This window comes from Eulemur rufifrons, chromosome 16 (assembly GCF_041146395.1).
Source record: "Eulemur rufifrons isolate Redbay chromosome 16, OSU_ERuf_1, whole genome shotgun sequence".
Lineage (NCBI taxonomy): Eukaryota > Metazoa > Chordata > Mammalia > Primates > Lemuridae > Eulemur > Eulemur rufifrons.
In genome coordinates, this window is record NC_090998.1 from 77,566,746 (window position 1) to 77,710,924 (window position 144,179).

A 144,179-nucleotide genomic window follows, 5' to 3' on the forward strand; every position below is an offset into this window, starting at 1 on the left:
TTCAAAAGAATGAGTAACTGTTCAAGGTCACACTAGGTAGCGGAGTTGGAATTCAAACACAGGCATATCCAGTTTTGAAGTCTCTGCTTTCCCACACTTTCGATTTAGATGTTCACAAGTGCCTCACCCTAAACATAACAAAATTAAATTCACTGTCAACTCCTCATCCCTCTAATACCAACCTGCCGTTCCTCTTGGACATCAATCTAATTGTCTCTTAATTCTTCCACCAGTTTCTCCCCATTCCAGACTTCTTTCCACACTGATGCCAGTTAAGTCCTTTTAAAACCAGATCATGATCTCCTGCTCCCTATTGTCTCAAGATAAAGTCAGACTCTGTGGGGCCACCTTTCTAGATTCATGTCTACTCTTCAGCACACACTCCCTACAAATTAGGGATCCTGACTGTCATAGAAAAGGATATGTATACATACATATATAATTTTTTCATATATACACACAACTAATATAGTTTGGATATTTGTCCCCTCCAAATCTAGTGTTGAAATTTGATCCCCAACTAGGGCCTAGTGAGAGGTATTTGGGTCACAGAGGTGTGTCCTTCATGATTGATTTGGTGCCCTCCCCAGGATAATGAGTGAGTTCTCACCCTATTATTAGTAGTTCACACAAGAGCTGGGTTTTTTATTTTGTTTTTGAGACAGAGTCTCGCTCTGTGGCCCCAGGTAGAGTGCAATGGCATCATCATAGCTCACTGCAACCTCAAACTCCTGGAATCAAGTAATCTTCCTGCCTCAGCTTCCCCAGTAGCTGGGACAGGGTCTTTCTCTTACTCAGTCTAGTCTGGAACTCCTGAGCTCAAGCAATCCCCTCGCCTTGGCCTCCCAGAATGCTAGGATTACAAGTGTGAGCCACCACACTCGGCCAAGACCTGGTGGTTTAAAAGAGCTTGGCATCTTCCTCCTCTCTCTTTCTTGACCTTTCTCTAGCCAGGGCTCCCCTTCAATTTCCACATGAATGAAAGCTTCCTGAGGCCCTCACTAGAAGCAGATGCCCCTGCCATGCTTCTTGTACAGCCTACAGAACTGTGAGCCAAATACACTTCTTTTCTCTATAAATTAGCCAGTCTCAGGTATTCCTCTATAGCAACACTAAAGAACTCGGAACACACATACCCTGGGGAGATGGATATATGTATAAAATGCCTTTTATCCACCCTAGTCCCTTTGTACATTCTAGTCCCTCTTTTAGAAATGCTGTTACAAATTCCTCTCTAACTCCCATTCAGAACTTAAAGACCAAACTTAAATATTGCTTCCCGGCTGAAGCCTTTCAGATGCCATAAGAGATTAGTTGTATAGAGTTCTCTATTCATATCACTATGCATTTACTACATTGTTAATTTTATGTTCATGTTCTACTAGATTTATTTTTCTAAGAGTGGTACTATGACATATCCACTTTTATCGGTAGCATTAAACCTGGCATAGATGAAATGTTGAATTATTTTACCCTGAGTAGGTTGTATCATTGGTCATAGGGTTGTTACATGACAGAGCTGGGGCTGCAACCCCAACTTTTTGGTTTTTATGTTCAAAAATCTTTTTAGCACACAAGCAGTTAGCATAATAAAAGCATTTCCAAATCACTTATAGAGTATACAGGAAAAATTTCCAGAAAAAAGGTCTCAAGAATGGCTTTCAGTGTTGAACATTCTTTATGTATATAAACTATATGACAGGAGAAAAGTTTTGTCTCAAAATTTCTTTGAGTTAGAAAATCTTTCACTTACCTGGATAGTACCTGTCAAAGAAAAAATTATTCAATGGTACTTGTTAAAAGAAGACTTTATTCAGGACCATGCTGATAGGTATAGGGACCGCTGCTATGGGATTTTGCAGTGAGGGAGAAATGTTAGGCTCAACTCTGACTACAACATGGGCAAGTGGGAATTTGTAGCCAAGAAGCAGGGCTAAACTGACCTAACAAGATTCTTGCTGAAGACAGGCCAGGGAGATGGTGTTGGATGAGGAACTTGATCAGGTATTGAGGGTTCTTGCTAAACTGACTTAGCAGGGTTCATTTCTAAAACAGGATTTTAAAAAGAAGTACACAGATGGGCCTAGCAGAAAGCTCAGGAGCATGACTGAAGTTTGATCAAGCAAAGAATCTTTATCATACCTGAGATTGTGAATAATCTAAGAAGTTTAAACAGAGTCTCAAGCATTATGAATCAGACTTAATTGTCACGGAAATTTACTGAATATTCTACCAGGAAGTAAGCTTTTCAGTGGTTGGAGCTAGATTTTTATTTATATAGGAGAAAAAATGCTTTACGCAAAAGTCCCCTCAAATGTTTAGACTAAAACTGAAAGATAACACCTGTGGGATTTTAATTGTTTTCAAGCCTAATAACTGTATTTTATGGAGCTGTCACTAGGTGGCATGGCACTACTCGGTTAGGAATTTCTCTAAAAATTAATCCTTCATAATCTTCAAAAACCATTAGGTAGAAGTCAATTATTCTTTGAAAACAAGTTTACTTGAGTAGTTGTGTGTGTATGTGTGTATAGATATATAGATCTATAGACAGATAAAAATGAGCTACATTACGGAATGTTGTAGGAAATGTCATTCAAATTAAATAATAATTATTTTTTTTTTGAGACAGGGTCTCACTCTGTTGCCCAGGCTAGAGTGCAGTGGCGTCATCATTGCTCACTGCAACCTCAAACTCCTGGGCTCAAGTGATCCTCCTACCTAAACCTCCCTAGTAGCTGGTACTATAGGTGTGAGCTATTGCACCCAGCCTAAATAATAAACCATTTAAAACATGGTTAACAACTCTGATGTCTAGTAATTTTATAATACTATTTCTAAATTGTGTTTTACTTAATCTAGGGTTCTCACTGCTAATATTTTGCCTTTGAGCACAAATAGGTCAAGTAGTAAATCTAGGTCTCTGCATCCAGAGCCCATATTCTTGTTACCATAATACACTCTCCCTCATTAACCCACTATTCGCAGATAGGCTGTTATCCATCAAAGAGTTGGAAGGTGCCTTTGATATTACCTGGTCCAATCTTATAAATACAAATCTATGTGTGTATATTTCTACTTTAGAGATTTAAAAAACAAAACAGAGACTCAGAGGGAAGATATTTGCCTAAGGTTATAATTTGCAGAGCAGCAGATCCAAGGACATGGTAATATCTTTAAAGCATTTGTCAAAGTCACTGCCATTTGCAGCAATGACTAGCAATTCCCCACCTGATTCACATTGAACCTTAAAATGGCAACTTGCCTAATAAGGAGACTTCCCTGTCTTCTACTGAAGAGGGTGTGGCTACATATTTCCAGTATTTTCCTGGTATCTCTTCAGCCACCTTCTCAGGTCTTCCACTGCAGGTATATTAATTTCCTCCCCAACTCTAAAAATAACCATACACAGATTAGGGCAGTTACATCTTCTAGTGTCAAAGAACCATTTTGCCTTGTTTTTTGTTTCTTTTTTAAAATGAGAAAGAATTTATAAGTCATCTAATTTAATGCTCTTATTTTAATATAACATCTGAATATTTAGGCTATCCACAAATATACAAATATGCATCGATAAAGACTTTTAGTATATTCTCTGAAGACAGAGAATCAACACTGTGTTGATTCTCTAACCCAGTGGTTCTTAATGTGTTTGGGTCACAGTCAGTCCCCTTTGAAAATCTGGTGACAGTTATGGATTCTCTTCCTAGAAAAATACCATACGCACAGGTACACAAAAAATAGCCCACAATTTCAGAAAGTATATTATACTTCAGTCCCTTGAAACCTTTTCATAGACTCTTACTTGAGAACTTTGTTTTCCTACTATGTTGCCCAGGCTGGTCTTAGACTCCTGGGCTCAAGTGATCCTTCCACCTTAGCCTCCTGAGTAGCTGGGACGATAGGTGTGCACCATTGCTCCCAGCTTCTTAGTTGAGAACTTTGAATCTAAGCTTTCAAATTTAAGACAACTGATATAGTTTGTTTGTTTTTGTTTTTGTTTTTTGTTTGTTTTTTTTTTTGAGACACAGTGTTGCTTTGTTGCCCTGGCTAGAGTGAGTGCCATGGCGTCAGCCTAGCTCACAGCAACCTCAAACTCCTGGGCTTAAGCAATTCTACTGCCTCAGCCTCCCGAGTAGCTGGGACTACAGGCAGGCGCCACCGTGCCCGGCTAATTTTTTCTATATAGATTTTTAGTTCTCCATATAATTTCTTTCTATTTCTAGTAGAGACGGGATCTCGCTCTTGCTCAGGCTGGTCTCGAACTCCTGACCTCGAGCGATCCACCAGCCTCGGCCTCCCGGAGTGCTAGGATTACAGGCATGAGCCACTGCGCCAGGCCCATGACAACTGATATAGTTTTTGTACAAAAAGATAAAACTTATGACATCTGTTCAATGTATTTTATTTTGTTTAAGTACTAATGATTTATGCTTCTTTCCCTGTAATCAATGACATAAATTAAGACCACAAAAGAATTTTTTTCTGTGTAACTTTCAACAGGTATTGAATATGTAACCTCTGTCGTATTAAGGGAATCATGCTAGAGTGAACTAACCAATTTAAAAAGAGAGAGAGAGAGAGAGCATGACCAAGTGGGTAAGCAAGGAAAAAATGACAGAGGGAAAGAGAGAGCTAGAAAGAGAAAGAAAGGGAAGAAGGAAAGAAGGAAATAGAAGGAAAGAAGACAACCATAAAATACTTTGTGGACTGAAGAAGAGTTGGAGAGAGATGGCAAAATCAGGTTTTAGATATTTATGAATTTTAAATTTGTGGCCTTTAAAATCTTCTACTTCATGCATCTTTCCCTATTTCAATGATTCCCCGTCATTTAAGTTACAGCAGCCTAAGGGAGCAGCTTGAAAATAATAATATACTAAGGGAAGTGCATGCTTTCTTCAGAGAGCTCATGTATGATAAGTCCCCTTATTGTGGGGAAAAAGTTCAAAGGAAATTAATTATATTAGATCCCTAATAATATTATAGCAGCACATTTAGTAAATGATTTTAGCACCATAATAATTAAGTGAATCAGCAAACATGAAAATTAACTTGTATTCCTTTTTTAAAGTTCAAAACTTCCTTAACATTTTAAACATGATTAAAATAAAATAAACACAAATAAAAATAAAATAAAACACCTAAAATGCTTTGAGGCTATCCTTTCTCTGACGTATAAGTATGGCAGTTTGAGAAAAGCGCCAGAGAATTGTTTATATTTACAAATTGTTTGTAGTTTCTTGTACCAGAAATGTTAACGCAAAGCTTCCGGATGGTGTTTTTGAAATTCTTTATGTAATTTCTTCTTCTGTTTCAAAGAGATGCTGGGGTCACTATTAATCTCAAGAGCCAGCTGGTGAAGATATTGAATTGTCCTTCCCTTTTGGTTTTCAAACTCCTTGTATGTCAAGGGTTGGCAAAATGTGAAGCCTTAAAAAACAAACAAACAAAAACAACACAATTAAAAAAGTAAATTAAAAAAAAAAAACCAACCAAAATGTACTTATCCAAACTGGCCTTATGCTAGACTTATTTTTTTTTAAAACATAGTAGATAATGTTATCTATGCTCATATTAATATTTTCTTTGTTCCAGAGTAATAATGTTTCTTTAAAAAATTTTCTGTACTTTAGCAAAACATACATGATCTTATTTTACATACATTATTTGATCTCCAAAATAAATCTATCAAATAGAAGAAGAAACTGCTATCCCAGTTTCAAGAGAGATGCACAAAGAATTTAAGTGACTTGGCAAATAAATTAAAGGCATGTTCAAAACATGAACAAAGAATTTCTGAATTCTATAGCACTGCTTTTTCACTCTCCGTGAGCTGTCTTGCCATGTGCGGTCAACGGAACTCCTCCCTAAACTGATCTACAGATGATGACCCCTAAGCCTTCACACACTACCAAAACAATTCTCAGTGAGAGTTAACGTTTGAAATTCTGAAGACCCTGAATATCAGGTCTGCCTATCTTCACTATAATGGCCTGCACCTAAACACACTTTTTAATACCCTGGATTCACACGGCCTCTGAAATTTAAACTCCTATAACCAACTCTGTATTTAGAGTCTATATCCTTCAAATACTAATAGGTTACAGTGAGTGCTTACCATGTGTCAAGCTTTTGGTGCTTTTTCTCATTAAATCCTTAGTATCCTAAGGTGTAGGTATAGAGGTATTATTATCAGCCATACCTTACAATAAAGAAATACAAGCTTGGACCACATGGCTGGCAAGTGGCTGAGACAGGATCTGAACCCACGGTTCTCCACTCCCAGGGTTTGGGGTCTTTACTACTTTGCTATTCTGCTCTTAGCTCTGTCTACTTTCTTTCTTTTTTTTTTTTTTTTTTTTTTCTTTTCTTTTCTTTTCTTTTTTTTTATTCATGATAAATTATTAAGTGAACAGTGCAAGTTAAAAACAATAGTTTCATATTTTTTCCCCACCCCCCCTTTCCCGAGTCAGCACCTTCAAGTGTTACCACTCCCCAAACGGTGCGCAATGCACTCATTGTGTAGGCATACCCCCATCCCCTCCCCCACCCCCCACCTCAGTCTGATGTCCAATTGGTGTCGTTCCCAGATTTGTATTTAGGTGATGATCAGGGAAACCAATTTTCTGGTGAGTACATGTGATGCATGTTTTTCCATTCTTGGGATACTTCACTTAATATAATGGGTTCCAACTCTCTCCAGGAGAACCATAGAGATGTCGTATCTTCATCATTCCTTATAGCTGAGTAATATTCCATGGTATACATATACCACAGTTTACTAATCCAATCATGTATTGTGTCTACTTTCTTTAATCTCAGAACATAAAACCTTGATGTGTCATTTTTCTTTGTTCATCAGCCTCCCTTTTAGTATTTCTTCTTTCCCATCCTGAGTTAAGCACACATTTGAACCACTGCCTCAACACTGTGTATGCTCCATTCTCTTGTACTCCTATCCTTCTGCAACACAAGACAAAGCAAAATTCCAGCTTTTAATGCTCAAATCTGCCCTTTCCACTCCAACATTCAAGGAAATACAGTAGTCTACCCTTATCTGCTGGGGATATATTCCAAGACCCGCAGTGGATGCCTGAAGCCTCAGATAGTAACGAACCCTATTACATATTATGTTTTTTTCTATACATACATACCTATGATAAAGTTTAATTTGCAAATTAGGCATAGTAAGAGATTAACAATAATAATTAATAATAAAATAGAACAATCATAACAATATACTGCAATAGAAGTTATGTGAATGTGGTGTCTCTCAAAATTATCTTATTGTACTGTACTCACCTATTGTCACAAAGGGGTTATATGACTTCCCAGACAATTTGGCCCGAGCACCCAAAATTAATATGTATCATGCTTTTTGTATACCACATGATAATCTTATAGTTAAAAAAATTCTAAATTAAGGAATCAGATAAATTCCCACGAGACACCGAGTAAAAAGAATCGTGGAGTCTATCCAACTAGGGGATCAGGCTCTTTATAAAATTTGATCCTTCCCCTAGAAAAGAAGGGGGCAAGGGAGAGAGAATGAAAAACCAGAAAAAGAATCTGATAGAGTCAGGAAAAGAGACAACAGAGAGCATGGGAGCAGAGAAGTGGGCAATAATTGAAAGAGAGGTGAGAACCAGGAGCAGTAGAGAGAGACAAAGTTTCCACCGTTAGTAGAAAGGTAATCAAACAAAGGGCTTCCAGAAAGAACCAGAGAAGAACTTGCCCTGGAGATACTGAAAAACAACCTCACTATAACCACCTTTTATAACATTATACGTATATTCATCACATACTCATCTTTAGTGCTTTCCAACTCACTTGGCCACAGCAGTCACCTAATGATAAAAAAGGAACAGGTTGGAATCAATACCTGATACAGCATCTGGATCTTCTCCATGTAGAAGCTTCTTGAGTTTCTTACTAACCAGGTCCAGTAAAGTAACCGGTGTCTGCATAAAAACAGGTATTTTCAGATAGTTAATAGGAATTTTTTTCTAGGCAGGAATTCAATATAGAAAAAAAAAAAAGCCTCAATATTTTTGACCCATGAGTAGGGGAAGAGGATTGCAGTTGCAGAGAAAAAGTGGGTGGTAGGAGGCCTCTGAATTATAAAGGGGATGATTTTTAACATTTTTTTTTACCACTCTTAAAATCTTATTTTCTGCTTTCACGTATGTACTATATTTGAAATTAGGTTAACCCATCATTAGTTAAATGTTCTCCCATAACAATAAAAATTATTTTTACTTCCATAATAGCATGTCTAAATAAGCTTATATTGTAATTACATGGTCCATATGTAAATAGTAGCTCTAAAATATATTAAAACATTATTTTCTCAAAATAGAGAAATATTCCTTTTCCAATTTGGTTATGCCAAAGTACATCTATCTGGAGAAATAATCCCTCAACTAATGTTGTTACAGAGGGCACTTCCTAGCTCTACCAACCCTGAAGCTCATGTCCTGACGGCTCCTTCGTCCTGGTTCCCAGGCTACCTTTTCATTAGCTTCCACTTGCCCTGCCACTTTCCAGCCACGAAGCTGTCCTTATTAATTCCTTCTCTCTCTCAATAAAAGTTTAGTGATTGCTATATGCAACCACGGTACTGTTGTAGGTGATGAACAAGCAGATCAAGTTCCTGAACTCATGGAAGTTATATTCTTATAGGAGAGAAAGACAATTTAACAAAAAATCAACAATTATAATACATATAATTAATTTCAGGTAGTGATAGGTGCCATTAAGAAAACACAAAGCAGGTTAAGAAGCTAGAGTGAAGGCGGTGGCCAACGGTAGACAGCGGAGGTAAAGCCCTGTAACAGGAACAAGCTCGGCATGTTCGACAGCCCCTATGACAAATCCTCTAATCTCTGGAAACAGTCGTCAGAGCCCTTCTCCCTGCTTCCTGATTTCCACTCCCCCACTTCCTCCAGCCTATGTCAAGTTCCTTTTCTCTCTTTGTAACATGCTATAAAATTTGAACCAATATGCTTCTTTTTAACACTGTTAGTTATTTGACATGAGGGGGATAAGAAAAATGAAAAAAGCTTTTCTAACTTCTGTATCATATGTAGGAAAGAGGCAAACTCATTTACCCAGAGGAGGAGGCAAGGTGAGAAAGAAGAAAGTGAAGAGAGGCTGAGTGATAAAGAAGAGGAAGAGAGAGGGAATGTTCTAAATTCCTAGTTGGAATCTGGGTCCCATTTTAGCAGGTAAACTATACGTGAGAATTTGGTTTTAGTGATTATAGAATCAAACATTATATAACCTGGGCCCTAACCTCCAATTATTCTTTTTTTTTTTTTTTTCTTAATGAAAAACGAGGTACAGAGTACCTAACAACTGACTTACAAATGAGCTCTTAAAATATGTTTCATTCAAAATACACAAACGGGGGACTGCCTCTATTGTATTTGGTACTTCCTTTTTCTCTTAAATAATGGAAAAGAAACTTCAGTTAAGGTTGACAGAATTGCTATCATGTTTTTTTTTTTTAAATAGAGACAGGGTCTTGTGAACCAGTATGTTTATGACATGAGACAACATATTTAAGCAAAGGAACAAAAGAAAGGAACAATTCTTTATGGAGGCTTTGGAGAAATACCACCACTAAAAGTATTCATACTACTTTCTGGAACCAAAATATAGTAGTGAGGCTAAAAATAATCTTCTTCTAAAACATTTCAAAATACATTAAAAATGTGACCGTGTTTTACTAATGCTACTGCTACCCATTTTAGGTCACCGTATCTCTTGCTCAGATTATCACAACAGCCTCCTAAAAGGAGTTCCTGCTGTCTACCCTTGCCCCTCTATAATCTATTTCCAATGCAAAAGTCGAATGATCTTTACAAATGTCAGTCAAATAATACAACTGTTCTGCTCAAACCCTCCAATGATTCCCTCTTTTATTCCAAGGAGAAGCAACCTCCAATGGCCTCCAAGGGTCTTACTGTGACCTGGGTGCCCACCCCTGCCTCTCTGATCTCATCTCATACTACTCTCCCCTCTGTTCACCACGTCTTTGCTCTTCTTCAACACTCAGGCATGCACCCCCTCGCCCCCAGGGCCTCTGCTCTGGGAACCATTCTCTCCACCCAAAACCACTACCCCCAACCCCACAGCCACTTGATTAACTCTTTCTCCCCTTCCAGTTTTGCCCAGATCTTGCTTTCTCAGTGAGCCCAACCCTGGCCACCCTATTTAATATTGTAAGCTCATGCCCACCCTGCCCTAGCATCCATAAATCCCCTTAACCTGCTCTTTTTTTTCTATTACATTTATCACCTATCAAACTATATGATTTGATGATTTATTGAGTGTGTCTTTTAATTGTTTGTCTTCCTCCACCTGGACATAAGCTCCTCAAGGGCCTGGACCTTTGTCTTTTGTTCACTGACATACTTCAAGCATCTAGAACAGTGCCTGGTACATAGTAATGCAGAGTTGAATAAATTAATCAATATATTTGTAAATACATATTTACCAAAACTGTTTTAAGTCTACAGCCTTCTCTTTAGTGGGTGTGGAGAGAGAGCATTTCTTTAAACTTTGCACATTCTAGGTTCTCAGGAAGTTATTAAGTGAATGATTTTCCTTTTCGCTGGACCCGAATAGGTTAGTAATAAATGTGCCCAGGCAAACTGCCAGAGATACCTTGAAGAGCTCAGAGTGATACTCCAGTAGAAACCAGACCAGTTGTTCTGCCCGCACTTTTAATAATGATTTCGTTTGCAGAACTGCTTTGGCAAAAGTTTTCAGGACCACTGTTTTGTTATCATACTGTAAACAGAAAGATTAACATTAGCTTAATTGGTTTTCAAAGGAAAAAATTGCAAAAAATTGTAAAACTGTTATTGCAAAATTTTTCACCTGTTTTTGTAACTTGTAGGCATTGGGCTCTGATGCAATAGCCATAAAAGTAAGTAGCCGTCGTAATTCTTCTCTAACATTGGGCAACAATAATCTTAGATATAGCTGTATAGCTTCAAGTGCTTCCATTCTTTTCTCATTTTCTGTTACATGGGTTACAAACAAGACAAAGCAGGGGATAGAAAATGGAGAGTATAGTATGTATTTATTAGCAGTCAATTAAAATGCTATAATGTATTGGTTTGCAGGTTCATTTTTACACTTAAAGTTTTTTGTTGTTGTTGTTGTTGTTGTTTTTTTTTTTGAGACAGAGTCTCACTCTGTTGCCCAGGCTAGAGTGAGTGCCGTGGCGTCAGCCTAGCTCACAGCAACCTCAAACTCCTGGTCTTAAGCGATCCTACTGCCTCAGCCTCCCAAGTAGCTGGGACTACAGGCATGCGCCACCATGCCCGGCTAATTTTTTGTATATATATATTTTAGTTGTCCATATAATTTCTTTCTATTTTTAGTAGAGACGGGGTCTCACTCTTGCTCAGGCTGGTCTCGAACTCCTGACCTCGAGCGATCCACCCGCCTCGGCCTCCCAGAGTGCTAGGATTACAGGCGTGAGCCACCGCGCCCGGCCCACTTAAAGTTTTTTATTATGAAATATTGCAAACACACAGGAAATTATCTATATGCTGTGTAATTATATCCAGCACCATCAAACAGTATTTTGTTGGTTTCTTTTTTTTTTTTTAGGAGATAGTATCTTGCTTTGTTCCCCAGGCTGGAGTGCAGTGGCACAATCATAGCTCACTGCAGCCTCCAACTCCTGGGCTCAAGTGATACTCCCGCCTCAGCCTGCAGAGTAGCTGGTACTCAGGCATGCACCACTATGCCTGGCTAATTAAAAAAAAAATTTTTTTTTTTTTTAGAGATGCGGGTATTGCCATGTTGCCTAGGCTGGTCTTGAACTCCTGAGCTCTAGTGATCTTCTTGCCTCAGCCTCTGGAGTGGCTGGGATTACAGGCATGAGCCACCACACCCAGCTAGTATTTTGTTTTTAACATGAAATAATATGGCTACTTACACAGCTAAAAAAAAAGTGACCTATTATGTCATTCAATTTTTATGTCACCAAATTAATACCTCAGAAATTAGTATTTCTAGGTACCTCAGTTCTCTAATGTTTGCACTATATCAATATGTTTCTTAGAATGTCCCTGTGATGTACTGTACCTTAGATTTATGTCCTATACTACATTAGTTACATTTGATAGTACAATTTTCATGACAAGCAATAGTAGTGAAGTGAAAAAAGAATCTTTGAAGTACTTTGACACCATTTAAGAAAAATATTAGAATATATACTTTAATTTTAACATGTCTGTATAGCCTAGGCAACATAACAAGACCCTGTCTTTAAAATAATGAAAAAAATTAGCTGGGTACAGTGGCACATGCCTGTAGTCCCAGCTACTCTGCAGGCTGAAGCAGGATTGCTTGAACCCAGGAGTTCAAGGCTACAATGAGCTACAGTTGTGCCACTGTGCTCTAGCCTAGGTGACAGAGCAAGACCTCATCTCTAAAAAAAAAAAAAAAAAAAAAAGTAATACTCATGATACATAAAATTTTCTACTTCAACTTGTATATTCAAAAATGTTTCATTACACAAAAAATTAAAGTGTAAACATCCTCTTACCTAAAAGTTCAATAATTGCTGAATGAATATCAAAATACTCATCAGTTAATAGGCAATTTCTCTCTTGATTATAATATTTTACTATGACATCAAAGAGAATCTTCTTCTGAATATTCAATCTTGCCTCTTCATTTCTGTTTTGCACTAACTGCTGACTAACTGTAACTATTAACTGGTCAGGGAAATATTCTAAGCACTCAATTGCTGCATTAAGCCAGTTATCAATCCTGGAGGGAAAATGCAAAACAAAATAAAACAATGGTTAACATTTATATTTAACCTATACTCTATTTGATAAAATGTAATAAAATCTAGTTCATTTTTTTATTTATGTACCTTTATTTTCAAGGGGTTAAAGTATTTTTTAGCCACCTTTTTATTATACATTCCTAATTTTGTTAGATTTCATTCAGAGGAGTTCATCTGTACTGTTCCATTTCATTAGTGGTTCCCCTCCCTTTAATTGCTCCAATAATGAGATATCTATGGTTCTGTTAGTATTTGAATATATCAAATATTTCCCCAACACAGACACATTGTTTACCCCACCACATATTGTTTTCTCTTTTTTATCAGCCCACACCAATAAGAAATTTGGGGTCCTATCATTCCAGTGACTTCTTTGGAAGGCCTTTAAATACCTTAACTTTTATTTTATACATTCTCCCATAGTCTTACCATATCTACTTAGAGCTAGTGTGTGTGTGCAGTGTGTACATGCATGCATACAAAGTGGGAGAGAAGGGAAAACATTGGTGAGAGATCAAAGACTAAAGTGCATTACCTACCAATGTTTCTTCTCTTCATCTTTCCCCATCTTGAGGTTTGGTTACTTCTTTGTAATCTGATTAAAGTCTTTCCTCAAATATTTTCTTTGGATGGGGTTCCTGAGTGATATATTATATGAATTCTTGGTAATCCTCAAATGTCTTGCCTGCCTGTCTTCTTTCCTTCCTTCTTTTTCCCCTGACAGATGAATGGTATATCTTGCCTAACATGTGCAATTCATTATCTTCTAGATTGTAGTACTGCAGATGAAAACACTAATGACAGTTTGATTGTTTTCTCTTACAGATAACCTGCCCTTTCTACCTGGAAGCTTATAAAGGCAGACTGGCTGCCATCAGTTTCCTGCAGAAGTATTAATATTTGAGGAAACTCTGTTTCTTTTTTGGTGTCCCTATACTATCTCTGAATCAAGGACAGGGAAGACTCAGCCCTCTGGGCTTTTTGTAGCCTACTGTAAATAAGGGAAACCTACCATGTGCAAACAGGACCACAGCTGACTAAGTGGGTCCACAGGTTTCTGATCACTAACCTCTCTCCAGGATCTGAAGCTTTCTGTTCCTTACTCTTGGAGTCTGATGTTCTTTTCTTGTTTGGCCCACCCAGGAGAAAGCATCACATCAGTTCTCTCTGCTGGGATCTCAACAGTACCCAAGGTCTGACACCTACACTTACTAGCATCTGGTTCATTTAGGAGTGACAAATATCTTGGAGTTGAGAGTAAAAGGGAAAGGAGCCTTATTCAGGTTTAGGGTTCCCCAAATCTCTCATCCATAAATGAAACTGATTTTATGATAAGGCTCATCTCATTAGACTGTAATTTTTTTCTTTCATGTATGTTTCCCCTTCTAACTGTGGATTCTTATAGAGCAAGGATAAATAAAGTGGTAGGAATTGTGATGGTTATATTATTTTAGGGTCACAAAATGAAAATGATAGAACTTTGGATGGTTGCAGGGAGAAGATGATTGACATATATATGAATTCAAGTGAATGAAACCACTCTGATTTTCAATGATCTTCTCATAGGTCATAACCACTGGCTTTTTTTGTTAGATCAAATGAAAATTCACAGTGATTAATTTTTTCAAAGAGATATCAGCTTGTAATATGAATATGTTCTCACATCTTAAAATACCAAGGATAAATAAGTGAAAAAACTTTTAATTATAAATTATTTGACAATAAAGGTGGTCACTTACTCAGGTAGACATAAACTTGGAATAAGCTCTCTGTCTAGGCAAGTATTAGAGATAATAAGATCTTCCTCTTTAATTAATTGAAGATTTTGTGTTTTAACTTGAGGCTCCAAAATATTTTCCAAGAATGGAAGGTCAATCAATTGAAGGATACGTAACAATGTTTGTTGTTTCCAAACATCTTCCACAGCTTAGAAAGAAAAATACTGTAACTATCAAGACAGATAAATAAAATACACACATTTAATTGACACTATAAAATTTTCCCATTTCTAAATAATACAAAAGAAAAACTATTTTAATAGTAATAAAATGTATTTATACTAGGATAATTTAAATTTATAATGTTATTTTTAAGATTAACCTTTAAAATGAATATGGTTATAAGCCATATTCATTTTATTTTTTTGGTTATGTGGATTATAAAGAGATATTATCTAGCTTTAAGGCCAGTACTAGGTTAATTCCAAATAGAAAAAGCTACTAGTCATGCTTATAAATTATTTTACACATCTGAGAGAATATCAGATTACTAATTATCTTTCTATTCATAGCAACAGATAATTGTAATTCATTTTTTTCTATTTACCCCCAATCAGAAAAGATTTATTATTTTTAAATTAAAATACAGTATTAGATTAACCTTGAGTTTCTGGTCATTCCTGTTATTAATTTTTTCATCATCCTAACCATCAGATCATAATTACTATTTTTTCTTTTTAATTAAACAAAATTACAAAAGCAACAGGTATAATAGATCTCTTGCAGAGCTCCCAATCCAGTGGTCTGTGGACTAAATTAGAGCAATAGCCATGATTTGTTTGGTTATAAAGTACTTTGAAAAAAATCAACTTGTATAAAAATGGGAAATTTCATATAAAATTATGGGTTTCAAGTTTCTATTTTTAAAAAAGTCATAAAAATCTCACAATACTGGGCCTAAATTAATATCTGACCAAAATCAGCTGATATAAATTAGGGCCATCCCTTTTGGATTTGCATTCCATTTCCAGTTTACAACAAACCCCACGACTCTCCACTATATCCCAAAGACTTAAAACTGAGTGTCAGCTGCCATTTTCATGGTATTGTCCCATTGTTTTTGCTACAGTAGTAGTTCATTTCCCAGTACTTTTATCTCTGTGTTTTGTGGGAAAAGAACAGAAGGCCATACGTTTCAAGAAAAAATAGCATTATATGTTTTTTTCCTACATGTCTGACTGGCTCTCTGATGTGCCTGGCTTCTAAAGGCATCTGAGTTTGTTTTCTCCAAGCTATTGGCCAAAAAGAAATCGAATTAACATCTTTTAGTAAACACTTGAGATCATCAGTGGCCTCTAATCAATCATCCACATTTGTTTAACACCTACGTTTGGGCAGGGCTTTGAACCAGGTGCTAGAAAAAGATATATTAATATAAGAAATAGTGGGCCTCAAGCGGTCACACCCTAAGTAAGGAGGCAAAGACAGCCACATATGAAAAGAGTAAGGAAAATTTTATCAAGTCACCAATTAAATATGAGTAAATCCAAAAGTAGGAAAAAGACTCATCTGCAAGAGCATCAAGACAGAACATTTATTCAAAAAATATATATTAAGAACTATTTTTAAAAATTTTTTCTAAGTTTTTTTTTTTTTGTTTTTTTTTTTTTGTTTTTTTGAGACAGAGTCTCACTCTGTTGCCCGGGCTAGAGTGCCGTGGCGTCAGCCTACTTCACAGCAACCTCAAACTCCTGGGGTCAAGCAATCCTCCTGCCTCAGCCTCCCTAGTAGCTGGGACTACAGGCATGCGCCACCATGCCTGGCTAATTTTTCTATATATATTTTTAGCTGTCTATATAATTTCTTTCTATTTTTAGTAGAGACAGGGTCTCGCTCTTGCTCAGGCTGGTCTCGAACTCCTGAGCTCAAACGATCCGCCCACCTCAGCCTCCCAGAGTGCTAGGATTACAGGCATGAGCCACTGCGCCTGGCCCATAAGTACTCTTTCACTGGCATATTGAGAACTATTTTGAGCTATGCACTGTTCCAGGTGCCAGGGACATAGAGGTAACCAAAACAGGCAACCATAAAACAAAAACAAGATGCCATGACAAAGGAAATTCTGAGAACTTAGACATGCTTTTACCAAAAGAAAAAAAAAAAAAAGAAAGAAAGAAAGGAGGAAAAAAAGAAAGAGAGACAAGAAAAAAGAAGGGAAAAAAGTGCTCTTAGATATTAATAAAAAAGGTTGGAGGATAAATTTGGTGATGCCTCCTAGTAGATAAAACCAAAAACACAAAAAAGATGGACAATAAGAGAGAAAAATGCATAAAAATTAGAGGACTAGTTTAGAAGATCCAATATCTCAATGAGAGATCAGAATTAGAACTGAGAACATGGAGTTATAGGGAAAATCATCAACAAAACAATCTAAGAAAATTTCTAGATTGCAACAGTCCAGTGGATGAAAAGAGTTTTACCTTAAAGCACCTTAATTTAAAATTTCAGAAAGCTTGAGAAAAGAGAAGACCCTGCACGTTTCAGGGGTGGAGGTGGGGAACAGATCAGATACAAAGGGTCATTAATTAGAATGGCTTTAGTCTTCTCAATACCAACACGGAGCGAGAAGACAGTGGGGAAATGCCTTAAAAAATTATTTGGAAAATTATATCCGATGTAGAATTCCAACTGTCAATCAAATAAGTGGCTAGAATAAAGAAATTTTCAGACATACCAACAGAGAAATTATTTTCCACATGCCATTTCTCAGGAAACTACTAGAAAATGTGTGCCACCAAAATGAAGAATAAACAAGAAAAAGGCAGGCACAGAAGATAGGAAATAGGAGATCCAACATAAGAGAGAGGCAAAGCTAACCCCCACAATGATGGGGAAGGAAGATCCTAGGATGACAACTGTGAACCAAGCATAGAGGGCAACCAGTCGAGGTTGAAACACATCAGAAATCTTGTGGAGAGGAAGAAGAGGAAATTGATAAAATACCTGATGTATCTGAATATCCCAATAAATGAGTTTGTAGCTGGAAATGTGTATGAATGTATAGGCAAAACAGAAAACAAAAATGTATTTACCCTAAGGAAAACAAAATGTTGTGAAGAAAAAGGAATCATAGTTTAATATATAGCTGAACTCTGAACAGCCTTTATTGCCAAAATAATGTAGAAAAAGCTTATTGCTCTAATCAAAGTAATCTTCTAATTATACTGAAAAGATGCAGGGATGGGGAAGTCTTGTAAGATAGATGCAAGGAAGAAAAGAAGCCCAAATATCCATCTTCCTTCATAGAAAATTAATAGACGTTTCTAAAACTGAAAAATCATGAAATAGCAATGTAAGCATGCTATTTAGACTTATGAGTTGTAAATGGCTGTGCCTGGGGAGGAGGAAATGGGTGAGAGAAGGCTAGAGAATTATTTTTTTGTAATAAAACTTGTAGGATTAGTTGAATGCTCTACATTATGCTTGTATAAAAAAGATAAAAATAAAAATACTTAAAAAAGTACATTAGAGTGCCAGCGTTGCTTTCCTCCTGTGTCTTTTTTTTAAAACATGATCTGTTTTCCCAACTACAAAATGGGAGTTTTATCCCCCTTTACAGGCATATTACAATATTGTAGGTAATAAATATAAAATGTATAACAAATTGCTTAGCATAGAGAAAGGCCCTATATGTGGAAATTATTCTTATTAATACCTTTACTGATAAATTACATCCACTTTTAGTTAGGAATTTCTAGAGATACCCCATTACCTCAAGGAAAAATGATGGGAAAAGTTATTTTTTTTATTTGTGATAGGTAAACACTATACTTTTTGGGCTTTTCTTCTGCTTGTCCTCTAAATATTAGTCTTTCTCAGAATTCTCTTCTAGTTCATCTTCTCACTCTGTACCCACTCTTCTCTAGTGTGCAATTCATGCTTGTCTTGCTTCTGTTACGGTTTGACCAAATGTAGTAAAGGGTGTAACCATCAATGAATTATGAATGTATCCCTCCTAGTTCCCTTGACTAGGGGGCTCTTCTTTCTACCACTAGTGGCATTAGAAGGAGAAAAACACAAGTAGATGAACAGGAGTGGAGCAACAGGCAGCTTAGCTAGTTTGTTCTGAGAAAGGGAAACAGCAGGGAGATATTTGGGAGGGATTCATACAATGGACAAAGGATACACTCATAAGAAGGTGGTCTTGGATTACAAATAATGTCTGGTGGTGACTCTGCATGTTTTCTCTGGTGGTGTGTACTCTAGCACCTCCAGTTAATCTGGTCATCGTCATTGTAAAAAATAAAGTGTTAGATCTGTGTTGCCTCACTTGTCTTGCTGGATGTAATCACTACGTAGAAGGAAACACCGGGAAGTGAAGCAAAGAGACAACACAGCAAACACACTATTTTTATCGCATCTAAAACATCATTTCTTAGAAACAGTAAAAATATTAGTGGTTTCCAGGGGTTAGAGAGAAGGGAGGAATGAGTAGGTGAAGCACAGAGGATTTTTAGGGCAGTGAAAATATTCTGTATGATACTATGATGGATACATGTCATCATACCTTTGTCCAAACCCATAGAATGTGCAAGACCAAAAGTGAGCCCTAATGCAAACTATGGGCTTTGGGTGATAACGATGTATCAACGTAGGTTCATTGATTATAACAAATGTATCACTGGATGTTGAAAGGGGGAGTCTGTGTGTCAGTGGAGGTAAGGGATATACAGGAACTCTCTGTGTACTTCCTGCTCAATTTTGCTGTGAACTTGAAACTGCTCTTAAGTCTATTAAAAAAATCAGTTCTTCCTTACAAAGTTTGGAAAAAAAAAAAACAATAAAAACTGAAATTACCTTCTTTTGAAAGCTGGAGATTAGGTTTGTTAACTGTGATATTTGGAGGTAAAGCTGGATTCCCATTCATCTTATGAGTAAGTTCTTCAATTCTTTCCTCACTAATCTCTTGTGCTAGAGGATTTGAAATCATTTCATCTTCTGGTCTGTTAAAAAATAGTATGTGAATTTTTTCATTATATATGGGACTAACATTTCAAATACACATTTTATTAAAGTTTATTCATATAGTCTCTTTCCAAAAAGGATTTCAGGCAGCTTACAGTAAAAGATACAAGTAATAAATTTAATAAAATATCACCAAAAGAGGACAAACTGGGAGTCCAAATAAAGAAAAAGCATATATGCTATTATATTTCTAAGCTTAATATCATTGCTATGATGGTGTAGAAAATTTTTTCTCTGAGTTCACAGAGAATTTTGGTTTTTATCACATTGGCTAAATCATTTTTCAAAATTTTAAAGTATATCAAATTCTTAGGACATAAAGTTTTTCCTGGTATAAATCCTGAAAAATTTGTGTGATAATGTTTTCTACAACAGTTTTAGAGCAAATGAAGAAGTGGATTAATTTTTACACAGCTATTTCTTTTATTGACTTCTGAAAAAAATGGAAAGTATAACATTCAAATTTATCTCAATGAACATAGTTATTCCAGGGACTAAACACAATATAACACAGTATCTTGGTTAACACTAACCTTAAAGATTCTTTTGCTTTTATTTCATCCATGAACCCATTCTCAGTATCCTTTATTCTTTTGCAAAAAACAAAAGATGATTCATTGCCTAGAAACCTGTAGAGACTATTGTTGGAATCTTCAAACTCTAATTTCTTTTCATTTTTGAACAGTTTCATTCCTACTGGTTCAAATATTTTATGATTCATTAGAACTTGGCAAAGACGAACTCCTTTAAGACGAGAGATATCACTGCTACTTAGGCACATGTTTTGCATAAGATGACTTAATACCACATCAACAGCATCAGAACCAGTAAAACAGTCTTTGTATGTTCGTAAATGATGCCTCCTTCTTTTTATTTCCACTTGGGTCTGAAGGGAGTGAATAATACCATCCCATAGCTGAGTAGCTTGAAAAGGAACAGAGCATCCTGAAAAAAAAAGTTTGTAACAAATTTAGATTACACAAAAATATGTAAGTTTTTCAGTTTTGATGGTATACCTGCTGCTAATGTCTTTCCTAAGTTTCATCTCCCATCTTATGTAAACTATATTTGCTAAAGTTGCACCATATTGGTCTGCCAATAAAAATAGAGTAAACCTAAGAACTTGCTTTACTGATGTGAAATATATTATTATGTAAGCCTATATACCTTATTACATGACTAACTACTAGCTATACTTAATCGTCAAGAATATTATTTCAGAACACGTTGAAAAGGAATGCAAATACATTTGAATCTTGATTATTACCAAGCTCCACCCAGCTCTTTGCTTTTTCTTTCTTCTTTTTGCCTTTCTGATGAACGGCAAGCCCTTCATCAAAGAGATCTAGGCAAAGAACTGAATAAAACTAATTTGTCCATCAGCTGTTCTTGTTAAAAAAAAATTTGCTGACAAACAATGAAAACCTGGAAACAATCAAAAAGCCCATTACCTGGGGAATAGTTAAATAAATTATGGTATAGCCTTACTATAGGAGAGTGGCAGCCATTAGAAAGAGTGAAGTAGAGCTATGTTTATAGCATGGAAGGAGCTCATTAAGTAGGGGGAAAAAAACAAAAACAAAAATAAAAAAATTCCAGCTAAGCAGAACAATTTGTATATTATGATCCTACTTAGGTAAAAATGAATTCCCAATCTACACACAAATGTATGTAAATAAATAGAAAGATCTGGAAGGATAAACTTCAAGCTAATCTTTGGGAAGTAGGATTGTAAAGGTGGTTGATGAAAGAGGATGTTCATTTTTTAATTTATCTGTTTCTGAATTTTTTTTTTTTTTTTTTTTTTTTGAGACAGAGTCTCACTCTCTTGCCCGGGCTAGAGTGAGTGCCGTGGCGTCAGTCTAGCTCACAGCAACCTCAAACTCCTGGGCTTAAGCGATCCTACTGCCTCAGCCTCCCGAGTAGCTGGGACTACAGACATGCGCCACCATGCCCGGCTAATTTTTTGTATATATATATTTTAGTTGTCCATATAATTTCTTTCTATTTTTAGTAGAGACGGGGGTCTCACTCTTGCTCAGGCTGGTCTCGAACTCCTGACCTTGAGCGATCCACCCGCCTCGGCCTCCCAGAGTGCTAGGATTACAGGCGTGAGCCACTGCGCCAGGCCTGTTTCTGAATTTTTATAATGTGTCTATATAAATTTATTTTTTAAATTAATTGGAGAGAGCAAAAACTACTGAGATAGAATTCATATACTATAAAATTCACTGTTTTAAAGTGTACAATTTAGTGTTTTTAGTACATTCACAAAGTTGTGCACCCATTACTATACTCGTTTCATCACCCCAAAAAGGAACCCCTAATTAGTAGTCCATTTCCCCATCCCAATAAAATTTTAATTAAAAATTTTTAAGTATGATAAAGGAATAAGTTGAAACATTTAGAATGTTGCCCTAGATATTTTGGGGGACAGAATCCAAGAATTTTAAGCTCTCTTCTTCCTCGACTATGGATAACTGGAACTAATATGCCCAATTTTACATAATAGTTTGATGTTTATGACAAAAGACAGAAATAAAAATACACCTTCAAATTCTTTTTGTAACATAAGTTGTCCGTCTGTCCACCCTAGAAATCTTAGCCACAGGCACTGTGGACAGAGGAGTGGGAGGCATGTGGTACCAGAGGTGTCGGGGGAGGCTGAGAGGCTATAAGCGGTGGAGACTAGCTATTAATATTTTCCTTGGACAATCTGCCTCTCTAGCCTTCATTACGCAAGTGGCTAGGTTAAAGAAACAGTCTTCCAGCACAAGGAACTTGCCTTCTAGTACTTCTTTTTTTGAGACAGGGTCTCGCTCTGTTGCCCTGGCTAGAGTGCAGTAGGCATCATCATAGCTCACTGCAACCTCAAACTCCCGGGCTCAAGCGATCCTCCTTGCCTCAGCCTCCCGAGCAGCTGGACTACAGGTGGACGCCACCACGCCCGGCTGGTTTTTCTATTTTTTGCAGAGATGGGAATCTAGCTCTTGCTCAGGCTGGTCTGTCTCGCCTTGACCTCCCAGAGTGCTAGGATTACAGGCTTGAGCCACTGCGCCTGGCCTGTCTTCTAGTACTTTAACCCCTTGTTGCTCTAAGAATTGCCTAGGGACCAGCGGCATTGGCATCATCTGGGAATTTATCAGAAACGCAGATTATCAGACCCTACTCCTGAATCAGAACTTGCATTTTAACAAGATCCCCAGGTGATTCGTACGCATATTAAAGTTTGAGAAGCACGGCTTTCCTTACTCTCTCCAAGGTCACTTCACCAGAGTAACCCCTGAAAAGGCTGAGCCCGGGGTCCCCAGTCCAGTACCTGGGAGAGCAGGTGGCCCCCGAAGCGGACTGGGTTAGGAAAGGGGCGGGGCCCCGGAACCTCGAGGAGCAGAGTCCGAACCACCCGCTCCCCTCAGGTGCACCCCCTACCCCGACTTCGCTACATATTTTGCTAGCATCTGTAGGGCTACCTGTCCTCCTTTTCCGGCAGAAGCCACCTCTAGGGTTCTTGGAACCTGCCCCGTTCCGCCCTGGGCCCGGAAGCTCGTTCTGGCTGTCAAGCCTACGGAACCGCGGAGTCAAAAGAACCGCCATGAGGTCTCGCGCCGGCTCCTCCCCAAGCCCTGTAACCCCGCCCCCACCTGACACTCGGGGGCGGAGGGAAGTCTGGGCCCCGCCCCTTCCGAACCAGCAGGAAGTGACGTCATGTCCTAGCCGGCAGGTCTTTCAGTCTTCTTCCCCCTCCCTTACTCTTCGTCCCCGGTCCTTCCCCTCCCCTCCCCTCCCCTTCTCCAGTTCCAGCCTTTGCGGCCGCCGGGGTGGCGGAGGCTATGGAGTAAGCCAGCTGCAGCGGCCAGGCGCGAAGGCTGAGCTGGAACAGCCAGGCGGCGTTTAGGGGGCGGGGGGAACGAGCCCCAGCACCGCCCCTCCCTGGAAGAGAAGGAAGAGGTGAGTGACCGGCCGCCAGCGCCGACCGACCTCGCTTACCGGCCGCGCTCTCGTCCGGGCTCCCAAGGCCGGCTAGGAGGGAATGGAGAAGGACCCGCGCCGGGGCTAGGCCTCCCCGGGCGGTCCGGGCTGGCGACTGTTGCCTGGTGACGGGCCTGCCGGCTGCGGGCCGGGCGGGGCGGGCGGTAGACGTCCGCATGAAGCGGGGCTGGGCGAGCGGCGAGCTCTGGGGAGCGGATCCCAGAGGCCCGAGTCCCCCGAAGAGGCCTTGAGGCGACTGGAGCCCGGGATCGGAGTCAGCTGGAGAGAGAGCCCCCCGCGCCGGCTTGGGAGCTCGGGTTTCCGTGGTGGAGATCTTGGTTCCTTTTGGGAAATTGGACTCTACGCCAGGACTGGGTGAGACAGCTCCCCTCAGTTCTGAGCTGTGGCTCCGGTAACCTCGGTCACTAGTCAGGGCCCTACCGCCCGGCGTCCTTCTCTGACAGTAGCTATAGTTCTGGAATGGAAGGTTATTGTGTGTGAGGTGGGCGGGGCAGATATTTGATAAAACTAAAATCCCCATCGGTGGTTCCTGCAGTCTTGTTTTTCTAAGCGAGGAGAGAAAGGTTAGAGGAAGGTTTCCGATAAGGCTTGCGAAAACTTCTTGGGATCTGATTGAGCACATACCTATGATCAGTAATTAAAGAGACCAGTATTACCAAATCTGTCCCCTAAGAGGCTTGGTGAGACTACAGACTCAGGCGACTTAAAAGCGCTATGCCAGTAGTGACTTAATTGTGAGTTGCCAACTAGTTTCTTTGTACATCAAACTTGGGAATTATTTGTACGATGACAATTTTAAAAGAATAGGATTCTGTGAATGATTTTTCTAAGTAGCATGTCTCCATTCTGGAAAATAAATACTTTTAATGAAAATGCTCCAAACCAGCCTGTCACTGTAAAATCCAATCATGTTCTGGTGATGGCTTGAAAGATGCTTGAAGATTCCTTTTGGACTTTGCAGGTTTTTTGTTGTTTTTTTGGCTTCCTGTCTTATTCCTTATCGCAAATATTAATATTTTAAAGTTTAAAAACGACATCAGCTAAGTGTATATATTCTTGAGGCAACATTAAACTGTAGTCAAGGGTGCTTTGGGGGGATTGTGTAAAGGAAAGGAACCTAATGGAGGTAAAGGCCTTCATTCTGTTGAGATCTACAGGGTGTCCCAAAAGTTGCTATACATAGGGAAAATGGGAAATTGTAGCTAAATGGACCTTCATTTACAAAATATTCATTACAAAATTTTTCCTTTGTATGGAGACTTTTGGGACACCCTGTTGTTTACCCCCATGTAGAAACCTATGCTTTAGTCTCTAAGATCTGTAAACACCTAATAAGATAAATACAGGCACACTTAACTTCCATACAAGGGAATACTTTTTGTACAAATCAACCCTATAATTGGTAATAACAGCTCATACTCACATATTTGAAATGCATGATCTACCCCCCGCACCCCTTATTGCGTTTAACTCCATGGGTAGTATAACCATCCATCCCTTTCTGTAAGAGTTGAAGTTTGACAATTCCTTTCTCGTGCCTCGTACTCAGTCTCTCATGAAGTCCTATTGAATATCTCTTGTATCTATCTATCTTCATCTTCAACAGTAGTCCTCTAGTTGCAGCCACCATCATCTCTCATCTGGACTACTTTAGCAGCCTCTTGATTATAGTCTTTCTGCATCTACTGTGGCCTCCTCTGTAGTTTTCCACACCAGACTGAGTAACTTTTGAAAATGCAGATCTAATAACATTGTCTTTGTGTTTAAAATCTTTCAGTGGCTTCTCATTGTTTTTAAGATAAACTGAAATCATTAACATGCCCTACAGGTCCTGCATGGTTGGCCCCGATTGCCTTTCCAGCCTCATCTCCACAGTGCTCTCCAGCATTCTCTTTCTCTCCCCTAGTCACTCTGTCCTCCTTTCTGTTTTCCTGCTTCAGGTACATGGCTTTGGTTATATTACTTCCTCTGCCTGGAAATGCTCTTCCTTTCCTTGTCATCCAGTTAAGACTTATTCATCATTCAGCTCACTTCAGAGTAGACTTTCCTGATTAGGATAGATTTCCCTCATTATATGTTCTCACACCAATACTTAATAAATTAATGAGATGTTCCTCACCTCCTCATACTGTGTAAATGTTTAATAGATGTTTGTTAAATGAATGAATCTGTTTACTGCTTACTAAATGTGCCAGGAATTGTACTAAACATTTTACATCATCATCTTTAATCCTTACAACAATTACTTGAGTTACGGGTGGTTCTCCCCCTTTTTATAGACTAGAAATAGCAATAGGGAGGCTAGTTGGTGTTCACAGCTCTAGTATTAGAGTTCGCATTTGAAGTCAAGTGTCCTTACCACTGAAGATTATGTACTTAAATAACTTAATTCTCACACTTGTTCATCAGAATCACCAAGGATACAAATGCTCTAATTGAATCTTTATAGATTCTGATTCCAAACATTTGAAATAGTACATAGGCATCTATATGGTTTAACAAGTTATCAAGGTTATTTAGATGTTCATCAGAGTTTGAATACCATTGTCTTAGACAGTATTTCAGTGCTTTATGAGTTTTTACACATTGTACTACACTATAGTTGAGATTTCATACTTTTTTTAAATCAAGGAAGAACTGTAGACCTAAGGAAGTGACCTTAGTGGTCATTTAGTCTAATTTCCTACCCAGTTATTCCTTTCCCCACTTCTCTAGCTGGAGAGCTTGAATAGTGACAATTCCCCCCTCCCCAGCTGCTGCTTTTTTTTTTTTATTTTAAAGTTACAATTTCAAGAATCTGATTATCTTATTAGTAAAAACTATACCACACTAATTACATGGGTTGGAAGTGCTTTCAAAAGACCCGGATCTAATCTTCCCTCAGATCTTATTATTTAAATTACTAATTTGGTATTTAAGTATATGTTGCCTTATAATCTCTCGTGTTGCTTTTTAAATCTTATTGTACCGTGGTCTTAAATTTGTAACCAATGACAAACTGAATGTTTTACTTCTTGTTTTTCTCACCTACTTGTTTACTGCACACCTACTAGTTATCCAGTAATTTGTTGAATGGATGTGTACTTCTCTGTACATTGCAAAGTCTCTTTTTTAATGTTTGTTTTTATTTTTATTTTTTTGGGACAGAGTCTCACTCTGTCACCCAGATTGGAATGCCGTGGCCTCATCATATCTCACTGTAATCTTAAACTCCTGGATTCAAGCAATCCTCCTGCCTCAGCCTCCCAAGTATCTGGGACTACAGGCACATATCACCATGCCCAGTTAATTTGTTTGTTTTTTGTAGAGATAGTATCTCGCTCTTGCTCAGGCTGGTCTTGAACTTCTGGGCTCAAGTCATCCTCCTGCCTCAGCCTCCCAGAGTGCTAGGATTACAGGTATGAGCCACCTCTCCCGTTCCTTTTTGTGTTTGTTTTTAAAATCAGGCTTGTTAGGCCAGGCCTGGTGGCTCACACCTGTAATCCTAGCATTCTGGGAGGCTGAGTTGGGAAGATCGCTTGAGCCTAGCAGTTCAAGGCTGCAGTGATCTATGATCGTGCCACTGCACTCCAGCCTGGCAACAGAGCATAACCCTGTGTCTGAAAAAAAAAAAAAAAAAGAAGAAGAAGAAGAATCAGTATTGTCTTCTGTAAGGTATCTGTTTTGGCTCAATTGTGTCTAATAATTAGATACTTTCTGTAATTGTAAAGATTACACTCAGCTGGTATAATCTTTGTTCTGAATAAGATTAAATATGACTTCTGTATAGGCCAAAGAATAGTGTAAACCATTTTTTGAAAACTTTCTCTTTAAAAACTTCTAGTAACCTCTGAGTGCGCCCACAAGAGGAAACATGTATTACAAGAATATATCCTACAATATCTTTGTTTAGATATGAACAGATAAGCACTATATGTGGGTGTGTGTGTACAAATTTTTTTCCCCAGGTTTTGTGAAGCATTAACCAAAAGTATTTCATGTCATGTGAATTGTAATTCTTATTTTTTTTATTCTTTCTTTTGTTTTCTTTTTTTCTTTCTTTCTTTCTTTTTTTTTTTTTTTTTTTTGAGACAGTCTCACTGTTGCCCAGGCTAAAATGCCTTGGTGTCAGCCTAACTCACAGCAACCTTAAACTCCTGGGCTCAAGCAATCCTTCTGCCACAGCCTCCTGAGTAGCTGGGACTACAGGCGTGCACCACCACACCTGGCTAATTTTTTCTAGTTTTAGTAGAGATGGGGGTCTTCCTTTTGCTCAGGCTGGTCTCAAACTCCTGACCTCAAGCAATCCTCCTGCCTCAACCTCCCAGAGTGCTAAGATTATAGGTGTGAGCCACCGCACCCAGCCTGTAATTCTTATTTAGAATTACAAAAATTCATGTAATAACTATATAAATGGTTATTAAGTGGTATTCTTTAATTTTTAGTCATTTACGTAGCAAGAAATCTCAGACCCTTGTGCCTGTTTAAAGGATAAAACAAACTATTTTTAGTCCATTTGTATTTATTTATATTATTCTTTGTAGTCAATGTGTATTATTTTGTGCTTATTGAAAGTCTAGTCTCTGCTAGGTGCTATGAGAGTGAAAGTTATTAAATGTAATTTCATTCTCAGATATAACTACAGTAACCTTTTTATTTGCATTGCAGTATTTTCAAAAAAAATGTCAGCAAATTCTGCTTTTTAATATTTTATTCTTGAAGAAGTAAGGGACTGTTTTCAGTTGTGTTATCTGAAAATTCAAGAATTTGTTTTAGTGTAAATATAATTTTTAAAAATTTTTGAGACAGAGTCTTGCTCTGTCACTTTGGGTAGAGTACAGTGGTGTTATCATAGCTCACTGCAACCTCAAACTCCTGGGCTCAAGGGATCCTCCTGCTTCAGCCTTCCAAGTAGCTGGGACTGCAGGTATGCGCCATGATGCCTGGCTGATTTTTGTATTTTTTTGGTAGAGATAGGGTTTCACTCTTGCTCAGGCTGGTGTCAAACTCCTGAGCTCAAGCAATCCTCCTGCTTCAGCCTCCCAGGGTGCTAGGATTACAGGTGAGAGCCACCATGCCTGGCCAATTTTACCTGTTATATTCCTGCTATATCTAGAGTTCATGAGCAGGCAGAACTGAAAGAATTGCCATTTCCTTTCAGCTACCTGACATTATGAGCTGTAACACTCAACCCACTTTTGCCAGGTGCATGTAAAATCTAGTATTACAACAGATTCATGTACTGGTTCTACTGAAAGCCAGGTGATGGCTGAGCCAGATGATAGAGACCTACAATTTTGTGATTATACTGAAGCTACCCTAAATCTTACTTTGGCTGAGATTTAGGAGAGGAAGATGGTTGAATTTCGAGTGAATTCTCCTAAATGGTATACAGGGAGAAAGACCTTACATGAATAAGCATTTCTGTCATTTATAACTGTGTATGAAAAAAATAGGCTTATTTCTTCATTAATGAAATTTGAAAAGCTATCATTTTAAGATATTAGGACTCTAGGTTTCTTACATGTCATATAGCTATGCTAATAATTCAAAGTCTCGTTTAAGTTTAGGTCTTATTTTACAGTCTTATTGAGATCATTCTGTTGTTGGCCTTCTGTTATTCTCATGATATACTTATTCTTCTTGGGTCTTCTTGGGTGACCTTTTTTAAGGCTAAAGTCTTGCTATATTGGCTTATGGTGCCCAAAGTTTTACTTTCCATCCTGACATTTTTTCTAAGTTTTAGGCCTGAGTATCCCAAAACCTACTAGTTATCCCTGTATGAGTATCATTCAGGCAGCTCAAATTCTACATGTCCAAAGTTGAGTTCTTCCTCCAGAAAAATAGTTGTCGTCTACATGTCCTGCCTTGGTAAATGGCTTCATCCTCTACCTAGTCTCTAAACTTGGAGAGGGGGCTGGAGGTGGTAGTCTTATTTTTGTCCGTTTATCTAATTGATTATAAATTTTTTTAGTTCTAACTTAGACTTGTTACTTAATTTTTCCTTTCTTCTTCCTTTCTGCTATTTATTTAATTCAGCAACCTCTCTTCCTTTTAAAATTTGTTTAAAATGTGAAGTATAATATATAAAAGTGCATAACATACTATAATATGTAAATGTAAATTAAACATCCATGTAACTAGCATCTTTGAAACACCCTCTCTATCTACCACCTCTTCCCTATCTTCCTTGTCCACATTTTCAAGTGTGCTTTCTTTTATTTTCTTGCTTTGTGTACATTCTAAATTTTATATATCTCTCTCTGTGTGTGTATATGTACATATATCATCCCTGAACTACATATTGAAGTTCTGTTTAGTCTTGCCATATTCCCTACCTCCACCCCGTAGTATGTCTTTCACTCTGCTTGATGGAGTGATTGATCACCTTACTAATGCCCAGAACCCTTTTGTGGCTTCTCATAGCTTGGTTTCTTACCACTCAGTCCTCTTGGTGTTGTGACTTTTCTAATCTCCTTTGTCATACTTTCTTCTTTTCCTCCAGCTTTTATCTGTACTGTTTTGTTTTTACTTTGTGTTTTCATACCTTCAATTCTCCTGTTCTCTATCTAGTTCACACCTCTAGCATCACCATTTTTGGGAAATATTTTTCTGTTCCTCTTATTTTTGCTCCTATTAACACTCTGTGGGTTATATTCTGTGGCGTTTTATCACTCTATCGGCTAATACTGTGGTTGTTTTACTTGTATGTTTTTTTCTCCTTTGTTAGTAAGATCCTTCATAGCTTGTTTTCTCTTTACCTCTTTCTCAGCAAGTACATGGCAGGTACTCAATAATATTAAATAAATCACCAGATGAATTTCCATGTCTGTTCCCTGTCTTGTATATACCAATGTTGACTCTGTTTGGATGATGGATAGGCATCTCACATGTGAATATCAACTCTGAAAATATCCTTTGTTTTTCATACTGACCTCTGTAGTTTTCAGATAACACTGTAATTTTCCTCTCCTCCATATCTCAGTACATGGTAATCCTTCTTCCTGGAATACTCCTTTGCCTTTTTTTCTAATTGCAAAACACTTTCTTTTTGAGCTCATCTTGATGTTCTGGTAGTGTGGTACATTCCCACCTCTCCCTAATTGCTATAACTCTTTGTAGGTCTGAGTCTGCTATTGGACTTGGTCCCTAAGGAGCAAAAAATGTTTCCATTTACGTCTGTATTCCCAGTGTATAACAAGGTGCGTGGCATGTAAATGTAGCTAGTTAGGCAGAGTTAGAGGAATGGTTATGGTTTTAAATAGGATTTGGTCACCCTTTACCTCCCCCATCGAAATCAACAGCAGATGTTCATGGAGAACAACTTGGCATAGCAAATAAATGTTTTCATAATGCCAATAGCAACATTTTCTAACTGCTTACGAAAATGCAGCATTAAATTAAAAAGGGAAAGTGAGCCTCTATTTCCATTTGCAGACAGTTCAAATTTTTAATAGAACAAAGTAGGCTACGTTTGCATAAATATAATTTAATTAATGGAGAAAACAGGATATTAACTACCTTAGTCCAGATCTTCAAATATTTTTGCTTGTGTATGAAATAATTTTGTAAAACAGTGTACCCCCTTTGCATGTTTTTAAGTTGATGACATCTGAAGTTTTTGTCAAGAGTTTAAATAGTTGCAAAGGATCTAATTTCTAGATTGTTGTATGTTGTGATTGTGCTTTGCTTCATCAAAACCTTGGAGTTTATGTTTATCATTTGACATAAACGTGTTCCCATACATCTCTGTGACAAACATCTTAATTATAGTTCTTTGATTTCATGGAGTCTTGCTGTTAACATCTGGCCTGGGAGAAGTAAAGTATAACCTCCTTCAATATTTCTCACTAAATTTCTTTTTGCTTTGCTGTTAAGGGACTTTCTCTCAGGGTTAATGCATTCTCAAATTGCATCCCATTGCCTTGGCAAAGTTTTTTACACCTAGGGAAATGACCTATAATGAGACTGGGATGGCTGAGAGAATTTCTTTTTTTTTTAGTCAAGTGGGAAAAAATTTTGAAGAAAGTGGTGGTTAAGAATATCTTTAGGACATAGACTTGTTCTGAGGCAAATCAAATTTAGGACAGAGTGCACATGGAAGATGAAGACTTGGAAAGTAATAGGGTTTTTAAGCCTTTTTTGTGCCATGGACCCTTTTGACAAGCTAGTGTAGCCTATGGATCCCTTCTCAGTTCTCTTTGTCAATTTTTACAAAAAACCTGCTGGGATTCTGGTTGGATTGCATTGAGTCTATAGAATGAAGGGGAGAATTGACATTTTAATGAAATCGAGTCTTCCAATTCATGATTACATAATCTTGTTATTTATTTAGGTTTTCTTCAGTTTTTCTCAGTAATTTTTTGTTGTTTTCATTGTATATGTCTTACATATCTTGTTAAGTTTATCCATAGGTATTAATATTTCATATCCTTAAAATGGTATTTTTGAAATTGCAATTTTTGCTTGTCTGTTTCTAATATATAGAAATAGTCTTTTAAAAAATGTATTGTTCTTGTATTCTGCACCTTGCTAAACTCACGTATTCTAGTGGCTTTTTTATAGATTCCGTCTGATATTCTATATATGTGATCATATCATTTGGGAATAAAGAGTTTTACTTCCTTCCCAATCTAAATGGCTTTTATTTCATTGTCTTGCTTTATTGCTTTGGCCAGGACCTCCATTGGAATATTGAATAGAAGTGGTAAAAGTGGATATCCTTACGTTGTTCCCAAACTTAGGGAGAAAAGCAGTTAATATTTTATCTTTAAATATGATATTGGGTGTAGATATTCAAAGATGCCATTTATCAAGTTTAGAAAGTTCCTTTCTGTTCTTAGTTTGTTATGAATAAGTATTAAAGTTTGATTACTGAGATGATTATACAGATTTTTGTTTCATTATTCAGTTAATGTGGGAAATTACATGGATTTGTTTTCAAATGTTAAATGAACCTTGTATTCCTGAGGTGAACCCCACTTGGTTGTGTTAAGGATTTTTACATGTTAATGAGGAATATTGGTTTGCAGTTTTCTTGTTATGACATTATTTGGTGTTGGTGTCAGGGTAATGCTGACTATAACATGAAAGTATTCTAATTTCATGTATTTTCTGAGTTTGTATGAACTGGCCATTATTTCTTACATAAATGTTTGATGATATAATACCTTATTCATTTAGAATCTGTAGGATTAGAATTGTAGAAGTTCCTCTATTTTATTTTTGATATTGGTCATTTGTGTCTTCCTTTATTTATTTACTTATTTATTTTTGAGACAGGGTCTTGCTCTATCGTCCAGGCCAGAGTGCAGAGTTCAGTGGTGCGGTCAGCTTACTGCAACCTCGAACTCCTGAGTTCAAGCATTCCTCCTGCCTCAGCCTCCTGAGCAGCTAGGACTACTCAGGTGTGTGCCATAACATCTGGCTAATTTAAAAAACTTTTTTTGTAGATATGAGATCTCGCTATGTTATACCCAGGTAGGTCTTGAACTCCTGGTCCCAAGTGATGTCCCTGCCTTGGCCTCCCAGAGTGCTGGGGATTACAGGCATGAGCCACCATGCTTGGTCAGTTGTATCTTTTTATTATTTTGTTGTTATTTTGTATTTATTATTTTGTTATTCTAGGGTTTACAGTATATATATTTTTAATTTACCATAGTCTGCCTTCAAATGATATACTACTTCACGTATCATGTAAGAATCTTTCAAAAATATGCCTGCTGGTTTTTTTTTTTTTTTTTTTTTTTTTTTCTTTTTTTCTTTTTAGACAGAGTCTGGCTCTGTTGCCCAGGCTAGAATGCCATGGCTTGAGCCTAACTCATAGCAACCTCAAACTCCTGGGCTCAAGCAATCCTACTGCCTCAGCCTCCCAAGTAGCTGGGACTACAGGCATGTGCCACCAGGCCCAGCTCATTTTTTCTATATATATTTTTAGTTGTCCAGTTAATTTCTTTCTATTTTTTAGTAGAGACGGGGTCTCGCTTTTGCTCAGGCTGATCTCGAACTCCTGACTTTGAGTGATCCTCCCATCTCGGCCTCCCAGAGTGCTAGGATTACAGGCATGAGCCACTATGCCCAGCCAAGACAATTTCTTTTAGCGTTTTAAGGACCTTAATTATTCTCTGACATGCATAGTTGTTTTAAAAAAATCGTGTATTTTTTATTTAAAAATTTTTTTTAGAGATAAGGTCTTGCTGTGTTGCCTAGGCTGGTCTCAAACTACTGCCCTCAAGCAATCCTCCTGCCTTAGCCTCTCAAAGTACTGGGATTACAGGTGTGAGCCACCATGCCTGGTCTATTTGAGAGATTTTATTTTTCATTTCTTGAATTTTCATTTGGGTCTTTTTTATATTCCATTTTCTCATTGTGTTCATGCTTTCCTTTAACTACTTGGACATATGATCACTTTTTAATGTCTTTGTGCTAATTCTATATTTTTATCATTTTGGAATCTGTTTTATATTGACTGATTTTTCACTTGATTATAAGTCACATTTTCTTGCTTCTTGGCATGTCTGGTAATTATTGATTTTATGCTGAACATTGTGAATGTCATTGTTTAGTATCTAATCTTTTTGTGGATGCATGTGTCTTCCTTTCTTGAGTATTGGGTTTTGTTCTGGTATTCAGTTTAGTAATTTATGATTAGCTTGGTCATTTGAGGATTGCTTTTAGTTTGTTGCAGCAGATTTAGGTTAGCTTTTACTCTAGGGATGGTATACCCTACTACTAAGACATGGTCCTTCTAGCGTTTCTGCTGAATGCCTTAGTGATCAATGAGGACTCTCCACTCTGGCTGATGAGATATTGATTGATTTATAAGCTGTGTGTTAACTCTGACTCAATTACAGCTCATAGCTTTCTAGTTGGTCCTTGCCTGACCTGGTGGAGTTGCACACTACTTACGTTCATCTTAGCATTTGACAAAGTGTGAGGGGGACCCCCTTGCTCTTTTTCAGCATAACTCCCTTTACTTTGAAATTATATCCCGGAACTTCCAGCCACTTCAGCATCCCAGAATTCTATTTTGTTTTTTCTTTTCTTCCTTCATGACAGTGTCAATTGTGAATATGTCTTCCTGGTTGGTGAGAACTGAGATTGAAAGGAACAGTTTGGTTTCTAGACTTAAATTTGTACTCAAGTGTATTGAGTCCTCAGAAGACAAAACCAACATATAAATTAGTTATCTAGGATTGTTTCACTCATTGTTTGGGGAATATTAAGCTTTTCAAATGATCAGTTCTCCTCTATCCTTCTGTGTTTCTAGGTAACTGTAACTACCTAATATTGCAGCCATGGAGTCCATGCTTAATAAATTGAAGAGTACTGTTACAAAAGTAACAGCTGATGTCACTAGTGCTGTAATGGGAAATCCTGTCACTAGAGAATTTGATGTTGGTCGACACATTGCTAGTGGTGGCAATGGGCTGGCTTGGAAGATTTTTAATGGCACAAAAAAATCAACAAAACAGGTAAGTCTTAATTCAGCATCTGGTTGAAAAAAAAACACACATGCTAAGTACCATAAAGTACATGTATGCATTTTTATGTTAAGAAGTGCCAAAGTTATTTAATGGGTTCTTAAACAGGTTCTTTAGTTCTCATTTCATCTTATGAAGTTGTATGAAACCAAATGCTTTTAGACATGCCCTGAATCTCCTGGTTACAGATAAACTGACATACCTTATCATCTTGCGGTTTAATTTTACTTACTTAATAAAATAAACCTGTCAGTTGAGCAAATATTAGATTGTAATATTTAGCGAAGTGTATGTTTTAAGATAAAAATTGTTGTGTTCCTTAAATTTTCACATTTGTCAACAAGTTACTGGCAAAATACGCAGTGAAATTTTTCAACATTAAGTATGTCTTATTTAGTGCATTCCTATTCCCTCTTTTATTCTATAGCTTTGTAGAAAATAGACTTCTGTAATATTTTGTGTTTAATCTGATGGTTTTTACTATTAGAGGGAGATATATTAATATTAATGGAATATAATCAGTAGGGTGTTGGGGGTTATATTTATTTCATACTTATTTGAAAACTATTCTTTTAGTAAAGAGTAGTTCGAGTTGAAATTTTTTTAAAAATTTGACTTAAGAGACCAACAGATGTTTCTTAGAAATATGGAGGATTAAATTTTACTAGTGGCTCTGTAGAAGTATGTTCTTTAAAAAAAATTGTTTTCAAAAGTACTTTTACTTCCCTGCAAGTGAAATATAGGGATTGTAAGATGTAAGGGATTTATTACACACTTCCCAATGACTACAGCAGCCATACAATTGTGAGTATGCGTTATGTGCTGCTTTTCCAAAGTCAGTTTATTTCCTAAACAAGTATATTGAAGACCACATTGACTTTGGTTATCCTTTTATGAAATAGGAATCTTGGTTCTATGATAGATTGCTGTAAATCTTGTTTTTATTGCCATTTGGAAGTCTTTATTGACATCCAAATGAGATCTATTGAGATTTGAGATCTGCATCTTAAATGCTGATTGATTTAAGTTGTCATTTTTTTGAACATTGTTTTCTCTTCCATTCACCAAGAGTTTATCCAAAAAATGTTTTTTTGAGTATTGACTACTTAAAAACCATTAATGAGGTTATGAAGTTATACAAATGACCAGCCTCCTCTGACACTACAACAAATTGCTTTTGCAGTCAGTTATATAAGGGAAAAACAAAAGAACAGTAAATTTACAAAATTATGCTTTTGTTTTTAGAGACAAGAGTCTAGCTGTGTTTCAGGCTGGCCTCAAACTCTTGGGCCAAAGCAAATCCTCTTGCTTCAGCCTCTCCAGTAGCTGGGACTATAAGCACACACTCCTGCGCACAGCTCAAATTTATGCATTTTTATTAAGGATGTAGTAATATAATACCATCTCTGTGCTTAACCAAAACGGTTCTAGGTATTTGTGTTGATACCAGTAGTTCATATACTAAATCCCCTGATAATACTGGAGCTTCTGTTGCTGCTCAAAGAACATGAGAACCAGGCACAAATGATAGAGCCCCATTCTAACTGCTGACTGGCAGAACTGGGTTCTCTTAGGAAACTTTACTACATTCCATGTTTTTGCCAAATTTATTGCTTTGGGGTGAAAGGTAGTTTGGGAATACATCAGTGCTCTTAGAGGATTTAGTTTTAAATTTCCTTTTTTACCTCCTTTAAACGGAAGGGGTCAGAACTGAGCATTCTGTCTTTACTACTGGTTAATTCCTTAACACAGTAACTGCCATGTAAGTTGTATTTAACTCATGCTAGTTTTGAGCCTGGAGCCTTGTGAAGCATATTTAGCTCACAGGTCTCTTCACCTTGAGAGAACTATTTTTCAAGTTGCATATAACCCATGCACAGAAAATAATAAAAAATAACACAATTTTCATTAAATTAGAAAGGATCATTTTGTTTTCAAAGTTTTTATTCTGTTTTCATAATAAAACACCATGGCCCCAAGGAAAAAAAATTTTTTTCTAGTATGGCAGTCAGTGTTTTAAAGAATAGCTAAGTGCCTAGCTGTCTTGACATTGAAGCCTCATTTTTTTCCTTTTTTTTCCACTTATAGCCCCTCAACGGAATGAAGCCTCGTTTTAATTGAGAAGTTTTCATTTTTTTGAATTACCTCATTTTTATTAAAAGAGAATCACAGCACAATAGATAATCTAAAGGTGTGCTATCCAATACGGTAGCACCATGCACATTATTTATTTAAATTTATTTTTATTTTTTACTAGTCAAATGCAATAGTGAGAAGGGGAGAAAGAGTAGAACAGGGAATTCGGTCTGTAACTGGCTGTGAAAAATCAACGGATATAATTCACTACCTTTGGACCAGCCATGCATATCTATTTAAATTAAGTAAATTAAATTCCTTAGTTGCCCTAGTCACATTTCCAGTATTCCATAGTTGCATGTGGCCAGTATTATTACACTGGACAATGCAGACAATTTCTATTATGATAGGAAGTTCTATAGGATAGTGCTGATCTAGATAAAACTGGAAGAAAAATAATAAAAAACATGCTATTCTTAGTCTCCCCGCCCCCAGCCATAAAGAGGCATGGAGAATTAGGTCATCATTCTTAGCCTCTTAGTCTTTCTTGTTCTAGTATACTATGTACTTGATTGCAGTTGTGTTTTTTTTTTTGTTTTTTTTTGAGACAGAGTCTCACTCTGTTGCCCAGGCTAGAGTGAGTGCCAGGGTGTCAGCCTATCTCACAGCAACCTCAAACTCCTGGGCTTAAGCGATCCTACCGCCTCAGCCTCCTGGGTAACTGGGACTACAGGCATGCGCCACCATGCCCGGCTAATTTTTTCTATATATATTTTAGTTGGGCAGACAATTTCTTTCTATTTTTAGTAGAGACGAGGTCTCGCTCTTGCTCAGGCTGGTCTCGAACTCCTGACCTTGAGCGATCCACCCGCCTCGGCCTCCCAGAGTGATAGGATTACAGGCCTAAGCCACTGTGCCCGGCCTGCAGTTGTGTTTTATAGCAGCATATAAGATCTTAAATTTGACATTGACTTCGAGGTAAACAACAGGTTAGGGACTTTGGGGTGGTGGAGGGAGGGTTCTCATAGCTAGTTTTAATAGTTAAAGACAGGAAAGTGTTTTTTGTTGCTGCATGACAGTAAATTACCATGAGATGTAAGCCATTGTATTTAAAGTTTATTTCATGTTTTCTTTTTGTGCAAGCATACTTCATTATTTTTTACATAATTTTCAAGAAAAGTGTCATCACATTCCTCCCCCAAAAAAGCCAGGTGCCCAACGATATTTCTTGAGTTAAAAGAATCCCTATATAAGTAATACTTTCAAGGTTTGCGTATCCTTTTAAAGGTTATCTGTGTATTTTTTCCTAGAGTCATTTCAAGGTCACTTTAGCACATGATGAATTACAATTTTGAGATCATGTACAACTTTTGACTTTTTGACCTAAGTGTCTGAAGGCCCCTAAGAAAAGTGGTAATAAAGCACCTACAGAGCAGATGAAAAAAAGTAAATATTTATGAAACCTGGGATGCAGCAAGATAAAGAAAAGGATTAGTAAATAAAAATTTACTTGTGCACCTGATAAAGTCTTTATACCTGATAAGACACATCTGTGTTAGTATTCTGGCTTTCTGTTTCCAAAACCCAGTTTCTCTTGATTTTTACTGTTTTTGAAGGACATTCAAGTAAGAAATACCTCATAGTGAATAATTTATGAAAGTGGAATAAAGAATTGCCAAGAGTCTTCAAAACAAGTGTACAGTTGTTTTTTTGCAGTGAAAGTTCTTTAAGTTCTTAGGCCAGTTTTATATGCAGAATAAGCCATTAAGATGTTTCAAAGTTTTTATTTGGATAAACTTAACCAAATATAAAGTTGTAAACATGTTGCAATTGATCTTAAATGCAAGATTTAAGCTTTGCATTTATAACTTTGTAACTGACTTAGTCTTTCTACAGAGTTTCAAGTTTTCAGGCTTAAAATGGTTATCTGACATAGGCACTCTTTTCAAACATATTCTTATATTCTTTTTTTATGAATATTTATTTGAGAGGTATTTCTGAGACAAATGCCCTGGATTGGAATTCATTGGCTTTGCTAATTTTTATGTTATACTTTATTTAAACAAGCTATTAAAGATGGAAATTTTTTGGCCAAAGTGTATATATATAATAAATGAGAGATGTTTGCCATATACACACATACATACATATTTACATGTATGTATATCCTTTAAAAATTGGAATAGTGTCTTTTCGGTTAGGTAGGAATGTTATGACTGTCAAGGATGCTAATTTATTTAAATAATTTCTAATAAAGCATTACTTAAATTTAGTCTCTGTCTCACCTATACCTTTTACCTCCTTTTCAGTTATCCTTTGTCAAGCTAAGGGATTTATTTTTGGAGATGTGTGTATGTGTATTTTATGTAACTACATATATATAGGTCTTGGCTAGCATTTCTAATTATTAATAAACTAAGCATTTATTATTATTAACATTTCTGTTTTTCTTGACTCAAGATTCTATGTTACCAGGTGGATACTCTTCAAAATGGAGTTAACATTTATCAGTAGTCTTCTAGTGTCCTGCATTTATTATGACCTTTTATGTTAGTTTTTGCAGTAGACTTTCTTTTTTTAAAATAAGGTAGCTTTAGTGCTAGTTTAGCTTAAGAATCATATTTTTTGGCCTTTTTGCCCTGACTGATTCAGGGGCTTTGTAACACCTCCAGTTGAATGACTGTTTCTTTCTATGAGGGTAATGAAGTTTGATTTTTAAAAATGATTGTGTAATAAACATTTAGTTGTTCATATTTTATCCACTCTACCAAATGTAGGATTGGACATAGTCCCTTCCTTACTATTAAGTCTATATTGTGTTATCCAAATGCCAGCATTCATGAGTGAGGCTTGCTAATATTGTGTAGACAAGGCATAATTAAATTACAATGAATAATTATAATAATTAAAAGTTTTAAAATAAAGGGAACCAATGTGTAGAGTTAAATATGCTAATCAAGTCATTTAGATAAAAAATGATCATAAACTATCTCTAGTAATTTTGAGGGGTGTATGTTGTTACCTTTCAGTCCTCTCAAAAATCAACTTACTATTAATGTAAGTAAAAATTTAGATTTTGTTTTATCATTTTGAAGAAGGAACATTCTCCCAAAATCAGATGAAAAATGAAGAAGATATGGTGCTTGGTAATTGCCACTGGCCAGTCATGAAGGGTCCATAAAATAGAGATCTCAGGGAACATCTGTATTTCAAAAAAAAAAATCTCTGGTGGCTCTGAGGGACAGGTTAGTGCAGATCATGACTACTGTTATGGAGTCCTAAACATAGTACTGCACATTACATAATTTAGATTTTATTACTTAAAAACTATCTTTGTTTCAGCAGAATTCAACCTTGTAGTAAGCAGAGTGGCAGAGTGGCTTGCTTTCTTGTCTTCTTTTCTTTCTTTCTTTTCATTTATTTGAGTCCATCAGTAAGCTGGTAGCCCTTATTTTTTTTTTTTTTTTGGAGATGGGCTCTTGCTTTGTTGCCTGGACTGGAGTGCAGTGGCTATTTACAAACGCAGTTATCACACACCATAGGCTTGAACCCCTGGGCTCAAGCAATACTCCTGCCTTACCCTCCCAAGTAGCTGGGATTACAAGTGCGTGCCACTGCACCTGGCTGCAAAGTAGCCTTTAAAAAATTATAAATTAGGAGTATATCAAATGGAACATACTCTATTGTGATAAATATTATAGTTTTTAGAATAATTTCATAACTTTTTTTGTTTAGACTATTGTGAAAAAATACTTTAGTGGGTGACTTTCTTGCCAATGTTTATGCAGTGAATAAATAGAATACCAAATATTGCTTGTGTTTTGTTCTAATAATTTTTGTGTAAAAAAGAACCTCCAATTTTAACAAGAGTTAGCAGTTGAATCTTAAGTGAAAGATGTACTGGATGATTGCACTATTTCATCTTTTCTGTATATTTGAAAAATTTTATAATGCAAAGTTTAAAAAGATTTTAATTCAAGATGATAATAAAATGCTTTTATTAATTGCTTATCTTTATCAACTATCCATAGGTAATAAACATCTGAGTGTCTTCTAGGTGTGAGATACTGCTAGATCCTGTGGTAGATACAGAGACACATAAAACATTGTTTCTTTCTTCAAGAAGATTATAATATATATAAGGTGACAAGACTTTTATATAGGTGATATGTGTTAGCAGAGTGGGTAGTATAGCAAAGTAGTAAGAGAAATGCATAAATTAGAAATTAGATTATGATATATTCTAATGAAAGATTTTGTGGTGCAGAGTAAGAATTTTATTTTAGGAAGTTAGTGTGAGACCTGGAGAGTTAACAAGAGAAACTTGTTGACATTAGTTGATTTTAATGAACTGAAATAAAGAGAAAATATTTTTAAGATAGTTGATAACCTATGTAAGAATATATCATCTCTGACCTAAAACAATAAATGTCTGAAAGAATTTGGTGTTGTTATTTTTCTTTATTAACAACAGTTTTCCTCCTTAAGAGTGGGAACTTTAAGAGCTCAAGAGCCATTTCATGTGATTTTTTTTTTAGACTTAAAACATCTTGAAAAATAAACACTTTTAAATTAGATACATTTATAAAATGTGTTATAGCAGATCACTTACTAAAATAAAATTGTGCACACGAATGGTGAGGAACTTGTAACTTCTAGGTCATTTGTTTTTAGTTCAAATTAATATTACTTTAAACTCTTGCTACTCCTGGTAGACTTGTGTCTCATAATGATGAAAAGAGCTTAGATTATGTGTTTATATATAAGCACTGTTTAAAACTCGAATGATTTCTTTCTTGAAGGCATGTATCATGTTTTACTTGGGTGCTCCATATTTTCTCTGTGCTATTTCTGAGGAGACAGAATGATGTATTGGCTAAGAATATGGCCCTATAGACTATCTGGGTTTGAATATTGAATTTTCATCTTACCCATTGCAAAATCTTGGCTAAAACATTTATCTTCTCCACAACATCTTCATCTGTAAAGTGAAGACAACAGTATCATACTTTGTCTCATAGGGTTACTGCGAGGAATCAAATAATCCCTGAAAATTACTTAGCACAATGCTTGGCACATAATAACTGTGTAAATGTTATCTGTTGCTATTTTTATAAATAGTCAATTGACTTGGGAACCTCTTTATTTGTAAGATTCTCTAGTAGACTATTGCCAGAAACTTTACCTATAGAATATATTACAATATTATCATTTTTTTCTTGCTCCTTTTATGACTGTGGTCTGAAAATAACAATGACCAAGGTTTGATTTCAAGGACTACATAAATAATAAGTGGCAGGAGTGAAATTCCAGTTTAGGTTTGTGTGACTCTAGAAACTGGGTTCTTAACCACATTATTATATGCTGCATGCTTATTTCTGTGTGACATAGGAGTGGTATTAGGTTTATAGCACATCATTTTGTTTAACTTAATATACATTAAGTGCAGTTACCACAATGACAGAGTGTTGAGTCTCTACCTTTATCTTTCAAAGATGTTTCTTGACCATTGGTCTTGAATGTGTACATTATTGATCACATGTGTGTCATTGATCACATGTGTCATCAAAAAATTTGCCAGTAATAGAAAAATATCAAAAGTACAGGTTTTGGTGTTAGTGTTGTGACAGTGATAGCTAACATTTACTGAATATTTATATGCCACATATTGTGATAAGTTCTTTTTATATTACTGTGTCATTTATTCTCCTATGATCCTGTGAGGTATTCATACTATTTTTTTATTCCCATTTTTCTGTTGAGAAAACTTGCTCAAAGTTGACTGGTCAGTTGTAGGGAAGTTGACTCAAACTGCTCTGATCTACTGCCAATGTTTTGAGTACTGTGTAAATACATCCTCTGTTGTTATAATAAATGGCTGCCTTATTCACAGATGCTTGGGAAATGTTATGCTTGAATTGAGTTACAGTACAAAATAATTCCTTTATGTTATCAGTTTTCAGAGTCTCAGTCCTCTGATACCCTTAACTCATTTATATGCATAAAGAATCTCCAACTTAAAACAAGTTATGTTTGAGAAATTTATTGGTGGTGCAATTTTGCAGTGAGGTGATTAGGCTAACTTGTGAAAACAGCAACGCTAATGTAGTGAAAATGAAAAACAGAAGAAAATAATTAGAAGAGGAAAAACAATAAAATGTCTTGGATATTGATAGTTGAGTAATAGTAGGTTTAATTAGAGGCTTTCAAAAGAGACTTTTATAGAAATTCTGAGTCATTTAAAATCTTTCAAAGAATTTTGGAAGGCAGGCATTCTTTGCTAATTTTGCTTCCATTTGTATCAGTTTTTTTTTTCTTTTTTGCATTGTTACCAAAATCATACATCACTGCTCTAACATGCCACCTTTCAATAGGGCTAATTTTTGACTGATTTGTTAAGATGGGGTAACTGGATAAGAACAGTTTTTTCTCATTTAACTGAGAATGAAAGGAAGAAGATAGTGGTAAAGAGGATGTCTGCTTTTAGTAGTATTAGATAAGCTGTGAATGATTTCAGAGAGGTGATGGAGGTGCAACTTCCTGTACTAGTAACCATTCATGGTTACAAGATGGGGATAGGGTGGTATGAGAGAGAATATAAATTATTCATATGTGAAAGATGCTTACAAATTAGTTTTTTGCATAAGCAAGCATCCACTGACATATAACCTTTCTTTCAAAAAGCATTTCAAGATTTGGTAATATACTCCAGGGTATTTATTATTACAATAGCATTTTAAATTTTTTAACATTTTAAATTTTATTTGAATTCTGGTTAAATAAATGATTACTACATAGGGGACAACATGTTACATACACACAGTTTATGTGTATCTCTGACACCAGAATTCAAAGGTGTCTATATTCCTGTGTTCTGCAGATGAGGACTCTGGGTTTCATACCTTTAAAAATATTTAGATTTACCAATCATAAGGAAACCAACCTTTTGATATCAGAAAAGTATTACATAGGTGCTAAAATTTCCATGGTATTAGTTTTTAGTTATTTCTATTTATAGACTGTTGAGACATTCAAATATAATTTTATTACTTTTCTATATTTTTTATTAAAATTAGTTCTATAATTCTTTTATTTAGGAAGTAGCTGTTTTTGTCTTTGATAAAAAGCTGATTGACAAATATCAAAAATTTGAAAAGGACCAAATAATTGATTCTCTGAAACGAGGAGTACAGCAGTTAACTCGACTTCGACACCCTCGACTTCTTACTGTCCAGCATCCTTTAGAAGAATCCAGGTAAATTTTTATAAAAAGTTATATAGGAGAATTCCTGAACAAATAGTTAAAAGCAACTTTATATTGAAATCTATCTATTTCAAGTATTGTCAGTGAAACTAAGTGTTGAGTTCTTACACATTAATTTTTTCCCTAAAATTTATTTTCATTGTCTGTGTATATACCTCTTTTTGAAATATTAGTAAAGACTTTGTTCACATTTGCCATGATTTTCTATTTCAGTGCTTAATCTATGCTCAGCACTATAGTAGTCAAAATAGAAGATGCAAGAGGAGTATAGAATACAATTCCTGCTTGAAAGCAGTTGTCTTTGTTAATTTGCTAGAATTTTTTGTCCCCTTTTCATTGATTCAATATTTGGGGGCCAATTTTGTTTGAGTGCCAAGTATTATCCTAGACATTTAACCTTTTACTATGTCCAGCATGTCAGTGCCTAGCTCTCAGTTACTTTCCCACCTGTTTTTCTCAAGGGTGAACTTGGGAAATGTTGGTAAGAATGATAAGAAAATGAAATTTTATGTAATATTAACTGCACTCTCAAGCCTGTGGTGCTTTTAATATTTCTTTAGATTGCCCTAACTTTATAAACCTTTGCACATTATTCATAACCCCAAATTTATTCCTTTCTTCCTCTTTCTTAGCAGACTGTGTTCTCCTCTCTTAATCCAGAAGATTTTAATCAAGTGGTTTGACATTTGTGTTCTGTGGCACTTAGGACTTTTAAGAATAGAGGAAGAACAGGCAGGTGGAGGACACAGAGCTGAAAGGGTTGTAGACTTCCCATCTTCCTTCAACCAGGGAAGTTTTGCTTTTATCTATTTTATATACTGGGCTTCTGTGAAATTCTTACTTTGGAATCTTCAGTAACCCACTCTCTACCCCCTTACTCCCCAAAGGCATAAGATCCTTTTTTTCCAACCTAAAATAAAAATGACAAACATTTACTATGTGAAAAACTATGCTAAATGTTTTATATTGTTTAACTCATCTAATTCTCATAATGATATAGGAAACAGAGGATCAGAGACATTACTTAAACTGTATGGTTTTAAGTGGCAGAGCTGGGTAGGATTCATTCTGTCACCCTGATTCCTGTATCCATTTTTTTCATTTATTATACCATGCTGTGCTTGCTCTAGAATATGCTCATATGTCTCTTTTTTAAAAAATATGATTATTAATAGTTTATATTTTTGAGTTGGGATCTTGCTATGTTGCCCAGGCTGGTCTCCAACTCCTGAGCTTGAGGAATCCCCTCACCTCAGCCTCCCAAGTATGTGAGACTGCCAGCACATACCACTGCACCCGGTTGGCTCATATGTCTCTTATCATAAAAATATTTTTTTGTGCTTCACTTGACCAGCCTTTAAAAAATAAAAAATATAAAAAAATATATTTTTTGTTGCCTTTCTTTTCATGAATAAACCCAGAACACTGTAGTCTCTGTCTCTTACGTAATACTTGTTATTATGAATCCTGTATCCCAAAGTGGACTAATTTTTTTTTTTTTTTTTTTTTAACCACACTTGTCCTGTGTTTTCCTAACTCCATATTTGCTGGTACTCTTTCCTCTGGAGTGTTTTCTATAAGTATCTGCAAGTGTTACCTATTAGAATCCTACTCATCCATGTTATCTTAAGTTGTATCTACATTTCTTACATCTCATAATTACATTTAAGTCTCTTGAGGGAAGAAGGACCATGTGTTATACTTTTCTTTGTCCCTGCAGCTTCTTTTATAGTGCTTTAAGTATTATAGAACTCCAGGAATTTATTGGCAGTCATGAAGAGAGACAATTCAAAGATTACTTTAAGAGATCTTAAATGTTAGGTTGTAAAAATTCTAGTATCATTGATAGAAATAGGGACACTTTAGGGAAGGAAAAGATAACTTCCAGTTTTTAATAAATTAATAATATTGGGATGTCAGAATTACCCAAAGGAAATGTACTACAGAAGGAGTTATCCAGATGAGAGCCTAGAGTTGGTGATGTATATGGGGGTAACATAGAGGCAGTAATTAAAATCATGAAAAAAAAATGAGTTTTTCAAGAACATGCATAAAGGAAAGAACCTTGAAATGTAGGGAAAAGAAGAGTCAGGGAAACAGGGAAAGAAACAGAGGAATAATGTCATATGGCAGGAGAATTGGCAGCATGTCATGGAAGCCAAAGGAGAGAAAAAAGGGCACACTAATACTGAGAACCACAGAATAAAAAGAAAATAGGGACAGAGAAGAATCCATTACATTGACTAATTAGAGTTTGTTAGTGACATTCAATAATTTTGGTAGGATGGCAGTTTGGAAGCTAGGAAACAAATACAAAGAGGCCCAGCAGAGAAGATACTATGTGAGTGAAAAACTCCAAGGAGGGTGGTTGAGGAATCAGTAATATATTCAGGAGAAGTTTAGGGCAAATGAGGTCATTCGTGTTAGATGAACATATATTTTTTTGAAGTAGGAAGTGGTCTAATAAGGTAAGCGGTAGATAAAGGGGGCCACGGAATAAGGAATTAAATAAGAGGGTTATGAATTAATGTTCTTGAATGTTGAAAAATAGAGCAAGGTTAAAGTATACTTCATTGACTTTACACTGTATAAAGGATGTGGGTTTTCTGTTTTTTCCATCAGCTTATGATATAAGCAAGAGAGTAAAAGAAACATGTGATCCATATTACAGGATTAAGGATTTGCTCAGTAAAGCATAATAAAGGTGATAGTTTATTGTTGAGGTAGTGGAAGAAAGAAAAGAATCAAGTATAATTGGGTCTGAATTTGTTGAATAAAATACTGGGAAACTAAGTTGGTGGAGGTTGTAAAAGGGTAGGAGTAGATGACTGGTAAGTAGCTATGGTTGGGGAAGGTGGTTAGTGGTCCTTGAGAGAATATAGCCCTCGTGATATGTGACTGTAATGATAATGGAAATGAATATTTATGAAAGATCGTAAAGCTTAGAGCTTGAAGCGTAATCATATGTATGTTGACAAGACCAAGGATGATTTTTGGGTCAAGATAGAGAGAAAAAAAATAAAAGTTGCTAAAATGTATGAGTCTTAGGAATCATAGGAAGCTATAGAAAAGATTTATGAGTGTTTGAGCAGTTTTCTTCCAGTACAGTTCAACAAAGAATGCCCAGTGTCCACTGTGCTATTGAACTGAGTGTTGGGAGTAAAGAACAAGGTAGCATCCTTGATGATGACTGAGTAGGCAGGACAATGTGACGCTTTCTCTCCTGCAACCTCAGCAGCTCTGTCTTTATTTCTTATATGTATTGAACTTTCATTTGAAAAATGGGTTTGAGACAGAAGAGAAGGTATTTAGATATTGTCGTCAGATGAAACAGCATAGAGCATACTTGCTATTAAACAATTACTGTATAGGCACGGAAGCTTTGTTACTGCACTAACTTGTGGGCCTTCATTGCCAGAGCCTGAAGCCCAAGATCTAAAAATCTTAGGACTTTACTACCCTTTACTGAGCCTCAGTGCTTGGTAATTATAATAGCAGTAGTATTTGTTGAGCATGCATGCTGGACAGTTGGCTATGTATTTTGCATGATTATCTCATTTCATCTTCACAATAATCCTTCAAGGTGGATCTATTACCACCATTTTACAAATAGGCAAAGTAAGGCTTGGAGCAGTAGTGTCCAGTGTCACGAAGGCAGGAAATAGGGATTCTTGGACTTGAAGTTGGATATCTGCCTGTCCTCAAAGCCTGAGCTCTTGATCATTACTTTGTAAGACTACTGAATATTAATATTTAACATTTTCTGAATTTTTAAATCTTCCTATACATCAGAATAATAATTTAAAAAATTAAAAACTGTGATACCTTTCAAGATGATTTATAAACTAGATAAAAGCAAAGCTGCTTAGACTGAAGTGAGAGCAGGGACCTGGAGCTATGCCCTGGCTTCCTTCTTGACTCCTCTTGCTTGTATAATGTAATTGTTTTAAATTATTTCATTAGTTTTCCATAAAGAATATCAGTCATTTGAAAAAGCACAGTTGAAGTAATGTTTTATTTCCTGACTTTTTTTTTTTTTTGGGAGACAGGATATCGCTCTGTTGCACTGGGTAGAGTGCAGTAGTGTCATCATAGCTCACTGCAACCTCAAACTCCTGGGCTCAAGTGATCCTCTTGGCCCAGCCTCCCGAGTAGCTGGGACTACAGGCGTGGGCCACCTCATCCAGCTAATTTTTCTATTTTTAGTAGAGACAGAGTCTCGCTCTTGCTCAGGCTGGTGTCTGAACTCCTGAGTTCAAGCTATCCTCCCGCCTCAGCCTCCCAGAATGCTAGGATTACAGGTGCAAGCCACTGCACTCAGCCTATTTCCAGACTTCTTAAGTTTTAAAAAGTGTATCACATCTGTCACAGCATTTAGTTTAAAAGACTGAGTGTTTTATCCAGTACAATTCATATACAAAACCTCCTGACCTTGTTGGTTTAAGTGTATTATATTTATGTTAAAATTAATAAATCTAAAATAGTCTACCTTCTTGTTGATAGTTTAATAGGACCACTGATATCTTAGGTATATTTGATTTTGATGATGTGTAAAAAATTGATAGTAAATGAGTTCTTCTTTTTTAAAACAGGGATTGCTTGGCATTTTGTACGGAACCAGTTTTTGCAAGTTTAGCCAACGTTCTTGGTAACTGGGAAAACCTGCCTTCCCCTGTATCTCCAGACATTAAGGATTATAAACTTTATGATGTAGAAACCAAATATGGCTTGCTTCAGGTATGTATTTTTATTCAGCATGTAAAAACAGTTTTTTCCTTTAAAATTTTTTTTGGCTATTGCAGACTTATTAGTCATGTAAAAATACTTTATGTAAACCTTTGGTTCTTGTCAGTAATTTCTATGTTCTAGAATTTTTTTTCTACAATTTATTGTTAGGCTTAAATTATATTTTAAATATATGAAACTGATAACATTGGTAACCTTTGGCGAGGGGCACTTACTGGTGGATGGAGTGGGTTCCTTTTGATTCTTTTGTATTTTAAACCATGTGAATGCATTTCATAGAGAAAACATTAAATTGAAATAAAAATAAAGTAATAAAAATTGAAAATTACATCTCTAAGGAAATTATTTAGTAGGTATCAAGAGGTATTGTTAACCTTTTCATAAATGCCCAGTTTTTAGGATTTTCCTTTTCCTGCTTACCAAAATAATATCTTCAGCTTCATAGAGTAAATTTATATAGTAGACTCTAAGCTTCTTGGGAACAGGCATCATTTCATTTATATTTTTAACAACTTTATTAAAGTATAATTGGTATACAATAAACTTGCACATATTCAAAGTATATAGTTTTATGTTTGATGTTATGTATACCTGTGAAACTATTACCATGATCAAGATAATGCACATATCCATCATCCCCAAAAGCTTCCTCATACCCCTTGTAATCTCTCCCTGCTGCTGCTTGCCATCTCCATGTCCCTCATCCTAGGCATTCACTGACCTGCTTTCTATCACTGGATCAATTTGCATTTGCTAGAATTTTATAAATGGAATCATATGGTATGTGTTCTTTTTTGGTCTGGCTTCTTTCTTTCTTTTGGGTAGGATTTAATTTACAAAATGGAATAAGAGAAAGATCCAGAAGGGACTGTATGAGTAGAATAGAAAAGTTTCAGGGCAGGAAGAAGAGGGAATAATCAGAAGTGAGGCTAGAGAAGTAAGCAGTGGTCAGACTGAGGAAATCTACTACAAACATGGTAAAGAGTAAATTTTGCCCTAGGAGCGATGAGCAGATATTGAAGAATTTTAGCCAAGGGAGCAACGTAATCATATTTGTGTGTTTAAACTAATGGCTCTGGCAACAGAGCAGAGAACAGACTGGGGTGGGACAAGTCAGGAGCCAGGTAGGCCAATTAGGATGTAAGAGATGGCAGTGTTCTGATTTGGAAAACAGTGGGAATGAAGTTTCAGATTTGTATATATTTAGAAAGCAGGACCTTTAAGATGTGATGGCAGATTGGATTCAGAGGGCCAAGAACAGAAACTGGTACTCCTGAATCAGAAGACTGGAACTGTGGTACTGGTGTCTCCATATCTGTGCAAAACAAGGAATAAAAATCTTCTAGGCTTATTTCTTCAGCTTTCTGGAGAAGTGGTCAAGTCAGCAGTTAAGGATAAAGATTCTGGAGTCAGAATGACAGAGTCCAAACTCCAGACTAGCCATTTACCAGCCTTCTAACACTGAACTAGTTATTTAACCTCTTTGGTCCTCTGTGGCAAAATGGAGATGAACAGAATCCTTATTACAGGGGATTAAATAACATAATGCATGTTGTGGTTAAACAGAGCCTGGCACATAGTAAGTGCTCAGTAAATGCTGACTCTTGATATTAACTCTTCAAGGTAAAAATCTGGTACAGCCTGATGATGATCAGCAGTATATTGCATGTACTCACAGATTAAATGTGATCGACTGATTATAACTCAACTTCATTAAGCTACCAAATAATTATAAGGAATTTTTTATAATCCAATACATTCACTGATCATTTCACTGTCCTACTTAAACCCTTCAAAAGCATCTCACTGCTTCCAGGAGACAGTCCAAGCTCTTTCAGATGTTTAACAAAACCTTTCATAATCAGGAGGATGCTTACCTGTCCTAACGTGTGCAGTGGTATCTCATTGTAGTTTTTTTTTTTTTTTTTTTTTTTGAGACAGAGTCTCACTCTGTTGCCCAGGCTAGAGTGAGTGCTGTGGCGTCAGCCTAGCTCACAGCAACCTCAAACTCCTGAGCTCAAGCGATCCTCCTGTCTCAGCCTCCCGAGTAGCTGGGACTACAGGCATGCGCCACCATGCCCGGCTAATTTTTTCTATATATATTTTTAGCTGTCCATATAATTTCTTTCTATTTTTAGTAGAGATGGGGTCTCGCTCTTGCTCAGGCTGGTCTCTAACTCCTGAGCTCAAACGATCCGCCCACCTCGGCCTCCCAGAGTGCTAGGATTACAGGCGTGAGCCACCGCGCCCGGCCATCATTGTAGTTTTAATTTGAATTTCCTTGATGAATAATGATATTGAGCGCCTTTTCATATGTTTCTTTACCATCTGAATATCATTTTTGGTGAAATGTCTGTTCAGATATTTTGCCTACTTTCTGTTTTCTTATTATTGAGTTTTGAGATTTCCTTATATATTTATTGTGGACAAGTCTTTTGTCAGACACATAATTTACAAGTATTTTCTCCTATTCTGTGGCTTATCTTGTCATTCTCTTTACTAGCTAGTAAGTGATCAAGTGGGGTAGGAACCCAAACATCTTCTCAAATAATACTCCTACACTCTTTTCTGTTGACTTGCCTTCATGTTGAAAGGTCTAAGCAGGGATATTTTTAAAGGATTCATTCTCATATTTGTTTGTTGATGAGGCAGATACTATTGACACCTATATATGCGCCACAGTTCTAGGTGCTCAAAGTAAAGCCATAAACAAAACAGACAAAATTTCCTGCCTTTTGGAACTTACATTCTCATGTGGAGAAAAAAGTAAAATAAGTAAATATATAGTACCCTAGGTTGTGATAAGTGCTGTGGAGGAAAGAGACGAGGGGAAAGTGGGATGGTTTGGATGGGAGAGAAAGGGGATTTGCACTTTCAAATGGGGTAGTCAGGAAATAATCTCACTGAAAACAGAACAGTCGAGTAAAGACCTAGAAAAGGCAAAGAAGCAAGCCATATAGATACCTGGGGAAAGAAAGATCTAGGCAGAGAGAACAATAAGTACAAAGTTCTTGAGACAGGATCATGCATGACATGTTCAAGGAATAGTGAAATATCTGACGTGGGAGAGAGGGGTAAACAAAAGATAGTAGTAGGAGGTAAGATCAAAGAGCTAATAGGTGGGTGGCCAGGTCCACTTACGCCTTGAAGCCAGCGAACTACTTTGGGTTTTACTCTGAGAGAAAGGGGAAGCCTTTGGAGGATTTTGAGCAGGAAGTGACCTGATCTGGGTTATATTTTGACAGAATTACTCTAGCTGCAGTATTGAGAGTTAAACTATGTAGAAAGGTAAGGGCAGAAGCAGAGAGATGAGACAGGTGGCTGTTACAGTAATCCAGGCCAGAGATAATTATGGTCCTGGGTAGAGAAGGTGGTAAGATAGGATCAAATCTAAGTAAATTTTAACATTGGAGGTGTCAGGATTTGCTATGTAAGAAAAATAGAGGAATACAAGATAACTCAAAGGTTTTTATCTTAAGCAACTAGAAAAATGAAATGGCCATTAACTGATACAGGAAAGACTACATGAGGAGAGAATTGAATTCCAGAGGAAGATCAGTTTTGGATGCCTATAAGACTGAGATGCATATAAGACAGTTAAGGGGCGAGAAGTCAAGAAGGCAGTCAGATGATCAAGTCTGGACTTTAGAACAGAAGCCCAGGCCGGAAATATTGGGAATAATCAGCATATGGATGATACACAAAGCTGTGAGAACTGAGAAAGTGAGAGTAGATGGGAAATTGCAGAGGTCTAAACTTTAAGTCCAGGAGGTTGGGGAGATGAGAAGGAACCAGCAAAGTAGACCAAAAAGCAGTGACCAGTGGAATTTGAAGAAAACCAGGGAGTTTGGTGTCCTATAAGTCAGGGAGCATTAGTTTGCCAAAATCGATTACTTGAAAATACAACCTTCAGCTTTAGTTGACAAATTCCATAGTAATCTCAGGCATAAATGTAAAAATTAACAAATATTAATCCAATGTGAGAATAAGTGAGCATTAGTTGAATATTTGAAAACTGAGTACAGTACTATTCAGAAAAATTGAATTTCAGTATGAAGTATAAGTATATAAAAGTCTAATATTCACTATCTGTAACTCAAGAATCAAAGATTCCTTCATTTTTCAAACTCAGGAACTGAATAAATTTGGACATCAAAGGGTGCTTTATCTTTACTTCTTCTTATGTGCATAAAAAGAACTTAATAAATAGTTGTACTCTGGTTTCATAACTGGATTTTTCTTACTGAGTAGATTGTCCTGGCAATTGAGAATATTTATACTTTTGCATTTTTGGTGAAATTTTGTTGTGAGCTGACATGCAAAACTCTTTTATTGGTAGAAGCAGCAATAATTATAATGATTTTTATGAAACATTTTATTGCAGTTGAAAGGAGTTTCTGTTTTTTTCCTTTGCAGGTTTCTGAAGGATTGTCATTTTTGCATAGCAGTGTGAAAATGGTTCATGGAAACATTACTCCAGAAAATATTATTTTGAATAAAAGTGGAGCCTGGAAAATAATGGGTTTTGATTTTTGTGTATCATCAGCCAATCCTTCTGAACAAGAGGTAATGAAGGTTTTATTCTTCTAATTTTGTAAAGCGAAGAAAGTTTGTTATTGCATCTGGAATTTATAAGCCTGGCAAATGAGTAAGAAATAGGCTTTATGGTACAATGGTATGTCCTACAGCTTTATAGAAAATTTCTAGTATTTATTGTACCTAAGAGTATTCTTTAGCTCATTAATACCACAGTAGTGAGAAAAGTATACCAGAGTTAAATAAATTTGACAACTCTTAGGTTAAATAGGGTTTTTTCCCCCTCAGAATGTCAAATACGCTAACATACATTGTGAATCTCTAGCAGTGTTTTCTCAATTTACTGGACCATGGATTCTTCTTTGGGGGCATAATAAAAACAATATCGATGATAGCAATAGCTATATTTATTGAAGCACTTTTCCAAACACTTTTTATGTGTAATCCTCACAATAACTTAGTGAGGTATTGGAATAATATAGATCAGTAAGATAGGCTCATGGAATAAATAACCTGCCTAAACTTAGGTACTGGTAAGTACGTGGTAAGTGGTTAGAGCCAGGATTTTAACTCAGTCTTTCTGTTTTCAGAGCACCTGTTTCTTAGCAATTAGAATACCTGCTTATTCATACTTAGAGAAACATTGCATTAGATCAATTATGTTTTGTGTTGATTGGGTCCTTATGGCATAGAATTTGTGATATGGCACCTTATGTTTTAGGTTTTACTGAATATAGTTGTTATGGGACCATGATTTGACCTAAGATAGATTTGTAATGTAAGCAACCATTTTTAAGGTAATTAGAAAGAATTAGAAGTAGTTAAATACAGACTGTGGGTCAGGCACTGTACTGGGCCCAACTTCTACACATTTGTTTAATCCTTACTACAATCTTTTGAACCTTTAACTAAAGCATATAGCTAAAGAAGAAGGATTCAAACAAGTCTGAGCCCATAAAACTTGAAACCTGTGTGTCACAAAACATGAGCCAGACGTTCTCATATTCACACTGCATTTTACAGTGGTAATTTGTTTTCTGGAAGATACGCCAATAATCTCAAAGATATGCAAATTTTTATCTCTAGATTTGTTGCATGCACTTTTCAGATTTGGAGGATTTGAGAATTTTAGGATTGACAGTATGGTGGTGACATTTTTACTTATATGAGTACAGATTTAAAGATAGAGGACTACTGCTTGATAGTGGTTTGCTTTAATTTGAAATATTTAATCTGTGTATTTGCTTTTCTGTTTTATTATAGCCTAAGTTTCCTTGTAAAGAATGGGACCCAAATTTACCATCATTGTGTCTTCCAAATCCTGAATATTTGGCTCCTGAATACATACTTTCCGTAAGCTGTGAAACAGCCAGTGATATGTATTCTTTAGGAACTGTTATGTATGCTGTATTTAATAAAGGGAAACCTATATTTGAAGTCAACAAACAAGATATTTACAAGAGTTTCAGTAGGCAGTTGGATCAGGTATTTGTCTATACATATTTGCTTGCATTAAAAGTTTGTTAAATGTTTCTTTGATTTTTTTCTAAAATGTGTTCAGAAAATTCTGTAAATGAGGTATGTCTCATTTTACGTTTGCATAAAATCAATTTAATATAAGTAATTCTATGACTAATGTGGACTAGTTAAAGTTTGCTACTACATTAATTTTAATTGTGGCGTTTAGTGTGAATGTAAATCCTGGGCATTTTATTTTAGGAATAGAAACAATTTCACATATTAAAGATAAATGTTTTAATTGTCTTGCAGCAGTAGAATTAGCAATTTGTTTAATCTACAAATATACTGAGTAAATTTTTAAAAGTTTTCTTAAATATGGCTGGGTGGAGTAGTTCACACCTGTAATCCTAGCACTGTGGGAGGCTGAGGCAGGAGGATTGCTTAAGGTCCGGAGTTTGAGACCAGCCTGAGCAAGAGCAAGACCCCATCTCTACAAAAAATAGAAAAATTAGCTGGACGTAGTAGTGCATGCCTATAGTCCCAGCTGCTTGGGAGGCTGAGGCAAGGCGGATGGCTTTAGCCCAGGAGTTTGAGATTGCAGTGAGCTATGATGACACTACTATATACTAGCCCGAGCAACAGAGGAAGACCCTTTCTCCAAGGGAAAAAAAAAAATTCTTAAATAGACTACTAATGTATCTTTTTGAATATTTTATACTCATATTTAATGTTTTTACTCTCTTGAATAGTTGAGTCGTTTGGGATCTAGTTCACTTGCAAATGTACCTGAGGAAGTCCGTGAACACGTAAAACTACTGTTAAATGTAACTCCAACTGTCAGACCAGATGCAGATCAAATGACAAAGGTGAGTACACCTGGATTTCTGCCTTAAGTGGAGGGACAAAAAATGAGTTAAAGTAGATTAAGTTCTTCTGAAGCAAGATTTAGTCAGATATAGTTCCCAGACAACCTTTGTATTCTTGAATGTACTAAATATTCAGCTTCCTTTGATCTTAACTAAATAATTTATGTACAAATTCCTTTGATAGAAAATCAAGATTTCACATAGAGTCCTAACAGTCACAAGTATGCAGATGTTCTGGGCTGCCAGAGAATTCATACCTCTCTATTTCACTTATATGAGCATGAATTTTAATAGATAACTGATATTCTTTGTACCTTCAAGATATTTTATTTGATCTTTCAATATTTTAGACATAATGTAAAAAAAAGTTACTATTCAGCCAACTCACAGGTACTGATTCTGAAGATTTGAACCCAAAAAGAAAAATAATTTATTATTATTGTGAGATTTATAATTAGAATTTCTATTAAAGTGGTCTTCAGCATTTTCCTAAATGTTTCTGAATATTTTTTCACCATATTTTGGCAGTTTCAGGCATGAGAAGTACTTTCAGCTTACTATTTATCAAAATACTTTATTTTCATATTTTTAGATTCCCTTCTTTGATGATGTTGGTGCAGTAACACTACAATATTTTGATACCTTATTCCAAAGAGATAACCTTCAGAAATCACAGTTTTTCAAAGGACTGCCAAAGGTTCTACCAAAACTGCCCAAGGTTTGTTGTTGATCAGTTTCTTTTTTTTTTTTTTTAATTATTATGTACACAAAACAGTTGTATATCTTTATAGGGTAAATGTGATGTTTTGATATAGGCATACAATGTGAATTAATCAAATCGTACAGGCAATTAGGGTACCCCTCACCCAAGGCATTTGTCATTTCTTTGTGTTAGGAACATTCCAGTTCCACTCTTTTAGTTATTATAAAGTGTATCCTAACTTATTGTTGATTATAGTTACTTTGTTGTGCTATCAAATATTATGCATTCTACCTAACTATATTTTTGCACCCATTTACCATCCCCACTTTATCCTCATCTTCCATACTACCCTTCCCAGCCTCTGATAACCATCATTCTACTCTCTGTCTCTGTGAGATCAATTGTTTTTAATATTTAGCTCCCACATATAAATGAGAACATGGGAGATTTGTCTTTCTGTGCTTGGCTTATTTCCCTTAACATAATGTTCTCCGGTTCCATTCGTGTTGTTGCAAATGCCAGGATTTCATTCTTTTTTTGTTGCTGAATAATATACCTTTGTTATATATGTACCACAATTTCTTTATCTGTTCATCTGTTGATGGACATTTGGGTTGATTTTGAATCTTGGCTATTGTGAATAGCACTGCTATAGAACTGCAATAGAACTGCAAAAAATATAGGAGTGCAAATACCTTTTCAATGTACTGAATTCCCCTCCTTTGGATATATACCCAGCAGTGGGATTGCTGGGTCATGTGGTAGTTCTGTTTTTAGTTTTTTGAGGAACCTTCACACTATTCTCCATAGTGATTACACTAATTTACATTCTCAGCAACAGTGTGCAGGGGTTCCTCTTTCTCCATATCTTCACCAGCATTCATTATTGCCCGTCTCTTTGATAAAAGCCATTTTAACTGGGGTGAGATGATATCTCATTAAAGTTTTGATTTCCAGTATTGGGTACATATATATTTAGAATAGTTACATCCTCTTGCTTAATTGATCCCTTTATCATTATGTAATGACCTACTTTGTCTCTTCATACAGTTTTCACCTTGAAATTTATTTTATCTGATAGAAGTATTGCTACTTCTGCTCTTTTATGGTTTCCATTTGCGTGGAATATCTTTTTCCGTCCCTTTATTTTCACTCTATCTGTGTCTTTATAGGTGAAGTGGGTTTCTTGCAGACAACATAGAGTTGGCTCTTGTTTTTTTAATCCATTCAGCCACTCCATGTCTTTTGATTGGAGAGTTTAGTCCATTCATATTCGGTGTTACAGGACTTATCACTGCCATGTTATTATTTGATTTTTGGTTGTTTTGTGGTCCTTTCTTTCTTATCACCTTTTCTTCCTTTGTTAAAAATGATTTTTCTAGTAGTGGGTTTTATTATAATTTCTTGGTTTTTATATTTTGTGTATCTGTTTTAGGTTTTTTGATTTAAAGTTACTATGTATGAGGCTTGCAAGAAACATTTTATAAACAATTATTTTAAATATATGACAACTCTGCTTACAAGCAAACAAGTACAGAGAAATCTAACAGAAATTCTACCCTTTAACTCCATCTCCCCCTCGCTTTTTATCTTTTTGTTGTTTCTATCCATATTTTTAATATTATCATTCAGAAAGTTATTGTTATTTTTGATAAGTTTGTCTTTTAGTCTTCCTACTCAAGATGTGAGTGGTTTATACACCACAATCATGGCAATAGAGTATTCCGTATTTGTATACTTACTGTAACCAGTGAGTTGTATACCTTCAGATGGTTTCTTATGGTTCACTAAAGTCTGTCCTTTTAGATTGAAGAACTCCTTTTTAGCATTTCTTGTAGGACAGGTCTGGTGTTGATGAAATCCGTCATCTTTTGTTTGTCTGGGAAGGTCTTTATTTCACCTTCATATTTGAATGGCATTTTTGCAGAATATAATATTCTAGGGTTAAGGTTTTTTCCTTCAGCACTTTGAAAATGTCATGCCACTCTCCCCTGGGCTGTAAGGTTTCCACTGAGAACTCTGCTGCCAGACGTATTAGAGCTCCTTTATATGTTATTTTTTTCTTTTCTCTTGCTTCCCTTAGGACCTTTTCTTTATCTGTGGCTTTGGGAGCTTGGTTATTAAATGCCTTGAGGTAGTCATTGGTTGTCTACTATTTGTGTAGCCCTTTACTTAGATTCTATGGAGAGTAAAGAGGAGAGGAAGCATAAAATACTGTCCCTGCTCTCAAGGCCCTTACAGTAAGTGTGGGTAGAGCTAACCTGCATGAAACAACAACTAGCAATATAGGACACTGTTTAAGTTGTATGGCGTGAATCATAAGTAATGCAGAAGTTAAGGTGAAAAACAAACATATCAGTGAAAACTAATCAGGGAAGGTTTCTTATAGGCAGGGTGACCCTATGTCCCCTTTACCCATGACCTTCCTAATTTATGCCATTCTTCCTGGCATAATTAGCAGTAGCATCTCATTTTACTTTCAAAAGTATACGAATTTTAACCATAAATTATATGGTTACCTTACCTAAAGGGACTGGATGTTTTAAGACTTTAATACTAAAGAAATAAATTTTAGTTTCATAAAAACATTTTTGCCTTTCAGCGTGTCATCGTGCAGAGAATTTTGCCTTGTTTGACTTCAGAATTTGTAAACCCTGACATGGTACCTTTTGTTTTGCCTAATGTTCTACTGATTGCTGAGGAATGCACCAAAGAAGAATATGTCAAATTAATTCTACCTGAACTTGGCCCTGTATTTAAACAGCAGGAGCCAATCCAGGTATGTTGTAGGTATCTTTATGTATTCATGTACTATCATTCATAATGAAACCCATCACTGAAAAGAAAAGGAATGAATATATGAGTTTTTAAAAATTAAGGTGAGTATATGAGACTTTCTTTTCCAGTTGTCAGAAGGCCATTTTGCATATGTTTGAAGTGCACCATTCCTAAAATTCTTGTTGAATTTTGCAAGCCTGGCAAAGTGGCTCATGCCTGTAATCTCAACTACTTGGAAGGCTGAGGTGGGTGAATTGCTTGAGGCCAGGAATTCAAAACCAGTCTGGACAACACAGTGAGACTCTGCCTCTATTAAAAAAAAAAAAAAAAATTAAACTTTGAAGGTAAATGCCTATGGCTTTCCATGAGTTACTGTCTCAGAAAATAAATTGCAATGTAATTTTGCATGTGTTGTTCACATTGAATTTACTGAAAGTTATAGGTTTGGGAAAGATTTATTTTTATACTGTAGTTTTAAGTGTTTTTGTTTGTTTTGTTATTTGGGTCTTTAATTTGTAGATGATTGGTGCCATTTGTTTCTCTTTATTTTATTGCTAATAAATATTTTCACTAGAAGTGGAAAATGCTTACAGCCCTATGGAAATAATGTTTGTATATATTGTAAATGAAAAAAGTTTTCAGTCTCTGATGTAGACTCTATTACAGTATTTATTTGCCAGATTCAAGATAGTCTTGGATTTAAGAGCAGTGGAGTCACATACCTGGGCTTGAATCTGGGCTTATCTCCTTACTAGAAGTATGATTTGGAGAAGTCTTTACTATCTTAAAGCTTCTATTTTTTCTTTCTAAAATGAATGAGGTTGTTGAGATTAAATGAAATTTTCTGGTACATAGTAAATATTATTACATGTTTCTGCCACTGTATGGCAGTAGCTTATTACTAAACTATTAACTATCTAATCTGATGGTTTTGTGACTCTTTGTAGTCCTTCCCTGGAAGAGATGGGAATAGAAGGAAATCTGTGGTGGTAAGGTGAGAGTTCCTGTGGTCTAGGGAAAGAGCAAGTGAGGGAGCTGTTGGCTTTGAAGCAGGGTTCCCCCAAAATGGTCAAGGTGTCAGGAGAGAAAGTTGGTAGATCCACATGTGCCCTAAGTGATGCATCTGTCAAGATGATATCCTAGGGAACCTATAATCTAAATTTTTATTTGCCTCCATTCTTTGGTATTGTTTTTTTCCTTAGTTGTCCAGTTAAAAATTCTTTCTGAAATTTTCTTTTCTTTTCTTTCTTTTTTTTTTTTTTTTTTAAGAGACAGGGTCTTGTTATGTTGCCCAGGCTGGACTTGAACTCTTGGGCTCAAGCATTCCTCTCACTGCAGCCTCTTGAATAGCTGGGACTATAGGCCTTGGCAAAACTAACTACTGTGTATAAATAGGAGGGATAGTGTGTTCCTTATAATTTAAGTAGGTAGAAGCAGATAGGTGAAAAAATGATCAGGGATGAACAAAAATGTTTCTTTCTAGAATTTTTCCTTACAGTCCTTCTCATTTCTGTACCTTCTCTTCTTCTCTTGAACTTCATAGAAGCCAAGTGATAGAATTTACGTCTTTGGGACATTTTACTATGATATCCTCAGTCTTTTTATTTTTTTCAGCTTTCCAGATAGTTGGTATTTGTGGGAGAATGATGTGTTACTGTAGATACCTGAAAATTAGGAAATTAGTGTTTGAATGTTTAAATTGAAAGCAAATGTTAAATATTGTGCCTCTAGAAATGTAAGAGACTTGATTTGTATGTTTTTGTCTTCCATGCCTTCAGGCTAGCAACATGGTGAGTGTCAGAATATGTAACTTATTCTTTTGAGGAAACTTTAAATTTTGGCATGTATTGAATCTCTTACAGATTCTAGATTTTAATACATTGTTTCCCTTTTCTAAACAGATTTTGTTAATTTTCTTACAAAAAATGGATTTGCTACTAACCAAAACCCCTCCTGATGAGATAAAGAACAGTGTCCTACCAATGGTTTACAGAGCACTAGAAGCTCCTTCCATTCAGATCCAGGTACAATTATTCATTTTTCTTTAATGATGATTTTCATTTTTAAAGCAGAAGAAAGAAGTAAAGTATATTTTGGGTTAAGTCATAAAATATTTTATTTAAAACTCAATAGTAAATATATTTATTGAATTACATTATTGATATACTGTTACTAAAATGTATTCAATCCTAACTAAAGAATCAGTTGATAAATACCTGTATTATGAAGTAGATGTGTTGCTTTCAATCAGAAATGTACTATTATGGAAGAAGGTTTGATTTATTATAGTTTGCATTATTGTATACCACCTTCTTTTTGCTTCTTTCTAAATAGATAATTATGAACAAAAATTTCAAAGATATACGTGCCTTTTTCTTATGAAAATATTGAGTAGGTATTTCCCATACTCATAATTTTCTTGCAATCTTGGTAACTCAGTTTCTATTTAGAAATGCTATGCCTTCTTCAGTAAAGCTAATTTATTTAGCAAGTAGATGGAAAAGCAGATGGTAATTTAGTGTGACCATCCTTAATGCATTTGTAGTCATACTTTTGTCCCATGAAGGCCATCTTAAAACACCACAGACCTTGCCAAACTGTTAGTTCTGTAGTCTCTGCTATTAAAATTTTGGTTCTGTGAGTGTTCTGTCTCAAAAAACATTCTGGATTACTATTAAAATTGTAATTCAGGTTTTTCTGGAAAATGTATACTTATGTTAAGAACATCTCACTGCACAAATGGTTTTATATTTAAAAGTTTATAGTCTCTTTGACAGTATAGAAATTTTAATTTAAAAAACGTAGAATTTTAATTTTTAACTGTTATTTGCTAAAACTTTTTAATGTGAACTTAATACCACACATTTAAGATCACTTTTTTGACTCATTTCAGCCTTTATCTACTAAGTTCTTTTGTTTAGTCAAGGCTGTGAGATTGACGGTAAAATTTTTTCCTTATAATTAGGTTATGCCTTCTTAAAGGTGAGGATATGCTGCCTTTGTCTACATGACATGGGATGAGTGGGGAAGGCATACTCACCACTACTTTTTAGACCCTCTAAAGGAGTTATGAATTATTGCCTCCTGAAACATTCCCATAGGCCCTGTGTAGCCAAGCTGGTTTTATGTTCAGTGAGATTAAGGAGGAGTGGGATGAGGTTAAGTGACGTGAAAGGCCATTTTTCTTTATAGTTAGTTCAGCCAACGAGTCTTAGCCAGTATTTTATTCAAATAGTAAATATATAATTCAAATTGATTTGTGCAACTTTGCTAAGTTTTAGAAACTGGCATTTCTGATATCATTGAATCTGTCTTTAGTCACCAAATTAACTAGTTTCCACATTGCTTGGTAAGAGTCAAAGGATATCTAAATAATTGGAAGAATCCTAGAGCAGGGAAGAAACAAGAATCTTTTCTTCAAGCTTTATGCAAGTAGAAGGCTAGAAAATAACTTCTGAAATTCATTTTTTATTTGAAGCTTTAAAAAGTATAGTTTTGTTAGGAATATTTAAGAGGCTAGAGATGGTTCTGAAAAACATTCGGAAAGGTAGAAGGAGGTTTGGACAAGGTAGGTTCTTTACAAAGAGGCATTATGAAAGTATATATCTGGCACAGTTTTTGGAAATTATTTACCCTTTAAATAAAACATAGAAACTATGTTCATTATCTCTTACCATTGCCCATCATAGAGAGAAAGTATAAAATAAGCAGAAGTTCCTAAGAATTTGCTAATTAGACTTCCTTGAGGTTTTTTGTTTTGTTTTTTTTCAATCTCTTAAGTTTTGCATCCTGTCTCTTCCTAGGGAGAGAGCTCCCTGCCCCCTTAGATAAGTGATTTAGACATAATTTAAAATTTGCCTCTTTGTAACCGCCTGCTCTGAGTTTGATTATATAGCATAGCACTTTCTAGTTGCTTTTTAGTAATACAAATGTTAGGAGTCTTTTGCTGGAAGTCTCTTTTCTCTTTCTCTCTCTGTCTTTAAGGCTGATCTTCCCTAAGAAGACACCCTCTGGTAATAGGAGCGTAGTGTCTCACTGACTACTAACCCTTGCCCATTCTCAATCTCTCCCATCTATGGCAAGTGGTCCCTTAAATGTAGCTTGTATTTCTTATCCACAAATTATATCACCCACTTAATTATTATAGTTCTGAGTTGATACAAACATATAATTCTCTTACATCTGCCTTTTGGAAATCTGGGAATAAGTTAAGGCCAATAAAATATATGCCAGTATTTTGATAACAGATTCTTAGTAGTTAGTTTATTTCTATCTGCTAACTATAAATGTCTTAAAGTTTACCTGATGTTGTCAATAGCTCCTTCCCTGATACACATCTGTACTTCTATTTTCCTCAGTAATCCCTTCTCCTATGCTTTGCAACAAGGATCATTCTGTCCTTATAAGGTATCTGAGATGTATGTACTGTAGCCAGTTCTCAAGCCATCTCTTCTTCTTTTCCTTTCCTCATTTAATTCCCCAACCCCCAATCATCCTTCCCTTTTCCACTGTTATCCCCATTCAGATTTCCCAGTTAAAATCATTTATAGTGTGGCACATTAGTTACCAAGAATATTTTAAATAACTTTTTCCTGTTTCTATGAGTTATGCTTGCTTTTAAGTTTCAGAATTTGGAAGCACTTAAAAATATAAAGAAAATTAAAATCCTCTCTCAGAGATGATCACAGTTAACATTTCCAGATACATCCTTCTAGTCTTTTTTTCTTAAGCCTGGAGACAGACACATGTACATATACAAATGTCTTTCTCTAGGCTTAGGAAAAAAGACTAAAGAATATATAAAAATTGGGATTATCTAATAGTGTCCTATTACATTTTCTCATCAGTATTATTAAAGTCTTTTAAAATTTGTTTTAAAAAATATTTGTATTATATTCTATCACATGGATATATGTAAGAGCTAAGAAATCACATAAGAGGAATTTTTTAAATAACTTCATACATTGTGAAAGATAGCAAAACTTATGTGTTCCTATTTTTAAAAATAAATGAGGATTTGTGTTATCAGGGAAAGAGATTAGGAATGAGGCCAAGAGTATTGATAGTATATGCTAGTTATTATAATCTAGTACAACTTTGAGTAAGGTCTTCTGAGCCTTTTTCCTCATTTTTAGAACTAAAAAGTGATTATAACTATTCATTTTTCAAAGAGTTGTTGAAAGGACCAAATAACACATGTGAAAGTTATTTCAAACTGTATGACCATTTAGCCACACAAATGCCAATTTTTTTTAATATGTGAGAGAAAGGATGGGAGAGTCTTTCTCTAAGATTGATCTAATTTATTTTCTTAATAGGAGCTCTGTCTAAACATCATTCCAACCTTTGCAAATCTTATAGACTACCCATCCATGAAAAATGCTTTGATCCCAAGAATTAAAAATGCCTGTCTACAAACGTCTTCTCTTGCTGTAAGTAATTGCACATTAATTTTTGTTTTTCTTTCACTTGTCAGTGGTTTAAAATCATTTCCTTATTGTTTAGTAACCCTTTATAGATTGTATATTTCATCTTGTCTATAGGTAACCTATATATAGTACTATAAAAGTGAGCTATAGTTTTCTCTGATATATAATTTGTAGTATTGCATCCCTAACCCTAACTCCCTATCCCCTACCCTTGAGAGCTTAAGTAGAAAAGTTGAGTGATTATTTTTTCTTGATTCTTTTCTGCTTTAACTCTAGTTTGTTAGTTTTAACTTAGTATATAAGCCTAAAATTTTTTTTAATTGCTTCCTTCTATAAAGTGCCTTTATTTTTAGTCAGCTATTTCTAAGTTTCTCATTCCCCACTTTCAAAAAAAGGTAAAGAGTAAAATAAGTTAACATAAATACAAGTGAGGAAAATAGTTGTATTGAAAATGTAGAACCAAGATGGTTGCTTCCTTTAAATATAAAATTTTAACATTAAGGTGCTTGTTAGTCAAGGAAGGTAGAATAAATAATATAGTTCTTATTATCTCATATTGAAAGCAGTAAATGTCCTCAACCTTTTCTCTGAGTTTAATAATGTTTATCACATTGATACTTCATTATAGAGGTACCATCGACTATTCTCCTTAAATACCAGCTTTAGAAAAAAGGGAGAAATGTTCCTTCTTTGATCAGTTCTTTATGTGAATAGTTTTTATATTTGATAATGGGCATTTTATTAAATTTTCATTTTGTAAAGCATTTTGTAAATCTCTTTGGAGATACCATTCATCTTTATCTGATGGAATGTGAATTTAAATAGAAGTAAATATTAGTAGCTTAATAGACTTATAGGCAAAAGTGATTTAAATGACATGATTTTACCTTAAGACACCTAATTCATTTTAGTTCATGTTTTCTGGTGGAAAAGGCTCTGAAATAGGCATTCTAGCACCAAGGTAGGAAAAAGAAATCATTATTACTGAAAATGAACAAGCATGGCATGAAATTCCTTTCCTCAAGGTTCCTCAAGAACCTTGAGTTCTTATTCTTATTTTGTTACTAACTACCTCTGTGGCCTTGAGAAGTCACTGTACCTCTCTAATCAGGTCTCTTTCTTGGTGATCATTAACGGGATTTGAAATATTATGAGTTCTTTTCTCTTAAATTCTCTAATTTTATGATTGAATTTTCAAAATAGGTTATAGTAATATACAGCTTAAAATTCAGTTTTCAAAATGCCTTTTAAAAGATCTTATAATCCTATCTTATTTTGTGGCAGCATCAATTTATTTTAACATAACATTTTCTCAAGGTGCAAGTTCTAGTCTACTTCTGGGTATGTATGCAGGGATATGCAGAAATGGGAAGCATGGATGCTTAAATGATCTGCATTAATGCCTGGGGGTGTTTATATCTCTTTTTAAGGATGCCAGCTGGCCCGTAAAGGCATGTTATTATAAGGAGCTTTAAGGAATGTATTGAGAACAGTAGCTCTGGAATGGATTTGTATATTATGTATCATTATTTAAGTGCATTTTGTATAGTGCTTCTGCCTACCCTCAGTGTGGCAAATATGAGTTCCTGAATTGTATTCATAGACCCATATCTCTAAGCTTTAAAAATTCTAACTAGGAAATTCCTGAATCATGAATTAGAATTATATCTTAATACTGTTCCCTGAAAAGTAAAAAAATTAATAAATAAATTCTGCACCATTAGGTAAAATTCTCCAAGAGCTCTATTTATTCATGACTTAATGACTAATATTTTATATGTCATAAAAGTAAATAAAACTAAACTGGCATTTTCAGTTTCTGTTAAAATATATAAATCCCCATAGAATCCAGAAATTTCTTTTATAAAGCTGATTCTGAGTACAAAGTTAAGCTTTCACATATCTTTTATATTTGAATTTCAGAAAACTATTTTACATTATTTTTCAGAAATGAAATTTTTTTCCATTTTTCCTGAAAAAATATGATGCTTTTTTAACCAACCAAATTATTTTCTGCTTTTCTTAGTTACTTTTTTTTTGAAAGCTGGAGATTTATCCTGCTTTAAAGGTACTTTATCTTAAGAAATTTCAGCTGAAAACTAGGGTGTGACATATTTATCAAAAAAGTCAGGTGAATGTAGAATTTCAATAAGAGCTTCTACATGTCAGGTCTTAGTAACTGTTTTAAAGATATATTTAGAAATAGAAAACAAATATATAGTTACTCTTCACATGTTGTTAAAATATGTCATTTAAGACGAATTGAACCCAAGTTAGAGTAAAATACTAGAATCCGAATGAAATGGATCACTTTGTGGGGAGAATTCATTTTATAACTCAAATGTCCCCCTTAGTAAACATAACATATAGTAAGAGCTTCTCAGTCCTAATCACATTATCTAAAATGTTAAAAAATTGAAGTCTTTAGCTGACTGTTGATCTGACAAAGCAATCATAAATTCTTCTCTGAAATGAGTCAGGGATACTAGTAATAAATGAATTTGCTATATTAATAAGGGGTAAGAGTTTCTAAACCTACTTTTGTTCTTGAGATTTTAACATACATGTCTATATGAAGCTTAAATTTACACTTAAATATTTTGTTTTAGATTGTGAAGACTTTAAATGACTAATGCAATTTACCTCTTTTAATAGGTTCGTGTGAATTCATTGGTGTGCTTAGGAAAGATTTTGGAATACTTGGATAAGTGGTTTGTACTTGATGATATCCTACCCTTCTTACAACAGATTCCATCCAAGGAACCTGCGGTCCTCATGGGAATTTTAGGTAGCTGAAAACTTAATGTCATTTGATGCTACTTTATCGTTTTATAGTCATGCAAATAAATTTTCCAATTTGTAACACCATTGTACTCTCCTTTCATGTATATAGCATTCAGTAACTGAAGAATGATGGCATAAATGCCATAATATAACTTTGCTCTTCGTGTTAATTTTAGCAAAAGTAGTAGAGCCTTGACATTTACAAAGCAATAAGATATTTGGGAATCCTACCTTCACAGATTTCATGATAGCATAGTGTTTTCCCCATAAAATGGTACAAAGTAAGAGAGGCAAACAAAGCTACTTGAAATGCTGATACTGGTCTTAGTAGTAGTACCTACTGTTTATTTGGCGCTCACTTTTGTAAGAGGCAAAGTATTTTCTCTGCATTATCCTATTTTGTCCTCCCCCAAATCCAAGGAGGTGGATGGGTACTATTATTTTTGTTTTACAGCCAGGAAACAGGCTCAGAGAGGTGAAATAAGTGAATGAAGATCATATAACTGATAAGTGGCAGAGCCAGTTTTTTAATATGTATAAATCTTAACTAGTATATTTCATTGCTAAGTGATGTGCTGATAAAGCATATTAACCTTATAGCACATTCTGTTCTATCAGCATAATTACAAATTACTGTCAAGAAAGTCTGAAATTATATATAGTTAAAGCTATGAAAGTCTAATCTGGAAATGCCAAGGGTCTGCTGCAGTAATAGAACCAGGCATAGCTGCAGAATCACAAAACCATTAACAAGTTCATTTTTTACTAAATCTGAGGTACTTTGTTTTTAAGAAAAAAACTATTACTCATCTGTGTATTCTTAACACCTACTATAGTGCCTGGCCTATAAAAGCTCTCAGTAAATATTTGTGAGAATGGTTAGCAAGTATTTATTGTGGACCTCTGTAGACATAGAACTCTTGGGATATGGTGTGAATTCTTTTGTGCTCAAAGAAGTTTGTCTTCTTGAATAGGGGTTTGGTATAGTAGAAAGAGCCCTGGCTCTAAATCCTGGCTCTGTCGATTCCTGGGATGACTTTGAACAGTTTCTTTATTTATCGAATAAAAATAACATTATAATTATTCTTGTGAGAATTCAGTGAAATAAATAAAGGAAAAGTAATGAGCGTAGTGCCCAGAAAATAAACATTTAGTAGATGCTCAATAAAGTTATTCTTTGGTTATATAAGCCAGGTGTATATTAACAGAATAGTAAGAGATGGTATGTTCTAAGGTCATGGACTATATACAAAACAGTGCACAAAGGTATTCAGAAACTGAGGAAGAAATGTGCTCATTTTGCCAAAGGAAGGAATAGGGATAATGGGATCTTGAAGGCTGAGTAAATAGGTGAGATAATCAAGGAAGGATTATTTGAGATTGAATTAAATTATTAAGTTTCAAATATGTTGAGTTTGATTTTCTGAGGAAATGAATAAAGGTATAGGACCTATGCTTTAACTATACCTATACTTACACACTTTGAAATAGATGCCTTAAGTTTGAGTGTGATTTCTGAAATATATATTTATATGTTTACAGGATAGAGAGGAATTCTGTAACCTTACTGTTGCACTGTAAGAACTGAACCTGGTTGTGATAAGCTTTCAATATTATGCTATCGTTAAATGTGCTCTTAAACCAAAAGAACACAGGGTAAATATATTATGATATTTAAGTCTGGACTGATGATAAAGGCTGAAATTATTCTGATCCATATGTTAAGAGCATCTTCATTCTGGGTACTGGGAAAAAATTGTGCTGCACTGATTATCAAGAGATTTCAAGTAGATATACTATTTCCATGATTTCATTTAATTTATGGTGTTAACTTGTAAAATATGTCACATTCTTTTCTATCAGGTATTTACAAATGTACTTTTACTCATAAGAAGTTGGGAATCACCAAAGAGCAACTGGCTGGAAAAGTATTGCCTCATCTCATACCCCTGAGTATTGAAAACAATCTTAATCTTAATCAGGTAGGAATAATTTTGTGCTTTTTCTTTTGAGACAGAGTCTCACTCTGTTCCCTGGCTAGAGTGCTGTGGCGTTAGCCTAGCTCACAGCAACCTCAAACTCCTGGGCTTCAGTGATCCTCCTGCCTCAGCCTCCCGAGTAGCTGAGACTACAGGCATGCACCACCATGCCCGGCTAATTTTTTATATATATTTTTAGTTGTCCAGCTAATTTCTTTCTATTTTTAGTAGAGATGAGGTCTCGCTCTTGCTCAGGCTGGTCTCGAACTCCTGACCTTGAGCGATCCTCCCGCCTGGGCTTCCCAGAGTGCTAGGATTACAGGCGTGAGCCACCTATTTTTGTGCTTTATTCAATTTATTCAACTTGTTTTCTTGGCATTAAATACATAAATATATTACATATAAAGATTGCTAAAACAAGGAAAAATATGCCACAGAGTTAAATGAAGAAGGTTTGTGGGGTGGAAGGATAGATTATTGAAAACCTTGTTGGAGGATAGTAAATGAGCAGGATGTTGAAAATGTGTAGCATTTGGCTGGGAAGTTGCCATAAACAAAGAATAAAGTCATGGAATGTGTATCGGTAGTGTATTCATTATTTATTGCTACATAACAAATCACCATAAACTTAGTGGATTAAAACAGCACACATTTATTATCTCATAGCTGCTGTGGGTCAGGAGTAGCTGAGGACCATGCTAAGTTGGTCCAGGACCATGGCTAAGTTGGATACTCTGCTCAGGTTTCTCACAGTGCTGCAATCAAGGACTAGGGGCTTATCTGAAGGCTCAACTAGGGAATGATCTGCTTCTAAGTTTGCTTACTTGGTTGTTGGCAGGATTCAGTTTCTTGTGGACTGAAGGCCTCAGTTCCTAGCTGTCTGTTAGCCAGATGCCACTGTCAGTTCCTTGCCACATGGGTCTTTCCAACATGGCACCTTGTTTGATCAGAGCCAGCAGGAGAGACTGTTAGCAAGATCAAAGTTACCGTCTCTTGTAACGTAATTAAGGAAGTGATATCCTGTTACCTTTACCATATTCTGTTACTTAGAAGTAAGTCACAGGTTCCACCCATACTCAAAGATAGGGGTTTACACAAGGGCATGAATAGCAGAAAGAGGAGATAATTGGGGACTATTTTAAGAGTCCATCTGCCACAGGGAAGGAATAATTCAATTTGGGAGATATGTATAATACAGAGGGGAATAAAGGGAGAAAGATAAATTGAGTCTAGAATAGGTAGACATTAAATGCCTGTTTGGTTTAGGTATATAAACTTTCAAGATGTGGTAAATGTTTCAGCAAAGGGGTAATACGGTTGAAGATTATTATAGAATTATGTTTCTGCATACCTTTATCGCTGTAGTTATCACAGCTATGCACTTATGTGTCTGACTCTTCCTGAAGATTATGGACTCCTCAAAGGTAGTTATTATAGCTCATTCTTCATTGTAGCTCCAGCACTTAGTGCAATGCCAGAAACAAAAATATTTATTGAATTAAGAGAAAACTTGAGGTATGACAAGCCATTTTTGTGCACAGTGGAAATGGTGTTTAATAAAATGTAATGGAAAAGACTGAGAAGGGTCATTGTTTAACAGAGGATGGATAGACAGGGAAGATTTAGAATTAAGGACTGAAAGTGAATCAGAGCAATGAAGGAAGCAGAAAGCTGGAAATTAAGCAAGAGAGCTTTTAGCAGTGGGGAGAGTGCTGAGTGAGCACAGTTTTGGAGGTAGAGAAATTTATAATCAGATCCAACATTTCATTTGAAGTAGTAGGGTAAGCCTCTGGAAGTTTGTCCCTAGATTTCAATTTTTGATTTGATAGTTTCTTCAGATCTTAGGTGATAGGGTTAGGGTTGGGATTGGCAAAAAGGGAGACAGTGAATATCGGAGAGGAGTAGGATAATATAGTTAAAACCGTCTTCAATGTTTATCATTTCCGTTCTCTTATTTCTGATTTAAATATTCCTAATTGCTTATTTTAGGATATATAATTCCATTTGAAATGTTGTGTTAGTTTTCTTCAGCTTTGTGATTTTTTAGGGCCTATTTTTATCAACAAATATTTTGAGGCTGGGCATGGTGGCTCACCCCTATAATCCCAGCACTTTGAGAGGCCAAGGCAAGAGGATTGCTTGAGGCCAGGAGTTTGAGACCAGCCTGGGCAACATAGCGAGACCCCATCTCTACAAAAAATAAGAAAAAAGAAATTAGCTGAGCATGGTAGCATGCGCCTATAGTCCCAGCTACTGGGGAGGCTGAAGTGGGAGGATCCCTGGAGCCCAGGAGTTTGAAGTTGCAGTGAAATACAGTTGGGCCACTATACTCTAACCTGGGTGACAGAGGGAGAGTGTGTGTGTGTGTGTGTTTTAAAGAAATATTTTGATTCATATCTTCTGGTATTTTACAGAAGTTTAGCATAGATGTTGTCCGTTTTCCTATTTATATCATGGTCAAGGTTTCTGATTCAAGACTGCCCTCTTTGTCGGTTCTGATTTAAGATAATTTAAGTATCATATACATTTAGTGAAAAAGATAAGTAACTTCGGAAAATCCATTTTCAGCATTTGATCAAAAAACAGCAAATGCCACATAGCAATCCACTGAATAATCTGTATCTTGTGTTTGAAGGGGGTTCCTAAGACCACCCCCAGATTGGATGATTTGGTAGAAGGACTTTCTGGACTCAGCATATAGTTGTGCTCAGACTATACTTTATTATGGTGAAAGGATATAAGGCAAAATCAGGAAAGGGGAAAGGTCCATAGACAAAGTCCAGGGGAAACCAGGTACAAGCTTCCAGAGTCCTCTCCCAGTAGAATCACACAGGATACTATTGCAAGTGCCCCAGTAACAAGTTGTGACAGTATGTGTGAAATGTTGCCAACCAGGGAAACTCATCAGAGACTCAACACCCAGAGTTTTATTGAGGACTGATCAGGTAGCACCCTCTACCTGGCATGTTCTCAAGTTCCAGACTCCCAGAAGGAAAGCCGGTGTTTGTAGAACATATTCGTTGCACAAACAAGGCACAGTGAACCACTGTTACCAGTTAACAGGAGAACCTTCCTGAAATCTGAGTCCCTGGACACCAACCAAAAGCCCAGTCCTTGCAAGCAGGGCTTTCCAAGGATAGCAGGTCAGGCCTACTGTGTTAACTCTTTTCTGCACAAAACTACATGTAGCAATATGAGTGAATCTCACAAATGTAATGTTGAGCAAATCAAGCCAGATGTAGAAGAGAATCTACTAAATTCCATTATATAAGGTACAAAAACAGGCTAAACTATGATGCTAGAAGTCAGAATAGTGTTTACCTATAGAGTGTGGGGGTGGGAAATGACTGGAACGGAGTACAGGGAAGCTCCTGGATTGCTGACGTTCTCTTCCTTCATCTGGCCGCTAGTTACATTGGATTTATTCGGTTTGTGAATTTTTTGAGCTGTGCACTTACATGTGTACTTTTCTGTTAGAATATTATACTTCAATAAAAAGTTTTAAAAAGCCTAGTCAGCAGAAAATCAGTCATGGTAAACTGCTATGGAAATATGCCTTTTGTCATTCCCATTATAAGATGATGACACTGATAGAGCTTGGTGAGGGGCAGTATAATGTAGTAGAAAAAAGCACAAGCTTTGGAGACAGACTTAGTAAGAATTCTAACTGCCATGTAAGCTGTTTAGTATCTCTGAGTAAGTTGTTTTATCTCTTCCTGGGCCAGAGTTTCCTCATTTGTAAAATAGAAATATTAATAAACCTACTTTGAAGAGTTGTGAGGACTAATAAAATAGTGTATGTATAATCAACCAGCATAAAGATGTAGTTATAAGATTCAGGAAGGGAAGGAATGCAGTTTCTAGATTCTTCCAGTAATATATGGTATTATTCAAATAAATTGCTTATTAAGATTGGAAATACAAAAAGAATTAGCAGTTAACCAAAGTTTAACCAAAGCTTAATCTACATTAAGGCATAGTGTTAGGTATACTTTATAAATGCTGGTTATTTGAAAGTTGGATTATGTACCTTTACTATTTCTACTAATTTCTCAGAAAACAAGGTTTATTTTAGCCAAACATGTCATTGCAGTCTGAGTAAACAGGAATTTTCTGTGTGTTATTAAATAGATTGTTTCTAGATAGGCACAAATTCAGATGGTGTCAGATAATTTTGGATTATCCTAGGAAAATCAATATGTAACTAGGGAGTGAACTTATATAAGACCCCTGAATAACAGCTGTTAGATAATTCAGGATATAAAACTCATTGAGACATGTTTTCTGGAACTTAAAAGCCTCATCAGCTATCATATCACCACTATACAAAGATACTCTAAAAGCTTGCTGTGGTCACTGAGTTTAAATATATTATCCTTGTTGGACATCAGTGCTACGAGTGGATCCTATTCTACTGGTAAAAATGGAGAGTATTATGATTAACTTGTTGAATTATCTTAATTGATTACATTTGCTGCTTGCTTGAAACATTATAACCGTATCAATTTCTTATTATACCAGTTCAATTCTTTCATTTCCGTCATAAAAGAGATGCTTAATAGATTGGAATCTGAACATAAGACTAAACTGGAGCAACTTCATATAATGCAAGAACAGCAGAAGTAAGTAGGTTGCAAATGAATTGCACATTGGGCAGGAGTGAGATAAAAGTTGTCTCATGATTGATTTTCTGGAATATGGAATAGAAAAATAGCTGGATTTTAATTTGACCATATGTAAAACATTTAAAATTTTGCCAACATATTAATAAGTTGAAGTGAGTTAAAATATGGTTGAAAATCTTATGTGACTTCTAAGTATAAAAGTATGATATGATACAATCTTAGCATTTTTCCTACATAAAGACAATTCTGTTTCTAAGAAAATCCTTTGTCAACATTAGCCACTGGCATTGTAAAGTGAGGTTGCTGAACACCAGGAACACCACTTGTAAATATTTTTCAAATTTATCAATTCCTGGTGTTATGATTTCTTCCTTTCTCTTTTATCTAACTCCAGAAACATTTATAGAATATTCATTTCATATGTAGTAACACAACATCCACTTTTTTATTTTTAGGGAAGATTTTCTAAATGATTTGTAGAATACTAGTATTCAAAAGAAGAAGGCATAGGAGGAAATTATCCACTGGAAAATGCCAGTTTATTAAAATCAAAGCTCCACTGTATTCTTTGCTTCAGAGCAAAAAGCATGAATTGAGAATACCTGTTAAAGTTTAATCCTGAACCAAAAGACATCTGAAAATCAGTAAAATTAACATCAATCATGAGCAAGGTCTCCAAATAGGAACTCTTTATCTTCTGTCCCAGTATAAATGAAGACTTGATGAAAGTATTAATAAATACACATAGTGTAGAAATAGGTGAAATAGCCCTTAGTGTGCTCTAAGTATTCTGTGGTGTGTACATATGTTAGGTTTAATGGATTGTCTATAATAACATAGGAACCCTGAAAATTAATTTTTAAAATGTATTACAGGTAGAAACAAGTTTTTAACAGTATTTATAGTTGAGTGAGGAAATGAACCTTCCCTTTTTCTTCTTTCTATCTAAATCCTACCTATTTCTCAAGGCATAGATCTGGCCTTCATCACAGTGATTATAACAATTACTGTTATTATCACAGATTCTGAGCTTAGTCACATTAAGTTCCCAATATTATATCTTTTCTCTCAGTGAGATGTTAAGCTCTTTGAAAGTAAGAGCTATTCTTGCAGGTTTTATGACACCTTGAGTAAATTCTCCCGTAAATCTCAAATGTTGGGTTTTAAAAAAGGACTTAAATACAAATTATTTTTTGAGCAAGAAAATAATCAAAAAGATTATGACTTTTCTTAAATATGGAAGTCACAGTTTATTTGGGTTCTAATAAATTCTATGTGGATAAACAATTTTTAGTAAGAGTATTTAAAAATATGCATTTATTTTTATTGTTTTGTCATAATTCAATTCTACCAGATCTTTGGACATAGGAAGTCAGATGAATGCTTCTGAAGAGACAAAAGTTACAAATGTTGGGAATCAGGTAAGAAGATAATTAATTTTTATAGAAAGTTCTTGACAGTGTGCTTCATTTGTGAGGCTCTTAATCTTTAAGCAGTAAAAATCACATTTTTATTGAAGTCTATTTAAACGATTGTCTTTTTTCTATTTCAGCAAATTGACAAGGTTTTTAACAACATTGGAGCAGACCTTCTGACCGGTGGGGAATCAGAAAATAAAGAGGATGGGTTACAGAATAAGCATAAAAGAGTGAGTTTCTTGACTATTCTCTTAGTATTCTTGTTCATATTATAGGATTTCCTGTAAACCACAGATTTCTGTTGGGAAATTCTGTTTAGAATCTTAATAAGAAACGTTCTGTAATTATCTTTATGAAATATCTTTATCAGTGGAACGTGGCCTAACCCATGTTGAGCATAAACATGATTAAGATTTGTAGCTTCCTCTATTACTCAACCTCCCACACAGTACCATTTCTAGGTTGCCTGACTCCTTTGTCCTTTCTCGTGTACTTTGCTGGTCATACCTCATGGTAAATTCCACCTTGTCTCTTCTCTGCTTCTGTTCCTGTGTTGATGGCTTCCACTGCAGATTTGTGCTGTCTGTCTACCTTAGACTCTCCCTGACTATTGCTCTTCAATATTTTAATTTCTGTATTACTCACAACATTCCCAAATGAGAGTTCCAGACTTTTTCCATTCTTCTTGAGCCCAGCAACCTCATCTCTCTTCTTTCATTTCATGGCAACAGCTTTAACTTTTGTGGTCCATCACATTTTCAACCTGACACTTTTGAAGAGTACTGATCAGTTACTTGGTAGCATGGCCTTCGATTTGGGCTTGTTTCAGGCTTTCTTATAATTAGATTAAGGTTGTGTATTTTTGACGAGAATACCATAGAAGTGATGATGTGTCCTTCTTGGTTTATTCTATCAGGGATTCATGATGTCTACATGACTTACAAATGGTGAACAAACAATATTTTAAAGAGGACTTCCAAAATGGATTTGATTCCATCACCCAAATAGATAAAAAATCTGAGTACATTTTTTCTTCACTGTTTCCTCTTAAAATTTTGCTCTCCCTCTGATTTTGAATAAGCTATAAAATATTAATACTTTCCTATTGAAATTTTGTTTAGCAACCAATATTACAAAATACTTAAGTCAATTTTCAACTTCTCATGAGGGCGTTCTTCTATTCACTCAGCAAATATGAATACCTGAATGTGTAAGGCCAAGGAACTACTGGACGTAGTTGTTCACAAAGTTGTAAGAGAGCATGTTGTGAGGTTATAGTTTAGCAAGGTTCATAAAAGAAAAAGAGAAGCATCGAATTTGCTACAGACATTAGCAGTGACAGTATATATTTCTTCAGGTCTTTCTTAGCTTTTTGGTGAGTTCCTAAAATATTTTTGTAGTGAGATAGATTAGAGTTGAACAAGATCTCCAAATTTTATAGAATGAAATCAGTTAATCATATTCTCATTGTCTAGAAAAAGATGACTCTAATGAATGGTTTTAAAATAATAATTATTTTCATGCTAGAAATATTTTAGCACAGATTCTGGGATTTTCTGTCTAAAAAGTTAAATCTTGTAGTAGTTTGAAATAAAACCTAACCTGTGACAATCACCAACACAAGAGTGCTTTGCTTTTAAGTGAAGTAGTAAGTGTTGCTAAACATACCAAGATACACTTTACCAAAAAAGAAATACTTTGTTTTACAAACGGAATTATGAAGTTGCCAGTTGATTTTTATCCTTTATTTTGTTTTAAGGCATCACTTACACTTGAAGAAAAACAAAAATTAGCGAAAGAACAAGAGCAGGCACAGAAGTTGAAAAGCCAGCAGCCTCTAAAACCTCAAGTGCACACACCTATTGCTCCAGCCAAACAGGTCAGAGTTAATTTCTTCTGCATAATTTCAAGTCTACTACAATTAAGGATTAAAGTAGTATAGAACTTAACCTACTAGTATTTTTATAAAAATGTGTTTCAAGGGATACTTTAATTTGTAGTTTCTAAGAAGCATGGGTACAAAGGATTTTCCAGCAACTCCTCCATAACCTGCCCAATGTAAAATGTTTGGTGTCAGTGCTTGTTACCAATAAAGAGGAATCTATAATAGACAAATAGGGGAGGGGCTCTTAAAAGAGATAAGGTCTCATAGTACAAACTCAACTCAGTTCACTTTGAAATGATCAGGAATACTATTCATGCTCTGATGTACTTTTGAGCTACAAATAATTTTCCATTTTTAGCTTTTCATTTATGGTTTTGTTTGTAACTTGATTTAGGAAGATGTATTTACATAACCTGACCAGTGTTTATTTCTACCATGTGCCTCCAGGTACTGTTCTGTGTGCTGGTGCTATGGCAGTGACTAAGGGCCCTACTTGTAGATAGTTTGCACTCTTAATGATTTGAGAATAATTTTATCTGAAAAGCTTTCTTTAAATTATTTTTTTTGTCACCTCTTAATCACTAAAATTCTCCCTCAGAAAAAAAATCTTTGATGGCCAGGAGGCAAAATTGAGAATATTTTATAGGTACTGATATAAGAATAGAGAAAATAAATTTCCATAAAATTTTGATGAAATTCAAAATAAAAAATAATAGAGTATTCTTTTTGTGGTATAGATCTGATGAGAAGAATGCAATTCTATTTGGGGGTAGATAACGTTTTGCTTCATTGGGGTTTAAAGTTAGTGTTGTCTATCATGAAATTGATTGCAAATATTCATCTGTGAAAATCATACAAAAATAGATGGCAAGCTGTATTTGGCTTGAAGGTCATAGTTTGCTGACTTGGTGCAGACCATTGAGCTTAATTTTAACTTGTCCTTTCAAATGTAGTCTATAATGTTTACTAATTATAAAGTAATTTGGATTTCTTGGAGATAAAGTAATTCCCTCATATTTTTCAGACTAAGGACTTGACAGACACATTGATGGATAATATGTCATCTTTGAGCAGCCTCTCTGTTAGTAACCCTAAACTTTCTACTTCAAGTACCTTCACTTCTGTTCCTTCCATGGGCATTGGCATGATGTTTTCTACACCAATTGATAATACAAAGAAAAACTTGACGAACGGCCTAAATGCCAATATGGGTTTTCAGACTTCAGGATTCAACATGCCGGTTAATACAAACCAGAACTTCTTCAGTAGTCCAAGCACACCTGCAGTGAGCAAGATGACTCTGGGAGCACCTCCCACTCTGCCAAACTTCAATGCTTTGAGTGTTCCTCCTGCTGGTTCAAAGCAGACCCAACAAAGACCCACAGATATGTCTGCCCTTAATAATCTCTTTGGCCCTCAGAAACCCAAAGTTAGCATGAACCAGTTATCACAACAGAAACCAAACCAGTGGCTTAATCAGTTTGTACCTTCTCAAGGTTCTCCAGGTATGGGCAGTTCAGTAATGGGAACACAGATGAACATGATAGGACAATCTGCCTTTGGTATGCAGGGTAATCCTTTCTTTAGCCCACAGAACTTTGCACAGCCACCAACTACTATGACCAATAGCAGTTCGGCTAGCAATGATTTAAAAGATCTTTTTGGGTGAGGTGTCTTGCTTCTATTTTGAAGGATTACTCAGTTTTAATCATGGGTGAGCTGATTTACATCTTAGTATAGTTGGCTTGGAGGAGCTACTTCAGTGGGAAAGTGAATGGTTCTGTGACAGAAAATATCTGTTTCTGTGCCAGCATTGTAGTTGTATGGACTTCTAACCAGTTGAGTTTTTTAAAGCATCGAGGATTTTTTTTCCTCTTACCAACTCTTCTTCAGGTTTTTAAAGACCCAACCTTTACCAATCTCAAAGAAAAAAAGTTATCTTGAATAGCAGAATTTTTAAATCACATGTTTATTTTGGCTTGTAAATCTTGGTGTTATTAAAAAAATTGAGTTGCTGGTCATTGCAAGCTCTTCTATTAATTACTATGTGGTACACAGTCTACCTTCACAAGTCATTAGTCTTCATTTTAATATGTGAAAAATCTGGATGCTGTATTGACTTGTTTGCATTTAGTATGACTGAGAGAGAAAATGGTAAGCATAAAGAGAAGGATCAGGTCATTTGCTTTTTCCAAAATTATTTACTTTTCAGATGAACAAATGTTTAGTATGAAAAGACTGAGCAAATACTGCAAAATTTAACTTACCTTGATTTCATTGGTTTAAACACATTACTAACCATCTTAAATGCAAACTAATCATTGTAAATTATATTTTAGCATGGTCTGCCTCAATTAGTAATGTATTTTTCTGCATTCACTTGGGTATATTTAGAATCACTTTTTTCCTACTATACACAGAAGAGGTATGTATTGATTTGTACAGATATTTGACAAAGCACTCTGATGTGATTTCCCTGACTACTGCCTTCATATTTCATTTTGAATTCAGACTTCTGAGGTTGCAGCATATGTGAATTGCATTTTCAAAAAGAGATTTGTAAGAATTAAACTATATTTAATGAGTAAACTTTTGAGATTTCTGCTGTATTGTTTCAAATGTAATAAACTTTACTTCTCTAAAAATGAGCAGTTGTATCTTCTGGCTAACCAACAGATTAATTTCAGCTTGCCATGATAGTCTGACCTCATCAATTACTGCTACTGAAGTTTAATTCTTACTTTTCTAGGAAACTTAGGAACCTTTTGTTTGAACATTTTGATGTCTATAATTAGCCATTTTTAGGAAGGAAAGAATAAATTCTCCTAACAGGAAACATGCTTTATTTTTAAAGACCTTTTTCTCTGATATTCTTATTTAATTTGCTGATTATTCAACCACAGAGCCTTATGCTATAAATGTCATTGTATTTTTAAAAATTATATGCCACTGTTATGTGACTACTTTAAAACTGTCAAAGAACTATGTATGTATTATAGTTACTGCCATAGAATTTGTGGTTTTTAATTATCTGGGACCAGCAATCATTTAAAATAAATCATATGAAATTTAGTGTGCTGGTACTAAGTTTATTAATTGAATATGGATATTCATTGAAAAAATATATACAAACATATGCTACATATATTTAATATATAGTACTTGATTATAAAATATAATTTGATGACATTATTGTTGGCAGCGTTCAGTTAAGAGGGTACTTTGAAACATAAAAATCAGTTTTCACACTAGTTTTCTGTGTGAGCTGTACTGTGTTACATGGTTTTAGAAAAAGGATTGATAGAATTGCTAAAGATTCTTATCCAAGAAATGAAAAACACTAGGAAGATCAAAATGTTTTTGCCAAATACATTCACAACTTGACCAAATTAGCTGTCTTATTGGTAATGCAATATCAATATATCTTTTGGGAAAAGCTTACATTTGGAATAAGATTGCTTAATGTTGAAAAATTTTTCTTTGTAACAATTCAATAGTTGCTGTTTATTGAGAAACTTTTTTATTTTGTAAAACAGTGTTGGACTCCTAATTAGAAAGAAAGCTTACTATAACAGCTTATATAACTTGAACTTCTAAATATGAAAATAGATTATTTGAAAAAATATAATATGTAAAATTTGCTCATTCATTGAGGTAATGGTGCTATGTTTTTACAAAATTGTTCCTGTAAGTTTTTCTACTTTCTCAAAGATATTTTATTTAAATCATTTCCATCAATTGAACTGTTATCATTGCCTTTTTCTGCTGAGAATTTGCCTCTGAAAAACAGTGCTATTTTTAGGCTTACGTGTTACTATGTGAACAAAATTCTCAAAGTACTAGAGCACCTTAAAGTTATTTCAGATATTCAGAGCATTTAAGTCCCTTGTGCTTAGAGTAGAGAATTGGTAGGTTAAGGAGCACCTGTAGACAAAAATGAACAAAGATGCCCTTTCGTTTGCTTCTCTATTCTCCTAATGCAAAGTTTGTGATGTTTATAGAGGATGTATAAAAGGAAATGGAAATAGACTTGTACATGTCTGGTTTTTGTTTGTTTTTTATTTTATTTTGGAATGCTTATAATCCTCCTTTTCACTGAATAAGTTAAGGAAGTAGGTTTTTGGGTTTTTTTTAACCTGTAAAATACCTCACATGGTTGCTTTTACATATGAAAAAAAGGTAAATGTGAAAATACCTGATAGCAAGCAAAGTATGCACCAAATAAATTTTAGCTTTGATAAAACTTTCTATTTTAAGGTGTGATTTCATACTTTGTGACTTATGGGTCTTAAAATAATTTTAGAACAAATGAATCTGTAAGAATTCAAACTATATAGGATTTTAAGAGATTATCTGCATCAGTGGCTTTCAAACTGTAGCTGTGACACTTAGTAAGAAATACATTTTACCCTGCAACTGCTGTATAAAATATATACCTGCTAAAGTTCCAGAAAATGTCTTTAATAAGTGTAGCGTACTCTATTTTTTATCTTATTAATTTTAAAAAACTTGATTACAATCACTAAAAGGATTTCATGACTTAGGGTTTTATTCAAACCATCTCTCTGAGAGCAGAGGTAGAAACAAAGGGCCTGAGGCTTCTGTGGCTTAACCCAAGGAGATAAGAGCCAGGAGTAGAAGCTAGATTTTTTCCTAATCTGCAGTCTAGTGTTCTCTACCACATTGCATCCTTTATTGTATGCAGTCTTCTTGGAGGTGCTTTTGTTGAGACTGATTATTTATTTATTTTTAAAATTTTTATTTATCTATTTATTTATTTATTTTTTGAGACAGAGTCTCACTCTGTTGCCCGGGCTAGAGTGCCATGGTGTCAGCCTAGCTCACAGCAACCTCAAACTCCTGGGCTCAAGCAATCCTCCTGCCTCAGCCTCCCAAGTAGCTGGGACTACAGGCATGCGCCACCATGCCCGGCTAATTTTTTCCATATATTTTTAGTTGTCCAGCTAATTTCTTTCTATTTTTTTTAGTAGAGATGGGATCTCACTCTTGCTCAGGCTGGTCTCGAACTCCTGACCTCGAGCGATCCTCCCGCCTCGGCCTCTCAGAGTACTAGGATTACAGGCATGAGCCACCACACCTGGCCTGTTGAGACTGACTTTGGTAGCAAGTATGTGTTCAGCACTTATTGGGTACCATATAGCTGGGCACCGGGGCACAGGCCTGTAGTCCCAGCTACTCAGGAGACTGAGGCAAGAGGATCCCTTAAGCCCAGGAGTTTGAGGCTGCAGTGAACTATGACCACACTACAGCACTCCAGCCTGGGTGACAGCGAGACCTTGTCTCTTAAAAAAAAAAAAAATTAAAAAATTCATTGAGTACCATAAATATATTCATACTGTGAAAAAATGGCAATAAAGGGGGAGAAGTGAGGGAAATGACAGGAATGTACATAGTCAAAATCAGCCTCTGGGCTGCTGCTTTGAACTGTGGATGAGGAGGGCTGGGGGACTTGGGTTAGCAATGCGTGTAGTACCCAGACGTATAGCAGAATTAATGCTTACAAACCTGGGGAGGAGAGTGTGCTATTGGAAAAGCCATTTCACCAAAACAAAGCTTGTTGGATATCACAAACTTTTTCTATCCAGAGCAGTCAAATTGGTCGTGCCACTCAGGGAGGATTTAATGACCTGGTGTACAAACCACATGTGTAAATTAAATTTTTTTAGTAATACCATTAAAAATAGGTGAAATTAATTTTAATAATATATTTAATTTAATATATCCAAAATATCATTTCTGCATGGAATTGCTGTGAAAAACTAATGAGATAGTTTACATTATTTTTTGATACATAGTGTTTGACATCTAGTGTATATTTTACACGTAGCACATTTCACTTCAGACCAGTCATATTTCAAGTACTCAGTAGCCACATGGCCAGAGCTACTGTATTAGTATGGGTGCATCTGGAAGTTGAGTAGCCAAAGAAGTGAATTTTGGCAATCATCAACTTACTATCTCCCAACTCAAAACCCATCTGTTTCCCTGCTTCATGCTACTTTTCTCCTTTGCCAACTGGTAGATTGTTACTATGCTTCATCAGTGGAGGGCCTGGAGTGGCACTGCAAAGCAACAGCCGCAGGAAGGCACTTTACTTCTGGGTTCTGCTTCTCCAATTTTATCCATCGTAGGAGCCCAGCGGCCCAAGCAGAGGAGCTCGAGCTGTCCCTCAGGTCATGTGCCTTCTGCCAGCCCTGCTACCACTACGGAGCAGCTGCAGTGGGCTGCTTCCATGACACCTCTGCCACCCCCTCAAGCAGCTGTCTCCCCATCTGTGGCCCATGCCCTGTGGCAAGTTTCTTCACCACCTGCATGCTGAATGTTCCTGTGGAAACCACACCCTTTCCAAAGGTCAGCTTGTGAATGGGGTGGGGGAAGAGAGCCTCTCTCAGTCTTTAGTTTCTTTATTTTTTTCACTTTCTCTCAGCCTAGAGGTAATAGTTGCTTTCTTTGCACCTGCACACATTCTGTACCCCTTGGAGTACAGAATAGTTTACCCTATTTGGATAGCCAGCTTCTACTAGTGAACAATTATTATATTAAAATTTCCATGTTAAAATTAAATATCTAATGTGGCTTCTGTCTCCTGACTGTATCCTCACTGATATATCCTAAATCTAACACTAAGCTATTTTAAAATGGGGCCATGTGATATATATGCCGTGAGCAAAACCATATGGAATTGTATATACCAGCCTGTGTTAAAACTTTCTAAAATTTCTTTAGAAATGTGCTTATAGTGGAAATATGGTTTGGCTACTTTAATTAAACCTATTTGATGCAGTTCTAATTTTGTCTTTTTTTTTGGTCCTACTTTTTGGATTTGTTCCTTTGTGTACAGGCCTGGGTTGCTAGTAAAGCCAGTGTTTGACTTTTATATAAAGGTAAATGAGATAGGCACTCTAATGTCTAGAGTTGGAATGTAGGAATCAACATTCATACAGGTTTATTCCAAGTCTACGTCTCTAAGCCTGCCAGTCTTGCTAATGCAATGGTGAAACAAAAGTCAAATGCAAGACATTTCCATGGGCATACCAGAAGCATAGTGTGTCTGTGTCTGTTTGTATAGCTATAAAGGAACACCAGAGGCTGGGTAATTTGGGAAGGAAAGTGGTTTACTTGGCTCATGGTTCTGCAGGCTGTACAAGAAGCGTGGTATCAGCATCTGCTTCTGGTGAGGACCTTAGGGTGCTTCCAATCATGGCGGAAGGTGATGGGAGCAGGCATCACCTGGTGAGAGAGGAAGCAGGAGAGAAAGAGGTGGACATTCCAGGCTCTTTTCAACTACCGGTTCTCACGGCAACTAAGTGAGAACTCATTCCCGTGAGAATGGCACCACTCCATTCACAAGGGACTTGCCTCCACTACCCAAATACTTCCCACCAGACCTCACCTCCAACACTGGGGATCAAATTTCAACATGGGACTCGGCAGGGCCAAACAAACCATAACCAAACCATAGCACAGTACATTGACTTTGGAGCCAGATAAAGGTGTGGGGGGGGGGGGGAGTTTTGTTTTTTTTTTAATTTCAAGCTCAAATTATGCAATGTATGCTCTGTGGACGTGGGATGGGTTACTTTACACATTTGTTCATGTGTTGGAACAGATCCAAAATTGTTTTTAAGAAAATCTTTAACAATGGGTATATTCAAGATCACTTTTGTAAAGAGGATAGAAAGGTCTCTTACTAAGGCAGGTGTTCTCATTAGCCTGCTCAAATTTCAAAAGGGGATGTTTCAGTGATTCTGTGAGTCTGCCCTTGGCAGTAATACCTATACTACAGGCACTTGTCAGAGAGCAACCTTTAACTCTATTGCCCAATATTCAAAGTCTCATTTTTGAGAAATGTTTATGGAGGCCAAAAATTGAGTAATCCATGTATTGTTCTAGAAATTCTCAATTAAATTAAGCCCTCTATGGAGACCTTTGTGCCTGGGTTGCCTTGTTTTGGCCACACATCAAGTTCCCTTTACCGCACATAGCTCTGGACTATGTTATGAAACTTACATTCATGCCAAGGATGATACTGGTTCACTCTAACATGGGTCTTCTTTGAGGACCCACAGGAGAAATTTCAGGTTTCAGTTCAGGAATGAACGTGCTTCTAAGCAACTAGTTTGGCCATATCTTGTAAAGTAACAAATCAGGTAATGACAGCTAAGAGATTCAGCCAAATTTGCGGTCCACCTGTAGTAAATGTATAGGACATGAATAGTATGCAATATTCAATGTTTGCCTTCTGGCTTTATCTAATTTTAAAAAAAGTCTTTATTTCTATTTCTCCTTTGCTCTGATTTCCCTTTTTTTTTTTGGTCTCTTTTAAAAAAAGTTTTGGCTGGGCGCAGTGGCTCACACATGTGATCCCAGCACTTTGGGAGGCCGAGGCAGGATGATTGCTTGAACCTAGGAGTTCATGACCAGTCTGGGCAACATAGTGAGACTTTATCAATGTAAAAAAATAAAGTTGTGTATCATTTTCATAGAAACTCTCATTTTGGTATGAGGTAGAGTGTAAATAGTTGTATGGACTGAATGAGTTTAAATTTTGTCTCTTTCACTTACGAGAACAAGTTTTCCCATCTTTAAAATAAGGACCACACCTTACAGTCTTAGATAAGGTAAAAATGTGTAAAGCACCACATACAGCTCTTTGCATGTGATAAGAACTCAATAGATATTTCCATCTTCCTTATGATGGACATAAGATCTCTAAAATAAACTTTAATGAAGAAGAGTACCTTACCTAGCACAATTTGAATACATTTATTCTTTAAAAAAGAAAGCCAAAAAAATGCTATAGGTTGGTAATGTGAGATTCTTGGTACACAAATAGGAATGAGATATAGGCCTTGCCTTCAAGGAGTTTGCACTGTAGTTATAAAGGTAGCTGAGTAAGCAGCTAATTACAGAACAGCGTGATATATGCTCTGTCAGAGATCTACCTATGTAGGGGGCAACCATCTTGTCTAGGACAGTTGGGAAGACTTAGAGGAGATAGTGCCTGAGCTCAGCCACATGGGGCCTTTTTAAAGTTGTTTTGTTTCATGCTATCAAATGGATTACTTAGGAATCACATTTTCCCAAATTAAGTTTGACATACTGGGAAGTGGATTGGAGCAGGTAACTCCCAAAGTCCTACTGAATTCTGAGATTATATTAAAACTACTCAATTTAGGGGGAATCTGGTCAAATAATTTTTGATGACCAAGAAAAATGAAAATAATGTTAACTGCTTAAAACATTTTCTATTAGAGCCAGGGATGACAGCAAGGCAAGGAGCAAAATAAGTGAGCTATACTGTTATTTTTAGCTAATAATTTATACTTGATTGTATATTTCAGAAATTTAAGAATCTACACTTAGGGATAAATGTTTATAGAATAAATAAATCTGTTCTTTTAAAACAGTGGCTGGTTTCTGGGGGAAAGAATGTCTGGCATAAATATATTTAGTCCACAAACTACCAGAAGAGGTCACTGTCTCCCAAGTAATCATCCATTGCATTAGTGCTTTAATAGCTGCATTTTTTGACTTAGTATAAGTTGGGGAATTTTTGGGGGGTGGTGGGGGACGGGGTCTCACTCTGTTGCCAAGGCTGGAGTGAAGTGGCACAATCACAGCTCATGGCAGTCTTGAACTCCTGAGCTCAAGCTATCTTCTCACTTCAACCTCCATTGTGGCTAGGACCATAGTCGTGCACTCCCATGGCCAGCTGGGGGAAAATATTGATAAGAATATCTGGCTTGTGGCATTGAATCTACAAAAGGATAGCACCTCATGAGAAATACTTGTGGAAAGTGTGTGGATTTGTTCCATCTTGATTCTCAACTCCAAATATCAACCCTGTTCACTGCTCTGTATGTTGAAATTATCTGGACACTCATCTGTACCTTCAAGAAAAGTGAAGGTGGTGAAAATCCTCCAAAACACCCTCTCTGATCTTGACTTCCTTCAGAATTACAGTTTGCGTTATTATGATACAACTGCATTTATTAAATTACCAGATTTTCTAGGATATTTTTGTCTTGGACACAACCTAAGTATCCTTAAATCTTTTTTTCAAGTCACCATGCATGGTGTATAAGGCAAAGCTAAAGCGTTTACATGCTGTGATAATACTGGATTAAAGCCAGTATTTCCCCATTTCCTCACAAGGGGGGACTTAAGACTACGTCTGAACCAATATATGTTTAGAGCATGCAGGTATGTGTTAAGGAAAAATAATTTCTGTCTTTACAGTCAGAAAACAGACTAAAAAATGAATAATTGATTGTGTCTTATGTTGGGAGCTGTGGGGAGTCGTACCCTCCAAGATGAAATGATAAGTAATTTTTTATAAGCAACCAATGGCAGCAAGAAAATGAGTTTGTTGGTATGATTTCTTGTTTTATGTTCATTTCACTTCACTCCACTGTTAGTTTGCCCTAATTTCCCGTGGAACATTTTAATGAAAGCAAACAGTATGTAATCCTAAAAACCAGCACCCCATTTTGTCTTAAAAAATTTTCACAGTGGCTAGCACAAGCTTACTTATGGTTAGATGCTCAATAAAGTTTTTTAAAGGTGCAGGGGTTCCGAGTACATCTTTCCTGAGTTATGTCACAGGCACTCTTTACCACCCACAGTTGGATTAGGATCTCGATGTACCATGTACTGTCGTGACACAAGCTCAGGAAATGGGCTTTGGGACCTAGTCCCAGCTCTCTGAATTCTACTGACCAGGTTACTGTGTTCAAAATTTGAATCTTGATTTTTTATCTGCTAATATGTTTCATAGGGTTATTGTGAAGATCGAATGAGATATTTGAAACTACTTTGTATACAAGTTTGACTATTAATAAAAGAATTAATGTCAAATATGGGAGTTCAATGAAAAAATCAAGTTTTCTATACATTTTGGTTAGTAGCAATGATAGTTATCAACAATATGAAAAATTTTAAAGGATGGAGAGAAGTCCTGGTTAAAAGAGAAATTTTTATGTTGGTCTCAGGATGCTATGGGGGTGAGCAGGAGGAGCATGGAGTTGGGGTAGGGGATGGGGTTGGCTGGAAAAGCTGCCACAGAATTTGGGAGAGAAGGAACCCCAAGACAACCAGTTCTCTTCATCACTTTTATTTTCTGATAAAGTCTGTTTTCCAAAAAAATGAATAATTTGATCCTTAACTCTGACCCTCGTTAAAATTCTCCATCTAACACTATGGTTGGATTTGGTTAGATTGTTTTCTTGAATAAATTGTATGTTTGGGATCTGTTGGTTTTCTTTTTTTCTCTAGGTGGCAGATTGAGACAAGTTGGCTCATGCGCAGCCTATGAGCTCTCCTTGTCTCCCTGTTGCCGACTGGAGTCCTGCATATCACCCCACTGGACTGTCAGGCTCACCCACCTGGTATTAGGTAGAGACAGACTTGGCAGTATAGGATTTGGGTTTTAAATCATCAAAGAGTCTTTATTTGTGAGGAGCAGAAACTATTTTAGCTAAACCAAGAGAGGGCAATTTGTTATAAGGATGTGGGTATTGCATGAAACCCAAGGCTAAAAGGACAACTGAGTCTGGACATTCAGGGACTGGAGGGCCATTAGAAACAGCCACACCCTCGCCCTGTTATGTTTTTTATGCTATTTTACTCCTCACTCTTTTGCCAGATCAGTGTTTTCTGCGTCTACACCATAAAGTGAATGTAGCCACCCCAGAGTTCCAGGGTCCTGCAAGTCTAACTAGTAGTCTTTCAGTTCCAAAGTTAAGTTGCTAGGAGAATCTGGCATCTGGCAGGCTCAACGTGGTGCAGGTGCCTACTCCTGGTCCGTTTGACAGAGGTCAGGGGAATGGGAAACATTTTAGTATACTACAGGACCTTTGGAGACCTGTCACCATAAAAGGGGAGGGAGAGGGGGACGCTGGAAGTTCCCTGAGAATGAGGAATTGCTATGATCTTGGCAAGCACCCCTAAAGATGTCTTAGTGACTATTATTTTCTCTAAGGGAAGAGGCGTTTTTAGTATAAGGTGATGGGAAGTCGTCAAATATGTATCAATGGCTGGATTTTTTTCTAATTTATATACAGTCTCCATGTCCCCAGCATGGACCAAAGCTTTTATTTCACAGCCCTCAGGGAATGCTGTGCTACACGTAAGTTCCTCTCTCTCTGCTATATTTGATATTTTGAGATGGGGAGCACATGTTTTAATGCTCTTCTGCAACAGCTGACATCCACAGTGCTCAAGATCATCATGGCAGCCTTGTTTTCTGCCACATGGGCACAGCCACCCGACTACCTGCCGCTGTGCAAGCTTCACCCAAATGCCATGCCCTCTCACGCATGTCTCTGCTTCCATGTTGTTTCCTTTCGTTTGCCTCACTCTTTCTTCTTCCTGAACATTTGTACTCTCATTCCCTCGTCTAGGAAGGCCTCTCCCACTTCCATCTGGGGGCCGAGGCAGGTGTCCTTGCTCAGGACCCTGTCATGGTACTCACTGCACTGTGATGAACTCATTCATTTTCTGGTTGATTTGTTTCTTCAAGGGGAATATCACAATTCAATCTGTATCACCAGTGCCTAAAAAGGGCCTGTCGCCTAGTAGGCCCTCAAGAAAAGGAGCAAATGAAAAAATGAAGGAAATGAGCCTCAGTCCTATACAATGTGGCTTTATTATCTCTAATCTCTCTTATCAGCAGTTTTAGTGTAGAAATTAAGAGTACAGGCTCTGAGGCCAGACTTTCTGGGTCCCTCATACCTCACCTCTGTTCAGTTTCCTAGCTGTACAAACTTGAGCCAAATTTACTTAACCTCTCTGTGCCTCAGTTTCCTCATCTGTAGATGGTATAATGATGGTACCTACCTCAAGGTCATTGTGGGGATTAAATGAGTTAATGCATGTTAAGTGCTTAGTGTCTGGCACATAGATAATGATCCATAAATCTTCATTGTTATTATCAACCATCTAAATCACCACCAAGAAACTTTGTAGATCCAGGTGTATTTCCTGAGCAATACCTTCCGCAGGAGGGTTAGTGCTTTCAGGAGTCATTGACCCTTAAGAGAGATTGATGTGGTCTTTGCCTGGTCATGCTTCCATGAAGTGCTCTGAGCCATAAGTAACTTAAGGGTATCTTGGGGTTGAGGAATGGGTTAGAAGCCTCACCAGCTGATGCTTTCTGTAGCAAGAGAGTGTGTTCATCATATTTAATTTTGATTGTATTTGCTTTTTAACAAATGCATGAGCTTTTTAGAGTCAGATAAAGTCTTAGTGGAGTGGTTAGACATGTGGTTTCCTGGGGCTTTAGCACTCTCAGTTTTGAGGGGTTATGATGAGAAGGATGGTGACAAGAAACTATTCTTTCAGGAAAATAGGGCTGGACAGATTTTTTGTTGCTGTTGAAACTGAAAAGCTGTTCCTAAAATTTATATGGAAAATGCAAAAGATCTAGAATAGCCAAAAAAATTTTAGGAAAGGAGCAAAGTTAGAGGACTTTCATTTCCCAATTTTAAACTTTACTATCAAGCTACAGTCAAGACAGTATGGCACTGCCATAAGAGTAGACACATGGGTCAATGGAACAGGATTGAGAGTACAGAAATAAATCCTTACATTTATTTTCAATGGGTTTTTGACAACGGTGGCAAAGCAATTCATTGAAGAATGGATAATATTACTAACAAATGATGCTGGGACAATTGGGTAGTCACATGCTGAACTTAGACATATATTTCACACCATACATAAAAATAAACTAAAAAGCAATCATAGACTTAAATGTAAGGCTAGAACAATAAAACTTTTAGAAGAAAACATAGGAGAAAATCTTTGAGATCTCAAGTTAGGCAAAGATTTCTTATATATACCAACAAAAACACAGTCCATAAAAGAAGAAAAAAATGGATAAATTGGACCTCATCAAAATTCAAAGTTTTTGCACTTCAAAATACAGAATAAAGAAAATGAAAAGACAATGCAAAACACATATCTGATAAAGAACTTATATCCAGAATATATGCTCATACACCTCAACAATAAGTGTACAAAAATCCATTTTAAAAAATGGGCAAAATATTTGAAAAGAAATTTCACCAAAAAAAATATATACAAATGGCTAACAAGCACATGGAAAGATGATCGATGTCCAAGTGATCCTCCTGCCTTGGCCTCCCAAAACTCTGGGATTACAGGTATGAATGAGCCACCATGCCCAGCTGTAAATGCAGATGAAAACCACAACAGATACTATTTCACACCCACTAGAATGGTTGTACTAAAAAAGGCAGGGAACAAATATTGGAAAGGATGTGCAGAAATGACAACAGTCATACATGCAGGTGGGAATGTAAAATAAGGCAGCCTCTTTGGAAAATAATTTAGCAGTTTCCTAAAAAGTCAGATACATACTTACCATATGATCCACAATTCCACTTCTAGGTATTTGCCCAAGAGAAATGAAAACATACGTCCACACAGACTTGTATGCAAATATTCATACAATTTTATTCATAATATCCAGAAATTGGAAATAATCTAAATGTCCGTTAACAGGTCAATGGATAAACAAAATGTGATATATCCATACAGCAAAATATTATTCAGCAAAAAGAAAAAAGGAATGAACTTCTGATATGTGCTGTGACGTGGACAGACCTCAAAATCGTTATACTAAATGAAAGCCAGACACAGGAAACCATATGCTGTATGATTCTATTTACATGAAATGTCCATAAAAGCAAATCTACGTAGACAGAATGTGGTGGTTGCAGTATAGGGGCTGGGAGATGGGGATTAACGGTGAATACGAGAGATCTTATTGGGGTGATGCAAACATTCTGAAACTGCTTTCTAGTGATGGTTGCACAACTTGGCAAATTTACTAGGAATCTAAATTGTCTACTTGCAATGAGTGAATTATATGAAATACAAAATATGCCTCAGTAAAGTGTCGAGGGCGGGGGGAGAGGAGATTGAGATTGAGACAGAGAGAGAGAGAGGGAGAGGAGAAGGGCTGGAGCCAGACTGTTTGGATCTGAAAACTGGCTCTGCTACTTACTAGATGTGTGACCTCAGGGGAAATCTAACCTCTCTTTGCCTCAGTTTCTTGTCAGTAAAATTGGAGAAAATAAGAATTTACTAACCACAAAGCAGTGTTGGGAAGATTGTGGTAATATATAAAGAGTGCTCAACTTAGAGTTGGACCGTAGAAAGAGCTCAGTAGATATTAGCAGTACTTCACCCACCAAGGATCCAGCTCTGATTTAGTTTCAGTTCTGGTCTTGGAGAACGATTTCAGAGGACAAGGTCTGGTCCTGTGGAAATTACTCTGGGAAACCCCAGAGCCTACCGCACATGATGCGTCAGTCACGTGTGGACTGGGGGATTGGAACATCGGGGCCTCACAGATAAAGGCTGTTTCTTCATGGCAGCATCATTTACAGAGGTGTCATCTTGCTGCCCATAAACATGGGTGCAACATGTGATATTTCAACCCCAGTGCAACAAACAAATATGTAAGTTACACCCACTGCCTGCCAGGTCCTGCTGGGGCAGAGGACAGGTGATTTGGAGGCACAGAGGGACACCTCACCTGGTCTATGTGGCTTTCTAGAGCATGTGACGTCTCTAGATGAAGGGCTGAGGAGACTTACCCAGAGAGGGTACAGCTTAGTAAAGCCCAGAGGCAAAGAGGGAGCTTGCTGAGCTCAGTGCAATGCTGATAGGGAAAGCAGAGTGACAAGAAGCATGGCTCAGGGTCCTAGGGAGGGGCCTTGGGTGCCATGATAAAGAATTTTATTTATCCTGAGGACAGTAAGGACCCAGTGGAGAGTTCTAAGCAGGTTCTAGATAACTTTTGGCTCAGATATCTTCAATTATTTGATCCCAATGATGTCTCCGTACCGAACCTTTAGAGAGCCTGCTCTGTTGATCAGGAGCAAAGAAATGTCCTCCTAGGTGTTGCGGCCCGATTTCGTACTTATCCCACATCCGTGCTAGCATCTGGCTGAAAAACTGTTCCATGGCTCCCACGAGGGGAATAAAAGGCATGAAGTGGTGGCTGAAAGCCTGTCTGCAGGGCCAGACCTCAGAAAAGCAGAGGACTTGTAAATGTTTCATAAACTTCTCTGGGTGCCTGCTCTGGCTGAGAGCCCATTCATAAGCCGGGAACGGAGGGGCAGGTATTGTGCCGGTTACTATAGCATCACCTTGGAAAGGCTCACTCAGAGAGAGCCACCGGCGAGCTGGGCTGGGCCAGGAGGGGGACGCGGTGGGCAGCAGCAGGAGGGGCTGCGGCTAGGCCGCAGATGCTGTTGCTGGTCTCCGGACTCCTCGTGGGCTGCAGCCCACGCTCCTCCAGCTGCAGCCCAGGGAGGGAGAGAGGCTGTGCTCAGTCTGAGAGTGGCTGCTGAGGCAGCGGCCACAGGCTGCTGCTCGGCTTGTAGCTTTTGCAAGGGGCTGAATTCCCAGCCAGACACTCACCCTCTGGCCTCTTTTTTGAAGGGTGGGGAGAGAGGAGGAAGTTGTCTTATCTTGGAAGATCTGGGCCAGCTTTCATCTCTTTTTTGATTTTGAGTAGTTACCTCCCTGAGAACTGACTTCCAGGTGTTCATCAAAGGAAACGGAGTGGTCCCCACACTGGAAATGGGAAAGGATGACAGTTTCTGAGACTGACTGACTGTTAACGGCTCGGAGGTGCCCTCGTCATTCAAAATGCCTTTTAAAGCATTTGAGACCTTCAAAGAAAAATTTCTGAAACCTGGGAAAGAAGGAGTGAAGAACGCTGTGGGAGATTCCTTGGGGATTTTACAAAGGTAAAGTTTGAATGCAAACTTTAGGTTTATTTCTGAGTAGCCTCGCATTGCCAGTGTGTGAGAGATTTTGTATCACGTTTTTAAAACCACACTTTAATGAGGAGGGAGTGGGTCAGATGAGATGGCTTCTGGAGCCCCTTCTGGCCCCAACAGTCCACGCCTAGAGGAAAAAAAGGTGCATCAAAAGTATTGGGTTGAATTAGGAAATTACCAATTACGTATTCTGACTATAAAGCAGGATTAGCACTTTGTGGAGATGGTGTTGTTGCATATGGTATGTTTGGCATTGAATTAGAAAATATTTAGGAAGATAATATTTCATGTTAATACAATAATAATGACAAATATAGTTATGCTTTGAGCTGAAAGAATTTTTAACTGTTTTTCACTATTTTTCCACTATGAATAAAAATTAAATATTTGTAATTTTTTTTAGCTGATTACACGAAATATGTAAAGAGGTTCCTGATTGTATAGTTTTCAAAGAGAAGGATAGTTACCTAATAGTTTGAAGGAGGTAACTTAAAAAATTAATATTCTTTAAAGCAGAAAATCTCACATGATTGCAATGGGAAAATATTGAGTACTATCATTGAATTGAATGAGATTTTAGTCCAAACCAAAAGTAAATATTTTTTAAAATTAAATATAATATTATTGGAAGGAGAGTGTGCCCTAAGTGAATGAATTGATGTGACATTTTAATTTGTGAATTTTATAGACATAGTAAATGCCTGCTCAGGTTTTAAAGGTGAGTTAATAAGTGGTCCTTATGTATGAGGCAAAGTGACTTCTTTATTTCTCTGCTATAAATAAATGCGAAAAATACACTTGATAAGTTTTTTATGTGTTTGAATGAATATTTCTAATCCTGGTGAATGAAAATGCCACCTGGTATCTCCTTTTCACTTTTCTATGGTATCTCTTATATTTAAAAACTTTTGGCGTTTAAAGCACTATTTCTAGGCAAACTGAGGTTCATTCCATTTCTTGTGTTTTATAAAACACACGCTCCTGACAGTGTCAAATTTTCCATTGTATCACTCTCGATGAGTTTTCATAGTAAGAGAACAGGGTTGGACACCTTATTAATTTGGTAATTAAAAACAAAAAGGCTTCGGTCAGATCTACACTGAATTATCAGGTATAGATGAAAACCTAGCTCAGTGATGGCAGCATACACCAGCCAAACAGAGAAAATGATTATAATAACATTTTTAAAAAGAGTGTTTTATCTGTGTGTTGGGCACTCCCCAGGTAACATCTTGTTGTGGTGGCGTTCATTTGATTAGAAATGCAAAACGAAGGCACAGTGGCTTAACTGGCTTACTCAGGAGATGACAGAGGAATCTGGCAAAGTTGGGAATAAGAACCATGACTTTGGGCCATAGTCACCATTATAATCACCAAACTCTGCCTTAGTTTATAAAATCCTTGACAAAAAAGTATTTAGGAATTTTATTTTCAAACTAGAGGTTTCTTTGAAATTTAGTTGCTTTTTTCAATGGGAGACTCATTCTAAGAGCTGGTTTTGCTATTTTTGATTGAAGGATCCCTATGAAGATTTTTTTTTGTTTACCAAATTAATTTGCTTAGGGATAGAACAAAATTAGTAATTTCCAAGTTGTGTGACCTCAACAAAAAATTGAGCTATGTGTCTAGGATTCTTGGATTAGTTTTCTCAGAAAAGCTAGAAAAACAGCTAGCACAATGCTTGAGAAAGAGAATCCACTAAATGAATGCTAGATATTGTCATTGTTGTTATAATTGTAGAGTGGCTTTAGAAAAAACAAAGCCAAACCCAGACCTCTCCTTTCAGTGATCTATAGAGACAAATTATTGGTGGAGGAAGGCAAAAAAAAAAAAAAGGTATTCCTTGAACAGTGATCCAAGTTGATCCTCAGCATTAGTGGAACTCCAGAATTATTGAGACCAGCTCTGCCATGCGTTTGGTATTAAGCGCAGGTTTATAAGATAATTATATACAAAGTGCCTTGGCCCAGAGCCTGGCATATGATGGGCATTTCCCTTTTGCCTCATTGATTTTCACATAAAACCAGTTGATAGAATCCAATGTAAAAAAAAAAAATCATTAAGAACTGTGTTGTTTTGTAAGGGGCAGGAGCATTTAGAAGTTGGAAGCCCCTGCTTTCTAATGTAGCAGGCAGTGTAAATCATAGCTGTCTAATAGCGTTCGAGTATGAGATCATCGTCTAAATGGAATTCTTGAGATGCTTTTTAATCACAGAATGTTCCTCGTGGTCAGAGGAGTGGCAAATGCACAGGGAAGCATTTGAGAGTTTGCACATGGAGCTGATTACAGTCAGGCATTATTAGCCTTCCTGGAAAACAGTCATTGATAAGAAGCATTTAATCAGCTAAAGGTACAATAATATTTTACAAGTGTAGAGAGATAGAAGATGCACTCACTTATAGTCTAGCATTGGACTATACAGATGACATAGAAGGCATTAAACTTGGAAATTAATGCCCAGAAACTGACGTGCAGATTTGTTCAACTTAAATTACAATGTGGGTGTTCTCGAATTGCTTCCATGTAAAAAAAAAATGATGGCAAACACTTAGTATGTTCCAGACACTGTAAACGCATTTAATTCTATTAACAACTCCATGAAGAATGGACTGTTTTAATTATAATTTTACAGGTGAGAAAACTGAGGCACAGAGAAGTTAAATAATTTACTCAAGGTCACACAGCTTGTAAAGGACAGAGTTGGGTTTCAAATGAGACATTCTATGCCCATCGTTCTTACTCATTACATTATGTTACCTCTCTAATGGGGTGTTTTTCCTCTTCCTGCTTGCTGTCTTGAAATTAAGCCACTCATTTAGGTTCAGGGAGTTACTTGGACTGCAATGTAGCCAACAGCTTCTGGACTTAATGGCAAGTCCGGGCTATTCTGCTAATCAGTTGTATTATTGAAGTCTTTCCCCAAGGGAGGCTGAGGGTGAGTCTGGTCTCCTTACAAGTGTGTGTATCCTCCCTTTGAAGACATGGAACCAGTCCCTGTGTTGTGTCTGTCCTCAGCACTCAGAGGTTGTGTATTAAACATACGTACCAGATGTGTGCTTCCTACCCCATCGACAAAGGCAGGTGTGTTAAAGCATCATCTGAGGTTGGGCGACCCTGGATTCTGATTGCTCCAACATCCTTTACTCCCCTGCCTGCATGACCTCAGGCAACTTGGCTGCAAGAGGTGATTCCGTTGAACCAAACCAGATCAAGTCTCACCCCTGCTCCACACCACCTCACTCACAGTTAAAGCCAGTGCCCTCTGAATGGCCTTCAAGGCCCTGTATGATCTATAGGAACTTGAGAAGTCTCTCTGACTTCATCTCCGACATTCCTTTCCTGCCTCCCTCCACCCCAGACTTATGGGCCTCCTTGCTCCTGTTGGGAACTCACCGGACCCACTCCTGTCCCAGATTTGGCACCATCTCCTTCTTTTGCCTTAATGCTTTTCTCCCAAGTTGCCTGATGACTCATCCCTCACTTTCTTCAAGTCTCTGCTCAAAGGTTGCCTTCCCAGGGAGGATTTTTCTGGTTGCCCTATTTAAACATGAAGCTCTTGTTCCCTCCTCCTCCCCTTTTCACTTCCCTCTTCCTTGCTTTATTTTATTCCCCCTCTGTCCTGGGCAGGATTCCCTAAAAGCAGAGCCTGAGGCAGGGATTTGGGGGCAAGCCTAGAATATGACTTATTGAGGAAGACCACTTCCCCATAAAATGGGAGGGAGTAAAGCAAGGTAGGAGAGGAGAAAGAACCAGGCAAAGATGCCACCTCAGGGAATGCACAGTCCCAAAGCATGAACAATAGAGTCTACCCTTGGGGCAGGTGGGGTCAGCATTTTAAATCTCTGCATCAGCCACTCACTGGCTATGGGCTGCCCCCATGGGGGCGGCGGGGCGGGGGTGGGAGGGGAGTGATAATTGGAGGCCACTAGCAGTGGGAATTTCTCCTGAGTTCCTCACGCCAAGACCAGAAGGCAACCTAGGCAAATACAGCAACCAAGATCTATTATTAATAGCAGTTCTGGAAGCAGAAATGTGCCAGTCAGATAAAGGGACCTGGGGCAGGCGCTCCAGTGTCTATGACAGCTCCCCCTCTGCACCACTTGGACCCACCTGCGTCTCACATGACATTCCCTCCATCCAGGTACAGCTTCCCCAAGACTCTATGGTCATAATTACCGAGGAATCTTCCAGAGAAGAGCTATTAGGACAGACTCCACCTCCACCATGACAGCTGCCCGCCCCCATTTTCCATTCCCCTCACTGCTGTTGGCTTACCTGGTGGGTTGACCCAGACCTGCACCCCTGAGGGGTCTGAACCCCTGGTTAACAAACCTTACCAGGTGACGGTTACTGTACTTGCCCTTTTACAGTTAAAACTAGACAAGGCAGTATCGGGAGATGTCCCAGTGGCTTACCCAGGTGCCAGACACATTTCTTCCTGCTCCCACAATGAAGCAATAGTCCTAATTCCTCCTGAGGACCAGGATCAGTTACCCCTGCCACTATGTGACTCCTTGCCTTGACTTCTGGTCTTGGCATGAGGACCCCACAGTGACGGGGCAGCACCATATATTTAATGGGACTTCAAATATGTTCCCAAATAGAAGAATTCTTCCTTGTGAGTCAGGACTCCTAGACCCATAGAGCCTAAAGTTGAAGAGATGAGATACTCCTCAAGTGGGTCACCGGGATTGGTAGCTAGTGGGACCACTCCTCCCAGCCGGTGTTTCTCAGACCTGTATATGCTGTCTGTCGGGGACATGGCGCTGTGTAATAGCTGTTGGTTTATGGAATACACCACATCCTGGAGGATCCCACCTTATTCTCACAGAGTTGTTCTCAAAGCTGCTGCCTCAGCTGCATCTCTGAGTCTTCTTCAGCTCCAGCAGGCTGCTGGCTTCCAGATGGTGTGGTATGTGGTAGGGCCAGAGGATCCCACTGTCATGTGTCCACTCCTGTGCCATCTTTGCCAGCAGCTGAGAGTGTTGGTCTGAGACAATGTTATGTGAGATCCCATGTTGGTGAGTCAGACACTCTGTGAGACCTCCGCTAGCTGCTGGCGGAGACTTGCAGGCTGAAACATGGAATATGTGTCAGCCCCGGGCAGGATGAACTGTTACCCTTTCCAGGGTGGAAGGGGTCTGATACAAATAACTTATGACCAAGAGGCTGGTTTGTCTCCTCAGGGCTCATGGCACAGCACTGGTGTTTGCTGACAGCAGTGGCGAGATTAGTGTTGGTGAGCGAGAGCTCACGCACAGCCTCTATCCCTGCTGCCATGGTTACCCCACTCTCGAGTCCACTGCTCTGGCACTGTGTGGCCAAAGACAGAAGCTGGCTAGCATCGACTGGCCAAGTCAGACTGCCCTTTGGCTGTGTAGTGCTTCTTCCAAGCAGAAGCTCTCTGGTCTGTGTTCACATGCAATCTACAGCTCTCACACTCTGTGTCCACTCCCATAGGTTGATCCACATGTCTCTTTCCTAGACTGCCTTCTCCCCAGTCTTCCAATAGTATTCTTCCTAGCTAAGCCATTCTCCACTGCCTGACCCACCAGCTAAGCCACTCACCACTGCCCATGTGTCCATGTACATCCTTACCTTGGAATGTTTCTCTCTCCATACTACATGGGTGACCAGGAGACTGCTCAAAGCTCTACCTGTCAGAAGGATTTCCCTTCATCACTGACTTTGATCTTTTCTGATTTTATATGTATCAAGCAATACCCTTGTTAGCTGCCCATGTATGTTGCTCCTAGGAGCACTAGGTTCCATCAGCCATCTCTGAGATTCCTGCGAGTCAGATCCCATAACTGTCATCCCAAATTTGCTGCCCTTGCCTGTGATGGTTAAGTGCTGCCACTGGCCTCTGCTATTCCAGGATTCTAACATCCCAGTTGCCACTAGTTCTGGAACAGCAGCTCCTACTCTGAGACCCAGACTACAGAGGACAGCAGCTTCTGAGCCTCTCAATGGTGCTGGTGGCCCCAACACCACTGCCTTCTTTCCTGTCTTAGTAAAGGGAGTATCCCCCAGGGCCTCCTCAGAAATATAATTTGTGGGCTTTCTGGTCTTATATAGTAAATCTATTACTGCATATTCATTTCTTTGAGCCTTTTGATCTCGCCTTCTATAATTTGCTATCATAGTTCTGACATTTCTCCTTTTAAAAAAATAAGTTAAAGAGAGAACTTTTAATTGATGCAAGAGTATGATTAACATTGAAAATATAACAGTCATGGAATTTTTATATTCCAAATAACAGAGATCAAAACTTTAGTTAAAGGAATAGAATATAGCCAATTTAATCATCACTAATTCATCTCTATGATTGGTTCAAGTTCAGCGGTTTTTATACCAGGCATTAAAAAATGAAATAGGCCTATAAATTAGGTTTATTTATAAATGAAGGAAAATAAAGGCTTTGAACCTGGGCCAAAGAAGGGATACTCTGGTGACCCTGAGCATTCTCTCCTGGAGTGGATACTAGTAGCAAGAAGAACAATGTTGGACACGCCTATTAGATCATGACCTGACTTCATCAGCTTCAGGTGTTTATTCAAAGTGGCAATCTCTCATGGTCAGTCTGAAAGGCAAAAGTCACTGATAGTCAAATCCACTTCAAAGATGTGCTAGGGTCACTAACTGAACCACAAGGAACTCTCAAGTTAATTAAAAAAAAAAAGAAGTCAAGGTGACCATACCATATGCACAATGCAATAATGACTAGAAATTATATTAAAAATCATATTAAAATTATATTTTAAAAAGTCATCTGGCTCCTCTTAACATCTCTGTTTTGTTTAAGCTTCCAAGAGCCACATTAGGAAGTTTACTAGGACCCTTTCCCTAGGCCTTTGCCAGGATGTTAAGTCCTGTGCCATGGGACAGTGGCCCTATGTTAGTTTGCTAGGGCTGCTATACCAGAGTATCACAAACTGTCTGGCTTAAAACAACAAAAACTTGCTCTGTCACAATTCCAGGGGCCAGAAGTCCAAGATGAAGGTGTTGGCAGGACCACACTCTCTCTGAAGGAGCTGAAGGGGGATTCATCCTGTTGCTTCCTTGCTTCTGGTAGTTGCCGGTAAACCTTGGCAGTCCTTGGCTTGTAGATGCTTCCCTCCAACTTCTGCCTTTGTTGTCACGTGGCCTTCTCCCCTGAGTCTCTGTGTCTACATGTTCAAATTCCCCTCTTCTTTTAGGGACATCGGTCATTGGGTTAGGGTTCATCCTAATCCGGTATGACCTCATCTTAACTTGATTACATCTGCAAAGACCCCATTTCCAAGTAGGGTCACATTCACAGGCACTGGGGGTTAGGACTTCAACATATCTGTTTTGGAGAACACAATTCAACCCACCCCCCATATTGACAAATTCTCCATTATCCAACTTTATCACCTCCCCCTTCCAAATCCAGCACATTCAGGATCCATTCCCAGGTACACTTTCCTGCTTCCTGCTAGAAATGTTAGATCCTACATATCCTGCTCCTGGTATCTTCTCCTAGCCCAGAAGTTTACTTTCTCATCTAAAGTTTATTTTCTCTCTTTTTCCAACTTCTTCCAAATATTTTTACAATAACCAAATTCTTTAAGTGCTTCTCAAACCTTAATGCAAGTCTCAATACCTATGGAGTGAAGCAAGCCATATCCTATTTCTTGACATGGACACATTTTACATAGTAACACACAGAAATAGTCTCTACTACCCCAAAGATATATGCTGCGTCATTCAAAATTCTCAGTTGCAATCAGCAGAATCCACTGTAGCTAAAGTGGAATGAAATTTAGTGAAGAATGTTAGGAAGCATTCAGACTTCTTGGGAGGACCAGGTCTGGATACTCTACCGCCAGGAAAAAAGCAGCAGACAGTGTTATACCACTAGAATGTTCTGGATAAAACACAGCTGCCACCACTGCCTGCCTCTAAGAATTTCTGACTTGTTCCAGAAATTCTGCCACAGCAGTCACAGAGGAACTGGTTACCTCCAGAGGTGCATTTGTTACCATTTGCATTGTCATTTCCCCCTGTACATGGCATCCTCTTGTTCCGTATTCCTGTATCCGAATTTCACTTATGTGCTTCTGATTTAGCAGAATCTACCTCCCATGCTTGCACTGTCGCTGCAAGTAAGCCTAGGAAAAGTAGTTTTCTCTGCTGTTCAGGCAAGACACAAAATATCAAGAAGTAGTTAAAATATGGGACAGCTACAAATGATAGTTGTCTACTATATGCGTTTTTGCTCCTAGTCTAATTTTTATTTTTCTACTTTTGATAGAGATATGGACACAAAACATAGTTTTCTTTCCCCTTAATTTTAACTGTAAGAAAAGCAATGGTGTAAGCATAATGTTAAATGGCAACTGATCTCAGTGTGGGGGTGACAGTGGGGAGTAGTGGGGACTGTGGTAAACAGGAGAGCCAATTGTAGCCATAAGACAATGTGGGCCTAATAATTGGGTCTTCAGATTTTTCAAAATAAGCCAGAAGTCCAAGGTGTTTTTTCTTTCTTTTAAAAAAAGTAATTTCCTGATTTTTAAATGCTGGCAATTAATCCAAATTCTTTTTTTTTTTTTTTTTTTTTTGAGACAGAGTCTTGCTCTGTTGCCTGGGCTAGAGTGCCGTGGCGTTAGCCTAGCTCACAGCAACCTCAAACTCCTGGGCTCAAACAATCCTTCTGCCTCAGCCTCCCATGTAGCTGGGACTACAGGCATGTGCCACCATGCCTGGCTAATTTTTTCTATATATTTTTAGTTGTCTAGCTAATTTCTTTCTATTTTTAGTAGAGACAGGGTTTCACTCTTGCTCAGGCTGGTTTTGAACTCCTAACCTTGAGCGATCCACCCGCCTCAGCCTCCCAGAGTGCTAGGATTACAGGCGTGAGCCACAATGCCTGGCCTCCAAATTCTTAAAAAACAAAAGCCATACACACCTCATACCACATAAACAAAACACGTCAATGGGCCAGATGTAGCCATTGGGCTGTAAGTTTGTTACATGTGGCTTAGGCCTTTGTCATTAAAAAAAAGCCAGAGGGCCCAGGCGCAGTGGCTCACGCCTGTAATCCTAGCACTCTGGGAGGCTGAGGCGGGAGGATCACTTGAGGTCAGGAGTTCAGGACCAGCCAGAGCAAGGGCAAGACCCCATCTCTACAAAAAAAATAGAAAAATTAGCCAGGCATGGCGGCATGCATGTGTAGTCCCAGCTACTTAGGAGGCTGAGGCAGGAGATCGCTGGAGCCCAGAAATTTGAGGTTGCAGTGAGCTATCATGACACCGCTGCACTACAGCTGGGGCAACAGAGCAAGATCTTGTCCCGCCGCCCCCCCCCCCCCCCCCCCCAGAAAAAACCTAGAGACTTTCTTTCTACTGACTACCTAATCATCCCTACTGAGGCCAGGAGCACTGACTCTCTGCTTAAATGAGGGCACAGGAAAGGGTGAATTTACTGAGAGTGAACAAAACAGCAACACTTCAAAATCTGTGAAACTGTGCTGGGTGTTAGGAACACTTGGTTCCTGACTTTATGAGCTCATACTCTACTGAAAGAGGAAAATATTAATTTTACTAATACAAGTTACACAAATACAGGTACTGTGAGAACGCTGACTGGGTGGGGGTGACCAGGTACATTTTAAGAATCTTTTGAATCTCCTGTACTGCAAATCATGCCATTGATATCCTATTTCAAATCTCAAATGAGTCAGATTTGAAATACCTCCTCCCTTCTTTAAAGTTTACCATTTATTGATTATCAAGTCCTAGGAATTATGCTAAGGGTTTTGTAGCTCTGCCTCGTTTAGTGTTCACAATAGTCCTATCTTCCTTTCACAAGTGAGGGAACTGAGGTCCAGAGAGGTTAAATAACTTGCTCAAGATCACATTGCTGAAAAATACCACAGTCAGCTTTGAACCCAGGACTATCTGTCTCCAGATGTTCTCTCTCTCTCTCTCTCTCTCTCTTTTTGAGACAGAGTCTCACTCTGTTGCCTGGGCTGGAATACAGTGGCATCATCACAGCTCACTGCAACCTCAAGCTCCTGGACTCAAGGGATCCTCCTGCCTCAGCCTCCTGAGTAGCTGGGACTACAGGTGCATGCCACAACACCCAGCTAACTTTTTCTATATTTTGTAGAAATGGGGGGGTCTCGCTTTGTTGCTTAGGCTGGTCTCAAACTCCTGGCCTCAAGCAATCCTCCTGCCTCAGCCTCCCAGAGTGCTAGGATTACAGGCTTGAGCCACTGCACCTGGCCCAGAATGTGTTCTCTTAATCCTTCTTCAATATTGCGTCTCCAGAACCTGTACACAATGTCTACTTAGGTAAAGCACTCGTGATTTGTATGGCGCTTTCCGATTAGCTCCTGTGGCACCCTGGGAGCGACAGGCTGGTGTCTAATCTGGGTTGTGCTCTCACTTCACCTGCGGCAGCTGGGCGCTCCTTGGGCAAGATTTTTTAACTATTCTGAGTCTCAGTCTCCCAAACTGTAAAATGGGGATAAATCTTTCTTCTTAAGACTGTTTTGAGGATTAAAGGAGCTAATATGTATTAAAAACAAGACCATCTCACAGAGTGCCTAGAGTGTAGGAGGGAGCAGTGTCCTTCAATCTCCTTCCTTCTTCCCGTTTAGAACAGCAACTCAGTGATTGTGTAAAAAACAATCTGAGGTGAATGTGACCCTTTCAGGAGGCAAATATGAATACTGTATTGGTTGGCTAGTGCTGCCATAGCAAAATACCATGTACTGGGTGACTTAAATGACAGAAATTTCTTTTCTCACAGCTTTGGAGGCTAGAAGTTCAAGATCAAGGCATCATTTGATTTCTCCTGTGGTCTCTGTCCTTGGTTTGCAGATAATCACCTTTTTGCTGTGCTCTCCCATGGCCCTTCTCTGTGCACACGCGTGCCTGGTGTCTCCCTGTGTGTGCACGTTTCTTCCTGTGAGGACACCACTCAGATTAGGGCCCTCCCCTAAGGGCCTCGTTTAACCTAAATCACCTCTTTAAACACCTTATCTCCAAATACAGTCCCATTGTGAGGTACTGGGGGTTAGGATTTCAACATATGAATTTTGGGGGACACATTTCAGCTCATAACAAATATTTACCATAAGTAAGCAAGCAAATGGATTTTAAAAACACATAAAGTTATTTGCGAGTTCAGCTCAGTCTGTGCTCCAAATGTGATCTTATTATCTACAAAACAAAACAGAACCTTCTCTGAAATTAATGGGAACATGTGAATTGCAAGTAAATGTTCTGTAAGTGCCTAAAGGATAGTTAGCATATCGTAAGCAATTAGACCCCTGGGGCTCGGATGTTTACTGGACGATTGTGTCTGTGAACAGTGAGTACATACTTCCCTAGTGTGCAAAGGACCAGCAGCCCTCAGACTGCAAAGATCTATATTTGGAGAAACAACAATGACGATGTCACCCTAAAAAGAATGAAGATTCTGTAATCTGAAAGACAAACTACAGGCAAACATGGAAAGAAAACCAAATGGGACAAATAGCTATTACGGATAATTAAAGTCCTCCAACTCCTAAGAAAGGAGTTCTTTTTTTTTTCTCCCTTATTCTTAAAGGAATTTCCCCTCCCCTACCCTTTTTATAAAGCTTGTTTCTTGGCAGGGATGAATAGATCCTTACCCCGTCTATAATAAAGGAGCAATGTCTGATCCACCAATTCCATTCAATTGATCAAGGATTCATTGGATCCATGTTCTCTATGCTGAGCACTGAGAGTAAAGAGAGTAGGAAATTTTTCCTGGCTCAGGGAGACCTTCGATCATTTATGTATACAAATCAGCAACTATTTACTCACTACTGACTGCTGACAAAAAAGTGTGATGAGTGCTCTAACAGGGCAATGTGTAAAATGCTAAGGAAACACCAGGGATGATGCAGACCCTAACATTTTAGTCAATGTCTACTTATTTATTGGTGGTAATGTTTTACTCTTTGTAGTGTAGGCTCATTTAATCTTAACCAAAAACTGTGAGATAAATATTATATTTATCATACAGATGAGGAAATGTGAGATTCCGAAAGGCCAAGTTACTTGCCCAGAGTCACACAGCTAACGTGTAAGTGGCAGAGCTGGTGATCAACTCCAGGGATCTAACTGCCCCCAATCCTGGTGTGTTCCATCCCACGGGGTGAGGTGGTCTTCCTGCCTGAGCTGGGCTGTGCAAGACATGGCCCATGCTTTTCATGTCTTTAAGACAAATCAAATCTGACTTTGAGGCCCCTGCCTGGTGGAAATTAAATTTCAGTCAATTTTGGTGCCCCCTTTTGCCACACCCAGGCTGTGCAAAGGACTCACAAACAGCTCACTACGACGTGCCTCCATGTGCTCTTGACCTCAAGATCCCTTGAAGTGGTGCCTCATCTGCCACTTTGGACAAAAAGAACCAGGATCCAGTGCCCAGGACTCTCCCCACAGCTCCCAATTTCCTGTCTCCAACTGGGGAGCTGGCTTCAGGTCAGGCAGGCATAGGTCCTGCTTTGTGGGGAGCCCACACCTCCTTTCTTTGGGGCCATTTTTCCTTTTTCTCTATTATCTTCTCCCCCTTCCTTCTCATCCTCCATACAGTTACGTCCTCCCTCTGGAAAGTCTCAGGACATCTAAGATGATGGCACCATGTACAGAGAGGGTGCCTGTGTTGGTTTGGGCCCTCTAAGAAAGCAGACACCAAGACAGGATTAGCTATCTAATCTTGATTTATTGAGGGAAAATGGGGAAGGAGCTGGAGGAGGCTGGGGGAGTGTTCAGATGGCTGCTGCCCCTGTAGGAGAGAGGGAAGGAAGAAGGGTTAGGAAGACTTTTAGGCCACACCACAGTACTGGGAAGTCCTGGCGAGGCCAGTGGGGAGTGCTGGAGCCAGTCACCTGTCAGGGGCGCTGCCTATTGCAGGAAAGGGCCAGCCTCACACCCCTGCTGTGTTCAGTCCTTGGCAGAATAGCAGCGCTTGTCCTCAAGCCAGAGCTGTGGTGCATTCAGAGCACAGCAGCTGGGGCTGCCTTCAATTAAGCTCCTTAAAGCCCCACGGTGCCCGAAAAGACCAGTCTTTATTACCCTTCATCTAAAGCATCTGCGTGCATATAGCAAGATGCTAAACTTATGACCAGTAACAATCTTACTAATAGCAATAGTAATAGTATTTACTATTTATAAATATAAATCTCTTTTATGTGTCAGGCACTGCACGAAATCACTTACGTGCATCAATCATCGAATAACCCTATGAGGCAGCTATTACAATTAGCTCATTTTAGGGATAGGGACTGCTATGGGCTGAATTGTGTCCCTCCCAAATTCATATGTTGAAGTTATAACTCTCAGTATCTCAGAATATGACTATATTTGGAGATAGGGTCTTCAGAGGCAAATAAGTGTAAATGAGGCCCTTAGGGTGGGTCCTAATCTGACTGATGTCCTTCTAAGAAGAAAAAATTTGGACACAGAGATACGTAGAAGAAAGCATATGTGAAGACACAGGGAGGAGACAGCCATCCACAAGCCAAGGAGAGAGACCTGAGAAGAAACCAAGGCCCACTGAGCCCTTGATCTTGGATTTCTGGCTCCAGAATTATAGGAAAATAGATTTCCATTGTTTAAGCCACCCAGTCTGTGGTACTTTGTTATAGTGGCCTTAGAAGACTCATATAAGGATATTACGGCTTTGAGTGGTCAAGTTAGCCAAAGTCACAGAGCCAGCAGTGGGAGGGACAGCACATTGGACTACTCTAAGTCCAGAGTCCATTTTCTCAAATACTCTGCTGGGCCTACCTGGCTGGGCAGGGCTACAAAGTAACAGACACAGATGACAAAGTGAATCAGGGAGATCACGAGACAGAGCACAGCCTGGCATGGTGGGAAATGCCCAGAGGACCTGCTGGCTAAAGGAGCAGGTTTCATATCTTCCTCTACCCTTCGCTGGCTGTGACATCTTGGCCAATCCACTCTTGCTTTCTGAACTGAAGTTATATTTTGTGTCAAATGGGAGTATTAGATTTCCTGTGTCTCACTGAGCTGTGCTAATAATCAAATAAGATAATTATATGAAATTGCAGAGAGTGGGAAGGGCTGAGGGAAAGAACTGAATTTGCTTCATATAAATATTCGTGTGGTTGTTACGTATTATCCCTGTTTTAGCTAATGCTAATCATACTATCATAATAATGTGTCGATATTAGAGCATCAGTTTTCCATGCTGTTTAAATTGTATATGTTTTGTTGCCAGAAATTCATGGAGACAGTGGATTATAAAGTCCTATCATCCAAATGATTCTCAGAGCTAGCAGCATCAATGTTCCATCTAGCAGCGTGGACTCAATAAATGATTGCAAGGATTCATGTAGTAAAAATAGCCACATACTGCGTTTATATTATGTGTCAAATTTGGTTCTAAATGACCTAAAGATAATAATTCATTTATGGCAATCTTAAGAACAACCACATGAAGAAGAAACTATTATTATAACTATTATTCCTAGCTTACAGATGAAGAAACTGAAGCCCAGAGAGGTTAAGTAAGTAGGCCAAAGTCACACAGCTAAGTAAGTGGAAGAGTTACCATTCAAAGTTAGGCATACTGGCTCCTGGATTGGACATAGATTGGAGAAGAAATGAGGCATCTAGGATAGCTTCAAGATATTTGCCAGAGCACCAAAGTAACAAAATTGTCATTACTTGGGATAGGAAAGACTTCAGGAATTTTTTTTTAAGGGGAACTCAGTTTGGACATGTTAAGTTTGAGATGCCTATGATGTGTCCAAAGAGATGTTAAATAACTCTGGTTATGAACATTGGAATCTGTCCGCATATACCTGGTATTTCTAAAGCCCAGAGACCAGGTTAGATCACCTAGGGCATAAATAGACAGCAAGAGATCCAAGAACTGAGTCCTGGGTATTCCAGTGTTTATAGGCCCAGGAAATAAGGAATCAGCGTAAGAGACAAAACAGAAGAAGTGGTCAGAGAATTAGGAAGAACCAAGTGAGTGTGATTTCCTGGAAGAAAATAAAGTGGCCAAGGAAGAGAGTGACCAATGTGTTGATGAGATCAGATGAGGACTGAAAATGACCCTTGGACTGAGCTATGTGGAGGACATTGAGAGCCTTAAGAAGAGTGGCTTTGGTGGGCAGGTTTGGGATACCCGGACCAGGAAAGAATGGGAGGAAAGGACTTGAAGACAGTAATTTCAGAGTTTTTCTTAAAAAAGAAAGGGGAGAAATAGGAGGACAGCTGAAGGAGAAAGTATTTTTATTTTAAATGTTAAAAGCATATTTGTAAACAATGGGGATGATCTAATAGAGAGGAGAAAATAATTGGTGAGGTATGGAGTGGGGATTTCTGGAGCAATATTCATGAGTAGATGAAAGGGGATGAGATCTAGTGTCCAGGGAGAAAGGTTGGCCTCAGTGAGAAGCGTGGAGAACTGCAGATGAAAAGGCAGAATATATCAGTATAAATGCAGGCAGGCAGGTGGTGGTGGGAGACAGTTGGAGTGCTTGTCTGATTGCTTCGATGTTCTGGTACATTTACTAAACTTCCACTCTGAGCTCACAAGTTGAAATTGAAAGCTCCTTCCTGTGTTTTAGCATTGCTCATCACTTTGATTACAACAAAACCTACATCGCCCAGTAATTATAGCTGCTCGTGTATGTGTCTTTCTTCCCTGCCAGCCTGAGAGTTGGAGGAGGGCAGAGAACATGTCACATTTGTTATTGTTCCCCAACACTTAGCACAGTACCTAAAACAGTAGACATCCAATAGATGTCTGATGAGAAGGGAGAAGAGGGGTGGGTGGTAAAAAAATAAAAATAAATCAATGTCTGATGAACTAAATTGAATTCAGCACATTTGTTTCTCTGCACACGTAGCTTGAAACCTGATTTCCCTTGAGTTAGAAGAACCTGTCATGATTATCTTCTGTATGGACTGGTGGGCAAAGGATTCATGTTTCCATCTAACTATTCTGTTACCTGTGGTACTAACTATATATTATTGAATTTAATATTTATGAAAACTTGTATGCTTTTCTTGTTTTTGCAAAGATTTGGACTTTCATTGGGCCATGGTGGCATCCTCAAAGGGTTATAATATGTGAAAGGATACAAACAGCTCCTTTGATAATTGACAGACAGTGTTCAGTTTGCCCTGCTATTTTTGTGTGTTTTTTAAAGATGAGGGTAAATCCATTGTAATGGACATGCCATAATTGAAGTCATGAAAAAATTCTACTATTTGGATAAAAAGTGCCAGAGGATCACCTCCTTAGAAGAACCACCTAAGGAAGAAAGGGTACACCACCAACTGGGTGTGCTGTGATACAAAATGTGCCTTCTTATCCCCACTTAGGATTTTATTAAGGCTTAGAAGAAGAGAAACAAAAGAATCTGCAAATGGACTAATTTTCTCCTGTATATCTTTTTAGCAAGCTTCAAGTGACATTAAAATTAAGGTCAAGTGTTGGCCAGGTCACATGATGTGGATGAAGTCTATCAATACTCTTTCAGCGGGAAATTCAGTACAGCATATTGTTAAGGATGCAAACTCTAGACTTGGGCTTGCATCCCACCTCCAATGACTTAGTTTCCTCATCTATGAAGTGGCACGATAGCACTTTCTACTTCGTGGAATTGTTATGAGATTTAAATGGTTTAATGCTTATAGAAGTCCCACACAATATCCGGGATATCAGCAGTTTTAGCCATTATAACTTACTTGTGTAATAGTAATAATAATAATTTTAAAAATATAAGCTGCATTCATTTTTCACTTTTGAGTTTCCTCCTTTTTTTTCTTGGTACTTTTTTTCTTTTTGTCTAGTACAGTTTCTTTTTTCCCTAATCCTGGCTTTTATTGTCTGCCCATTCTTTTTCCAATGTAGAAAAATTGATGGGACCAATGAGGAAGAAGATAACATTGAGCTGAATGAAGAAGGCAGGCCGGTACAATCGTCCAGGCCGAGCCCCCCTCTTTGTGACTGCCGCTGCTGTGGCCTCCCCAAGCGCTATATCATTGCCATCATGAGTGGCCTGGGATTCTGCATTTCCTTTGGGATTCGGTGCAATCTTGGAGTTGCCATCGTGGAAATGGTCAACAACAGCACTGTATATATCGATGGGAAACCAGAAATTCAGGTTGGTATCAATCTATGGTGGGAGCTTTTTTGACTGCAGCCGTGTAAATATTAATACTTTGCTACATGAAAGAAAGCACTGCAATTCATTCAGTGTGTGACAAAAATACAGAGTGGCTACCATGTGCTGGGCACTGTGCAAAGTGATGGGGATGAAATGGTGAACAACCTAGTCTGGGCCCTTGTCCTCATGGAGGCAAGTAAGTGACGGCAGTTTGGGGTTGTAGGTGCTATGCTGGGGACGTACAGGATGCTTGGGCTGATACAGGAGAGGGCTTAGCCCAGACTTTGATATCGTGAAAAAATTTCCAGAGATAGTGATGGCTGGACCAGACAAAGAGAGTTTTGGTGGGGTGGGAAGAAGAATGTTCGAAGAAAAAGGAACATCATATGTGAAAGAAAGTAAAGGGAAAGAGAAATTTGCTCCAGTGACAGAGTCACAGGTACTCATGGTACTACTGTGGCCTGTTGACTCCATTTATAATTGCAGAAAATGCTAAATTTCAGTTAAGTTGGTGAAAATAAAGATGTAAATTTTTCCCCTTCCAAGTTCACACGGACACAGGATTCCATCCACAGACTCCAGGTTGAGAACTGCATGCGGCAAAATAAACAGGGGCTGGATCATATAAGGCTTGGAAAGCCACAGAGGGCGTCCCAGAAAGGCTTTAAGCAGAGAGGTGATCAAATCTGCACTCTAGAATGATCACTGCCCAATGGGAAGGGACCAGATTAAAGTGAGAGGAGAGTGGAGGCCGCAGGCTCAGTTCAGAGGCTGTTATAGTTATAAGCAAGCATGCTCTGATGTGACTTAAGTAGTATTGTTTTAGGAACCACTGGAAACATAAAATCTGGTTTTTTTTTTTTTTATATGGTAGACTTAGAAAAGTAATGAGGTTATGGGGGGGAAAAGACAAGCAAAAATGTACGCCCAGTGGACACCCCATAAATACCTGTTTCATTGAATTGAACGCACACACTGAAATGACTCGTGCGTAAATCATTCATTTGCGAAGAGGCATCTAATATTAATAGTTCCCTATCCTCGCCTCTATTTGAAGAAATCTTTGGATCAGAGTTCCCCAAGCTGGTGTCTGGGAAATCACTGCTCTGCAGGCCATGCTATGAAGAAGGTGTTGCATGACGTGGAGCCCGTGAGATGCTCTGGGAGGGGGACGTGTTTGCATTATTTCTTGGACTGACTTGATCACAGAATGCTCTGTTTCACACCACGTCTATTAGCATCACTGGGAACAGTCTCCTGCCAAGCCCTGGTTTGGGAAAATTCGAGTTCAATTCATTACAATGAAGTCTTTAGTTGGCCTGAAGTCTAATTTTATTTTATTTTATTTTTTTTTTTTAACTAAGAGATTATTCTGCCAGTGGAAAATAGCACCTCGGAGATCCTTCTAACTAGTCTCTTTCTGATGCCACAGCAGAATCTTTCCTAAAAGGATATCCTGTGTTTTCTTGGGGTAGGGGGAGGACAGAGATGGAGAGGCATATTATGCATTTTAAAAATAAAGACTGATGTATATTAGCAAGGTTTCAGATGTGTATCACATGCATTCTTTCAGCCTTTTGTGAGCAAGGCCAGCTAATTAAAACTTGTCTGCTGTGGCCTAGATCAAAATGAGATGCTGTTTTGCATTTGTTTGTTGCCTGAAAAGATAGGACTAGGTCAATAGAGTCTGCTTTGAGGTATATGGAAAAGACGTGTTGATAAACCCAAGGAACAATACTAGTGTGTGCTTTCTAGTTTCTATGGTATTGCCTTCTGGAGTCTTAGAGACACTGATTAAGATCTAAAATACGCTTTATATCATTTTCTCTGGCCTCGAGAGTAGGGGTTTAGTAGCATTTCAGGAGCCCTAGCGCAACTCCAATTTATAGCCGGCCATTTCTCCCTTGTTCAAATACAACAAAGCTTAGATATCAGCTGAGCATGTTCAACCCGATGACACAGATTTCACTAATTGCATTAAGAAAGGCTCTGAATGGCTGGTATTTTTGTTTGTTTGTTTGTTTGTTTTATGAGGAAAAACTAGATATTTTGCACTGAAATATCATTATATGCTCATTTTCAAAAGGTAGAGAAGAAAGGATGAATAGGTAGGTCTTTCGAATATGTGGCATATGTTCTACATGTGATACGAAGGGTGAGATTTTAGCTGATATGTAAATAATCAATTTTTATTTAATAGTTATGAGTTAAAACATGTGAGGTGCTGAGAACCGTGTGTGGCAGGTGGGAAGCAAAACAAAACTGACTGAAGTTTGAGAAAACTTGCCATTTTTTTCTCTTTACCCTCAGGAAAAGTTGAAAGTCCTTCCCCTCGATCATGGGCCCCAGAGGGTTAAGTGGATGGGTGTTGGAGCTGACCAGACGTAGTTTTCAACTTGATTCAGCCATGAATTAGCTCTGGGACCTTATGTCCTGGTCAGGGATTGCTGGTTGCAAAGAAGAGAAATGCAGTGAAAACAGCTTAGGTTAAATGGGGATTATTGTAGGGCTGTAGGAGGATCTCACGAGAGTGAAGTGCAGAAAGCAGGTCTGTGGTGTATGTTTGTGCAGCCTGCACCCTGGACAGGGGGACTCAGCCTGAGGCAGGCCGGAAACCCAGGCTGTGCTCCACGGCAGGGAGGGAAAGGTGTCTTAATGTAATTGTTTCCCAGGTGGGAGCAGAGGCCCTGCCAGGCAGTGCCGAGTGGAGCTTTGCCTCATGAGAACTAGAAAATCCTTTGCTAAGGTCTCCGGGCCTGCTTGCCCCACAGGGTCTTTCATCTGCTTCTCTCTGAGTCGGCTCCATTTTCCCAAGGCTCTCCATGGACTGCTTTCTTTCCTTTTCTTTCCTTCTCCATGGCTTCTCGCTGCCCTCCAAAGCTGGAGTTCCTTGAGCCTTTGCCTGGCCAGGGAGCCATGCGCCTGGCCCGGACTGCAAGGCTCCATGGACTTGTTTCAGTTCAATGTCCACTGTTGTCTAACTAGATCCTCTGAGTGTGGGTTGCTGTGTCTGTGTGTGTGTGTGTGAGTGAGACAGAGAGAGAGAGACAGAGAGAGAGAGAGAGGTCCAGGGAGGGACAGGGTGACTGGGTGAGTCTAGCCCATAGCTTGGCCCTCTCTCTTCAGGTGTCCTGTGAGCTGTGGTGCTCAGCAGGGGAGAGTCCCATGGAGGGAAGCTGGGATCCCCTGAGAGATAACTGTGAGCAGGGAGACAGGAACCGGCATTTCTAGCAATTCTTTGCTAACCCTCAGTGCCCTTATTGTAAAATGGCAATAAAAGGACTGCTTTAAAGATCAAATGAGATAATTTATTCTATATTAAGTACTTATATTAGTTTCCTTAGGCTGCCAGAACAAATTACCACAAACCTGATGGCTTAAAACAACAGATATTTATTCTCTCACAGTTGTGGAGACAAGAATTCCACAATCAAGGTGTCGGTCGGCAGGGCCTTGCTCCCTCTGACAGCTCGAGCAGAGCATCTTTCCTTGACTCTTTCACCTCTGGTGGCCCCAGGAGCTCCTTGGTGACAGCATCACTCTAATCTCTGCCTCCACCTTCATGTGGCTGTCTTCCCTCTGCGTGTCTCCTCTCCTGTCTCAAATCTCCCATAGCCCTTCTCGTTTAAGGACACTTGTCATTGGATTTAAGGCCCGCCTGGATGATCTGGGATAGCTCCAATCAAGATCCTTGACTTTTTCACATCTGCAAAGACATGGTTTTCAAATCCAATAGCATTTACAGGTTCCAGGGATTTGCTGTGGGTATCTTTTGGGGCCATTTTTTGGCTTATTACAAAACCTGACACAGTGCTTGGCTAGTTATAGTAATGGTTCATACATGGGGCCCTTAGGGTTTTTTTTTTTTTGCTTTATTTTTAATTTTTAAAAATTTTATTATGATAAGAATGCTTAACATGAGAGCTACCCTCTTAATAAAATTTTAAGTGTATAATAGATTTATTATTGACTGTAAGTACAATGTTGCACAGCAGATCTCCAGAGCTTATTCACCCAGCTTGACTTTATGTCCATTAATGAGTAACTCCCCATTTCCCCTCCCACCAGCCCCTGACAACCACCATTGCACTCTTTAATTCTACAAGTTTGACTATTTTAGACACTTCATGTAGGTGGAATCATGCAGTATTTGTCTTTGCGTGACTGGGTTTTTTCACTGAGCATAGTATCCTCTAGGTCCTTCCAAGTTGTTACATACTACAGAATTTCCTTCCTCTTAAAGACTGAAGAGTATTCCATTGCATGTATATATCACATTTTCTTTGTCTATTCATCTGTCGTTGGACAGTCGGGTTGTTTCCATATCCTGGTTATTGTGAATAATGCTGCAATGAACACAGGAGTGCTAATATCTTTTTGAGATTTTGCTCTCAATTCTTTTTGATAAATACCTAGAAATGGGATTGCTGACTCATAAAGTAGTTCTATTTTTAATTTTTTGAGGAACCCCCTCACTGCTTTCCATAGTGGTTGCACCATTCTACATTTCCACCAACAGTATATAAGGGTTCCAATTTCTCCACGTTCTCAGCAATGCTTGTCTTTTTATTTATTTTTTTATAATGGCCATCATAGCAAGTGTGAGGGAGTATCTCATTGTGGTTTTGGTTTGCATTTCCCTGATGGTTAGTGAACTTGAGCGTCTTCATACAGCGGTTGGCCATTCGTTTGTCTTTGGAGAAATGTCTATTCAGGTCCTTAGTCCATCAACTGATGATGAAAGCCAGCTCTCAGCAGGCCTATGTGCCCTGCCTCAGGTGTCATTTCTTTCAGAGGACAACAGCAGCCCCATCCCCTCAGAGAGAAAGGCATGACAAAGGGGCGATGTGATTGGCAATCCGCAGTTGGATCAACTAGGAGGTAGAGAAAGGGTCCAGTTCTCCCCCTGCTTTGGATGCTTAGGTCATTCTGTGGCTCAGGGCAAAGAGGTCTAATCTCTCTTTAGTGAGAAAATCAAGTCTCTACAAGCAGTGGAAAGAATCTAGTGTTTTGGCATCAGGCAGATGAGAGGTTTTCTCTCCCCTCTTCTTGCAACTAGTTCTATGACCTTGGGCAAGTCAATTAATCTCTCTAAGCCTCACTTTCCTCATTTGTGAAAAAAAAAAAAAACCCAAAAAACTAAAAATAATTACCTCTAGATATTTTGAAGATTAAAGGAGCAAATATATAGAAAGTACCTTAATGAAATTATGTCACTCCTCTACTCAAATCTTCCATCTCACTTTGAGTAAAATCCAAGGTCCTTACGATGACGTAAAGAGCCCTTCATCATTGGAACCTCTCTTACTTTACTCCTGTTCTCCTCCCGCTTGCTCCTTGCTCTTCAGCTATATGACATCCTGCTGTTGCTCTAGCGCACAAGACACATCCCTACCTCAGGGCCTTTGTACTTGCTGTTTTTCTGCCTGGAAAACTCTCCTCTCAGATAACCGCATGACTGGCTCCCTTCCTTCCTTTAGGTCTTTACTCAAGAATCACCTTCTCAGTGAAGCTTTTACTTGACATTCTACCTAAAATTTTATCCCACCTCACTTCCACCCAAAACTTCACATCCCCTTCTCTGCTATATTTTTTTCCCTCATCTCCAGTCACCATCTCGCTCAGAAGGTCCTTGTTTAATTATTTACTAACTCCACTGGCATCTTCATAAAGGCAGGAATGACTATGGGTGTTCACTGCTGTGTCCCCAGTGCCCAGAACAGTAAGTAGCACCTAATAGGCACAAAACACAAATCTGGTGAGCTGATTTGAATTAGATCGTTTGTTCCTTTTTACTCTTGAGCTTCAACTTCCTAATCTGTACGATGAGAAATACAGAGGAGCGTACAGGCCAATGTTACTTGGTCTGTGATCTTCTAGAAGGCAAAGGTGATTCTTGTTGAGTTTGTATTTACACTACCTTGTACCTAACCTGGCATTCAGGAGGCACTAGGTGAATGCTGAATAAATGAGCACATAAATGTGTAACAACTTGTGACAGGAAAATAAACCTTAATGGAAATGTATAAAACAAAGTATGTTGATAGGAACCCTCTTACTCCATATTTGCGTTTTGATATCAATGCTTTACAGAGCTGTTCATTCATTTGCCAAGTATTTACTTGTTCCTTCTATGTTCCCAGGCATTTGTTGTCGGTACTAAGACCATACGTCAATAGGACATGGATGCTATCTTAGTTTCTTGCCCCCCTGTGTGAGGAATGAACACAGGAACAGCTAATTTGAAGGCAGCATAGTGTGGGTACAGTGGCTGTAAGGACAGAGGTCTACGGGACAAGCCCAGGAAAGAGTATCCAGTTCAATTTGGGGTAGTCGGGAAGCTTTCTCAGAAGAAGGGACATTTACAATGAGTCTGAAAAGAATGAGTTACTTCACCTGGGGAAGAAAATGAGAAAAGGGACTCCAGCCCTAGAGAATCACATTTTCGATGGCCTAACAGTTGTGGAAGTAATGTTGTTGCCGTTGTCATCATCATCATCATAACAATAATGGCTGCTCACATGTATTGAGTCTACACTGGGTTCCAGGCACTATATTACATGCAAAATCTCTAAGCCAGAGGGATAACTTACCAGAAATACTCATGCCATTTATCCCCACACATCCTGTGGGTAGGTAGAGTGGGTTTTATTATCCTCACCCCAAATTGAGAGACTTGAGATTCTGATTCCCGTTGTGCTCTCATTAAACTGGTGTCTGAATAACTTAGCAAATAACTTAGTAACCCAAGAACTTATTTTTTGTTTTCTTCACAAGATGCTTTATTTTCTCTTTGACACGCATCACTACTTGGTGTACAAATAGATATATATTTATTCACATTTGTACTTATCTCTTTCTCACTAGAAGGTGAGATCTACGGGAGCAGGACTTTGTTTTGTTCACTGCTATATCCCAGGTATGCAGGATGCCCTCCGTCAATGCTTGTTGAATGACAGAAGGACCTCATCAGGTTATCGCATGGATCATTGATGAAAAATGGTGGCCAAGTGTTTTCTAACAAATACAACATATCTGATTTCTCATTTCCAGACAGCACAGTTTAACTGGGATCCAGAGACAGTGGGCCTTATCCACGGATCTTTTTTCTGGGGTTACATTGTGACACAAATTCCAGGTGGTTTCATTTCAAACAAGTTTGCTGCTAACAGGTAAGATAAACCAATGTAAAATGAGTGCTATGTAGGTTATAATATGGCTTTGTACCTTTGTAAAACCTGCCTGGTCAGCCCTCAATTTGAGGGTGCAGAATGAAAAACAGGAGCCGTCTCAATAGATGTGATTCACAGGTATTGATCCCAAATGACCCTATTCTTAAGTGTCTCTTTTTATGTACTTTTTCTTCCAATTGAATTTACCTTGCAACTCTTTAAGCAATTATGTGCTAATAAGAGCAATTGACTCTGAATCAGGAGAAATGGTTCCTGGCCCCTCACTATCTCATTGGGTGGCCTCTATCACGTCATTTTCCCTCCTTTTCTGGGCCTCAGTTTCCTCATCTGTGAGATGAAACATTGGACTAAATTTTGTTTCAGTTCCCTCTGGCCAGTGATGTTCTGTAATCCTATGCACTTGTGTTAATATTGCCCAGTACCAAAAAGGTTTTGTCATATGAGTAGCAGGTTTTGTCATTATGTCCAGATAGCAAGGCATGTCTTTAATGTCCTTGAGACTCTATAGCAGGTGTTGGAGCAATTGAAAGTGTCTGAGAACAGAATGAGCTGAGAACAGAAGCAGTGAGTTCTCTGTTGCTAGAGGTATTCAAGCAAAAGAGGATGGCCACTTGGGGGAGATGTTGTAGAATGCATCATGTACCAAAAAAGGAGTGAACTAAGTATCTCCAGGTCTCTTCCAGTTGTATTTCTCATAGGACTTTACATAAATGGATTTTGTGAAGTGCATTACATTTTATAAAGCAGTGTTTTTCAAATTCTAAAACAACTCATTCGATGGTTATGAAATCAGTATAGTGATTTACCAACGAGCATTTAAAAAAGAGAGAAAGAGAAAATAGAAGAGAAGATAATCAAATAGAATAAAACTGAATCAAAAATATTTGAGTGCATTGCACTCAGAGAACAGTAAATAATGGTTTTTGAAACTTGTTTCAGTTACATTTGTGTGCCTGAGGTTACAATGTAAAATATATTTTGTTTATGGGTCAAGGTCAAAAAGTTTGAAAGCTACGATGGTAAGATCTAAGTATGTATAAGCACAACTGTATTTACTTAATGTTCTTGTCTAACTTGTGTCTTTTACTTATTATTATTTACCTAATGTATTCTTTTTAAAAAGTGATAAAATATTGGCTGCTATGGTCTCCTTGGTTACTGCTTACACCTCTGCCCTAAAATGAAATCACGTGTAATCTGATTTCCCAGCATGTAAAAAGGGCTGAAGCATCATTAGCGTGTGTGTGAAGGGGAGAACATGCTGCCTGATCTCTTGTCCCAGGACACCCTGGACCAGGCAGGAAGGAGAAGGCCAGTGGTGCTGGGCCTAAGGCAGGTACACAACCTGCTTTCTGCTTGGCTGGTCCTAGGACACAAGATGCTTCTTGGCTGGTCAGTATCGCTTTCTGGGAAACAGAGAGCAGCTCTGGAAACAGGAGACACCACCTCAAACATGCAGAAGTCATGAGATAATAGGAAGGGTGTGTTGGGTGGAGCTAGGCAGAACTGTGGGTCTGTAGCAAGCTCATCTCAACCTGGTCAATCCCCAACCTTCCAGGACATCATCCAGGCAGGGCATCATGTGCTGCCAAAAATGTGTCCATAATTGGTCCAGAAACTAAACTTGGGAATCAAAGCAGCCCATAGTGCAGCTCAGGGCACACCAGACCGTAACACAACACTAACACAACATCTATTTCCCTAAATTAATTTCTATTAATTTCCACAGGGAGCTATCATGAATTGTTAGGTTTGTTTCTGGGGTTTAAGTATAGTGCCACATCCATCAGCGGACCTGTCCAATAACACAGTGCTTTGGTCTCTCAGGGTCTTTGGAGCCGCCATCTTCTTAACATCGACTTTGAACATGTTCATTCCTTCTGCGGCCAGAGTGCATTACGGATGTGTCATGTGTGTGAGAATTTTGCAAGGTCTAGTGGAGGTAGGAGATACTTTCCTTACAGTTTTCCATGTTGCTCGAGACGGCATGGTCCTTTGGAAAATTCAGCTCCTGAAGAAAACCTCCTTTGCTCAGTTTTTCCTGTCTTCCAGCTTGTCCTGCTGTCTCAGCTCTCTGGTTATGGCTGAAATTACAAATATTTTAATCAGAATGCCTTGTGTGATTTTATATTTATACACAATGAAGGACCATTCCATAATGATCTTAGAAGTAATCTAATCCAATCCCCTTCATTTTAAAAGATGATGAAACTGAAGCCTGAACCTACAGTTCACATAGCAAGGGCTCTTTCCACTAACTAAAGCAATTTAAATGGATTTATTAGTAAATCTGTAAATTTCTAATGGATTTATTAAAAAATCTCCTGATGTGGAGATTTAACTCGGTGAAGGCGCAGCACGATATAGAGCCGGAAGGTAAATATTTTGGCCTCGGTTGCAATGATCCAAGTCTGCTGTTGCAGTGCAAAAGCAGCCAGGGACAATACGGATACAAACGGGTGTCATTATGTTTCAATAAAACTTTTTGGAAACTGAAATTTGAATTTCATGTGCCATGAAATATTATTCTTCCTTTGTTATTTCTTTCTAATCACTGAAAAATTTAAAAACCATTCTTGCTTTGTGGGCTACATAAAAACAGATGGTGAGCCAAACTGGGCCATCGTTTGCCAAACTCAGTAAAGCAACGTTTCCCAAACTCAGTCATTCACTTTTAACCTGCGTCACTTTGTAATGTCCACGTACAACGTGTACTATTATTTGATTATTGTTTTTTCCTAGTTCAACTCACTTAAAACAAACAAACAAACAAACAAAAAAAAACCCTTATTCTAAACAACAATGTTTTTGAAATCATGGGTTTGATGTGCTAGTTATTAATACATTTTTTCCGAAGCATATTAGGATATATAATAATTATAATTAGGAATATAGGTTGTTATAGCACCTCAAATCCAACTCTGGTCTCACAAGAGGGACATACACCACACTTTGGGAAATACTGGTGTGGTGGAAAGAATGTGATATTAGCAGCCAGGGAGACTAAGCTCTATTCACTTAATGGCCCTAAGTCTCAGTTTCTGTTCTGTACCTCGAAATGAGAGGATGGACTGACCGATTGTGGAAGTACCTTCCTACACTGATTTTCTATAACAATATGAAATATAAATATAAAGACCTTTTCTCTCATTCCCCGCTATGCTTACATTTGAATTGTATTTGAATTTTAGCATCTGTACTGTGAGTCAGAAATAGCTGAATCACGCTATTTAGTGACTGTCCTTGTCCATTTGGGCTTCTATAACAGAATACCATAAACTGGGTAGCTTATAAACAGCAGAAATTTATTTCTTACCATTTTGGAGGCTGAGAAGTCCAAGATCAAGGCACTGGCAGATTCGGTGTCTGGTGAGGGCTCTCTTTCTGGTTCATAAACAGCGATATGTCTGCACATGGCAGAATGGGTGAGGGTGCTCTGTGGGGTCTCTTTTATAAGGGCACCAATCCCATTCATGAGGGCTTCACCCTTATAACCCAGTCATCTCCCAAAGACCCATCTCCAAATACCTTTTTTGCTGATAATCCCCATTAGATTGGGGATTAGATTTTAACATATAAATTTGGTTGCAGCGCACAAACATTCAATCTACAGCAGTGTCAATAAATTAGGCTTCTATATTGTACTCTGTATAAAGAAGCAACATCCACGTTTTAAACAGAAACAGAAACTGGAGTCAAATCAAATAATCTATTTTCAACCCTTCTGCCAGGGTGTGACCTACCCAGCCTGCCATGGGATGTGGAGTAAGTGGGCACCACCTTTGGAGAGAAGTCGACTGGCCACGACTTCTTTTTGTGGTAAGTGTATTAGAATTACAACAAGTTTCATTTAGGAATGCCTTTTTGGCTTCAAGTAGCTGAAAAACCCTACCAAGGACCTTAAAAAGAGTCTTTTAAAAATATATATGTAGATTTAGGGGGTACAAGTGCAGTTTTGTCACATGGACATAGTGTGTAGTTGTGAATCTGGGCTTTTTAGTATAACCATCACCCGAATAGTGTACATTGTACCCATTAAGTATTTTTTCATCCCTCAGCCTCCCTCCCACCCTCTCTCACCCTTCCAAGTCTCTAATGTCCATTATTCCATTCTCTATGTCTGTGTGTACACATTTTTAGCTCTCACTTGTAAGCAAGGACATGCAGTATTTGACTTTCTGCTTCTGAGTTTTTTCACTTAAGATAATGGCCTCTAGTTCCATCTATGTTGCTACAAAAGACATGATTTTATTCTCTTTTATGGCTGAGTAGTATTCCATGGTATATAGATACCACATTATCTTTCTCCACTCATCAGTTGATGGACATTTAAGGTTGATTCCATGTTTTTGCAGTTGTGAATTGTGCTGTCATAAACATTTGGGTACAGGTGTCATTTTGATAAAATGACTTCTTTTCCTTTGAGTAGCTAGGTACCCACTAGTGGGATTGACAGGTGGAATGGTAGGTCTACTTTTAGTTCTTTGAGGAATATCCATAATGTTTTCCATAGGTTATACTAGCTTACATTCCCACCAACAGTGTAAAAGCATTCCCTTTTCACCACATCCACACCAACATCTATTGTTTTTTGACGTTTTATTAATGGCCACTATGACAGGGATAAGGTGATAGCTCATTATGTTTTTAATTTGCATTTCTCTGATAATTAGTGATGTTGAGCACTTTTTCATATGTTTGTTGGCCATTTGTATATTTACTTTTGAAAAACATTTCTTCATGTCTTTTGCCCATTTTTTGATGTGGTTATTTGTTTTTATCTTGCCGATTTGTTTGAGTTCTTTGTAGAGTCTGGATATTAGCCTTTTTTCAAATATACAATTTGTGAATATTTTCTCCCATTCTGTAGGTTGTCTCTTTAGTCTGTTGATTGTTAACTTTGCTTTGCAGAAACTTTTTAGTTTAAGTAAAATCTCATTTATTTATTTTTGTTGTTGCTGTATTTGCTTTTGGAGGTCTTAGTCATAAATTCCTTGCCTAGGCCAATGTCCAGAAGAGTTTTTCCTATGTTTTCTTCTAGAATTTTTATGGTTACAAGTCTTGCATTTAAGTCTTTAATCCATCTTGAGTTAATTTTTGTGTATGGTGAGAGATACGGATCCAGTTTCATTCCTGGATAGCATGTGGCTATCCAATTTTCCCAGCACCATTTACTGAATAGGGTGTCCTTTTCCCAGTGTATACTTTTGTCTACTTTGTCAAAAATCAGTTGGTAATAGTTATATGGTTTTATTTCTGGGTTCTTTATTCTGTTCCATTGGTCTGTCTACCTTTATGCCAGTACCATGCTGTTTTGGTTACTATAGCCTTGTAGAATAATTTGAAGTTCTTTTTGCTTAGGGTTGCTCTCCCTATTTGGGCTTTTTTTTTTTGTTGTTGTTGTTGTTGTTGTTGTTCCATAAAAAGTTTAGGATTGTGTTTTCTAGAGCTGTGAAAAATGATGTTGGTATTTTTATGGAAATAAAATTGAATCTTTAAATCACTTTGGGCAGTATGGACATTTTAACAACGTTGATTCTTCCAATCCATGAGCATGGGATGTTTTTCCATTTGTTTGTGTCCTCAATGATTTCTTTCATCAGTGTTTTTTACTGATCTTTCACCTCTTTGGGTAAGTATTTTCCTAGGTTATTTGACTTTTTAATAGTAGCCATTCTGACTGGTGTAAGAGGGTATCTCATTGTAGTTTTAATTTTGCATTTCTCTAATGATTAGTGAGCATTTTTTCATATGTTTGTTGGCAACTGGTGCGTCTTTAAAGAGAGTCTATTTTTTGTCACATAATTCCAAAGGTGAGTGGTTGCTCATGTTGGGTCTGCTGCTCAGTGGTCTATCCAAGACTTGTTCTGACTTTCTGCTCTGCTGTCTTCAGAGTGGTAGCTTTTACCCTCCTGCTTATTCCATGTGCAAAGCAAAAAGCTTTCCCAAAGCTTCCTGTCAGACTTCCACTTAAAATTCCTTGGCCCTAATTGTGTCATGTGCTTTACTGACAGCAGAGGAGGCTAGGAGAGCAAGTGCCTCACTTTTCCAGCCTCTTTGGAGAGAAGGGGAAGAGAAAAGGGGTTGGAAGTGGTAGTTGGATTAGCCAGCAAATGACATTTGTGAAGGGCAAAAATGGGGGAGATGGGATCTTCAAGCTCCTTACTCCTCTTCTTTTATATGAAAACTAAAGTTCAATGATTTGCCCAAGGTCACAGAGCTAGAGAAAGACCACCTGATTTTTGATCTGGAACATTCCCTACTATATACTACTGCCCCATACACACTGTCATACAGACATTTTAATTAATTTTTGCCATTATATTCCAGATAAATATGAAATGGAGACCATCAATCTTACCTGAAAGTAAATGAGAGGCCCCCACCCCCCACATAATGATGTGACTTTAATTCCTGGGTCTTCAAACTTCACCTTGCTAAGGCTGCCTCAGTCCAAGCCACCCGTTTGGGACTGGCCCCTCTATGTGTGAGTGGGAGTAATCAGTGTTCTGAAGGGGTCACTTAGCTTCCAATCAACAATAGCAAAACGACAACTCATGCTGCTGCCATCAACACAGTTGTAAAATATATTTAATTTTTTTTTTTAAATGAGGAAAACGATCCCCAACCCCGGGCCATGGACCAGTACTGGTCTGTGTCCTGTTAGGAACTGGGCTGCAGAGCCAGCTCCACCTCCCCCCCAGCTCCACCTACCACCCCCTCCACCAAAGTGGAAAAATTATCTTCCATGAAACTTCCAACTGGCTACAAAGCAAGAGGTGAGCAGCGGGCAAGAGAGGGAAGCTTCATCTGTATTTACAGCCACTCCCCATGGCTGGCATCAGCGCCTGAGCTCCGCCTTCCCACCCTGTACACCTCCTCCCCTGTCGGTGGAAAAATTGTCTTCCATGAAACCAGTCCCTGGTGCCAAAAAGGTTGGGAACTGCTGTCTTAGGCCACAAAAGTCACAATGTGGCCTGAGCAGTAAGGATTGGAACTTAGGTCTGTCTGAACTTTCAAGTTAGCATGCCTTTCCTAAGACAAGCTAACCTGTACTTCTTTGCTAAGGGAAGAAATAAAGCTTCTTCTTTATTTGTGTGAATGTTTTTATTTATCTCTTCCTGCTCGCCCTTTACCTCCTTTAATTAATAATAATAATAATGATAACAAGGTATTCCTGGGAGTTTGGCATGCAATGTTCACTAATGTGCCTATTTTGTGCCTAGTTTGGCATTGCGTGCACAGCTGAGATGTCTTTACTTCTTTAGCCTCTCCTGTCCTTAGAGACCATCTCTGGCTTCTTGTTTGCAGTTCAAGAGCATCTCCACCCCCACCACTAGGCTAACACCAACTCTACCAGAGGATAAGACTCTACCGCAGTTGACCTTGTGGATTGTTAGATCCTTGACTTTTCTTACTTTGGACGGTTTATTTGTTGGAAGGCTTTTCATTTTGATCTGTCAGCAAGATGAGAATGACAAGCTGCCACTCCCCATTCTTAGTGTGTCTTTATAGCCCTAAAAGGGCTGATTTAAGAAATGATTTGACTCTCAGGGAAAGTTACCTGATCAAGGACACAGGCCTTATTACATTTTCCAGCTAAGGTGTGGCCTTGGTTTCAAAGAACAGCCAAGGGAAAATGTCATTAGAAGAACACCCAGGCTTGGGGCTAATCAGTTCTTAATCTCAAAAGGTACTGGAATTCGAAGGGTAGGGGTACCCCATGGTTTTATAGTTGAGGAAACTGAGGCTCAGGGAGGAAAGAAAGATTTAAATTCTCACGGCTAGTGAGGACAGAACTGGGGACCCTTTCCTCCCCCAATTCTGCTGCTCCCCCTCCCCACACCATTCAGTGATTATTTGGGGGACGGGGGGGGGGTGGGGGGGGAAGGGGAAGGCGCAGCGCTGCTGAGTGCCCTGCTGGGTCTGCTCAAGGGGCTGGGAGTGAGACGAGCTGATATTGGAGCCATGTCTGAAAGGACGAGGAAGAATTTTCCTGATAGGGAGAAGGACCGATTGGGTCACGCTGTAGTTTCCCCGGTGAAAGAATGCTTCTTGCTATGGGGAATTATTGGGTGCTTTTGAGTGAAGGAGACAGGACTGAATTATCAAGCAGGAGTAAGGGCTTTGGAGTCCCACAGACCCTGGCTCCTGACTGGGAACCCTGTCACTTAACACCTGTGTGACCTCAGGCAAAATCTACTTCCCTCCCAGTCTTGCTTTCCCCTTGTAAAATGGGGATAATATCGGTACCCACCTCCCCAGGTGGAGGAGGGTTAAATAAAATCATGGGTACAGAATGCTTAGCACAGTGCTTGGCACCCAGAAAGCACCAATGCATTCGTAGGTGGTGGTTTTTCACTAACCCTCCCTGTCTCCGGCATTCCTTTGCATCACCTAAAACAGACCCTACCCACCCCACCTCCCACTCTCAAGGCACTGGCCGGGGGAAGAAGACCACCTTCTCTGCTCCGGCAGCAGTCAGACCCACAGTCTGTTCTAAGCATGTGCCCCGAGGGCTTGCCTTATTGGTTTGAGAAATTCTGAGGTTTTTTATTTTTTCAAAGTGCTTTGTCATTCTGTAGATAATAATGGCATTTGGGTAACCTTTTGTAGCTTACGAAGTATCTTCACATACATAGTTTATTTCACCCTGAAAACAACAGCATAAGATAGATATTTCATTTCCATCTTATCTCTGAGGAAAATGAGTCCCTCGACTTCCTCAGGTGTCATGATGTTCAGATTCCAGAGCCCAGGTTGGACCTTTCACAGAGGGTCAGGCCCAGGTTGGAAAGATGTGACTTAATCTATTTCTCTGGAAGATCCCCAAACTCCCCTTTCTTAAAGCTCTTCCTTAGCAGTGGATTCTGGGATACAGAATTTGCTTTCATCTCTCACTTTTTCTGCAGCAAGAATTTTTCCATTCCTTCCGGGGTTGGGGGCAGGGTTGGGAATTTCAGATAGTTATTTTTCAATTCAGTTAATATTTATTGGGAGTTTGCAGGGCTCATGTTTCCCTACCAGATATCCTGCAGCTGCAGAGGATGGTGGAGGTCAGGTCACTGCCTCTATCCCTCATTATCTTGTCTAGACAAGATAAACATCCACACACAGGTAAGTATTTACAAAGTTAAGTATTTACAAAGTAAGAAATAAACTTAAAAATGTACCCATTCTGGAGGTGAATGGAGACAGCAGTCCTTCTGCCATCCTGGAATTTGTTTCCCAATTTTTTATATCAAGACAATAAAAAGCACGATCCTTTTAATAGTTGGATGTCTCTCGTTTAAAGACCTGGGTGAAAATCCAACGGTGAGCTTTGAAAGGCAGATTCTACATGTTCCTTTGCTTGCTATCTTCTCACCCAATATTGTGCCTGGTTGAATTTTCAAAATTTCTCTTTGATTTTTCTCAGCTTCTGATTTCATTCTCTCATGCAGTTCCAAATTGTGGTGCCTGAGCAATCTTTGTCTAATCCCTCCATGGTCCCTGGATGAAATTAAAGGGCATCCTGTTGACCGTCCTCTCCTAGATGCCCTGTTTTAAGGCACACTGGGAGTTTGTCTGTTTCTGCATGGAGGCAGTCTGACTCCTGCTCAGTTTGATTCGTCTCTGAATTTGCCACATGAACTCTAAATGGGTTGAAAAGCTTGCATGGTGATAGGTGAATTTCCCTCAATCTTTTCTCGTTCCAGGTTCCTATGCAGGGGCCGTGGTTGCCATGCCCCTGGCTGGGGTGTTGGTGCAGTACATTGGATGGTCCTCCGTCTTTTATATTTATGGTGAGTGATTTGACTTCATGAGTTCACATGGTGACTCACAGAGATGGTATTTTACCTTATAAGTGTTTGGCTAAAAGTTTATTACATGAAAATGGAGATTTCCAGGACGAATTTATCGTATAATGGAATATTTGTCTACCTGCGATTCCTTTAATGTTTATATTAAAGTTGACTTTTTTTTTTTTTTTACACAAGCAGAACATTATCTTTCTGTAAATTCCAGTTAATAACACCAGGAAAATCAACAAAATACTTTTTCTGCACTGAAATATTGTCATTTGGGAATATTGTAAATATTGAAAAATTTCAGGATGGAAAAAATTGAGACCATATCATCAAGCCTTTTTTTTTTTTTTTTTTTTTTTTTTAACTTCAGGTATGTTTGGGATTATTTGGTACATGTTTTGGCTGTTGCAGGCCTATGAGTGCCCAGCGGCTCATCCAACGATATCCAGTGAGGAGAGGACCTACATAGAGACAACCATAGGAGAAGGAGCCGGCTTGGTTAGTCTAAGTGTAAGTATAAATGGGTGGATGAAGACTTGCCTCTTTTTTATAAGTATTTCTCTCAGTGACTGTGTTGTCGTCTTACAAGAAAAAGATGTCAATAGCTTCACTAAAAATCTTATGGTATTTTTACTCCCTAGAAATTCAATACTCCATGGAAAAGATTTTTCACATCATTGCCGGTTTATGCAATCATTGTGGCAAATTTTTGCAGAAGCTGGACCTTTTATTTGCTCTTAATAAGTCAGCCTGCTTATTTTGAAGAGGTCTTTGGATTTGCAATAAGTAAGGTAAACACACAGATGCTTCAAATAGTCTTGAACTTTAAATCTCTTGATTCTACCTAGAATATCTTTGTGTAATAAAACAATTAAATTGCTGATCATAATTCATAACAGTTCTAGGATACCTGCTAGCCTGGAGGTCAGACAAGTTATGCACTCTGTGCATAGTACACATACATAGCTATTTAATTTCTTCTTAGTAAGGATCAGAGCTGTATTAAGCTGCTTTTAAAGATTTATGTTTTACCCAATCTCAAAGTGTTTTTGAAGCTAACTCAAGGACTGCATATTAGGCAAGGATAAAAAGATTTGAGGGTGTGGGTTTTCTTCTTTTCCTATAAACTACTTAGTGAGTAGCAGTAAGAGCCTTCCAGCTAATTTTGCAGACCACCTCTTTCTCCAAAAAGGTGGCGAGAGCAGTAACCGTTGCTTGTATGGTTTAGAAAGAAACTCTGGTAATGCCCCCAGCCATTGTCATTAGGGTGTCTGTGTTTTAGGGAAGCAGGGTTTGGATGGTGAAACATAAATCATTATCATAAAAGAATTAAGCCTCCTTCCTTCAAGGAAAAGAGCAGCAGCTGAGCAGATGCAGATACCTGCCCAGCTACAGGTACTGTCAGAAGTGACCAGGGAAGAGCTGGCATAGTCAGGTAATGGTGGCTGCCATCAGTGAGCGCTCACTGGGTGCCAAGTGTTTTACTTACCACGTGCCACACTCTGTGCTGGCCACTGGGGTCTCTGGGATGCATCATCGTCATCTCTGCTCAAGGAGTTTCCAATCTGGTGGATGGGACAGATAGGACTAAAGTCCTTCACTTATTCATTGTTTATTTAAGACAGATAAATTGCTTAAAATCACTTGCTCATTCATCATTTATTTATTCCAATATTCAGGCCTCCCTGGATCACACATAATTAAATTTGGTGGTGGTAGGGGCGCTGTGGAGTGGGGGTGGGACTTAGGGAAGCCCCTCTTTCAGAAGTAGTGACCAATAGCTCGTTGTTTCTTTTCCTTCCAGGTGGGTCTCTTGTCAGCCGTCCCACACATGGTCATGACAATCATTGTGCCTATTGGAGGACAACTGGCTGATTATTTAAGAAGCAGAAAAATTTTGACCACAACTGCTGTCAGAAAAATCATGAACTGTGGAGGTACTGTGGATTTCATAGGTGGCTTAAGCAGCTTTTGTAGAATTAGAGTGAATGGAAGTGCAGAGTCTATTTTAGAGGTGATGTCCGATCATTGGGGTTGATCTTTTTTTTTTTTTTTTTTTTTGAGACAGAGTCTTGCTCTGTTGCCCAGGCTAGAGTGAGTGCCGTGGTGTCAGCCTAGCTCACAGCAACCTCAAACTCCTGGACTCAATCAATCCTACTGCCTCAGCCTCCCGAGTAGCTGGGACTACAAGCATGTGCCACCATGCCCGGCTAATTTCTTCTATATATATTTTTAGTTGGCAAGATAATTTCTTTCTATATTTTTGATAGAGACGGGGTCTCGCTCTTGCTCAGGCTGGTCTTGAACTCCTGACCTCGAGCGATCCACCCGCCTCGGCCTCCCAGAGTGCTAGGATTACAGGAGTGAGCCACCGCGCCCGGCCTGGGGTCGATCTTAAAGACCCTGAAGTCCACCTCCCAGTTGTCACCCAGCCTGGACTCGGGCAACCTGAGATGTGACAACTTAGCTGATGGCTGATAAATCAGGACACACCTACAACTGCAGAATTGTCCATTTCACCTACTCTGAGGCTAAAACAACATGATTTCCGGTTACATATCTGTTTACTGTTTATCCTTTCCATACATCCTTCCATTTTTATTATTTACTTCTGTAGTTTATTCCCTTTTCTCCTTCTTCCCTTTCTCCCTATCTACAGGTAAGAAACAGAAGAAAAATATTTTCTCTGAATAGTCTTTCCTCCCCACCCCTGCTTGTGCTTGGGGTGCGCGCGCGCGCACACACACACACACACACACACACACAGTCTCTTTCCTGGTTTATTTAGTTCCTGCTTTATGTTTTAGTTTTGTAAAGGCAAAGTGGAAGTTAGGTGATTCCCCAAAGAGGTAGGTGAAAGTAATTGGGAACCCCTGCTATGTTCATGATAGCTCACCTTTTTTAACTCCTCTATGTTATTATCTTTTTTGCTTTTTAGCTTTTTAAATTAGCATTTATTGAATGCTTTCTGTGCCAGACACTAAGTCTTTTACATACATTATCTTATTTAATCCTCATACCCACCATGTGGAGCTGGTACTATTACTATTCATATACACAATATGTAGTGAGGAAACGGAGGTAAAAATAAAGTGACTTGCTCAAGTGCAGATCCCTGTAAGATATCAGGTCTGTCTGAGTCCACTGCCAATGCCCTTAGTCACTTTTTGTTGCTACCTCTGGAGTTGGCTTGAGCAGGTAGGAAGTAGAGGATAGCGCCGCCTGTGGGCAAGAGGTCATGGCTGTGATATTAAGTTGAATAGGAGGGAATGAGGCTCTGAATCCAGATGAGCTGGGTTAGATCACCCTTTAGAAGTGAAGAATATATGGAGGGACACAGGAGCAGGTGTGATGTGTTCCCACAGCGTTTTGGGAGTAAAGTCTGATCAGTAAGACCGGGAACGGTCTGTCAGCTCCTGTTCTCCCAGCAGCTTGCCTGCCGGTCCCAGGCAGGGATGTTGGGTCGGCCCTTAGCTTGAGCTTCTCTGTAGGAGTCTGAAGGTTGGCAGATGCAGGCCTGCTCTCTGGTGGCAGGAGGTGAAGCTCTAGGACATTGCATTTAGGTCTCCAAGGTAGCTGTCGTAGGCAGAATAATGATCCTCACAACCTGGAAATATGTTTCCTCACATGTCAAAAGGGACTTTGCAGATGTGATTAAATTGAAGTTCTGGAGGTGGGAAGATTATCCTGCAATATCTGGGTGGGCCCAGTGGAATCACAAGGGTCCTTGGAAGAGGATAGAGGGGGGTCAGAGTTAGGGAAGGAGACGTTATGGTAGAAGCAGGAGTCAGAGTGCTGTAGCCACAAGCCAAGAAATGCAAGCAGACTCTAGAAGCTGGAAAGGTCAAGAATAGATTCTCCCCTGCAACCTCCAGATGGAATGCACTTCTGCAGACTGACATCTCGATTTTGCCCTGTAGGATCCATTTTGGACTTCTGGCTTCTAGATCTGTACAATAATAAATTTGTGTTGTTTTGAGCCACTAAGTTTGTGGTAATTTGTTACAGCAGCAATTGAAAACTGATATAGTAGCCAAAGCCTCACTCCTCTAATTATTAAATTCTGCTCCAGCTGAATAGCTCTCCACCGCAGGCCCTGAACATATCTTTTTGTCTCTGACTTTGTTCACTCCCTTTCTCTTTGCTGTGAGTTCCACTCACCTTCACCTCTCACCCCAGTTCTCTCCACGTATCCTTTCTCATTCTGCTCAAGTCTTCTCCTCTTGTGTTTCTTTACAGCCGTCTCATTCTCCAGTGATCCCTCTGAATTTGTCCACATGACTTGATTGGCAACTCATCATGTGCTACCTTATCACAGCTCCCTCAGGAAAATGTTTTAGGCAGATGGAATAGCATGTGTGATGGCCCTGAGGCAGGCAGGGATGTTGCATATTTGAGAACAGAAGGAAGGCGAGCCACATGGTTGAGTGGAGTGGAAAGTGTTAGGAGATAGGATCAGAATGCTTGGCTGGGGTCAGATCATGGCAGGCCTGGTTGACATATGCAGAGCATGGGTTTTATTTGAAACACATTGGGAAGCAAATGGTTTAAAGTAGGGGGGAAAAAAAGCATGATCAGTGTTTCCAAATCTGGAGAATGGAATTCAGGACACGAAAGAAAGGAGGCCAGGTAGGAGGCTGTTTCAGTTGTCCTGTCAAGGGAAGATAGTGGCTTGAACTAAACTGGTGGCAGTGGAGGTGGAGGGAGGTGGGTAGATGTCTAAATCCTCTGAGCCAACTTTCCTCTTCTTTAAAATCCAAATAATAATATTCACTTCAGGTGTTAGTTATGAGAGTTAAATGAAACAATGTAAAAATGCACCTACCATGGTGTCCAACCTATAGAAGGGTCGCAATGAATGTGAATGCCTTTTTCTTCTCCTGTGTTCGAGACACTGAAAAAACCAGAGGTTTTCCAAAGGAGTTATTCAACAAATATCTGCTATTCAATTGTATTTCCCTTGACCAAAAAATGCACTTTTAAACCAGTAACTTGAAAGAAAGTTCTGGATTTAAACACTGTGTTTGCACAACCTCTTCTAACCCAGATGCCTTGAAGGTTCTTGAACACATTTTGTGGGGATGCCTTGTTCATATGTCATCTGCTCCAATACCTCTGCGTTGTTTCTCCCTGACTGGGAGTGATGGTGTTGGGTGGTGGTGATGAGAACCCTCAAAGATGTTTAATTGCTAACACAGTGCCTGGTGAGAGCAAATCCTTTTTTCTGCAGAAACAAGGATGCATATGTGGAATCTCCCCGGCCCCTCTCCTATCTTTTAAAAATACCTCTTCACATGTCTCTTAATGTTGTTTAATATTTTGACATAGTAGGACCTGTGAGTCCTACATAGTAAATTAAAAAGAAAGAAACACCACAACAACCCATGTTGTCTGCTTAAATACAGAGGTCCTAGACTAGATGTAACTATGTAAAATGAATTTTGTGCCATTGCTGAAGAATGCAGATTGATTTTGAAATAGCAAGCCACTTGCATCTTTTTCTAGAAAATTTTAGTTGGCTTCATGTGTCCTAAAAAGAAATACAGAGGACATTTTTCATCTGAGAAGGATCACACATCTGTTGGACCCAGTCACGTTCTTCTTTTCTTCTCCATAGATAAGGGACCTGTGCTATTGCAATCATTTAAAGCAAATAGATCACCTTAAGACGTGATGTTTCATTCTAGTTCATTGAGAATCAGGGCACATTTCCCAGATGCTCAAAGACAGGTGCCAAATTCTTGCACTTCCCTCTATAGTAAATGCAAAGTGTGACTGAGGTAAAAAAAAAAAAAAAAAATTCTAATCTGGTTGAATCAGTTGCCTATGTGAACTTTAGACTGTTTTAATATGAAGTGAAAATTTTCTTAGTCCTTTAGATCCTAGTTTTGTTTCTCTTGGCAACTCTAAATAGGTTCACTTTCAAGGATCTCTTGATTACCCCTAAAGTTTAAATTTTGTCCTTAAGCTCCTGACATACAGTCCTATCTCCAGGGCTTTACCTGTTGGTAGAAACCATTTAGGCTCTTAAATGCTTTTTCTTCTTTTGGCAATTTGGCCAAGATCATTTTTTTTTCTTACAGATGAACTGATGTATCATTCATAAGTTTTATTCTTTATACAATATCTTTTCTAATTCTTTGGGGGGAATTAACTTTCTGTACAACCTTTGTTGAGAGTGTTAAAATAAGTTTCAGCCAGATGCCACGTTATTTAAGATGGGCCACTCTGAAAACACTTAGAATTAGTGTGTAAAACACTAGCGATTTTTTCCCTATACATAATTTAAAGCGTTGAAACAAAATTAAGAACGAGCAGCCATGGCAGAAAGCCCACAGTTTTAAAAGCACTACTGCTTCCCTCATTTCATTTGATCCTCTTTAGATGTCATTTAAAACAGCATGTGAAAATATGGACAGGAATGAGAAAATGTGTGTGATTAAGAAACAGCTCACAGAGCTGTATGTCCACAACACAGACGGCTGTATACAGGATGGGGTGGCAAGTGGAAAGACGAGTGCTAGCAGGAGATGACACAGGCACAGCAGGAGGGACTTACTATACCACACTAATGATGTGGAGCCCTTGACAAAAGCTTTCACAAAGGAGTGACTAATCAGGTCACGTGGTTTAGAAAGACAGTGGTGTGGTGAATGGATGGGAGGAAGATGAGACGGGAAGACCACCAGAGAGGCTATTGTAGTGTCCTGGTGAGAGGTCACAGGACCAGGACTAAGACAGTGGCAGAGGAGAGGGAAGTGGAAGTTGGATTGGACAGATATTTCTGATTTTTATGTGAAAGCTGAGGAAGAAGGAGAAGTCCAAGATGATCCTAAGTTTCTGCATGGGACTTCTGGCCACCATGCGTTGAGCTGTGCCCATGTGCCCTGCACAATATCTCATATACCCGTTGCCATTTCATCTTCCAATGTCCTACAATGTTGTAGTGTTATCCCTATTTTGGGGGACAAGGAATCTAAGTGGTAAAGTAACTGGTTCAAGATCACACAATTAGTGATTTTGAGGTAGAATCTGCACCCATGCCTGTCTGACTCTGCTGAAGTCTGGGTTCTAAACACATGTGGATAGATTAATTTAGAGAAGGAGAAGAAAGTACATGGTGATGGTGGTGGTTTGCTTCATTTTGGTAGTAAAAAAATAGGGGAACAGAGACTTGATTTGGGCATGTTGCCTTTGAGGTAACTGTGGGACAGTCACGTGGAGATGTCTGGAATCAGCACAGTCTCCAAATGAAGCACCACTAATTGCCTCCCTCCTCCCAGGGCATGCCATATACTTGGAAACGGTATTTATATCATCTTTCCGTCTGCCATTGGCTGAAGTTGGTTTTTTTTTTGTTTGTTTGCTTTGTTTTTGGTGAGAAGGAACTTCTTCATAATTTCCTCATTTTTTTTTTATTGTGCTAGACTCACTTATTCTGAATGAAAGAAACAGAAAGTACTTTTGTTCTGCTGTATTTTCTGTGTAAAAATCTCATTTTTTTTTTTTTAAAGAGGCCTGAAAACTTGGTGAACTTCTGAAATGGAAGAATTTTGACTTCTGCTTTACAAGTGATGAGGTGCTGCTTTTTGTTTCAGATAGTCACTACAGCTTTCTGGTTGCTTTTGGCAATAAATATTAGAGTGTTGTCATTTTGTTTTTATGTGAAAGGCCGTAACTTATGTAGTCAAAGGGGAATCCTTGCCAGTATATCAGCAGGTTTCAGTATTTAGCCATGGCATAGGTAACTACCGACAAAGCAAAGAATAATTAACATCCCTCATCCCACGAGCATCATTGGAACCTGTTGGGACCATTTGGTACCATTTGGTGTTCAGGATGCACAAGAATAATGTTAGGAAGCTCACAAACACCCAGGTAATATTAGTATAGTCATGTAGTCATGTAACAAGTAATATTGTTAGCACTGTATCAGAATGTATGTACTAAAAACTTAGGTCTGTGGAAATATAGATTAGTTCTTATTTGACAAATTAATGAACCTGGGCTGCTGCGTGTAAATGACATTTTTCCCTCTACTTTTTCCATTTGCAGGTTTTGGCATGGAGGCAACCTTACTCCTGGTGGTTGGCTTTTCCCATACTAAAGGGGTGGCTATCTCCTTTCTGGTGCTTGCTGTAGGATTTAGTGGCTTTGCTATTTCAGGTAAAGTGTACTTTGGGTTTCCAGATTTTATCTATAGATTCAGCAAGTCTTGGGAGGAAGGAAGGACAAGGATATTGTATTACCAGAACCTTCTTTCAGAAGCCAGGCCACTCCCAAGGAGCAGGACCGCTGCCCAGAGAATTTCACCTAGTGGGAGTGACTTTGTAAGATCACAGAGGACTGGGCTCAGGAGCCCAGGCGAGCTGGGATTGTCCCCACTTATTTCGTCACGGGAAAAGACACAAAATGCCAGTGACCCCTGTGGGGGCCAAGCATGCATCCTGGGTGAAGCGGACTTTCCTACTTCAGCCCAGGTCACCTTCCCTAAGAGAGGCTCCTGTGACTTTCAGTCCTTACCTCCTGCTAGAGAACCACTAATGTCAGCTCAAATGGTGATGTCACTTGACATATAGCCATAGAATCAGAAGGTTTTGTTTTTTAGAGTGAAAAACTTCTTTAGATATTTTCCTACTCCATTGCCTTCATTTTACAAACAAGAAGTGCAGGTCCAGAGAGGGGAAGTGACTTTCGAAACAGAGTAGAGCAGGTCACAGTTACAAGGATGATGATGTGAGCGGACGCTGACCAGGCGCAGACTCTGTGCCAGGGACCATTCAAAGCCCCCTGTGTGTATTAAGCCCTGTCATTGTCACAGCTACCCCAGGGGAGGTCAGTGATATACAGGAGCAGTAAACTAGCCTCCTGTATGGGAGAGGCCAGAGTGCAGTCATACCAGGTCATAAAGACTTCAGAAGCTCCCTGTGCAAAACTAGGTGAGAGAGTAAAATTCAGTTGTTTGTCTCTCTTTAAAACACTGTAACAGTAAAAATTGCTTCTTACAGAAATGTTTTCATATATTGCATCTATCTTATAACATTGTGAAGCAAGTACAACTGTCACTATTTTACCGATATTTAACCTAAAGCTCAGAAAAATTGGGTACTTTCCTAATGTGACACAGTTGGTGGCAAAAGAATAAAAGAACAGAACAGTTTTGCCTAGCTCTAAGCCTGTGCTCTTCCCATTGCTCCAGGCTGCCTTAGATATCAAGTAGAGTGGTAATGTCCCCCGACAGAAAAAATATGGCACCTCTGGTCTAAACAACCCAAAGAGATAGGGGGTGGTTGTATCTATCAAAATAAACAGAACTGATGGGTAGTTAAATCAGAAAAAAAATGTCTATGTTAAAAGTAGCTTTCAGCTAAGAACTTAGGTTTAGAGGTGCATAGACCTGGGTTTGAGGCCTTTTTTACTGCTTATTACTTATAAAAGAAAACATTTGCTAAATTGTTAAGATTCTCAAGCCTCAGTTTTCTCACTCAGAGATTGGAGAGTTGTAGCAGCAACTGCACAGGGTTGTTGGGAGGCTGAACAGAGGTAATTAGTGCATTTTCTTACACTTCCCATGAGTTAGGCACTGTTCTTGGCACTGGGGATGTTGCAGTGAAAAAAACAGAAGATTCCACCCTCATAAAGTTTGCGTTCTAGTGGAAATAAAGCCCCTAGCTTTATTTATGTGAAGCCCTTAGCACAGTGCCAAATGCATAACAAAATTAATAAATATTCACCATTATTGTTCTGTTATTAGGTACTGCCGCCCAGTGCTGCTCAGACTTTACTGTGCATAGAAATCACCCTAGGGTCTTAGGGGATGCAGGTTCAGAGCGGGGCCGAGGGTCTGTGCTTCTAGCAAGCTCCCCAGCACTGCTGCTATGGGTGGGCCTCATTCCAAGTGGCAAGGATGGAACAATCATGACTTGCTTCCAGTAGGATGTAGAGGAACACTTTGCCTATATAACTTTGTGATGCAAAAGAGATCCATACCCTGTCCCCAGGGAGATTGAAATGTTCAGGTTCATGTTGCTTCCTTTCTTCTGATTGCCAGTTTTCACAGTCAGAAAGAGAGAACCCTAATACCCCAAATCATAGCAGCTGCTTTTTTTTTAAAGGCCTTACTGCATGCTTGCCACTTTATAAACGTGATCTCTTTTAACCCCCATCGCAACCTGATGAGAAGGGTATGGCTACATCCATTTTATTGGTGAGGAAACTGAGCCATGACTTAACTTGCCCAGTGAAGCTAAGTGGCTGGGATTGGAATAAAGGTCTTTCTGACCCAACAATGACACCATGGGAGGGAATGGGGACGCGGGGTGATAATTCCTCAGGATCTGGTGTCTGTCACCTTTCTAAGGGACAAATATGGATGCTAGGGAAGACTGTTTGGCACAATTCAGGAGCTGACTATAGACAAGAGAGCTGAGACAGTTGAGGTTACAAAGATGCAAAGGATGAGAGATGCCTGTTTGGGGAAAGGTCCTATGTACAGAACAGCTTGTGTGCAATGTTTTTCATCTGCTACAAAAATCTGTCAATATCTCAGTTTCCCAGTGATTCTCCCCTCCCCGAACACCAGGATTGTGCAGCTAGAAACCTAAATGGCTTTTCTCACATTATCTTTAGCTGAACACAGATGCCCAGGCTTTGTATCAGAACAGAATACTCAACAATCACATTAATTGCTTCTTATCTCTGGGTTCTTTTCTAATAAAGTGTTTATCACATTCAAATCAACAGTAAGATTAATTAATCTTGCAGCTGTTTTATATTCTGATTGTCTGGCACTTTGATCTGAAAGAGAAGGTATGTTTATTACCAAAAAAAGGTTTTCTCAAAAATCCTCCATGAATGGAGGTAGGAAAAACCAACCAATTAACCCAATGTGCCAGATGAGACAAAAACAATTTTTTAATCCTATTTTCAGGTTCTTTGCACAGAATAGAGAATTAAAAAGCCGAGCAAAACCAAGCAAAGGAAAACAAAAATAGGAATAAACAGAACCTACAACCCCCTTGCCACAATTTCAGTAGTTCAAATCAGCAATTAATTAAACAACTATTTCCTGAGTAACTACCATGTGTCAAGCACTTTGTTAGTTCAGGGAAGATGGTGATAAACAAGACAGGTGGCTGAGCACCCATAAAGAGCATGCATGTTGGCTTTCACCTGTATGTACCATGCAATTAACAGATGTGATTTAACTTAATTCCTACAACAACTTTATAAGAGTGGTTATCCCAGTATATATGAAGAAACTGAGATTCAGGAAGTTTAAATCCTTAGTCCAGGTTTGCATCTCCATTAAGTGGCCAGAACTGAGGTCTTTCTGACTCTAAAATGCACCCCTGGAGTGTACGGGCAAGATTGGCTTCCAGTGCCTTAGGTCTTCCTCATTCATGGCCTTGCCCTTCCCTGCCTTCACACCTCCGCCTTCATTCCACTCATTCTTCTCTCCCCGAGAAACGGATTAACAGTGAGATGTTGGGGACATTATTTCACCACTCCCAGCAGCAGCATCTTTTGATGGGAGATCTCAAAGAGAGGGAGCTGCATGGCAGTAGCAGGTGCAGCAGTAGCAGGGTGGTGGTAGTTAGTGCCGCCTAGCTACTTGCCAAGGGCTCTCACATACGTATTTCCCCCTGAGTCTCATATCACAGGTAAGTAGTAACAGTAATATTATCCCCATATTAGAGATGAGGAAACAAAGGCTAAAAAAAATAGTCATCTATGTAGTGGAAATAAGATTCAAAGCCAAATTTGCAGACATTTTCTCAATTGAGAAATAAATCAAGTATATGAAAGTTATATTTCATAAATTACAGAGGGTTCTGCCAATGTTGGTGCAAATATTTATGATGGAAAAGCCCTCTTTTCATGATACCATGTGGCCACTGAAGCAGGCTGACCCATGGCTGCCTTTTAAGAGTGAGTAGAGAGCTAGGAGTGGGTTGAAGCGTGGTTTGGTTCTAGTTGCACTGTATGGGATTATGTGATTATTTACTCTGAATAAATGTGATGCAGGCTCTTCAGTATTGCCCCAAGCACCATATTTTGGAGTTCTGAACCTACAAGGTACAGATGCCCTAATTCCGTACCTATGGAGAGTCCATGGCAGACATTGCTAATCAATCGCAGCATTGTCTACCGACGCTGCTTTGTGCAGACAGAGGCTGACAATCTTGAACCCAATCTCTTGGTCTAGGAACTGATATCCATCAATCATATGCTAGAGGAAACCAATAGATTGATGAGGGTTGGGACAAGCTAAGTATTTTCCAAAATGTATTTGGAATTCTATTCTTGACTCTGATTTTGAGGTTTTGGCTTCCCTGTAGGTTTTAATGTCAACCACCTGGACATTGCCCCCCGCTACGCCAGCATTCTCATGGGCATTTCAAATGGAGTGGGAACCCTCTCTGGAATGGTCTGTCCCCTCATTGTCGGTGCAATGACCAAGCACAAGGTAATGGTCTCCTTTGTGGCTGTGGGTTACGGTATCGGAGGACTGAAGCACTACACAAACTTGAGATTTCAAGGTTCTGCTCCAGCCTGTAAATGTCTGTCCTTGATCTTGTCCTTGATCCAAGTCAGTTAGACTTCTTTTTTTCTTTTCTTTCTTCTTCTGTTTTCGAAACCATTGCTTGTTGCTGGCACCGGGGCTAATTGTTGTTTTGTTCCACTTTTCTTAATTGAGAAATAAAAGTTCGGGGAAGAGGTGTGAAGACCATAGAGACTGTTTAGAGACACAAAGAAGAAACTGAGGCAATCAACTCAGGATAAATGAATTACCCAAGATCGTTTTATAATTCTAAGTGATTAAACTTTATGCCCTATTTCTATCTATTGCTTAGCATGTTCTGGCATAAAAGTATTAGTGCTGTTATACTTCCTTGTTAAGAGGAAAATAAACAAGACATTAATGATCCCTTCCAAGAATGTACAAGGGTGTGGCACTCAGTTACTGAACCTTTGTGTGTTTAGATTAGGGTGGATAGTAAAGGAAGATCACACGATCCATCCAGAGTTCATTTATAGGCCACATGATTTCTTTATCTTTGTCACTGAAAGCATTTTGGAATGCTGCTTTCTGCAAATAAGAATTTTTTGATACCATGGGGTTCTTACCCAATTATTTTTTTAGTTGGATAGCCTATTATAAATATAACTACAGAAATGTTTCCAGCTTCTTGGAAAAGAAACTGTGAGATAACTTTTCTTCTTGACAGAAAAGAAAGGTAGGATTTAGAGATTTTATAGGCAGAGGATCTACGTTTTCCCTCTCTGTTCATGAAATGATAGGGTTGGCAACGTGACTACTAAATCCAAGGTATAATACTATCTTCCCCCAACTTTAAACACAAATTCCCATTATTTTTTGATTTACTGTTTTTTACCTAGAAAATATGATTATAAATAAGCTATTGGCAGTCAAGGGTGAGCACTTGAATGGCTCAAATATTGTCTTGTTTCCAACAGTAAGCAAGAAGGTCACCTCTGATATTTAAAATGGTGGGTTCCTAAAGTAAGTTTAATTTAGCTTACTATGTAAGAGGAAACCCCATTTGGGCATTTAAAAAAGCTATGGAATGGTGCTACATGTATTTTTTGCATGTTGTTTATTTTAAAATGTATTTTCTTTTTATTTATTTATTTATTTATTTATTTTGAGACAGAGTCTCGCTTTGTTGCCTGGGCTAGAGTGAGTGCCATGGCATCAGCCTAGCTCACAGCAACCTCAAGCTCCTTGGCTTAAGTGATCCTACTGCCTCAGCCTCCCGAGTAGCTGGGACTACAGGCATGCGCCACCATGCCCCGCTAATTTTTTCTATGTATATTTTTAGTTGGTCAGATAATTTCTTTTTACTTTTAGTAGAGACGGGGTCTCGCTCTTGCTCAGGCTGGTCCCAAACTCCTGACCTCAAGCGATCCACCCGCCTCGACCTCCCAGAGTGCTAGGATTACAGGCGTGAGCCACCACACCTGGCCTAAAATGTATTTTCTAAATTAAAAAAATTAATATTTATTGTAGTTTCTAACTTTCATATTCACTGTAGGCTTAACATTCCTTTGTTAAGTTTTTCGTTTAAATTAGGCTTGGATCCTGGATGTTCCTTCTGACACATGTCCTCCAAAGAAACACAGCATTGCCTTTGGGGTGAGCAGGTGCTTTTGTCCCAGGGGAGGCCTCCAGGACATACTGTTAATCTCTGGTTTTGGTTAAAACATTAATTGGCACTTTATTTCCTTGCTTAGACCCGTGAAGAATGGCAGAATGTGTTCCTCATAGCTGCCCTGGTGCACTACAGTGGTGTGATCTTCTATGGGGTCTTTGCTTCTGGGGAGAAACAGGAGTGGGCTGATCCTGAGAATCTCTCCGAGGAGAAATGTGGAATCATCGACCAGGATGAATTAGCCGAGGAGACAGAACTCAACCACGAGAGTTTTGCGAGTCCCAGAAAGAAGATGTCTTATGGAGCCACCACCCAGAGTTGTGAGGTCCGGAAGAAGGAATGGAGAGGACAGAGGGCAGCGACCCTTGATGAGGAAGAGCCGACCTCCTACCAGAACGAAGAGGGAAACTTCTCAGACACATCCTAATGAATGAGAGGCACTTCTGTCTTCTCACCTTAGAACCAGAAAGTATCCATACCTATTGCCTTCCCCGTAGCCCACCTGGCCAGAAGGTCAAATATGGGGACATGGAGGGAGGAAGGGGGAGGGGAGGAGATTTAATCCACAATAGAGAAAAGAGAAATATCTTTCAATGACACTTTATAGGTATGGAGCTTGCTCTGCTCTCAGTTGATAATATGTACATACATATTTTTAGATTGGCAGTTGACCCTTTTCTTAAAGAACTGAACTGATTCAGAAAGGAATGACTAGAAGAATAAGGGAAACAATACCATACTATTCAAAGAAATATCGAAGGAAATGGGAATTTCTTTCCTCTTTGGCCTGGAGAAGAGTGAATAAGAGTTGCCACCATGTCTCTGAGGGCAGCCATGTGGAGGAGGGATTCCCATGCTGTGCCAGGTGCTTTATAAACAGTCTTATTTAATCTCCATACCTCTATGACATACATTTCTTATCCCCATTTTACAACTGAGGAAACTAAAAGCAACAAGAGATTAACTTGCCCAAGGTCATTCTCCCAGGGCCAGTGCTGAAGATTGGTAAAGCACCAATTTTAGGGAAGATTTCTGCTCAGTGTAGGATGGACATTTTTAATAATGAAAACTGAAAATGAAGTAGGTTTTCTGGGTGATTCCCTATTTTGGCAGGTGTGGGGGATGGGAAACATTTGGACTGATGTGGGTTCAAACATTGCCTGAGGGGCTAGATTCAAAGACTCTTAGAGTCCCTACATTATCCGAAGAGTCAAATGGTTCTGTGAACTCATAATTTTTTAAATGATAAGGGTCACAGACTATATTAGAGATTGAAATTAAACAAAAAGAAAGCTAAGAAAAAAAGCCAAATTTCCAGGAGTCTGATGGTCAGAATAACTGAAAAGGAGTAACCAAGATTGGTTATTAAATTTCAACTGTCTGTAATATCCAGAATGTGGTTAAATAATGTTCCAAATTACTTATAAACCTTTAAGACATTTAATAATTTAATAAG

The 144,179-nt window shown here is 38.2% G+C and overlaps 3 protein-coding genes across 13 annotated transcripts; 2 read left to right on the forward strand and 1 right to left on the reverse strand.

Annotated features, from left to right (window-relative positions):
- Nucleotides 1-3,058: 3,058 nt before the first annotated feature.
- DEPDC4 (DEP domain containing 4) lies at nucleotides 3,059-23,181 on the reverse strand. 4 transcript variants are annotated; one of them, XM_069490445.1, is made up of 10 exons: nucleotides 23,034-23,181; nucleotides 20,097-20,508; nucleotides 19,396-19,541; nucleotides 14,560-14,737; nucleotides 12,572-12,798; nucleotides 10,888-11,030; nucleotides 10,672-10,797; nucleotides 7,883-7,961; nucleotides 6,119-6,202; nucleotides 3,059-3,390 (listed from the first exon to the last, which is right to left on the reverse strand). In XM_069490445.1, the coding sequence occupies exons 1-9, from the start codon at nucleotides 23,155-23,157 to the stop codon at nucleotides 6,165-6,167; spliced, it is 1,473 nt and encodes a 490-aa protein (XP_069346546.1). In that variant the 5' UTR covers nucleotides 23,158-23,181; the 3' UTR covers nucleotides 3,059-3,390; nucleotides 6,119-6,164. The 4 variants fall into 4 exon arrangements, with proteins under 4 accessions (XP_069346546.1, XP_069346547.1, XP_069346545.1 ...); XM_069490446.1 differs by lacking the exon at nucleotides 20,097-20,508; XM_069490444.1 differs by lacking the exon at nucleotides 6,119-6,202 and having other exon boundaries at nucleotides 3,308-3,390; nucleotides 23,034-23,157.
- Nucleotides 23,182-23,291: 110 nt separating this feature from the next.
- On the forward strand, nucleotides 23,292-81,808 carry SCYL2 (SCY1 like pseudokinase 2). Of its 7 annotated transcripts, none has more exons than XM_069489804.1 (20): nucleotides 23,292-23,511; nucleotides 34,802-35,006; nucleotides 44,189-44,346; nucleotides 47,459-47,589; nucleotides 48,948-49,092; nucleotides 53,518-53,667; nucleotides 54,901-55,122; nucleotides 55,848-55,964; nucleotides 56,557-56,682; nucleotides 59,270-59,446; nucleotides 61,224-61,235; nucleotides 61,347-61,469; nucleotides 64,764-64,877; nucleotides 67,530-67,662; nucleotides 69,522-69,640; nucleotides 74,159-74,259; nucleotides 75,617-75,683; nucleotides 75,815-75,910; nucleotides 77,440-77,559; nucleotides 78,590-81,808. In XM_069489804.1, exons 6-20 carry the CDS (start codon nucleotides 53,557-53,559, stop codon nucleotides 79,232-79,234), a joined length of 2,283 nt encoding a protein of 760 aa, XP_069345905.1. In that variant the 5' UTR covers nucleotides 23,292-23,511; nucleotides 34,802-35,006; nucleotides 44,189-44,346; nucleotides 47,459-47,589; nucleotides 48,948-49,092; nucleotides 53,518-53,556; the 3' UTR covers nucleotides 79,235-81,808. The 7 variants fall into 7 exon arrangements, with proteins under 7 accessions (XP_069345905.1, XP_069345900.1, XP_069345901.1 ...); XM_069489798.1 differs by lacking the exons at nucleotides 23,292-23,511; nucleotides 47,459-47,589 and adding exons at nucleotides 23,537-23,907; nucleotides 32,815-32,939 and having other exon boundaries at nucleotides 78,590-80,042; XM_069489799.1 differs by lacking the exon at nucleotides 47,459-47,589 and having other exon boundaries at nucleotides 23,292-23,907.
- A 12,467-nt stretch (nucleotides 81,809-94,275) lies between these two features.
- SLC17A8 (solute carrier family 17 member 8) lies at nucleotides 94,276-143,246 on the forward strand. 2 transcript variants are annotated; one of them, XM_069490497.1, is made up of 12 exons: nucleotides 94,276-94,376; nucleotides 111,307-111,559; nucleotides 118,616-118,734; nucleotides 120,583-120,697; nucleotides 122,487-122,574; nucleotides 128,454-128,540; nucleotides 128,917-129,056; nucleotides 129,188-129,337; nucleotides 130,351-130,483; nucleotides 136,602-136,712; nucleotides 140,888-141,015; nucleotides 142,806-143,246. In XM_069490497.1, the coding sequence occupies exons 1-12, from the start codon at nucleotides 94,276-94,278 to the stop codon at nucleotides 143,148-143,150; spliced, it is 1,770 nt and encodes a 589-aa protein (XP_069346598.1). In that variant the 3' UTR covers nucleotides 143,151-143,246. The 2 variants fall into 2 exon arrangements, with proteins under 2 accessions (XP_069346598.1, XP_069346599.1); XM_069490498.1 differs by lacking the exon at nucleotides 129,188-129,337.
- Nucleotides 143,247-144,179: the final 933 nt, after the last annotated feature.

Excerpts from the sequence above, each read along its gene's own strand:
- SLC17A8 (XM_069490497.1), top strand. The coding sequence starts at position 94,276 with ATGCCTTTTAAAGCATTTGAGACCTTCAAAGAAAAATTTCTGAAACCT. Across the intron at positions 94,377-111,306 it reads TCCTTGGGGATTTTACAAAG|AAAAATTGATGGGACCAATG; the intron begins GTAAAGTTTGAA and ends TTTCCAATGTAG. Across the intron at positions 129,057-129,187 it reads CCGGCTTGGTTAGTCTAAGT|AAATTCAATACTCCATGGAA; the intron begins GTAAGTATAAAT and ends TTTACTCCCTAG.
- SCYL2 (XM_069489799.1), top strand. The coding sequence starts at position 34,830 with ATGGAGTCCATGCTTAATAAATTGAAGAGTACTGTTACAAAAGTAACA. Across the intron at positions 61,470-64,763 it reads CTCCTTCCATTCAGATCCAG|GAGCTCTGTCTAAACATCAT; the intron begins GTACAATTATTC and ends TTTTCTTAATAG. Across the intron at positions 64,878-67,529 it reads TACAAACGTCTTCTCTTGCT|GTTCGTGTGAATTCATTGGT; the intron begins GTAAGTAATTGC and ends CTCTTTTAATAG.
- DEPDC4 (XM_069490444.1), bottom strand. The coding sequence starts at position 23,157 with ATGGCGGTTCTTTTGACTCCGCGGTTCCGTAGGCTTGACAGCCAGAAC. Across the intron at positions 12,799-14,559 it reads CCAAGTTTATGTCTACCTGA|GATTGATAACTGGCTTAATG; the intron begins GTAAGTGACCAC and ends TTTTCCCTCCAG. Across the intron at positions 3,391-7,882 it reads AGATCCAGATGCTGTATCAG|TTGGGGAGGAAATTAATATA; the intron begins GTATTGATTCCA and ends TTATTTTTAGAG.